General features: G+C 42.2%; 3 protein-coding genes across 7 annotated transcripts; 1 reads left to right on the forward strand and 2 right to left on the reverse strand.

Moving 5' to 3' along the window:
- The first annotated feature begins 2,549 nt into the window (after window positions 1-2,549).
- adgrl1a (adhesion G protein-coupled receptor L1a) lies at window positions 2,550-104,583 on the forward strand. 4 transcript variants are annotated; one of them, XM_035997092.1, is made up of 27 exons: window positions 2,550-3,348; window positions 23,648-23,696; window positions 49,628-49,751; window positions 62,344-62,557; window positions 63,599-63,708; window positions 70,943-70,957; window positions 78,306-78,513; window positions 78,734-78,998; window positions 80,797-81,124; window positions 82,681-82,974; window positions 84,343-84,446; window positions 85,388-85,573; window positions 85,789-85,827; window positions 87,634-87,814; window positions 87,981-88,103; window positions 89,015-89,223; window positions 89,327-89,500; window positions 90,082-90,291; window positions 90,830-91,050; window positions 91,354-91,420; window positions 91,602-91,693; window positions 91,847-92,015; window positions 92,276-92,431; window positions 93,471-93,567; window positions 96,397-96,519; window positions 98,000-98,017; window positions 98,173-99,089. In XM_035997092.1, the coding sequence occupies exons 3-27, from the start codon at window positions 49,682-49,684 to the stop codon at window positions 99,087-99,089; spliced, it is 4,590 nt and encodes a 1,529-aa protein (XP_035852985.1). In that variant the 5' UTR covers window positions 2,550-3,348; window positions 23,648-23,696; window positions 49,628-49,681. The 4 variants fall into 4 exon arrangements, with proteins under 4 accessions (XP_035852985.1, XP_035852984.1, XP_035852986.1 ...); XM_035997091.1 differs by lacking the exon at window positions 23,648-23,696; XM_035997093.1 differs by lacking the exons at window positions 23,648-23,696; window positions 70,943-70,957 and having other exon boundaries at window positions 2,551-3,348; window positions 98,173-104,583.
- A 2,054-nt stretch (window positions 104,584-106,637) lies between these two features.
- On the reverse strand, window positions 106,638-111,746 carry LOC116059450. Of its 2 annotated transcripts, none has more exons than XM_031312532.2 (15): window positions 111,603-111,746; window positions 111,414-111,520; window positions 111,082-111,210; window positions 110,918-110,963; window positions 110,744-110,797; window positions 110,499-110,568; window positions 110,290-110,400; window positions 109,982-110,056; window positions 109,818-109,901; window positions 109,581-109,667; window positions 109,382-109,432; window positions 109,212-109,268; window positions 108,166-108,255; window positions 107,768-107,864; window positions 106,638-107,665 (listed from the first exon to the last, which is right to left on the reverse strand). In XM_031312532.2, the coding sequence occupies exons 1-15, from the start codon at window positions 111,664-111,666 to the stop codon at window positions 107,621-107,623; spliced, it is 1,167 nt and encodes a 388-aa protein (XP_031168392.1). In that variant the 5' UTR covers window positions 111,667-111,746; the 3' UTR covers window positions 106,638-107,620. The 2 variants fall into 2 exon arrangements, with proteins under 2 accessions (XP_031168392.1, XP_031168391.1); XM_031312531.2 differs by having other exon boundaries at window positions 110,726-110,797.
- A 9,894-nt stretch (window positions 111,747-121,640) lies between these two features.
- On the reverse strand, window positions 121,641-138,679 carry ppap2d (phosphatidic acid phosphatase type 2D). Its single transcript, XM_031312550.2, has 6 exons — window positions 137,959-138,679; window positions 125,850-126,007; window positions 125,400-125,686; window positions 125,211-125,268; window positions 123,422-123,598; window positions 121,641-123,196 (listed from the first exon to the last, which is right to left on the reverse strand). The coding sequence occupies exons 1-6, from the start codon at window positions 138,164-138,166 to the stop codon at window positions 123,092-123,094; spliced, it is 993 nt and encodes a 330-aa protein (XP_031168410.1). The 5' UTR covers window positions 138,167-138,679; the 3' UTR covers window positions 121,641-123,091.
- Between the last annotated feature and the right edge of the window lie 5,500 nt (window positions 138,680-144,179).

Genomic DNA, 144,179 nt, shown 5'->3' on the forward strand with positions numbered 1-144,179 from the left:
GCACTACTGTAGTATGAATGCACTCAATGTACTGAACTAAAATATTATCAATTGTATATTCCTTCTTCCTGGTGCTGAGCATTCATCTGTGCTGTGCTGTGATGTTGATGTAGTATGGTACTGTCTATGATAAGCACAATAGCGTACAAGGCATATATGATATAATGTGGTACACTATATGGCATGTATGATGCAGTGGAAATAAAGGATATGCAGTATGTAGCCTGTATGTACACTACAGTATCATATTATGTGGTATAGCATATGGAGTGTAGACCTACTCGTATGTATGTATAGTATAAACCCTTTGATACAGAAATAAGACAAGACAGCTAATTATTAACATATACTGTAAATAAGTGTATCATTGATTTATCAATTACTTTGTGCAGTATACTAGCACCAACCTGAACTGCCACTCTGTTTTAACCTACAGTAGAATAAGACTAAAGTGGCTTCTGGCCAGTTTTCTATTTATACCTCCAGGAGAAAACTGCAAATGAGAATCCTGACTACTTAGTGGTGCATGCTAGTAGTTCAGCAGGCTGAGGAGTAACATGTACTTCCAATGCTAGGAGTTCAAACTCTGCTCGAAACTGTTGCCGTGTGTCATCCCCCGACTCCAGACCTGACTCACATGCTCCATAGAGCGTCTTGTAGCTAAATCATGTTCCAGTAAAGGGTTTTTACTTGTTCTTAACGTTGTATTCCTCAGATTATTTTCTGTTTTTTGCTCTCACCTGTGAACATCCTGACGAGCCCCTGAACTGCAGATTTATGACACTCATTCAGCCCAGTTATCTTAAATATTCAGCCACTTGTTTGTTAGTGGAAGTACCAGAAAATAATCTTGAGGAAAAAAACATCTGTGCCTGTGCACAGGGACAACAAGCTATCTTAGAAGAATTTTAGAAGACATGTCCGTAGTGCTGTAAAACTAATGAGAAAATATAAAAAGCCATTCAAGATGGTGCACTTAAGTGAAGAATGCACTAGTACAGCTAGCACAGATGCGTTGTGTACGGTTGCATGTATATGATTCCCACACAATTTTATTATTACGGCTTTGTTTATCAATTTACTGAGCATACAGTACAAGTACGGCAGTGGTGGAATGTAACTAAGTACATTTACTCAAGTACTGTACTTAAGTACAAATTTGAGGTACTTGTACTTTACTTGAGTCTTTTCTTTTCATGCCACTTTCTATTTCTACACCGCTACATTTCAGAGAGAAATATTGTACTTTTTACCCCACTACATTAATCTGACAGCTTTAGTTACTAGTTACTTTAGAAATTACAAATTTGCACACAAAACACATGTAGTTTATAAAATACAATGATTTATTGTAAATTAAACTACCCAACAATATATATACCCTACAAGTCCAGCTGAAATGATTAGCCCATTAATCACAGAAGTGTTTTGATCGTTTCCAGTTTCTAAAATGCGAGGATTTTCTGCATTAGTACTTTTACTTTGAATATTTTAAGTACATTTTTCTGATGATACTTTTACTTAAGTAACATTTTCAAAGCAGGACCTTTACTTGTAACAGAGTACTTTTACAGTAAGGTATTAGTACTTTTACTTATGTAAAGGATCTGAATACTTCTTTCACCACTGATGTACGTATGTATGTATGTATGTATGTATGAATGTATGAAAATGACTTAATCTTTTTAAGTAAAGCTTTATCACTCACTTAAAGAATTACCTGAAATACACTGTACAACACCAAGGCCATGACTCTGTCTAATGAAATGTCTACTTTTTCAAAAACTTGAAGTTATTTTACCCAGTGAAGTACCCCTTTTAAAGTTAATGCAGTGATGGCACAGGTAGTAAATAGTTGCATTACAGCACTGGTTGTATTTGATTCTAAAAAGTATCTAAAGAAACCACATCCGAGAAGAGTCAGATTGTTAAAATCACCTTATACAGAATGACTAGTGTCACAGTGAGTTGGGAGATACTGTAACATTGGGGGCAATTAACCTGTGAATCAAGTTCAGTGTTTTTTTTCTCATGCAGGTAATTGTGGAGATTTACACCACTGAATATATATTCCAACCACTTTTGCAGGGGAACCACAGCTGACCATTTATTTTTTTATTTATTTATTTATTTTTTTAAGATTATTTTTGGGGCATTTTCAGCCTTTATTTTGGTAGGACAGCAGAAGATATGAAAGGGGAGAGAGAGGGGGAATGACATGCAGCAAAGGGCCGCTGGTCTGAGTCGAATCCGGGCCCGCTGCGTCGAGGTGTAAACCTCTATATATGGGCGCCCGCTCTACCAACTGAGCTATCCGGGCGCCTCAGCTGACCATTACAAGTACGTGTGATGGTTCCATCACACTATGGGAAACCACGTGAGTTCGGAAACAAAACAAAAAAAAGTAAGATAAACAGAGAGGAGGCAATTTAACTAGTGGGCGGGCAGAAGTGACACAATGTTCTGCTTTAAGTGTTGGTTATAAAAACTGTCTCGAAACAGTTCTTTAGCTCAGCAAACTGTATGTGAAAGGCAATGATAAACGCGCTGGGTTGTAATAGGCCTGATGCAGAACTGCAGTGGTCGAAAAGACCGTGTGAATGGTCCTGATGAGAGTGTGCGCTGCCTGCCGACGAAGAGGGAAACTATAGTAATCCGCTCGCTGCGTCAGGACGCACAAGATAACCGCAGATGGCCTGTGTAGACTATCCCAATTCTAATTCGAACGGGTGAATTCAAGCGAGACTACAGCACATGAAGGTGAAGAGTCTACACTTTGAAAAAAAAGGAAGTGTCCTGTGAACAGAACCTACACATCATACATCCAAGAGTCTGATTCGTCTTACGCAGACGTTTTGCGACGGTGGCACATTTGCTCACATGCTCACCATCGCACCAGCGACGGACGGACAACACGATTACAACTTCAATTGCGGTCATATTCCTCCTCAGTTTGACATTACCGTCACCGCTTAACGTTGTAGTAACTCGTATGTTATTACCGTTGTTAAGCAGGACAATGGTGTCGTCGCTGTTATTTATTTTGATGCCCAAACGGGCGCATTTTCGCGAGAATCTGCTCTGTCCGTGAGGATTTCCCCACACTGCCTTTAACATATTTTTAGTCGGGTGGATTTTTCCCCCTCTCCCATTTTCCCGTCGGTTTGTCTTTAAGATAGCGGGCTATTAATTTTTAATTCTTATGCATCCGCACGAAGAAGGGACCAGAGAGGAGAAAACGAGTGATAACTAAAGGGGAAGAGAAGGAGAAGGAGGCAAGTGAGGAGGGAAGCGAGAATGAAAGAGACACACTGAGCAATCAAGGAAAAGGAGATTGGAGGAATCAAGGTAGGAACGAAGCACAGTTTTCATGTTATATGTTGTTAATACATGTGATACGAGTGCGACAATAATATCATGTAATGTGCACCACCCAGGCTTCCAGTATTAGGCTGCGTTAGGTGTTCGAACAGGCGTGTAAGCCGATTTATTTATTTATTCATATTTTATGCTTTGACAGATACGGAGTTCGTGTTTGGTGCGTCAACAGCAGTCGCTTCATATTAAAATGCGTGCTTGATGTTCTAAATTAGTCGGATTTGAGAGAAGGACTCCGGTTTGTGGGCCTATGCATGGCACTGTGGTCTAAACACTAACATATTTTGGCAATTTTTACTGTTAGATAGCCAACAATGTAGTAAATTAGGAATTCATTCTTGGACGAATTGAAGAAGTAGACAAGGAAAAGAGATATCATGGGATGTTGGCTACACATGTGATTTTAGCAAACATCCCTGAGCACAAGTTCCTTCCAAGCGATAAAGACATTAAGTACCTCATTGACTGTTAGAGCAATAAATGCATCAGAGCTAAGTGTATAGCCTCAAAGTGAGCTCCTCTGCCCAATCCCCAATGTCCCAGATTACAATCCTGTACCTCATCAAATCATTACCTATAGGCCAGCTGCTCTCTGACAGCTCAGGGTTCCAGGGTGTCCACAACAAAATGAGACCTGGTTTAATTGCCCTCACATTTAACTTATTTGAAATCACAATTAGAGAATGTAAAGGAATGGCCATCCTGATGTCTTACAAATAATACATGTGCCACCTTGCTACAGCATAAAACAACAGCAGGAAGAATCCTCCCATATATCCAAATTTAATCAAATGTGACCCGTAATATTAAGGGGTTCATATTATGAAAACAGAGGCGCCCTTATATTGTTACTACTGTGAACTAATTCCCAATTTAATAATAAAACATCTAATAAAAAGGCATCAACAGTGTAGTTATGATAAAAGAAATTAAGCCTTTTTTTATTTGTGTGTTATTATAATAAAATTGAACCTGAGTAGGCAGACAAGAAAGACCCTGAAAACAGTTATTTTCTGCTGGTAAGCCTTTTCCTCATTTCACCGGGGTGCATTGTGTTTGTCCTGCCAATTCTTGGGGAAAAATTGGCATGTCTACTATTCTGAAGGGGCTGAATGAAATTCAAATTCTTCAGGTGGTAAAACAGCAATATTGCAACTGTCTGATTGCGTTATCTGGGCATTCAAGAAGCCAGACTTGGAATTGGTTTACTGCCAAACACTCTCCCCGGGAAGACAGAAGGATTTATTTCCCCCTTGTCTGTGTGTCACATCACCATCAAAAAAATTATTCTCGGCATTCAATGAGTAAATAATAGTCATACATTAGCATGACATTAATCATCGTCAGACTTTTAATAAGTCACTAATCATAATTAGATTTATTTCAATGTGAGTTCAGCTTTTTGGGAGGCTCTTTGTGGTCAGGATTTGACGACCATATTATTCTGTTGAAGGTACAAGTTGTGAGGAAATACTCTATACAGAACCTGCCTGATGGTCTTTGCACACAAAAGCTGAATTCTGATTCATCAAATGCATTTAGTTTTAAAAAATGTGTGTTCGGTGCATGTGTGCACACAGCAAATGCACAGACTCATGATTTTATATACAATATGAAGAGTGTGTATGCACGCACGCACGCACAGACATACACATACACACACACACACACACACACACACACACACACACAGTCTTATGTTTCCTTTGCGTTTCTGTTCTTCTTTCCTTTATGCAATATGTATGTAGCCCATAGCTCTTTGACAAGGCTAACTAAATGAATAAGTTAATAGAAAATAAGCAGAAATATGCAGCACTGCTGCTGTATGAATTTCAAAAATTAACTATGATGTTTCACAACCTCAGGATAGTTAAATGTATTGCCTCTATGCTGGTTCAAAGAATAATGTGAGAATAACATTAACTGGATTTTAAAAGATGTTGAAAGCATCAACAACAACATTGTCTGTTTTCACAATGTCTGTTTTCCTCAGCATGGTTATTAATAACAGCAAGGGACACATATTGAATGCGACATATCAATAAAGGATTGTTGATTTTGACACTGCATGGAGGATTGTCCTTAACCTGTGAAGGACACAAACATCTCTTTTTCCACACATTCGATGGTGTGAAATGAAAATGAGAGTGTTTTTAGTAGCAGCACATTATGCTACAGTTGTAGTTCGGGGTCATAAATAACATCATTCAAAAGGCAGAGAAAAACAGATTATATGCCACGGCTGTAAGATTTCACAAAATCCACGATTCAATTGTGTGCTCTATTATGAGAATAAAATTCTCTTCAATTTTCTATTTTGCCCTCATTTAAACAGATATTTAAACTGTAGCTACTATTGTTACCTTATCAGTTTTGATTTATTAAAAAATTATAAAATTATAGATAAAAAATGTTACAGCAGCTTTTCAGTCAATTCAAGTTAGGTTTTCAAAAATTGTAATGCACAAAAATGCAAAATGTCCAGTCAGGGAAATTTTATCACATCGCGTTTCCTTTTTGTTCGTCTTGTGAGGAAACTTTGATGAGTAAATTAAAAAATGCAGTCATCAACTCTGACACAGCGAAAGCATCGTTTGTGTGTCTGTTTGATAGTAGATAAGTCATTTTTAAATTTTGATGTGAAGTTAAAATTGTTGCACCATCATATATTTAGCATATCCCGATGTTTGCTGATGTAGTCTTGCTCTTTGTATTCTAACACACACACACTCACTCACTCACACACACACACACACACACACACACACACACACACACACACACACACACACACACACACACACACACACACACACACACACACACACACATACACACACACACACACACTGCTCACACAAACACACACACTGCTCACACTTGTTCAACCTCCATGAGACATTGGTTTAGTGATTGGAGAATCTTTGGTGCCAGTACAGAACAGATGACTTCTACGCTGGCACGGCAGTATATTCTGATGATAAACTTAATCTCATAGTTGCCTTTTGATAATGGAAAGCTCCCAGACATGATATCCTATTAGAACTACAAGCCTTCCAAGCTAGTCTGCTGGTCTCTGGCTTCTCATGGGTCATTGTACAGGATAATTTATTTTGAGTAATCACGTTCATAGTCTAAATTGATTAATCTTAATTCTGAAGATTATTATTTGCAATTGTAATCCATTCAAAATAACCCGTTGCAAGGATAAATTTAATCTGGATGTCAATTTTTGACCTTTTTTTATTTTTTCAAAATGTCATTTTGACATTGCACTCAAAATCATGTTGATAACTGGGCTACTAGCTGCGACCTTTACCCCAACATTTTTGGAACAGCATTTGCCACACTATTACAGTTGAAGCCATACATTTAAATACTCGGTTAAATTTCACAACTCTCACAACTCTGCATACTGTATGTCACGTTACCTACCTTTGTTTGTGTTACATTAAATCAAATCTACTGTATTTCCTTTAGAGATGAATTCAAAATAATAGCCAATAAATATATTTGTTTTAGCTTTTTACTAAAACAAATTTTCATAGGTTAAAAGTATAAATACACTCTGTAAGTATACTTTTTAATGGTCTCAGAGTAGGGGCTTCTTCCGTGCCTGACAGCCTTTCAGGTCTTGGTGATGTAGGGCTCTTTCAATAGTGGATTTAGATACATTGGTACCTTTGGTGTCTTGGGGTTCAGTTGAACCTTTCGGGCCAAGGTTCGTTCAGCCCTAGGAGATAATCTTTTCCTTCTTCATGAAAGATTCAGTATCTGTGTGGTTCCAAGATTTTTATAGCTGCGTACAATGTTTTGCAAATTGCTCCCAAGGAGGAACCAGACTTGTGTAGGGCCACAATTATTTTTCTTAGGTCTAGGGTACAGTAGGCCCATAAATAAAGGTGTACTCCCCATTAAAAAACAGGCACATTCCCAATTAGCTTCTAATTATGACAATTGGCCTATCAGAAGCTTTCAAAAGTATTTTCCATACAGTTTAAAGAGACAGTCAACTTGGCGTATTTAAAATTTTGGCACACTGAAAATGTGTTTTAGTAAATAAATGCTGAAATAAATTTCTTTCTTGGCTTAAGTTTTTTTGAAATAATCTGTTATTGAAATAAGTTAGATGCCCTATTGACTGAACACAATAAATGTATGGTAACATGACATGAAAAGAGTTGTGAAAAATTGAGTTTAAATGTCTTTAGCTGACATATACTGTATTTAAATAAATGGCCTCAACTGTACTTGCTACATATGCAAACACAATGGATTTGCGTTGGTTGATGCTATTATCAGAATGGGTTGGGTATTTAAATGATCTATCGTACTGTAGTTTCATTTTAGTAGGTGATCATTGAGCTATCTCTAACAGATTTCATCTTCTTAGGGTAAAGGTGTCCAGCGATGGATGTGCTGCGTGGATGCATGTGTTTTCTAATCTTTTATGCCTTTTACAATAATATCAAAATGCTATGTCTCTGTAGGGCAGTTTTTCACTGGACTGACCTAGAAATGTTTTCTTGTGTAATGCCAGGTAGCTTCTCCTCACTGCTTCCCTTCGTAGGCAGCACTGTTTACCTGGCCGTGGCAGCTCTGTGGTTGTCACCAGCCTGATAAGGCTTGTCCTGACAGGAAAGCCATTATGATTATAATGACAGTTATTGTGGTTCAGTGTTTTACCACTGTCGACAAAACACACTGGAAATGGTTATAAACAGCTGTTGTTGGACTAATTATTGCAATCAAAAATACCCTATTATGTTTTCTAAGGCTTTTCGTAATGTGTTTTCCGCTTAAATGCTAGATAACATTTTGGAAGCATGAACATGCAATAATGGATTGGAAAGAGAGGGATAAGACAAAGACAAGAGAGTGAAGAAAATAGAAAAGGACAAAGAGTACAGAGTGCAATAGCAGAAGGGGAGAGGTACAATACATAAGGGGCACCAAGCAGAAATGGTCTTTGCTGTGGTGCCGAAGTGCAAAAGTGATGGGCAGTGTGCGTCCATTTTGAGGCTTGTGGCCTTTGTGCTGTGGAGTTCTCTGTGAATGTAGCCATGCACACTGCAATCTGTAACAGCAGGCTCTGTGGTCTCTGCTACATCTGGAGAAAGACACAAGGTGTGGGCCAAAAAGGGTCCGTGTACTTGGTGGCCAACGGATTTTCGTTTTGAAAGGAAAAAAACAAAAACGGCCAGTTTCCCAATTACCATTAGTAAATAGGAAAACAAAAAACGGAAAACGAAAAACAATCTCCTTATCCGATTTTCTTTGATGTATTTGTAGACAGTGTTGGGCAAGTTACTTCCAAAATGTAATAAATTATAGATTACTAGTTACTGTCATTTGAGAGTAATTAGTTATATTACAATATTACTGTCTCTGAATTGTAATGCGTTACACTACTTTTGCATTACTTTTGAGTTACTTTTACCAAAATAACAGGGGAAGTTTGATTTGGCAGCTAGCTTGTGAATCCACTTTAATACATCATAGATTATTCATATTTTGTATAATTAATATAAATATGCAAAGTAACTAAAGCTATAAAAAATAGATAAGTAAAACGTATAATAGGCAATTAGGAGAAAATGAAAATACTCAATTAAAAGTACGGCATTGTTGTAAAATGTTTGTTTATAGCACTTGAATAAGAAATTCATGTTGTTTAGTTTAAAACACTCTAAAGGAAATGTTCAATTATAGTGTGATTAAAACTCAGTATTTACATTATTTACAGTACTTCATTTACAGCTGATTTGTGAAAAGGTAGTCTACACAACCTTATTTAACAGTAATTTAGTATTACTGCGAACTGTCACAGGAAGTGCTTTTTATTTTGAAGTAAGCTACACGGAAGTTGTCTGTTGTGTAGCCTACTCTTGCTAGCTTATGGAGATTTTTTTTTTTTTTTATTTAGTAAAGAACATAAGTACAACGCCAGTATGTACAAATATAAATAGTCATTACCAGAGGTGCATATACAAAGACAAATATAAGTAGAAAATATTTTAAAAAGTAGAAAATTAAAGTGCAGTACATATTAAGTCAAATGTATCACCGGTACATGAGAATTTTTTCAAACTAGCTTACTGAGATGCAACATGACCGTCAGGCTCAAGTTGTTCACTTTCTTGTTTGTAAAACTGCAACATATTGAACAGTAAATGGTCACAGTAAAAGACAAGCGCTTTTGGTCGTCATTCGAAGCCATTCCACTACAGGCATAGTTACTCTCCACGGCTAATAAAAATGCAATGATATTTACGTGTAGCAAACCTCAACATTAATTCCCGACATGTTTATATCTGTCAGCCGCTGACGTACCGTCACCTGTTGGGACATACATGCTGTCCGTACCATCTCTGGTTCTGGCTCTGACCACGGGAACAGAAACAGGACAGCTCACGTCAACGCAGTGTAATAACTCCTGAAAATAATATCCATCTCGTAAATGTATCTGTCTCTGCAGTCATCTCAACCATCGAATACAGCGACAGGAAAATAATACGGCTTTTTTTTTTCCTGTGAAGAAATGTGTTGGTGAATTCTTAAAAAAAACGCACCACTAAATGTTGCGTTAAAATGCGTTGTAACTCGCGTTACTGAGACTGTAACGAGTATAATATTACCGAAATGTAATTAGTAATGCGTTATATTACTGCGTTACAGCAAAAAGGAATACATTACTGTAATTGCGTTACTTTTGTAACGCGTTACTCCCAACACTGTTTGTAGATGGAACTCGGAAATTAAAATGTGTGTATAAATCGTATTCCTTTGTCAGTACCCGATCCGTACCGCCTGTAAAATCCAATCCATGCTAATGTTAGCTCAAAATGCCATTCAAGTGACAGCCTTTGTTGTGTTTGACTGCTAACTTTTAGCTAGCAGTCATTTCAAAAACGTTTTGGCTATCTATGACTGTTTGATTGCTAACGTTAGCTCAAAACGCCATTAAGTGACAGCCTTTATTGTGTTTGATTGCTAACTTGTAGCCAGCAGCAGCAGTCATTTCAAAAACGTTTTAGCTATCTATGATTGTTTGATTGCTAACGTTAGCTCATAGACTGTGCGTTAGCTCAAAAAGCCGTTAGCATCTTGTAGGCTACTTGTCGCAAAGTGACGCATGCGCGACTCACATCTGCACTCGACTCACATCGGGCAGTGACACTGGCCAATAAATGCTATTGAAGGGCGGGTCTTGCCGTGGCGGGAGTAACTTCCGGGTCACGAAAAAAATACCAATGCAAAATTAAGGAATACGACTTATACACACGTATTTTAATTTCCGAGTTCCATCTACAAATACATCAAAGACAGTCGGATAACGAGATTGTTTTTCGTTTTCCGTTTTTTAATATCAAAACAAAAAACGAATAATGGGTTGTTTTCCGTTTTTTGTTTTCCTATTTACTAATGGTAATTGGGAAACTGGCCGTTTTTCGTTTTTGTTTTTTTCCTTTCAAAACGAAAATCCGTTGGCCACCAAGTACATGGACCAAAAAGCCATTCTAATAGGAACACACTAATTCAATTCAATTGCTGCCAGGCCTGAACACGTGTAGGAGCTGGCATGGCGAAAATGAGAAGGAGCACATGAACAGAAAAAAATCAATGAGGACTCTTTTTCATAAATGGAGTGGGTGTTAAATTAGCTGGATGTAGAAACACATTGGATTTAGTGCCTGGTGTATTTGGGTTGTGTCTATCGACTGAGAGACGACTTGGTGTACAGCAGTGAAAAGACTCAGTGATGCTCAATCAATGTGACCAATCGGCCTCACCAGCAATTCATTTGCTTTTACACAGAATTGTCAGGGGGGAGGTGACTCTGAATTGGTGTTTATAGTGCCTCACTGCAGTTTTGACAACCACATTCTAACCACTGTTTTAAATGGTCGACTTTGATTGCCCTTTTGAGCCTACCTGATTCTCATATTCATGTTGTTAAAAGCAACTTCAAATACCAGTTATCAGCTCACTCCGTGTCTCTATGCCATTACAGATACAGGAAACAAACACAAAGACATGTTCAGAAGCGCTAGTAAAGAAGAACATCTTTATTTCTGCAGGTTTATAATATAATTTGACACATATTGAGTGCTACATTTATATAAAAACAAAAAAAAAACACTTGAGTGGAAGGCAAGGCAAGGCAGCTTTATTTGTATAGCACATTTCAGCAACAGGGCAATTCAAAGTGCTTTACATGAAAACAGATTAAAAAAATTTAAAACAGATAAAATACGAGAATAAAAATTACAGTGCAGTATAAGAAATAAAACATTGAAGAGCAATTAAAACAGTTAAATATATAAAAGCAGATAAAATAGGAATTTCTCTCTATATGCTTATATAGATTGTCATACAGTGTCAACAATGCAACTTCAGTATAAGAAATTAACAGTTATTTAATGAAAGGCAACATCAAAAATGAAGGAAGAGACTTAGAAAGAAAGCCTCACACACAAAGAGAAAGATAGAGAGAAGGTCCATCAGGCCATCTTAGTTAAACCCCTGGTCCTCAGGTAATTGGAGTAGCTTTCCACATCCATTCTGTCCATCTGAAAAAAGAGGAGCACAGATGAAAGGAAACAGGGATCAATTGAGCTAATAGCTTGTCCAATCAATCCTTATGTTTTTCTGATAGTTTGACGGAGGGTGCAGACCAGAGTGGTGGATGAGGCTCTATAATTGGCTTGGGCAAAGCGGGAGGCTGAGTTGTAATGTCAGGAGTAGTTGTCGCTCCTCCTCTCTCCTGGTGCTCTCACTCTACCAGTGTCAATACTGACACCTTTGTCCTCATTACCTTCAGCTTAGTGCCATGTACAGGCCCTTCATCTGCTGCTACAGGACTCCAATGTTCCTTCATTACACGTTCGTATACACAATCCACTTCTCGCTTTCTGCCACTGACCCCTCACACTCAATGACTAATACAGGAGCTTCTCTATGCTATCAATGCATTCAGTCAGGCAGAATAATCAGGAGAGAGGTGTATGTAAACAGGAGCTTCATCTGTGTGTGCTCGTGTGTGTGTGTGTGTGTGTGTGTGTGTGTGTGTGTGTGTGTGTGTGTGTCTGGCTGTCTGGTCCTTACAAGCAGTGATGTTCACCAGAGACTCATCTGAGTCATTCCACAGAGGACAGCTCTGGTGGGTTTATATTTGTGTCAGCAGTACTCCCTTTGGAGTATCTGGTGTTGGACTGGTGTGAGTATGGCTGTGTTTGTTCATCTCTGTGTGTGTGTGCATGTGTGTGTGTCCGTGCTGTGAGCTGTGAGAAGAGGCAACACCAAGAAACAACACAAGGCACTGTTTGTTTGCCCATCTGCCAATATGGGAGTTGGAGGGTAGCAGGTAGAGAAAAGAGAGAGGAGGTAGGGTAGGAGGGGGAGGGTAAGAGAGATGAAGCTCCTACACAGAGGTGTGAAAGGGCACGTATATTCATAAACAGCTGCAAAAACACCTAGAGCATAATACATACAGTAGGCAGATGCCATATGAGACAGAAAGGCGGGGTGGTGCACCATGATGGAAAAAGTCCATAAACACCTAGAGCAATGAACTTCAGGGGAGAAAGAGAAAGAGGGAGCGAGAGAGAAAGAGAGAGAGCGCATCCAGAGTGGATTAATTAAGGATTATAATTATGTTGGGACTATGCATGTCTCACTTGAGACTGCCCTGTGCTGCTCCTCTCCAATCCTCATGCCCTCTGCTCCTCTGCACATATGGACACAAACCACAGGAAAATACTACCCACACTTGCGGTATCATAGGTTCACCTCTTTGACACTGTGCAGAAAAGTCAATGAGCGCAACAGCGCATTAACCTTTTTGCAGCTTTTTTTTTAATCAATCCACTACAACACTTGTCTTATTTAGTCTCTGCGTTTGCGCTGTAAATGTGCTAAATTAATATGCATGCTGCAAATTGTCAAATTGAGTATACTGTAATAAGACTTTCCTTGAGGTACTTTTAGGTTTGTGATCAGAAAAACACTCATTAATAAAACCACTATCAAGTTAGTGGTTTATGAACACCACTAACTTGTTTTAAAGAGCATTTTATACAAATTTATTTTTAAACCTCATTGACATAATGTTGAATGTGTTGGCTATTTACACAATAAATAAAAACAAAGCAGCAGCATTTATTACCTTTGCCAATGAGGTTATGGTTTTGGTTTGTTTATCTGTTTTTCACCAGGATTACGGAAAAACTACTGGCCCAATTTTCATTAAACTTGGTGAAGAAGGAAGAACGCAAATGTGAATCACGGGACAGATACACAAATTATTTTTTACTTTCATTAACATTGCGAGATAGGGCGTTTGTGCTGCATTCATGAGATGTTGGAAAATTTGAAAAAAAGAGTTCCCAACTGGAAACATTTACACTGCATTAACTAAGTGAGATAAGGCATGCCATGGCGGAGGTCTGTGCTCTCGGAGTGCCCTTCTTAGTTTGGAGACATGTTTCTGGTGATGTGACAAATTTAAGTCCAATATTCACTTTCTTTTAGCTCTGTTTTTGGTCTCCACCAACTCCTGAGAGAAATATCTGGTTATTTAAATGCTCCACTATGTTCATTATCTAGCCACTAACTTTTTCTGCCAGTCGTTCTGTGCTTTTCAGGTAGCAGGCATTGGGTATATCAGAGACTTTCCCAACTTTCAACTCCCTGTCTCTGACTGGACACAGGGTTCATGAGAGCGGTCAGACTAAACTAAAAAGTAAAGTTGCGGGCCAAAACAAAACAATGAGCTGGAAAACACCAAAACGCTGTGTAGAGCTGAAGGGAACAGCTAGCAACACCTTTCACATAATACTTAGTCATGTTAATAAAATCATTTATTAGAGCAGCTTTATAGAAGCATTATTTTTTAAAGCACATCCTTTTTGACAGGAAATTAAAATGTTCTACATATTTTCAAGACTCTTTTGACTACTTTACATGTGACATTGTAGAATCAATGGCAATGTTTCACTGCAAGATACATCATATAGGTATTTTTGTCCATATGCTCTAGAATATCGTTGTCAGGCATATTGTCTTTGTCCTATATTACCTTCTGATACTAATGAGAACACAAGATAGCAGAACTATTTCTTGGTTGTCCGATTTTTGGGACTCTTAAATATGTAAATAAATAAATTTAACCCTGTGGTTCAAGCCAGACCACAGCCTTAAGCTAGGTTTATGGTCGTCATGGTGTTCCCCATGCAAGCAATAAATTGACGTCACCACGTTTGTCGTTTCCAGCGCAAAGGTTTCGCAAATTGTTGCGGCGTGTGGTCGTGCACCTCTGAATTTTTGTAACTCGGCGCGCGCTGCACTTTCTGGTTCAACAAGGTCAGCTGGGAAGACTGGCCGAGCAGGTTCACCTGTACAATCACCTGTATGATTCTTCATGTACAGAGTAGACCACAGGGAGCCAAATTGCCTTAAATTTGTGGAAGGAGAAAGTCACCACACTGGGAAAAAAGAATCCTTTTGCTGGAGGGTGTAGAAAAACATGAGAGATTGCTTTGTCAAAGCTAAAAAAAACGGCCTCATGAAAAGAGTTTTTTTAACAGCATCACTGACTGACAGTCACTGTATTCGATGGTTGAGATGATATTATTTTCAGGAGTTATTACGCTGCGTTGAAGTGAGCTGTCCTGTTTCTGTTCCCGTGGTCAGAACCAGAGACGGTACGGACAGCATGTATGTCCCAACAGGTGACAGTACGTCAGCGGCTGACAGATATAAACATGTCGGGAATTAATGTTGAGGCTTGCTACACGTAAATATCATTGCATTTTTATCAGCCGTGGAGAGTAACTATGCCTGTAGTGGAATGGCTTCGAATGACGACCAAAAACGCTTGTCTTTTACTGTGACCATTTACTGTTCAATATGTTGCAGTTTTACAAACAAGAAAGTGAACAACTTAAGCCTGACGGACATGTTGCTTCTCAGTAAGCTAGCAGGAGTAGGCTACACAACAGACAACTTCCGTGTAGCCTACTTCAAAATAAAAAGCACTTGTGACGCTTCGCAGTAAAACTATATTACTGTTAAATAAGGTTGTGTAGACTACCTTTTCACAAATCAGCTGTAAATCAAGTACTGTAAATAATGTTAATAGTGAGTTTTAATCACACTATAATTTAACATTTCCTTTAGAGTGTTTTAACCTAAACAACATGAATTTCTTATTGAAGTGCTATAAACAAACATTTTACAACAATGCCATACTTTTGAGTATTTTCATTTTCTCCTACTTGCCTATTATATGTTTTACTTATCTATTTTGTATAGCTTTAGTTACTTTGCATATTTATATTAATTATACAAAATATGAATAATCTATGATGTATTAAAGTGGATAAAGACGAGACTTTATTGATCCGGTGGTGAAATTCACAAGCTAGCTGCCAAATCAAACTTCCCCTGTTATTTTGGTGAAAGTAACTCAAAAGTAATGCAAAAGTAGTGTAACGCATTACAATTCAGAGACAGTAATATTGTAATATAACTAATTACTCTCAAATGACAGTAACTAGTAATCTATAATGTATTACATTTTTGGAAGTAACTTGCCTGTGACGGGGCGCATGGCTGCCGTCACGCTAGCGATGCGCTACCTATTTTTCTCTCAGAGACTGAATGTAAATGTTGCCTGTATAGGTTTATTTAGCGTGTTCATATGTTCTGTTAATTACCACACACTGTTGTCAAATAATCTGTAAACCTAGTCATTTATCAAATTCCTCAGTTATCCTGTAGCTTTCTTGTGTACACATTTAACATTTAACATCTAATACTGCAGTGATTTAAATGCTATAGCAACATCCATCAATACATAATTTTCTATTGTTTAAAACCCTACAGTTTATTTCACAAACATGTTCAGTTACAATAATCACACAACACTTGTTCCTTTGTTAACTAGTGTCGTTTATTGAGTTTAAAAGCTAACAGAGGGTAACAGGATTGGTCTTACCAGCATGTGCTCTCTTTGTTCTAAAGGAAAGTTTGCCGCAATCCTCGGGTTTAAATGGGTCTATGACTTCCGGGGTACCAGGAAGTTAACCGGCATTTTAAGTATTACATTTTGTAGCCATCAAGATGTCTTGGGGCTTTGTCTAATTTGAATGTGAATCATATAAATGATATGCTGTAAATGTCTAGCTTTTTAGATATATTAATTCTGGCTGTATGTAGCCGTTTCTGTCTATTCACCTGAGCCACCCCTGCATTGTATTATGTTGGTATGTTCCAATTTGAGGTGTGGGGCTTCAGGCTATATAGAGTGGCAGTAGTATTTGCTCGAGAGAGCTGTTGGAACACCTGAGGGAGTAGGACGTAAGTCTGTTGCATATCCTCAGAGTGATGACTTGAGTTAAGGTCTAATTAGTGAACAGTTGAATATTTATATTATCTTATTGTTTTGACTCCCAAGTCAATTTATTATTTCCTTGAAAGTATATATTTTTCTGTTTTCTTTAATTGTTTTGTTAATTTTTATTTCACGATTTGCCTCATTTGGCCTTAATTGGGGTAAACAATAAAAATCCCATCTTGTCAACTTCATCTCCGACTCATCCTGAGTGTTTACACCTGCTCACGACTACTCATCTACATCTACCCTTGACATTGCCCAACACTGTTTATCCTAGATGTGTTTACTACTGTTGTCAGGCAGTCTGCTTTCCTTTACTTCCGCTCTCTTATTTACCTCTACTACTTCTTGCCTATTCACTTATTATTTTGTTTGTATGCCCCCTGGCGTTTCGGAGAATAATGCAACGAACAATGCGTTGAGCATAAACGTCTCCGTGCGTGTTCTTAGCCCACCATCTACGGAGGCCCGCACCACGGTGTCAAGCGCGAGTATAAACAAAGCTTTACTCTAACCGTGCTGCAGAGACAGGCAGTGCTGGCAAGCTCTGGAGACACAGGCAGCAAATGAATTGTGGTGTCAGATTTTTTCTTTACATTACAAAGATAGTATTGAGGTTGTAATGTTCCATGTCATTCAGGAAATAAACCCATGTGTTTTCCAGTGAAGTTGCACAATGGTCAACAACTAGCATCCAGGTGTGGATTTAACTGTATCACTGTGAAGTAAGATGCTGCTAAAAATGACCATGAATGCTCAGCAAATCTGTGAGTTTTTTTGTTCATTTGTTTCTAACGAACTACAGTGCAGTGCATCATTTTTAGCAACTGAATGCTTTGCTACTTTAATTTAAAACAAGCACAACAAAAATGGTGGGCACCATGTAAGCTACATGGTGGATGGTGAATGACATATTTTTAATAAAATACAATGGCTTGTCTGTCAGGATATGAATGCGCTTATAATCTAATACCGATTACTATCACACAACTTGTGCTCCTATCCTGTAGTGCTATTAGAGTATGAACATGAACCACCCGTCATATGTCATCTGACCACAAAAGACACCACAGCTTAACCTCTGGTCACTTCATAGCTGCAAGACAGCACAAAAACACAGACACAGACACACACACCACACACACACACACACACACACACACACACACACACACACACACACACACACACACACACACACACACACACACACACACACACACACACACACACAGACACACACACACACACACACACACACACACACACACACACACACACACACACAGACACACACACACACACACACACACACACACACCACACACACACACACACACACACACACACACTTTGCTCTGCAGCCACAGACATGAGGCATTTAGGGAACAGAATGGAAAAGGATTTAATTGAGTCTTTGATCATTATAGAATTACCATGTGCCTTCTTGGCACCCTGGTTATTGTTTCGTGGATTAATCATTTTCATTTCACAAATTGTGGAATCCACATAGCAAATCAGTGTGCTGCCTGCATGACATAGATATGCAGTTGTAGCAAGAGAATGTTAATGTGTTCCTGCCCTCCAATTGGCTCAAACTGTCCATGCGACTTGATTTATTTGAAAAAAATTGGTTTTATTGATTTACTGAATTAATGTGGTGCCAGTTTAATCAGTGTGCTATGGAACTATGCAGAATTTGACATCTCTGTGAACTCAGATGAATTGAGTGTACAATATTGATCTGGTTATCCACAGTATTTATTCAGCTATTTGTCTAAGAGCTGATTAATTCAGTGTGTTCGAAATAATGTAGGTATGTGTTTATGAGGCTGTGCAAGTGTTTACGTTTGTGTGTCTCTCCTTCTCTCTGTGTATATTTGCAGAACTGGTAATTGCATCTGTTATGGACTGCAGGCTTCACCCTTGTATTGGGATAGCAGCATTTACAACTTATTTCCTTTTACCCGTTTCTATACATGCAAAAGCATGCTGCTACTGTATGTTATAAAATGCTCAGCACATGCTTGTTCAGCATTAATGCACATGTGACAGGCATGCACACACAAACACACACACACACACACACACACACACACACACACACACACACACACACACACACACGTTTATTGGTGTTTTAAGCACACACACCTAACACAAACATACAGTATATGCATGTATGAGTACTGTGCTTAGATGTGTGCAGTGTGTGAGTTATCGTTGTTTTACAGCAGTATGTGCTGTAATTGCAGGCAGTGTATTGTAGGGTTGGAGCAGTGTTCAGCACCGGTGTGGTGATTGAGCAGTATCTGTCATATAGGGCCAGAGGAGGGAGAGTAGTTCTCCAATTAGAGCTAACTCAGGATGGATATGAATGCTTTCTGACAGCTGTCTCATTTGATTCGGCTGCATGTGGAAGAAGAACATTTGTTTGAAGATGTTGTTTTAGGCTCATTATGGATAAAAGCAGGAGCTTCACACATCTCTTTTCTCCTATTCCATGTGTAATGGAGGACCACCGATGTTGATATATATTACATAGAAGAGAATCTCGGGCTGCACACATTCATAGAGTTAGTTCTATTCACAAGATAATGTGCAATCCAGTCCTACAAGGATATTTAGGGCACAGGGGTAAAAAAAAAAAGAAGACTGGACTGGATTTGAGAGATCATCAGCAAAGAAAAAGATGACTTTCTGAGGTGTGGCATGTAAGTCTACAGTAGCATCATCATACTGTATGCTATTGTATATATTTTAGATCCTGAAAGCTATTGCAGATAGTATGGTAGCCTGTTACTGGAGGCTAAACTCAGCCATGTAATACAGCAGAAAAATTTAACTCCTACTCTGTGTTTATTTAATTACCTGTATATGACCGCAGCTCAGGTCATAATTACCATACAAGTTTAAATAAATGCAAAGGGCAGCACTCTATTATACTGGCATTTCTGTTGCACATTATATTACAGTGTATATAGATAAGATGAACAACTGAAGATACGCAAGGAATGATCCTTGGGTTTACAGGCAAATAGGATGGACACTTTACTTGGAGGTATCTACATAAGAGTGACATGACACTGTCATGAACACATGAACCCTAACACTAACTCTAACCCTAACCATAACTCGCCATGACAAAACCGAATGACACTTACTAAAAGAAGCGTTATGTCATAAACGTTTATGACTTGTTTATAATGTTTATGACAAGTTAATGACAGTGTCATGTCACTCTTATGTAGATACCTTCAAGTAAAGTGTAACCGAAATATCATTGAGTGTAATTCATTAAGTTTTGTATTGTCTGTGGTTTTCAAAAAGATTTGTGTAACAATGCTAAAAAAATATATACTGTGTAGAATGTGGATGCCTGAGATCCCTTACTTGCCTTACCAAGCCCTACCAAGACACACAAAGGAACCTTAACATTCAGTTCTGTGCAGCATTTTCACATCATTTCTTTTATACTACAAAACTACTTTACGCCTAGAGAGGAAGTAACTTCATTATAACCACATTAAAGCAATACTCAAATGATTGCAACTGTCATGTAAACATGTTAACTGGAATATTTTAGTTGAATTAAAGCCAGATTTGAAGAAAAGGTAATCAATCTGTTGCTGTATTCTGGCATACACCTCCATTCTGATTTCTTTCGCTGTTTTGATTCGATGCAAAGTGGTGTTTCTGTACAAACAGCAGCATGGCTAGTGGTGGAAAACAAAGAAAAACAAAGGAAAATTTAGGGCAACAGCAAAGTGGCTTTCATGTTCCATCTACCTCTGCAAGCGACAGAGCCTGTGTTACAGGGTTCTGTAAATTCATCATCACAATAAAACATAGACACATATTACCATCCGTTTTCCTTGTGGTGCTAAAAAGATGTTATGCTCGGCTACTTTGCATCAAACAAATCATGTACACGCCAGCAACCAAGCAAATCGAGTTACTGCAAATCATAATCGTACAATCGCCTTGAGCTGGTTATTCACAGTAAACAGGTTATAGCGTTTATTTAAACAAACTGTTTAACACAGATCTACTACTTTTCTCTGCAAAGCTGCTAGACTGCATATTAAACTTCATCTTTCCATAAACCCGGTTGTTTTTTCAGTCTGAAAACAGTCTGAAAGTATCTACATTAACCTTATTTTTGCGCTCTTTCCGTTATCCTATATCAATTTATTCTGCCCTCACAGACTCTATTTGTCAAATAATTACGGTGCTTCAGCCCACATACATACCTATTTGCTCACCTACCATTTGCAGTTTACAGACCTAAATATCTATGTGCTTACTGATTCTCCTAATATATACCTGTTTACACTCTCTAGCCCCTGTACGCTGCACTTACATGCATCTGTGTGGACTCCCCTTCCTCTGCGAGTGTACTAACATTTGCCCTACACTCACCTCCTCTCCTGCTCACACACCTTCCGATGGTAGCAGATATGGATGGAAATACAAATGACCCCTGATGAACCCAGTTATTGAGCTGCTTTAAAGCTGGAGGCTTTAGACAATATCCCTTCCTTGCTCTGACGTGCTGGAGAAGGAGGGTCCAGGGTTTCTCACTACATCGGGGTTTTATGGGATTTATGACCCCCGTCCCCAGCAGCTATCTCTTCCTCTACTGGCACTTCTCCCACTGGCTAGAATTAGCAGGCGAGGAAAACAAACAAATTACAAGGAAACAAACACAACAGCTAATAATCATGTAGTGACATGAAGAGAAGGCTTTCAGCAGGATGCAGACTGAGAAAGGGAAAGGAAAGGAAGGGCATAGAATAATGTTCTCTTCCTCACCCCCATCTTCTGTTTTTGCATTTCCCTCTAATTTCCTCCTGCCCCGCTGTCCCCTCAACCCTCTGCGACTCGCCGGTTGGCTTTCCGAGGAGATCATCTCCAAGCATGGGCAGTGTGGGACAGATGGGCGGATGATGGATCTGACGTGATAGACAGCGGGGTGATGGATGGCTGGCTGGCTGGCTGATAGGGGATTAATGCAGTGCTGAGGCCGCTGCAGCACAGCGGATGGCTTAGTGATAGATAGATAAAACTGACGAGCAGATAAACAAGAGACCGCTAATCCACGCCCCCTTGATGGACAGAAAATCAAAGTGAGGGAAAAGAACCACCAGGGGAGAGGTGGACTTTTTATATTGCCATTGCAGGGTGTAGTGCTTTCATGGGAGGGAATGTAAGTGGACGCAAGGTGAGATGAGGTAGGGACCTAAGGAGAGTTAATGAGGAGCATTGTGTTGTAGTACTGTCTAGGCATGGGTCAGTGATAACAAGTCTGTCGAGCCATGCTTGGTGCTGGATGTATTGGACGAGGGCGGGAGTTTTAGTGATACAGCGTGGCGGGTGACTGCGATGGCTGGTGATATGCTATTTGGAGTGATGGCGAACAGTTTGACTGGGGAGAAGAGATTGGGCATAGCGGTAAATTGGCCGTAGTGGGATGTGATGGGATGATTGGACAGCAGAGAGTGTGCTGGTTGGAGATTGGAGATAGGAGTGCTTGTTGTGTCTGTTGGTATTTTTAATGCACTTCCCTCAGCGCAACAGCTTAACCTTCTGTGTAATGTAAAAATTAAGGTTTTGAGTCTGCATGTTTATGCAATTCTGCCAACTGGTGAGTTGAAAAGGTCTGTCGCAATGAGAGAAAGTGAGAAAAAAAGAGTGAGGGGAGTGGAGGACAAGCCCAGGGAGAGTTCCTCTGAAAATAGGGAGCAAGCTGCCTATCCCTGCGTTATTATTGAGCGCTAAGCTTTGTCTCTGTTCACCATTTCAGGGGACCCCAGGGGTTCTGGCATCGATCCGGTGTGCTCAGAATGCACTCTGGTGTCACCTATTTAAACACAGTGAGCCGCTAGCCAACAGAGACAAGCCTTTATTTATCAAGCCTCTGATTTTGGCTGCACGGATGACAACCTGATTAGCACTTAAAGGAGCTCTTAAATCTTTTATTGGAATGGGTGGAGGCAATCTATACAGAGAGGGAGACAGCAGTCTTACCCGGAGAGAGTTATGAAGGATGAACAGTGAGGCAAGGTGAGGGACTGTGTCATCCATGGGGTTAATGAAGGGGAGGGACTGACTGGATGTGCAGTGTGTGACAGATATAGCGAGAGAGAAAGGGAAAGCGAGAGAAAGTGTGTGACTGGGAACAATGGGTGAGAAGTAGAAGGAGTGAGGGTGACAGCAAGAGCAAGCATGTGACTAAGGAGTGGTGGCAGAGATTGGGACCAGATGAGGGCACAATTGGCAGGGACAATGAAAGAATGTCGAATGAGTAGGTGAGAATATTGTGATCAAGTGACGGCCTGAGCAAATGAACAAATTGCTGAACAAACGAGTGGGTGATGACTGTGTGTTTGTGTATGTTTGTGCAGATTGCGGGGGCGTTGGTGCACGTGTCCGCGTGCGTTCACGTGCACCAACAACCAACAAGTGAATGAGTGAGGCACAATGGGAGAGACTAAGTGAGCGAGTAATGGGGGTTAGTGATGGGTGTGTTGACAGAAAGTGTCAGCTTTAACCACACTGACCCGCGTTTACAGGCTGCATGCACAAGTGGCTGAATTTGAGTGCCAGCTTGGACGTGAACTGACTGTAAAATTGGATGTGAATTTCGAGTTGGATGTGAAATGAATGCAAATTTGGAAAGTAGGTGGATAGTGTTTGTGCATCTATCTCTATGTGTCAGTCTCCTATCGGTTCTACATAATTTTCGATGAGCCCAGGAGATGAGCATCTCTGCAGTCTCTTTGGCGCATAAATGTAGCTACAATTGAACACCTCATTTCATGTTCTGTGTAATTATAGCAAGAGGGATTGCTCTGTTTTATTTTTCAGGGAGGGTCCTCTATCCTTGCCTCGTCATCAGTAGGGTGCCAGAATTAAGGTTTGTATTTTAGTTCAGATTTAAATCTATTAAATAATAATCCCAACCTTCTTGGCACATTATACTCAGGTACCATTTTTTTTCGTGTAGTAGATGAGTATATTTACTCTCATAGGGAGAGGAACAGTAAGCGATGCCGTTGCTCGATTAGAGAGGAGCTGTTACTGGAGAGCTGCAAGATAATTTATTCTTACTCTCTTTTCCTTGAGATGCCAATGACCAATTCACTTTCAACGCCAAGAAGTGTGTGTATACGTTTGCTTATGTGTGTGAGACTGGCGGCGTGTTGATGTAGGGACATCTGGGACGAGGCTATTGTCTGTCCTGCAGCCTGTGCTACACTCAAATTCTTCCCTCTTTCTCACCTTGTCTCTGTCAGTAACGACAGCAGCAAAATATTACTGCCTGTGAAATGTCAAAACAATTAGCATGGCATAAATGCACACACATTGTTTACCGTCCCCTCTTCTCTCCCAGCCTTAATTTATTCTGCTCGCCTGTCTTTCTTACTGTACCGTCTTGTCCAGCATGGCTCTGTCTCATGTCCTCTCCACCACCCTTGGCCGCAGCATGCTTGTCTGACCCTGTCGTAGTCTTCTTCAGGGCCTGTCTCTTGGCGATCAAGCTCCATTATTTATGCTGCATCGTGTTTCACCACCAATTCCCGCAATGGAACAGTTGAGACAGATTTCCTTGAATGTCACAATAGCAGTGAGACTCAGCAGAGGTTGCAAATGGGATTAGCCTTAAATGGAATTTAATTTTCACCGTTGTTGTCTCCGAAGCCTGTCTACCACCCAGACACCATGACGCTCTTTGGTAGATCTTTCACCATTGTGTGTGTGTGTGTGTGTGTGTGTGTGTGTGTGTGTGTGTGTGTGTGTGTGTGTGTGTGTGTGAGTGAGAGAGTGAGTGAGTGAGTGAGAGAGAGAGAGAGAGAGAGAGATTACTGCTGTGTGCTGCACAATAGCAAGTGTAGCATTTGTAATGTGATGCTGCACATGTGCAACAGTTGTTTTGCTGTTTTTCAAAGCTGTGTAATGCAATTGTGCTGCAGATTGGCTCAGTTTTATTTGAGAAAGTCAAACATTGACAACTTACAGTTAGGAATATAAGATGTCAGTGGACAGATGCCTCAGTCCATCATACAGCAGGAGATGGAGAGTGCATTTTAAAAGTTATGTTCTTTTGATTGATGGAAGAATACACAGGAGCACCACAGCCATAACAAACAATAGAAACCTTGTTCTCGTTTTTGTGTCCAGCGAGTAAAGAAAAAATAAATTCCTACATGAGTCAATTACCAGACTTCAGCCTTAGCAGATTGCACTTCTTTGATGTGAAATGTATAAGCGATTGAATGAGTAAATAGATAAATGAATAAGTGCTGTTGAAGTGTGAATCAATGTTTATGGATCGGCATCCAAAGAACTGCTGTGCTGCAGATGAAATGAATGTGTGTGTCAGTGTGTGTGTGTTTGTCAGTAAGATGCGATGGGGCTGCTGTGATGCTAGTTTAACTATATATCTTGTCCAGTGTGTGTGTGTGTGTGTGTGTGTGTGTGTGTGTGTGTGTACGCGCAGCATTTTTTTCTGAATGGCAATGGTGGTGTTGTTTTTGATGAATTCCGTTTGGTGTTTTTCTGACTTCCCTGCTCTCTTTCCTCACTCTTAACACAAACATGATCAATACTTGAATTAATGTCTAAGTAAAGAGTCAAAACATGTCGCGCAGGCCTTGGCACAGGCTGCCGCCCAGCCCCCACTCCGACAGCCTCCAACCCAGCTGGGCTGAGAGAAGTCAGGAGAGGAGTGAAGAGAAAGAAAAGGCAACAGAGCATTTGGAGGAGAAGAAATGTGTTCACTTATAATGAACACATTATTGGGGTAAATTGGAATGCATTCAGCTTTTAGAACCTGTCTTTTTTGCTGCTGTATTAACTTGACTAATTAGTAGTTGAGCGGTAATTATGTCTTGCTGCATGGGTGATGCCTCTTGTCAAGGAAGGGCTTGGCAGCGGTGTGGTGAATGTGTGCGCGCAAGTGTTGCAGTAGTACTGTATGTAATGTTGGGTATGAAGAGCAGCGACTACAGAATGGCTAGACAGGCCACAGGTGTGGGTGTCGGCTCAGGGTATGGTGTGGGTTTGTGTGTGTGTGTCTGTGTGTGACAGAGAGTTAGCGTTTGCATGCGAGTGACAGGGTGTGAGGCTCAAGAGGCAGAACGGTGATTTGTGAGTATGGTATTCCTGTAATCTGCTCAGATCAGATCAACCAGAGCCATTAATGCAACACTGAGCCAAATACCACACTGCTCTTTCTTCATCTCTCACTTCTCTTTCTCTTAGTCTCTCTGTTCCCTTTTCACTGCAGTGAAGCCAGCTTTGCTGCAGAGAGAAGATGAAGTAAAGATAGAGAGAGAGAGAGAGAGAGAGAGAGAGAGAGAAATACAGACTAGAAAGAGTCAGGAAGATGGATAGTGAAAAATAGAGATAGGACTGAGAAAGACACTCAGAGAACAGAGGAGATGGAAGGTGGACAGGATTGAACAGTAAACGATTGCTGCTCTGCTTGTGTGTGCTCCTGGTAGAGCCTGATACTGAATTAAACAGTGCTCTTTCTCTCTATTGACACACACACACACACACACACACACACACTGGCCACAAACATTTGAGTTTGTTTTTGGCCAGTGCTGGGTGGTGCTTGGCAGAAGAAATTAAGCCTAACAACCGTGGCATCTGTCTCAGCAGCAGGAGAGTCCCGCCTCCCCACCCACACATGACCTGCCCTGCTTTCATTCACTGAGCTGCCTGCTGCCAGCCTCAGGATGGGCCGCTGCCTCCGCCACTGCCCACCACCCCCCTCCATCCCAGCCTCTCTGCACTGCCAACCACTCTCTGCCCGCGCCCATGTTTCCCCCCTCGAGCAACAACCAGGAGCCTAGCGATATGGCTCCTTCAAATATTCATAACAGCCACGCTGCAACACAGCAGAGAGCTGCAGCCTCTCCATTTTGAGAGGCAATTCTCAGGCCGTTGCTGCTCCTAGCCTGAACATGGTTCTGTGCTCCGAGTCAACTACTCTGCGGTCAGTGTGTATTAACAGTACTCAGTATATGTACGATAAGTATTAAGCAGGGCTTTGAATCTTCACTCTGGCCTCCCAACTGATTGTGCATGGAGCTAAATATAAACACTCATCCTTTCTCTTTGCCACCAACCACTTCCAACCCTCCCCCTCACCCTGGGCTGAGCACAACCACCAGCCTGCTAAAGGGGTCGTGCCGCTTTACACTACACTGAAACCCTTGCCGGAGCAGGGGAAGAGCAAACTAGCACACATGCAAAAAAGACACAGATGCTATACTTAGAAAGGCCAAGCATACCACACCACAGGCGCACATACTTGTCCAGTGTGTAATACATGCAAAGACTATTAAGCATGGACATGTTACTGGACTTCTCTGCACACACAAACACGCAGGCCTACAGAGTGATGTGAGAGGTAGCTTCCGGGGAGAGAACTTCTACTATGTGTCTCCCAGGAAGCTACAAGCTGGATAAACATCCATGTGGCGCAGCAGCAGATGCATCTGTCTCAATGCCCGCTCTTCCCTTCCTCTACATTCTCATCCCCTCACATCTTACCATCTACTCACTCCATCTTACATCCCTTCTCTCTTGCTCTCTCCATTCTGCCTCCTTTAATGAAGACTACCCACACACACACACACACACACACACACACACACACACACACACACACACACACACACACACACACACACACACACACTTGTTCTACCTTTCCCTCACAATCTCCCATTCATTCAGCCACCTCCACTTATTTTACTCGTTCCCATATCTTGTCCCAAATTCTCTTTTTCTTTCCATCTCTGTCCCTATTTCTTTTATTCTCCTTAGCTTCTCATCATGCATGCCGCCTGCTGGCCCTGGGCCCTGCTGCTTATCCTTCGTATTCGCTCATTGTATCTCCAGATTATTTCTCAGGGGGGCATCCTGTGTGTGCTCTCCACCATACTGTGTTATCTAGCTCATCAAGTGGGTTTGAGTGGATCAGGATGGGTGGGGATTGAGACTTGATGATCTGGCTTGTGGCAAACAGGTGGCCCATAGGGACGTGCACTAACAGAGATAAGTACAAAGGCATTGGAGGATGGTGACGGTTCTGTAGCAATCTTTTCTAAACTGGCATGGTTTCTAAACAACCAAGCCATTATTTGTTAAGGCTAGCCATAAATACCATGAAGTTGTGAAGCTACACAGTGGGCCCACCAACTGCTAGTGAGCTACAAGATGGATGGAATGGCTGCTGGAACTAATGTGGCAGCTGAGTCTCAAGGCATGAGCTTGAATAATATCTGGCTTAGCAGTTAAGTTCTAGAGCTTGCTTTTATGTGATTATTTTAACTGTGTTGGGGCACCTGCAATTTGGCATTGATCATTGTTGGTTGGCTGGCTTTTAACATCTGGGCCACTGTTTAATACCTGTCAGGGAGGGTTATCACGTAACTTGTTTCTCCTGTCTCCTGTCCTTGCACCTGCTAAATGGCAAGCCATCTTCCATAAGAGAGAGGAAGAGAGAGAGCATGAAAAAGAGAGTGGTGCAACACGGAGCCCTTATTAAAGCTGTCCTCCAAGGCTGCCCTCTGACTGATTCCCCTGTAAATCTCCCATTTAATTGGAGAGGGCACAAGAAGAGAGGTGCAGCCTCAATCACAAATGTATTCTGTGTCTCTAAGGATAGATGAGAGAGAGACAGAAAGAGAGACAGGCAGTAAGACAGACAGACAGACAGACAGACAGACAGACAGACAGAGAGCTCCTCAGAATGTGTGGGTGGAGAGACCAAACAGAAGTCAGAGATATAAACACGATGAGGGTTTGAGGAGTGAAATGACATATTTATGTTTGCCTGGGAAGTGGGAGGCAGGAGGTGAGAAGATGAAAAGGTAGCACAGTAATGGAGAGAGACGGGCAGAGAGGTGCGCCAAGGGTGATACAAGGATAGGAGGAGAAGGACAATGGGCGAGGAAGAGAAAGTAATGGAGGGAGACATATAGAAATGGCTGGCAGTGAAAGAAAAGGAAGGTGTGTGTGTGTGTGTGTGTGTGTAAGAAAGAAAGAGAGAGAGAGCGAGAGAGAGGTAGAAGAGAGACGGGCTGATTTCACCAGAGTTGCAGCCTGAGTATCCTCCCTTAATGGGGTTGCCATGACAACAGTGTATAAGAAAGTCAGGCTCCAGCAGAGTGTGTGGTATGTGGATGTGTGTGTGCGTGCTCTGCCCCTCAAGTGATTGTCTGTGAGACAATATACAGTAGGATACCGTTACACAAGTGCACCTTGGGCTTTTTTGTAAAAGGGTGGGAGTTTATTTCCTTTCACTGTTTGTTTGGTTGTATGTCCTTGTATGAATGACGGAGGGAGGGAGAAGGAAAAGAGGAAAGGAGCTTCTCTGTCTGTGTCACTGCCCTTCCTGGCAGAGCCACGTGGGTGTGCAGTAGCTGTTGTGTACTGGCCATGTCCCCTGTACCATTGGCAGCCATGTTGAATGAGGTTAGGTGATGGCAAGCCGGTCAGGTGACATTGTTTGGAGGGCCCAGCTGTCACGGAGCAGAGGCAGTCCCACAGGAGCGCCAATCTGTCATCATTATATTAATGACACGCATAGCACTGCTAGCAATGTCATCTCTTGTGTGTGCCAAAGCTAACGAGCAGCGCCCTAATTGTAAAATTAATTGAAAAACATTTTGATTAAAGACCACCCTCCACCACCCCGTCCCTCCTCCATCTTCATCAGCTCCCCTTTCACTCTGCGTTGCCATCTTTCTATCCCCCTGGTTATGTCCTTTTGAGTTTCCTCCCAGCCCTAACATCTCTCACATTCACACACTGTTCTCACTTTCTTTTGCATCCCTGACCTTATCCCATTTTCATCTGTGCTTTGTTTCTTCTTTAACCTTTTCTAACCCACCAACACGCTCCCTAGCCCGTCATTTTCTCCTCCCTTCAACAAACTCATTTTCTACTATCTGTCACTTTCTTCTTTCGTTAGGCAAATTACAACTCTTTTATGTGCTCAATCTCCCTCCTCATCCCTCCCTCTCTCCCCTCCTCTTTGTCTTTTCCCATCAGGCTCCCCACTGCGCTGCTGTCTCTTTCGTCTTTTTTCCTCATGTCTCCATTACTGTCTTTTTTACGCCCTCAGTATGGCTATGTATGTGTTTGTATGAAGTGGTGGTAGAGCTGGGCGCTATGGAAAAAATTAAATATCACGATATTTTGGACAAAACACATTGATATCAATACTGTAGAGTTGACTATTGGTGCTTTCACAAAATATTTTCACAATGAGATTTTTGACAAATACTCATATGTAATGTGGATCTAATGACTAAGTGGGTAAAGGCAAATTAAACAGCTAGAATAGTCTGGTGAATTCAGAAAATTACATCACTTTACTGTAATGCAGCCTTTAAAAACAGGAAAAGACAACACTTACTTACTTACTTACATACCATATTACGATATAATGATATCCAAAATCTAAGACAATATCCAATCTTGTATCACGATATCAATATAATATCGATATATTGCCCAGCCCTAAGTGGTGGTTGACTTATAAGCGAAAAGGAGTTAGTAAGGTGGTCGTCTGTGCCTAGCTTTGCCTTTTTACTGCACTCCCCCTTAGCCCTTTGTAGCCTCAGAGTTCGGTCAGTCTCTTGTCCCTGACTCTCATTGACTCACACACCTTCTCCTCCTCTCTCCAGCAAAGCTCCAGAGCCTGAGGGAAAGAAGGAGAGAGTGATATGGCTAGTGTACATCTCCACTGGTTTTTTATTCTCTAGCCTCCACTCTCATCTTGCCTCTCCTTCTGCTCACATTCTTCGTCTCTCCCCTGTGTGGACTGAGGTCCAGTTTATCATTCTGCTACAGACTCCATGGCAAGATTTCTGCCTTTTGAGCAATTGTGTGTGTGTGTGTGTGTGTGTGTGTGTGTGTGTGTGTGTGTGTGTGTGTGTGTGTGTGTGTGTGTGTGTGTGTGTGTGACAGGAATTTGATTTCTTGCACATGTCATGATCTAATTAAGTAAATGACACATTAGGTATTGTCACTCCCTCTGTGTGCCTGAGAGCATACAGTATGTGTGAGTGCAAAATACTCTCATACAAGGTGAGAGAGTGAGAGTATATATAGGCTGGGATAATGAGAACACCATAGCTCATTAATGTCACTCGTTGCAATAATGATACAGGCAAGAAGGAGGGATTGATTATCAACGAATTATCAATAATGCGCCGTATCAATCGGAACAACAGTTTGTCACCATGCAGATCGACGTCACTGCAGGACAACAAGCTCCCAGGGGAAGGTGTTACTGCCTCACCACAGGCTCCTATGTTCATTTATTTAAGTGGAAACATAGGCACAAACAAATGCTACTCTGATGAATGTCTGTTTTGTGCATAATTAGTTAAACATAGCTCTTAGTCAATAGGAGAATGGATTAAGTCTTCCTTTGTAAATTACAAGCTCTAAACATGGTTATTGAACAGCACGGGAACATCCATTCTTCATGTTAGCCTTAATAGCTATGTTCAGAGAGAGAATGAAAACATCAAGGGAAAATAGACTAAACAATATCAGGTGCATACTTGCGCCTGCCCTCTTTTCCTTGCTCCCTTTCCTGAGTCCACTCCTGTTGGCCCTTTTTACATGACCCAGACTGTCTCGGAGAGTAGCTGGCAGTGAAAGAAAAGACAGCAAAGTGACTGTAACACCGGTCGGAGTGTTGCCATAGAAACGCAGCGTCACAGCTCCTAAGCAGATAACACATTCAGTGCCATTCCCTTCATCGTAATTCCCACATCCAAGTAAGTAGCGGGAACAGGTGTGATCAACAGCTTTCTTAAATATTAGAAGGGAGGGGTGAGGGAGGGTTTGGCACCTGGAAGGACGGTTTCTTTCTGAATTTAGAGAGAAGCTTGTTCTGTTGTAATGACGACCTTGGGGAAAGAGTGTGAGACAGGCCTGAAGCTTAGCCAGCATGCATTAAAATGCAAAGCAAGGCGGCGTAGATGGAGGTACAGTTGCAAAACACATTGTGGTACTTACAGTTTCTTTCTACTGTAATCTTCCTGCTTATTGCTATTTCAAATCAAACACTGTCTGTTCAAGAGCTTGTTAACTGTTGCCATAATTTCAATCCCATCCATCCCTATACACCCTCCATTTTCCATTTTCTTCTTTAATAGTCTAAAGAAAAAGAGGAGATGGCCATGTTGGACAAGATGTTGAATGCGTTCCTCTTCACATGTGTGTCTGTGTGTGGCTGGCCCAAGGGCAGATCACCAAACAGCTGTGTGTTAGTGCCAGTGAGTAGACATTTGGTCCACTCGACCCGTAATGCTGGCACACAGGATGGGGAACGGTGTCCAAGTCCTCTTCTCAAATCCTCCATCCATCCGTCCAGCCCCTCTCATTGTCCCCGGGGCAGCAGGCGGCCCCAGCTAAATACTGATCTGCCTGAACAGGCACAGGTGCACCAGGGGGTTTGTCCTACTGCCAAATGTTGTGCTTCGGTTTCCTTTGGGCTTATGAGAGGTTTTTGCAGCTCTCTCTTTCGCTTCTGGGGGGATTGCAAAAGCTGCAGATGCAAGTGTTTGATCAGCCTGCCGATACAACAGGAAACGGGAGAGAGCGAGAAACAATAGAGGAAGAATTCTGATGAGGATTTTGCAGGACTGAAATAAATGGCAACAGTGATGCGATTCTTTTAAAGGTGTTGTGCAGCTCTGGGAGTCACCAAAAATGGAGTGGAGGTCTGATTTTACTGACGGACAATGTAGTATCCCTGCAGCTCTCCTCAGGGAACTGTGTTTGGTGTGGATGTGTGTGCCAGGGGTTTCTTTAGAGAGGCACGCTGCAGGAAGGGGAGGGAATAGAGGAGTGCTCTGGTTTCGTGCCTCAATCAGGAAAGCTTCAGGAGTGCCTCTCAAGGCTCAAATAGAAGCTAACATCCATTTGTAGTGTATTTAAAAGAGAATGCGTGCACTTAAGGACTACTTATTGCTTCACGTAGCTGAACAGAGACAGTGAACGAAAGTAGATATGCGTAAAAGCCTTGATACACTCAAAGACTGACACATAGCACAGCAAAACTCTCTCTCTCTCTCTCTCTCTCTCTCTCTCTCTCTCTCTCTCTCTCTCTTTAAATGCCCTTGCTTTCTCATTCACTTTATGTCTCCCAGGACAGTGCTCAGAAATGTTGAAATGGGGCCTAACCCACGAAGCAAAGAGGGAGAGTCGTTTAAGCTAAGTTAAACAAGGGCACTTAGATTTTAAAGGGCCGTAATCTTCAAAAAGGGGTGCTTTAAAATCAATTGACAAGACATAAAGGGTAAAGACAGATTAAGAGGAGGAAGGTGTAGTTGTTGGCAGTTAAAGTTGTTGGCAGTTAAGTGACTTATTTTTATGAATGAACATGTTTAATTGAATGTCATTGATACTTGTTCTGTGAATGCGTCTTTGCTTATGTGCTCATGTCCACGTCTGCAAGTGTGGGCTATCTGTGTGTATGTGTGTGTTTGCTGGGCAGCGCAGGTGGGCTGGATCAGTATCCAGAGCAGCACTAAGCCAGTGATTCAGCCCGCACAGTTTGGGCCAGAATCCAATTAGGACAGCCATCTGGTGACCAATCAGGGCCCTGGCTGTGATGTCACAGCAATAGAGCACTGGGTTCCATGGGAGCTTGGAGAGGTAAATGCCATGAATCACATTGGACCCCTGTGCTGGTGAGCTTGCTAGTTGGGCCACAGAGCAGACTATCAGGCCATAGCTATGCAAGCGTCAGCGGATTGGATGATGAGGCGTGAGGGGGCGAACTGTGCCGCTGACCAGGATGCTGGGTCGCTGAAACCAGGCTGTTGTGATTTGTGTCCCTGCAAATGTGGTAAGCGTTGTGTTTGTGCTTCTTTACTGACAAGAAGGAATTGTTGGCCTGTACACAAACTCCTTCTTTATTCATGGCCGAGCAGTCTAGTACACATATATTTGCTTTTAGTGTATAAACTGTAGATGTCTTTTATCATTTCTGTCGTTGTTTCACTAGATGATGGCAGTAACACTGGAGCCCTCGCAGTTAGGGCACGAGGCCAATATACTGTATCATGGTGTGATTGACAGCTCCAAATAATTCTAATGTGATTAATATTTCAAGGCTCTCTTCCGTGCGAATGCCCCCTGTAATTATATGTAATAATAATATAATATAATATAATAATAATAAAATAAACAGTCTCAAAGAGCACAAGCCAGATCTCTAGCACCCAGTGAGTCCCCCTGACCCGGACCTACAATGGAAATGTTCCCAGCTTTCACACCTCTTGCTGTTAGCAGACCAGAGGGGTGGCGGGTGGCTGGGAAAGGAAGGAAGTCTCAGGAGAATGGCTGTCACTACCGAAGGGCCCTCTGCAGGGCATCAGAGGGGAATCAAGACAGAGTGACAAGAGAGAGTCTCAGTGAAAGTTGACCTTAAAAAGCTTCACAGTGCCAGATATTGCTGTAACACTTAGGTCTGTGAATATTTAATCAGCCCTTAAGCGAGTTGTAGAATAAAGCAGGTATAGCCCTAGTAGTAATGCAGTGCAATACTGTGGCCTATGTCTTAGGCTATAACTAGCAAACTAGCCTACAGTAATAATGCAAATCCCTCAGATGTACAGTAGCATGGATAGAGGAAGGGGGTGGAGGGATGGACTGCTCATCCCTCAGTTGGGATGTACAGTAGCATGGTTAGAAGAAGTGGGTCGGACTGTTGTGATAACTAAAACCAGTTAAATCCACCCTCCTTCCATCTGGTGCTTATCTGATCAGTGTAGCAACCAGCTAGCCCTCTCAGCATGGGATTTCATATCAAACACAGGCCATAAGCCATATTCAATAGGCATGACAAGGATACACATCAGTGGGAACACGCAACGTATTTGCTGGCCTTGCCTGCATATATAAGGGCAGCAGGGGTGAGACAAGCACAGCGTCTTGACATCAGCACTTACGTAAGTAAACAGGGGAGAGCCCACAAGCCGGACCTCACATACACTTCACACAGAGAGTGTGAGTGCAACAAAAAGAATGAAATTAGGGAAATAGAAAAAGAAGAGGGAGAGGTGGAGGCAATCATGCAGAGAGAGACAAATCTGAGAGCCTAGCATGAAGGTTCAGGAGGTGGGAGGTGTGTGAGCTTGTGGGAATGTTTGTGTGCGAGCGTGTGTATACTCTGTATGTGCTTATGCCTGCTCTGCCGCCCTGGTGACTTCAGGTGTTATCTTCTTAGCCTCCAGACGTGACAGTGAGATAATTAAAAATGTTAACACTCACTGGAGCTTGTACTTCTATGAATTCTCAGTTTCTTTCTCTTTCTCTCTCATTTGCTTTCTCCTCTCTCTTTCATAAACACACACACACATACACACACACATACACACTCTCACATTCTATTATCTCCCTTAGCCCGTGTTATGAATGACACACTTAAAGCCTTAGAATGACTTGGCCATGCAGCAGTGGATCACAATTAACGTCAACGCCAGCATCTGTGGAAATAATTGTCACAGCTCAATTTTGATGTGCTTATGACCTGTTTTTCCTACTTTTAATTCCGAAATACTTATTTCAATTGACATCTATTTGTACGCAGGATTAGTCATTCATTGAGTGCATTTGTTCCAAATTCACTAATTCATTAGAATTGTGAGAATCAGTTGTTAATTACAGAATGTTCAAAAAGGAAAGGTGAAAATGGAATGAAAGATGTGTAATTAATTAACACTCACTGTTGAATTAATCAGACTGACTGTAGGATAAGAATTATGGATGGTAAAAAGCAGTTGCATTTTATTTCCTTGAATAAGCATAGACAGTAGACATCTATTTTTAAGGCAGTCAACAAACAGAGCCTGGTTTACTGAAGCAGTAGGAGGACACTGTTGAAATTCTGACAAATGTCTTGGCTCAAGAAAAGGGAGAGAGATACAGACAAAGACATGCTCACTGGAGTGTTTCACATGGAAAAATGAAAATTGACAGAAAGCTGACGGAGGGATGACAACCTTGTTTGGCCTTTACTGGATGATCAACATGTGTTACGCGGATATGGGTCCCCAAGGTGGACATGGGGCGGCTGATACAGAGGGTTCCACGCTCCACTGGAATTCCCCTGCCTTTAAATTAGCATCCTAACTCTGCTTACTCAGCTAGCAGCACAAGCTGTGGAGCAGTGTGTGAACACTGGCGATAATGAAACTGCACACCGTCGACATCATTAAAGATAATCTTGGCTCATTTTGTGCTGGGACACATAATCTAAGGAAGATGCCGTAAACAACAGGAAGAGCTCATTTTGCCTGAGCAGGGCACATAAACACCTTCTTACTATCGTCTCACTGGCTCCCACCAGTCTCACTCCTCTCATGCTTCGTTGGGGCGGGGGTAAAGAAGTACTATGGGTTGGTTTGCAGAAAACAGATCCCAGGTCAAGGCAAAGGCTTGTCTGAAGGCGTCTCCAGCATGTGTCTAATTGAGCGCTGTGTAGTTAATTGTTTGTGCGTGGGAGGGGATAAAATCAATCTGTTTTCTCACTGCCGTGACTTCTATGCCCTGGGGTGAAAGACTGGAGCTGGCAGACACAGACACACATACATGCGCAGCTCTGCCAAAAATCCCCAAACCATGCCTTGCAAGCACAAACTTGCACATGCAGACCCAAACCCTTCCTCTACTGGCACACACACATACACACACACACACACACACACACACACACACACACACACACACACACTCAAACACACACATGTACACTCACCCCTCAGAGGAAGAGGATGTGCATGAGGGGTTATTGAGTCAGGGTAAAGTCAGATCCATCTATCGATCGGCTGCTTGCTGAGAGAGGAGTCAGGAACGTGAGATCTGCACAGGTCAGAGGGCCAAGAGACAGAGGGGATAAGAGACAGTAAAAGAGTGAGAACCATACAGAGCTTACAGCTAGTAGTGCTCCCCCCACACCCATCCCTTTGTATGTAGAGCCAGAGTTCTGCTCTGACGTGGATATTCAGAGAAGCTCTACTCTTCATTAGAAGAAGATTTCTTCAATTTGTTATTTGGGTCAGTGCCATATGTTAGATCAATGGGAGAGAAAGACACATACTTACAGCAACTAATTGTTATCCTTATCATTTTATTTTTATCCATTGCTATAGATTATTCTATCCTTAATGTATAATATATATAATTAATCTACAGTAAACCACCATGTCAATTAACATAAATGCAAATAAGTCATCAATTTGCATATTTAGCTAATCAGCTCATTTGCATGTGTTTAGTTATCTTTAAGGGTGTTTCAATTTATGACTGAGTGCTGCTGTCAGTAAATATCTATTTGCATTTTAATTCTTTGTTTTCTTCGATTCATCTCCACACAGCAAAAACGGCTGTTCTAGTTTATGGGGAATTTGCAGCAAAAGAGTGTCAACTGAATAATTTACTTTTCTTTTCAATGGGATAAGAGCAACAACTCACATCTGATCTCAACTGAGCCACCAAAGCTCCTTTCCCATTGGCTGACAGCAGCTGGTGGAATGCCTGCAAGCACCCCCTTGATTGGCTCAGAGTTATTTATTTTCACTAAGTCAAAAACTCTTCCATTATTGATGAGAATGAAGCAAACTGGGATCTGATGATGAGATGTGAAAATGGGATGAGAACTGCAGAGGGATGGAGGGAGCATGTGAGTACAAAACAGGGGCGGTGGTGAGTATGGAGAGGCAGAGACCTGAGGCTGAAGAGAGATACAGTATGTAGAGGGGGAGGTGCTAAGGTGGATTCGTACAAACAGTACTAGGAGATGGAGGGAAAATCGAGTATTTGAAAAGCAAGAAAAAGAAAGTGTGGGTAGCAGCAGAGCCCTGTGTGTGTGTGTGTGTGTGTGTGTGTGTGTGTGTGTGTGCGCATTTGAAGGTGTTTGTCTGGGTGTACATGTCTCAAGGGGTAAATATTACACCATAACACGCACAACTGAAAAACAAGTGCGTGTGCATTGAATGCATGGGAGTGTTATAGATGTGTGCTTTTTCTTTGTGTGTACACTTGTAGACTACGAGTAGTAGTGGGGGGAGGCAGTCGGCACAGACCCTCTGGATCCTCTCCATGCACTAATGGGTGTTCACCTGGTGTGGATCCCGGCATAGCGTTTCCAGCATCGTGCTGTTGGTAATTAACAGAAGCAGGCAGTGGAAAGCAGCACCTGTTACAGCCTGACTGACTGAGGCCCTGAGCTCTGGGCTCTGGGCTGTGTCTCCCACTGTTCCTCTCTAATAATCAGACCACCATCGCCTATCCTTCCTCCAGGATCTCACAGCATGTTTGCATGCACTTGTGTGTTTGTGTGATTACGTGTGTTGTTCAAAAAGAGAAAATAGCTAGAGAGACGGAGAGATTATACAATCATTTCAGTAGCAATGGTAGCTACAAACAAAGTAGCTTGAGGCTCTCTGTGTGCTTCTAGATGTTATTTTTCCAGCAAATGTACATGCTAGTGTCAAACATTTACATGTCTGTTTCCCAGACAGCTGAGCAATACACTAATGCAAAGGCTGCTGTGTGATGATTCAACTATTGTTGTGCTTGAGACTTGATTTTACCTAGTATAAAAGTGTCAATGGTTTATATTTTCCATTTCTGTTCAGACTTATTTATACACACACTATCAATTTATCTGTCACTGATTTAGTTGTTTTAAATAGCAGATAGAGATACATAAATGAGGGGGTTTCAGCATTAAGTTGAGATTTAACTGAATAAGACCACTGCATGCTTATGTTTGCGTGGACATACACTTTTATTTCTCCTGTTGTTCCTGAGTAGATATGAAGGTAGACAGTGGGACGAAGCAAGAGAGGAAGTGAGTGACAGCCATGTTTTAGAATTGGGGCATGTCAGCCAGGCCTGCTGTGTCAGAATTTCCTGATGCCCACTCTGCCCATGCTAAAGCTGCATAACCTTGGCAGGCAGATTGGGGTCACTACTATCAAATTAGATACATCACACACACACACACACACACACACACACACACACACACAGTGTTGCACATCACTCCGACATGTGCATTTGGTCCTACTCGCTGTGTGAAAATTCACCTAAAGTTAGTTTGTTTGAATTGCTTTTTGTGAATTGAGTTTCCCTAAATTGTAAATGCCCAGCTTTCACAATGAGATAATGCACTGGGTTGATAGAAATCCAGATACACTTATCTGAGATTTAATTAATGTGCGCTCACATTACAGGCCAGAAAGATACGCTGAGCTGGTCATAATGCAAACTGCTCTGTGCCTGTGTGGACCATTTACATGCTAGTGTGACTCTCTGACATTAGTCCGAGTATTGCTAATAAACAGCAGCTCTTAATCTATCTTGTCAGAAATCCAAATCCTGAAAACAAACAAAAAATTAATCAAATATTGACATTGTCAAAAGGATATAGACTTTTGTTTTTACCAATAAAAAGGCTGCTCCTCATCCGCTGTCTGCCAAGACTCGGAACCTGAACGTTCTTACAAACCCTGAACGCACCACAGCACAATAACAATGTCAGATTCATGTTCAACAAGCAGCCTGCGGCACACTTTTTAAACCAAATGCATTGAAAGGGATGAATTATGTTAAAACTTTTTATTAAGTAAAGAGGAAGAAACAATTCATTTGGGCGAGTTAGATACAAAACACAATATGAGTACATTACACTCAGACGTTGCAACTACTCGGCTCACCTCACGATTACATCGCCTCATACACTTCACCTTTAATTAGATACAAATAGTTAGATAAAAGTAGTTATTGTCAGCAACAATGAAGCAAAGAACCATCAATTTGTTTGAACTGTCCTAACCTGAAGAATATACGTCTTAGTTTGGTTTTTAGTCTGTCGGACTTGAGCCAAACTAGCTTCACTGAAACCAAACCTTCACCTGTTTAGAGAGTGGATTTCTAAAGTGGCAAGTTGAAGATGTGACAGAATAATTAGTTGATGGTGCCACTGACACAAAAGATGGATACTTTCATTGTATGGGTCTCAGCAATAAGATGAAAAGAATGTCAACCTATTTTTAAATGTCACTGTCTCTTTTTGTTCTGAATCCCTGCTCTACTTTGTGCCACAGATCTAAACTGGGTCAACATCACATGTGGCGCCCCGATGGGCTCTTCTGTGTGCATACATGTGTGAGTGTGTGCATGTTGGTGAACATGTATGTGCCTGCTTCAAGACATGATCATGTGCATGTTACCATACACTGATATCAACACTTCCTGTAGGAGTGGGTGTCTACAGTTTGCCTTGAGTGAGTGACTATAGTAGCTAAACAATTACGAATGAGTTTTTTCCACACATAATTATTGTCTATTATCCCCAATTAGGAGTGAGCATGCATTATCTGCACATTGTTTAAGTCTTTTCCTTTGGTTGTTATTAGAGAGAGCTGTGGATGGGCGGGAGTGTAAAAGGTTTGTGTTTGTGTGCGTGTGGATGTATGCAAAGGTTTCATGTGTTTGTCTGTGTGGTGTTCATCTGTATTGTGTTTGATCGTAGCGTATGTTTGGCTATGATGTACCATAGCGCAACAGTGAGGCGGGGCTTGCCCTGATGGAGCTTTCAGATTAATAGACACTGATAATAACACACACACAACTCACAGTGCTTCTGTCCTTAATGAAGATGGATCTAGCCGGGGCTGGCGGTGCACAGGCACTTGGGGTGGCAGCCTGCCAGTCACAGCCAAGTGACATCTGGTAACAGCTCAATGCAAAGGGCGGGAGGGAGCAAGATTCACCAGAGAGTACAATTTCATTACATTATCATGTTATATCATAATCCATTGTTGGTGGCTCATAAGATTAATGTCAGGGCCGGCAGTTATCACTCTTGTTGTGTAGACTTAATGGTCACAGTGAATTATTCATTTCCTCCTATTGATTTGCGACGCAACTCATGCTGACAAAGTTGACAGCGCAGGTTGACTGATATGGAGTATATCTAATTTGACTGGGAGGTTGGGACGCAAGGGAAAAGAAATGGAGGAGAAAGTGTGAGAGGAAAAAGTCAAAAGCCAGAAACAAGATGAAGTTATTTCTCAGTGCAGACAGATGTGGCACTAATTGTGCTGCTCAACTTTCTGCATCTTCTAGATGTTAAAAATAGATTTCTTAACCATTGACAAAAATTGACATCTCACCTTTGTCATGGCCAAATTGCAATTTTCAGACTGAATTGATGTATTATCTTTCCACTGGTTGGTGATTGGTTAAGAGATGGCTGACAAATTGGGTCAGAGGTTCCATCCCTGTAAGATATTAGAGCCCATTAGAGCAGGGCAGCAGCCAGTGTTTGTGTTAGAAGACAGGTGGGTGCTGAGGTCACTTCCTCTGGCAGCTGTGGCGGACATCACAGGGCAAGCATTGATGGGTGGTGGCATTGCCTCCTGTTGCATCAGTAATAATAAACAGTGACAAGCTCTCCGCCGCCGCTATAAATCACAGGCCACACTGGAGACACTGAAGACCAGGCTGGGGAGCACGTTCTCTCTCCTGCGTTGTGTCATTGCTGACAAACAAACTGACTTGTTGGCTGGCTGGCTTGGGGCAGACTATCTCTATCACTCATTCACAGATGAAGCCCTGTTAACACACACACAGTCAACCCCTTTCAGATACTTCTGCACTCTGATTAGCATTTACAACTGTCACTCAGAAATATTGTACTCTTACTAGCTGCTTTATAAGCTTTTTTTTTTTTTTTTTAGAACTACTACTGTTTCAGAAGCATACTGGTTAAAGTGTAGACTCTAGAGATGAGGAGGTGTGTAGGTTGGGCTTTGTGGAGAGCTGCAGCCGAGGGCAGATGCTGAAGCAGGAAAAAGTGGTACAGGGGTGTCTATTGAATAAAGTGAGAGGGGCTCCCTCTTTCTCCCCCCTTCCCTTTGCCTTTATGTCTTTGACAGCCACAGTAGCCCTGTTTGATATCCCTCCGCTGTGTTCTGCAGCTCTGCAGATTCCCTTGTCTCATTTGCATTCCCTTAAAGCACACTTCCATTAAAGTATCTCCCTGTTTTTTTGTCTCTTCCCACTTTCCTTCTGTTTCTTCAAATAGGTCTTTTTTTTCCTGGGTTGCTGTTTTGGAAGGAGCCTTATTCCCTGTTGACTACACAGCCTATCCCCGCTCTCCCTGAGTCAGTAATCAAACACATTGGCCCTAATACACAGGCCATTACAAGAGCTCTGATGTTCCATCTGCACACAGCCGGCACAATGGTGTCATTATATAAACAGCCCTGCTGCTGCAGCCAGCGAGATACTACCACACCACAGCTCCGGCCTTAACTGACCTACCCCAGTAAATGGAGAAGTGTTGGGATGAGCTGACCTGAATGTGCTTGTGTAGTTGCTGCTATCTTAACAACATTATCCATCCTGAATGAATGCTCTAGTGTTAACATCACAGTTCTCACTATGACCCAGACCGTGTGGGCTGTTAGGCATCAATGCAAATGTAATAGAATCAGGTTGTTGTGAGGGAATAATAGCTAATGCTATTATGTTGTCTTTGCTAGTGATAGCCTCACCAAAAAGGATTAGGGAGATTAGCGATAGGCCCAACTGGAAGATAACAATGAAGGGGGTGGGAGGATGGCGCTTTATACAAGCTGGTATAATTTTTTTTTTGCAGTGACATTGATTTGATCTTGTTTTGGCATCTGTTGTGTACAGAGGTGGGATTGTACAATTTGTAGAGAATGGTATTATTTCTTCAGTTAAGATTTTAGGACATCTAATACTAAAAGGAATATTCCTGTTTAAATGTAATAGATAGTGGTGTCAGATTGTGCTAGCCGTTACCCTTGATGTCACTTTCAGTTCAGTTCAGTTCAGTTCAATTTTATTTATATAGCACGTTTAAAAACAACTATAGTTGACCAAAGTGCTTAACAAGCTCCAAAAATCACAGAGATAATGTACACAAACAATGCACAGTATACAATACAAAATAACCAACAGTAGAAAAAGGTCAAGATATCAAAGCTCAACTTGAATTGAAAGCCAATGCATAGTAATGGGTCTTAAGCAAGGACTTGAACGTTTCAATGGTACGAGCTGTTCTTACATGAATAGGTAAACTATTCCAGAGGTTTGGAGCAGCCACTGAAAAGGCTTGGTCACCTTTGTTTTTTTAACAGTACAGTGATTGAAGCAAACTCTTTCTCATAATTAGAGTTATCTGATTCCATGCACACTGTTAATAGGGGCTTTTGAGACACACACACACACACACTGCAAGTGGAAGTGTGTCCAAATCATCACTTTCGTTAATTTGAATAATCATTGGATTAAATTCGACTATCATACCTCAGCATCGTGGAAGGCAGGTTTGACAGTAAAAACACAGCCTCCCACTCAGCAAAGCTCGATCACAGATGGTGATGGTAATGATATTTCATGGTATGTCTGTTACGTTTCGAAAGGAAAAGTAGGATAATTATATTCACTTTGGCGAGTGATTAGTCTTATGGAGGTGAAGAAGTAATTAATGAATTTTATCTCATCCCCATTTATTGTTACACTTCCTTGTATTGCTCCCTCTTGCCTAACTCAACAGAGTACAAAAGAGTATCGAGTGTGACAAAGCTTCAGCACCGATGAGTCAGAGGGAGAATTACTTAGAGGACCCCAGGCGAAGCATACGTTTTTGTCGTTCTCTGCAGTCTCATCAAACCCTAATACTACATGGCTAGCCTTCACTGAGTGTAGTGATACTTTCCTCTGAAATAAAGTGCCTGTCTCAGGCCCAAATCCCAACAGTACTTGTAAAAAAAGTACTTGTTTTCGATTTATTCCAATTTAAGTGGATGTTGGAAATGTATTTGAACTGAATTTTTACTTGATTACAAATATTTAATGCAGCAGTTTGCATCACTTTCTGATTTGTAAGTGAGATGTGATTGCCATTCAGTTTTGCACGCTCGACTGTGTCGGTTGCTAGGAGGCAATCATTTCCTTCATAGCGGGAGCTTTGCCACTGAACCAACTATTTGTTGTTGAAGCATCTGAGGCATAAACATCAGTCTTAATAGCATGGGAAATGCTGGTGCTTCATCTTAGGATGCAAAGACTTTTCTTTGCATGAAGCAACAGACCGTCAGAAGTTATGTCAAATTTTTTAATCAATCATGAGTGTTTTCCTATCCAAATACATTTGTGTGTTTGCATTTTCCTGCACCCCACTTTGCTTCCCATTGCCCTGCATGATTTTCACTTGTATATACAACATACCTCATCATCAAATATATTGAAATGCTAATTAAGAACTTTGTGCGCAAGCATCTTTTGCAGGCTCTCAGTAGAATATTTACTTTTAAAGCTGCAGTCTTAGTCCAATTAGCGTTGTGGATCTATAGCCTTCTGACCACAGGCTGCCCAGTCACAGATGCACCGAGTCGACTCACACTTATCATACTTGTCTCTTCCACCTTGAGATTAGAACCCCCTCGGTTGAGGGGGGAGGGGGACAGCCTAAAGCAGAGAGTTGCACCAGCGTTTCTAATTTGCAGCAAAAACTGTCTACGTAGACTCTTTGTTCTCCCTCCTTTTGATTCTGGTTGGGTAATCTTTCTAAATGCCTCTTTCTTCTTTACAGAAATGATTTGCGTGATGGGGTAAACATGAATGGTTTTCGTGACAGACACACACAGCCTTTACCAGTACCCCTTGTGACTTGTGACACCCTGTTCTCGATGAGCAAGTCTGCTAAAGCAAACGGATCCTAATGATCATGGTGATTATCGTAATGATCCAATAGAAGTGGATAATGAGGTTATTTGCTTTGGATCAAGGCAGCCTGTAAATTAAAAGCTGATGAAACAGAGGGTAGCATCCCAAACAAGATGACCAAGCTGTGCACTTAAGTGTAACTCCACCAACGCATTGTTTAGACACCCGCAATCCCGCATGTCTTTCTGTTGATACAACTGACTGTCATTTGCCCTGCCTCCCACTTTCTCTTTTACTCGCCTTCCTCACCTTTCCACCAGCGCAGGGAAATTGCTGTCCATTCTCTTATTTTGTGGGCTCTGGTCTCATAGGGCTATGATGTTCCGCTCTATTAGAAGAGAAACAGTGATGATAATAATGGTGGATGTGATCAGTGCAAAAGGTCAGCCTCTGGCCTCGGGCACATAACATCCTCCATGTAGGGAGAGCACAGAGGGTGAAGACACCCATCTCACACCCTCCACAAACTCCTAACCTGCCTCCACCCAGAGGCACACTGACTCATAGACACTGGCAAAAGAAATGCATTCTCCTTTGGCATTTGTTACTACTCCTTTGCTGTTCTTACTTAGCTATTTTCAGCAGTTTCTCTTCCTTTTTGTTCCTTTGTTCTGTAACTCCTTTGTTTCATCTTTTCCTTCATTTTGGCTAACACTATATCCTTCTTTTCTCTATTCCTTCTGTTCTCCCTTCCTACCACATTGAAACAGAATGGTGTGTAATGCTAGCTTTCTTTTTATCACAAAATAAAATCAATTTATCCACCGTGCACTTTTCTCTCCCACCCTCCCTCAATCCCCAACCTGCCCTCCCTCCCTACCTGTTCTCTTTATCTGGCCCACCTCATCTTCTGAGACCACAGGAGAGCTTTTGTTGAAATGTACAGACAAGCACAGTCAAAAGAAACAAGCGGAAAGACAGATTTTTCTTATTAAAACCACCAAAGTTGGAGAAAAAAAAACGACGGCCTGTCACTGCACAGGAGGGGATCAGTTTTTGACCATTAATATTACAGTCAGATTGGGGGTGGGGGAAGAAAGGCTGTAAGGGAGAGTGGTACCTCCAAGACTTCTACAGTACCACATCACATGTCTATCGCTATTTGTTTACTGCTTTTCTATTCTTTCTTTGTCTCTCCTGCCCTCCCTCTGAGCGTGTCCTTTTCTCTCAGCTTCTGGTCATAGAGAGTGGTCGCAAACAAACTCAAAATAAGGCACAGTCTGCACTAGTGCAGAGGTTGTGTGTGTGCTGTTTGCCCTCCCCTTCTCTCTCACTCTACGACATCCAACATACTAATCCACACAGCGACACCCTGGCAGGTCCGGTGGCTGCGGGCCGGGCGTTGCCACTGGGGAGGAGGGTAAATATCAGAGAAGGTCAGGAAGAGGAGGGGCTGGAGAGGTGGAGGGGAAGCCAAATCAGTGATGATGAAGAGAGGGGGTGAAGCCACCCAGTCACTCACTACCTGCCATATTGGCTGCCAGGAGAAGAGAGCTTGGCCATGCCTGCATGTTGATGTGTGTGCTGTTGAGCAAACACAAAAGATTACAAAAATGCAGGGACTTTTTGTCACTTTTTATAATTCCAAGTGTCTAACTTACAGTTTTTTACAATCACTTTGCTACTAATTTCAGAACCTTGGCGTCATTTTTCAAAACTCTAGACACAAAACTCAAAACGATCATCACTTGTAACACAGGCTGTCCAATGTTCAAAACATTGCATTGTGCATTCATATCTTTAAATAAATCTTGCACTTGCACAATCATTGGTTCAAAAAACTAATTTATTGTGAAATACCATTGAAACGTTACTTTAGATCACCCACACACAAGCTACCCATAGTTTCACTGGGTCATCGTTTATACAATCATTAAATATTGTAGTACACAATAGGTGATACATGTTTCATTATGGTACTAGATGTAAATACATCCCTGTAAAAGTACTGCAGTAGTAGAGAGAATACTACAGACAGTGGAATCATTGAACAAAACCTGAAATGTATTGATGAAAAACAATACAGTACGATCACAACATAGGTTTATTTGAATCAAAGCAAAATAATTAGCTACAAAATAGAAAAGAAAAGACAGTACTGTAAAACATCAAATGCAGTGTTCCTCAACTTGCTTGTACTGTAAAAAGCAAAACAAAGAAGTGATTACTGTACTTCTACATATTCATCAACTCTGTCTTGTGGATTTGGCCGCAGGTTCTCATCTACATTGCAATTAGCCAAACATCTTGGAAAAAACCTTCGGGCATGGTGAACAATGTGGTACGAGTATATATGTATATGTATATATACAGTATATATATATATATATATATATATAAAGTATAAAGTATATATATATATATATAAAGTATATATCTCAATCATCAGTAACGAGTTGGCAGAATTGGACAAGCAATTCCAAGGGCCTGCATGCATACAGTGCAGTACTGTCAATACTGTAAATAGTCTCAAAGGTGGTACATGGGACCATAGAAACAGTGTCTGATAAACAGTAGTACATTACAGTAAAGAATTATGATGAATATTACATCCATAGATAATGTAGTGGTTCATGCTCCACACTAATTGGTGACAATGAATCTCGTTATCTTGAAACTTTCATGATCTAAACATGGAATATTGTTTGTTTGTTTCCATACAACTATGCATTAAAGTGCCCATATTATGAAAAAATCACTTTTTCTGGGATTTGGGGTGTTATGTTGTGTCTCTGGTGCTTCCACACACATACAAACTTTGAAAAAAATCCATCCATGCTGTTTAGAGTGAGATACGGTTTCTGAATGTGTCCTGCCTTCAGTCTCTGGGTGAGCTGTTCAAAATCGGCATGGCTTGTGACGTCACAAGCCAAAACGAGCAGGCTAACCGCAACCATTAGCTCGTAGCGTTAGCGTTAGCATGCTAACGCTAATGCTAACGCTAGCATGCTACCTCGTTCTCAATAGCAAAGCACTGCTACAACACACACAAGTACACCATAATCTACAAAAGAACTACTTACATGTGCGCCCTCATTTAGAAGTCCCCCAGCTAATCCTGCCTTGTAACTGACCGAAGTTGTAGAAACAGCCTTTCTTTTACTGTCTATGGAGCTAGCTAGCTGACATGATCTACATCTGAGCTACTGCACATGTGCAAGTGCAATCAAAGATAGTACAGAAGAAGAAGAAGAAAAGAGGTCTCACTCTGTAGCTAAAACAGAGACCAGGTGAAAAGAGGATCTGCAGCAGTGAGAGAGAGCGGTGCAGTACAACAAAAATATGGTGTTTTTTGAAAATTAAACCATGTAAACCTATTCTGGTACAACCTTAAAATACAATTATGAACCTGAAAATGAGCATAATATGGCTGCTTTAAGAGTAATGCAACAGTTACTTATCATTTTAGTTGTATCGATTGATAGTTAGATCATTGTAATGAAATAAATAGACAATCATCTGAAATGTAATGTGTGAATAGCTTTTTGAAATAGTAGTACTTTGATGTTAAGTTGTGTCATATTGAACAGGTGATCTTTGTTAAATGAACAAATGATTTTTGGTTTATGTGTATTGTATTCAAGCAACTGAAAAAAGTGTTAGAGTTTTGAAAAATGACGTCAAGGTTCTGAAATTAGTGCCAAAGTGATTGTAAAAAACTGTAATGTATGTCTTGAGGTAAAGTTTAGATTAATATTAGTGTTATTTTACTACTTATTGTCCCCAATATTTACTTAGAATTTTCCTTTAAATATTTTCAGAGTAAGATTTAAATGATCTGTGCTTTATCCAGTATCTGTAAACCTTACCAGTCTTTATGGATGAAACAAATGTGCATCATTTGTGTGTGTGTGTGTGTGTGTGTGTGTGTGTGTGTGTGTGTGTGTGTGTGTGTGTGTGTGTGGGCTTGTTTAACTATATTCGTGGGGTCCAAAAACAGGGAGTCCAGTATACTTGTGGGGTCCTGACAGCTTTGTGGGGCCAAAATGCTGGACCCCACAAGTTTAAAGGGCTGTTTGAGGGTTAAGACTTGGTTGTAGGATTGGGGATAGAATTAGGTTAAGGGAAAAGGTTAGGCATTTAGTTGTGATGGTTAAGGTTAGAGTAAGGGGCTAGGGAATGCATTATGTCAATGACGGGTTCCCACAAAGATAGTGCCACAAACCTGTGTGTGTGTGTGTGTGTGTGTGTGTGTGAGAAAGAGAGTGTATGCATGCTTAATCTATTATATTATGACCTCCTACAGTATAAGTTGTTAGGATCAATAAAATTAAAGATATAGAGGGTTGGCGAGATCAAAGAAAATCCTCTAAACCCCCTTCCAAAAAAGAAATTGCACCCACAAACACACAGATACAGACAGATGCAGTCCAATCTGTCTGTTTCATCAGCAAGCTCAGCAGGAGGAGTATTAGCTCTAACAATACCGTCTCTACTGTTTTCTGTCTTCCAGCCCCTGCAGGGGCAGAGCAGTTTCTACTGTCAAAAAATCAGAGCTAAAGTTCCAGATTATGATTTATTTCATTAGGAAATGAGATGTATGAGCCCTACGGCACTGCTGACTGAGTCACTGCTTTTCACCGTCTTGCTTTGTGTGCATACCCGTATGCACACACACACACACACACACACACACACACACACACACACACACACACACACACACACACGCATTGAAAACATCTATTTTTCACATGTTGAATACAGCCCCATTAACAGCCCCAAAACATATGTAGCATGTCTGATTCAATCAAGCGTTCAAACACTGGAGTGATGAGCTGGTAGTGGTAACAGCTGTTGCCATGCCATCCTGCACAAAATGGCCTCACATCTCCCTGTCTGATCATTATACCTGACCACCACAGGGGGAGCCTCTGCTATACTGAGAGGAGTAATAATGCAAAACAGTACAGTAGAATAATTCCTTTTTATGGACATACAGTTACATACAACTGTTTATGAGGCACGTATATCTGTTTATGAGGCACTAACCTCTCTGATATTTCTATCTCTCTTTTTCTGCAGGTTCACCTACGCATTAGCACCACCCCTTGCCCTGACCCCTGGTCAGCCTCCAATATGGCTCTAGCAGTCTGGATCATCTTCACCTGTGCTGTTGCTTTCAGCAACATTGCTCCATCCTCACCAGGTGTGTAATAAATATTACAAATGTTGTGGTATTTTTTAATTTTGTCACATTACATTACAAATAACTAAACTCATGCATTCATACTGTATGTACACTGTTTATTAAACAATAGGTATAATGTTGTATTGCTTAACTAAGCCAGCTTTTAATAAGCACATTAGCTACTGTTGGGTTGGCTGGCTGTAACTGGCCTGACCAGGTTATTGCAAATGAGGGTGTAATATTTATACGTCAGCTACGTGATGGAGGTTGTAAGTATATTGACTTGCTGACCGGGCTAGAAACGCTGCACTTGATTAACCAAACTGTCTACAGGAGACGGAGAGAGATTGTGAGCAAGGTAGAGAGTGTATGTGTAAGTGTCAATAACATTTCGTGTCATCTCGATGTTAGTTGAAGCGTGGCAAGAATATAAGGGGGAATCCGTGCATGTAATGGTGCCATATGTGTGACCTCTTTGAATGTGCCATGTACCATGAGATATTTCATTTTCTGTTAGTGTGTGTTTGTGTGTGTGGTAGCTGTTGTATGTCTAGCAGCAGGTGACCTGGTTGGGCTGAAGTGATGCTGGAGGGTGTGTGGTGTGTGGTATGGTGTGGTGTGTGTGTGTGTGTGTGTGTGATAGAGCAGGGATTGCAGGGAGAGAAGGAGGGCCAAAGAGGGAAAGGAGGGGCTGCTGGGTGTCCTGCTAGTGGCCTGCCACACAGACAGCAGCACACCATCTGCTGTATGCTCTCAGTCAGCTCTGTGCCAACGAGCCGCTGGGTGATGGACAGCTAGGATGAGCAGGGGGAGGAGCATTAGGTAGAGACACTGTCGCCACAGGGCGGGGCTAGTGATGAAGCAGGAGGAGACGAAAAAACTGAGGGAAGGAGGTTAAAATTAAAATGTGATTGTGTATGCCTTTAGGCATTGGTTTTTAGCTTTCCTACTGTGTACTGTAAGCTCTGATTGGCCAGGTGCAAATCTAATTTAAGTAGGTGCTGTGTTTTTTTCCGTCTTAATTTGGCTGCTTTTGTAACATTGGATTTAAGTAGCGTACGCTCTGTTCCACCGAGCACATTTTGCCTCTGGCGCTGTGTTGCTTTGTGTTTATGTGTGGGTGTGCACATTTGCGTGGAAATAATTCAACTATCTGTGTGACCTGGCACTTAGGGGGTATTAATAATGCATTAATAATCAATAGACTGTTATCTGTATTCAGCCCCAACGTACATATGCAACATTTGGTTTGGTGAAATTAGGAAAATCTTTTTCTAATCGAATCAGGCACAAAGGCATGCACGTAGATACATGCGTATGCACACCCACACCTCTTTGGTGCTCATAATTTTGGCAGCTGAATTTTGGCTGAGATGTATTCTCTTTATTCTACTGTAGTGTGACCAGAGGAGCAGGAGAGAATATAAAAAGAGTGCAAGGGAGGGAGAATTTAAAGGAAGAGGGCAGGGTTTGATGTGACGAGAATTGCTGAAATCACTCTCAGGCTAATCAGAGCTCAGTTGGAAACCTGCAGGATCATCACACATGGCTTCACAGTCTAATGTGTACCCCTGCTCCTCCTCGGTGTCCCAACTAATCTGCCATGCCTTAACCTCACTCTACTCTTGGCTGCACATTCTAATATTTACCCCTAACACTCACACATTTGTTACTAGCTCGTTAATGCAAATGTTCCTAACCAGCATGCTTTGCACACATACTTCTTCACTGCTCTGTCCCAAAAACCTCACTCACCTGCCCTATTACCTTGTTAATTCACTATGCAATTCTCCATTTATTTTTGAAATGCAGTGGCTGTGTGAAATAAAAACAACATTTTCATCTGTGAATGCAAGCTCATACTAACCTAGGTAAATAAAGTAATGTTCCAACTTCCTAGCGGCATATATCAAGCCCCTCCGCCTGCCTGGCCCGGCAGGCTCCATGACAGACGGACATGAATACCCTGACAAACTGAATGTCCCGCTGATTCCACAGAATGTTCGAGACTGTACAACCCTTCCTATGCAGCGTTGTTGCTCTGAAAGCCCATTAGGCTTGCCTAATGTGGAAGGCATTGCAGGCAGCTGCGCCGAACATGATGAAGCCCTGACACAGAACTTTCATTTAGCATGGTGCAAGCATCGATGTGTGCATGTGAGTATGTGTGGCATTTGATGTGCACCAGTGGTGGAAGCCAGACCATAATAAGGTTACCTGTGTCTTTTCAGTCTGTAATGCATGTGAGATGTGTTAATTTGCAAGCATGTACACACACGGTATGTGTGTGTGTATGTCCATGAGTCTGTAATGTGTAAGTGCAAGAGTCTGTGTGCGTTTTTGTGTTTGCATGAGTGTGTATCAGGACACCAGCGCCAGCTGACTGGTGGAATCTGTTCTCATCTCCCCTGTATTTAAGCCTTTGCTCTCAGATCAGTCGCGTGGAAAGGCCCCTGGTCCTTTAGTGCACACGCAGACATTTTTATCTGTCTTCCCCTCCTCTCCCCGGCTTTTTTTCTCTGCCTTTCCCCCTGAATGGTAGTTGTTATTTAAGGATGGGGGACTAGCTGTTTTTACACATCTTCTCAACAAAGTGCTTTAGTCTCTCGACTATCCCTGGATGGTGACAATGTCTGAATGGGGACTGATCTCAATGCAGTATTTTGCTTTCTATAATGCAGAAGTGGGTAGTTATTTTTCGTGGAGGGCCACATGAAGAATTCACTATGCCTTTCCGAGCCAGATGCTTTTTTTATGACTGACCTGACAGTTATTTCCGGTCTAATGCTGCATTTCCACTGCATGGTACTGCATGGCTCAACTCAACTCGACTCCTTTTTTGCTTTTTTCATTAGCAAAAGTGGTGGATAGTACCTGGTACCTGGTACTTTTTTTGTTGCCACCTCGGTTGAGGTTCCAAGCAAGCTGAACCGATATTGGAAGGTGGAGTTAAAACAGTACGGACCACAGATTGGTCAAAGAGAACAGTCACTAGTGTGACATGGGACATCCTGCACAAAGCCGCCAATTTTAAAAAGCCAAGCTACTTCATTAGTTTTATTTACTCACCCTAAATAAATAAAAAAGGCAGGCCACAAAACTATGCCGTACACTACGCTGTACGCTACGTATTACAATTGACGTGCAGACATCGTTGCCAATGAAACAATCCAGCAGTTTTATGCAGCATCGCTATGGCGATAAGATCAAAATCCCATCAACACTGAGGGGGAACTATCCGGAGTGGAAAATGAAATAGAGAGAAGCACCTGGTACCATAGTTGAGTTGAGTTTAGCCGATCCATGCAGTGTAAATTTGGCAATAGTGTTGCTCAACCCTAGTAAAGATCATAACAAAATACTTGATCTGAAAGCACATCCAGTATTACATTTTTGCACAGAGAGAGTGTAGACTTTCAGTCCCACAATACAATAATATTAAAATGATAATTTCAAAACTGCAACCTACTCACTAATTCATAAGAATTGATTCTCTGACAGGCTTGTAGCAATAATATCTCGAGAGGAGGCAATAAAGCAGTAGTGCCACTAACCTTGCTATGTGCACTTGGCTTCTTGTTATAATTTGCTGAACAGCATATTGCTTTAATGCGTGTTGTGTAAACTCTAAGCTCTACACTTGTGTACCTATCAGATAGGTCTGAAGAACTGAGCATACTTCAGGCAGAGCACTGAAGTTGTGTATGGTATTAGCTAGTGTCGCTTTGCCAGACCCTCCTCCAAAGCGTTTGGGGATGGGAGGAAAACGCGCTCTGGTTTAATGGCATTTCTTTAAACCAATCAGAATCGTCATGGGCGGTGCTAAACTCCGCACAGCGCCGCTGCAAAATAGTTGTGCGAGAGAAAACTCAGATTGGACAGATAGCCTAACTAGCTGTCTCAAATTACCTTGCAGAGATCTGAGGAGCAGTCAACAATAGTCCTCATAAATCTACCGAATTTCAAATTCCAACACAAAGAAAGCGGAAGGAAACGGATAATACAGTACATGCATTTGGTGGAATTTCCTGCAGCACCAGAGCAATCACGGAAATGGAACGTGAAGGATATATAAAAAAATAAAATAAAATAAAATGAAAAGACTAGGTACTGGCTGATCAGAATCAGGTGACACTAAAATAACCAATTACATTCAACAAGTCAATGAGGGTCACACTCTGCACCTGCTGCTGTTAAGGTTGTGCTGAATTCTTTATTTTATGTATCATACATTGAATTAATTTGGGAAGTGTCCTTAGAGATATTTTTTGACTAGATACAACAGTACAACCACATGTTGACACGTTTTTCTTTGACATAAGTTTTAGTTGCAGAATCATAGATAGACAGATGACTTACGTTGGTTCAAATTCAGAACAGACAACTTGCATTTTCAAGTTTCTTATACAGTAGCTTTATGTTTTATAGACAGAGTCCATCAGAACTGGCTACTGTATGTATGTGTTTATAGAGACAAGTAAATGCTCTCAATGTGTCTCAAAATCACCTGTGTTTTACCATGTTTTTCATATTTTTGCCATAAATATGAAATCCACAGCCTTCAGCGATACTAAATGCCAATCTAGCAGCTTGTAAATATTGCTGCGTATCATCTGGATTTTACAATAAAGAACTGCTATAAAGCCTTTTTTCCAGTTTCTCTCGCTTCGCCTCTTGTGTGTGTTTTCAGGCTTTTGTTGCCTCCTAATTTTACTAGGAACAGTCTGTTTTTTTCACTTCTCTCACTCCTAACACTCGCCGCTCATTTCCCTGCAGTCTCTCTGCTTTCTCTCCCCTAACACCTCAGATATTTCTCCCTCTCTTCCTGCGTCGTGATCTCCTTCCCCTAAACTCCCGTCTTTTTGCTAGCCTTCCTATTCCCTCTACTGCTATCATTTTCCTTCTCTCTTTCTTCCAGCCTCTCCACCTTCTCTTTTACCTCGTTCCTCTTCTGCCCATCGCCTTACACCACGTCTATCCAGCCTTCCTCCTCAGTTATCACCCCCCAGGCTCTTTTTTCCTTTCCTTACCCTCTGTCTACCATCTGTTAACAGGGCACATCTCTAGTTGTTTCCCTCCTTTTCTTTTCTGTTCACTCTCTTTTGCCTCTTTCTGTCTTACTCTCATTTGCTACCTCCTCTGCTCCCTCCCCGGTGCTGGTGGGTTGCTTTGCTCTTCAAAGCCCTTGGCTGAGAGCAGTAGATCACAGAGAGGCCTGTGTGAGTGAAAGGTTAATGGATGGCCTTTGAACATATATTGGTAGTCGGGGGTGGGCAGGAGAAGGAGGGAGAGGCCAGTGCGGAGTGGCGGTGTGTTCTTTTAAACCTGCCTTTGAAGATGACGCACACTGCTCTCATGTGTCTGCGCCTGTATACGGGCTGTGCTTTTCTGTTTATTCATTCGTTCACAGTGTTAGTGTACGTGTATTTGTGCATGTGTGTGTGTGCCCATTTTGTTTGTGTGTTTGTGTTTGCTTGTAGTTGTGTGCGTCAGGGTATGTTAGTATGTGTACATTGATTTGTGTACCGCAAACAAGCTCCTACATAAAGGATTGGGGACTGTGTTCCTGTTTGTGCAGTCGTGTGATAGCTGCCTCTTTTCTCTCAGGGCCTAGCTGTGTAACTTTGAGGCTTTGTAGCCATGAAGGACTGTGTGTGTGTGTGTGTGTGTGTGTGTGTGTGTGTGTGTGTGTGTGTGTGTGTGTGCGCGCATGTGCATGCGTGTGTTAAAGCATGTCATGGGCTCGAGAATGTTTGCATTTGCTTCTTGTGTGTTTTGGGACTGCAGATTGATAATTACCAGCAGCAGCTTACGGCTGGCAGCCAAGGAGCATGGAGTGTACAGAGGGGAAGAGAAAGAAACGCAGGAGGAGGGATGGATGAGTGGAGAGGCTGATAAAACTGTGAGAGGGGGTGAAGGAGGAGAAAATGATGGGAAGGAAAGAGGGGAAAACTGGAGGTGAAGGGTCAGGACAAGAGGGAGGAATGGAGACATGGAGAGAATGAGGGGAGGGCGAAGAAGACGGGTGGGGAGGGTGAATGAGAGAGTTTCCGGGTGAATGAAATTGGATGAGGGATCGAGGGATGATGCTGAGGTGAAAAAGAAAAAACAGAGGAGGAAACATGTAGTATTTGCATGTACACTGCAGGTGAACAAGATAGCATACAAGGATAGGAGAGATTCAGTAGTTTGAAATGCATTTTTAATTCACAGATTTAAAAATTCAAGGTACCCGTGCACCCGAAATGCTGCACACAGTAGATACCTACTTACAAACAGATCGATCAGCTAATAAACTTGCACAGAAAAAAAATCACACAGACACACACTCTGTCAACACGTCCAAGCCTTTGGCTTTGCGTAAAAGGAGGTTAATTAAGCGTCTAATGCAGCGGCAGGGATGGGCTTTGACACTTATCTTTCCTAACTGGTCTCTGGATGCGACTTGCAACTCTTCTAAATGCACACACACATCTTTCTGACAGCAGGCCTTGCATGGTACTCGCTCAGCTCAGCCCCCACTCTCCTTCACACTTTATTTCTCGCACGCCCTCCTTTTTCATATCACTTTCTTCTCTCCAGTCTCTCACCACCTTCCTAACTTTTCTCTCTCTGCTCTATTCTCCCTACATCCCTGTGGCTGTTTCCCTGCATCACCTGCAGTTTTACTCAACCACAATGTTTATATGAATCTAGGTCTGACTCACTGTCTGCTGTCCTGCCTCTTGTGATATGTGCTGGGAACAGAGAACAGAATGGAGTTGTGTTGGGCCTGTAGCACAGCTCCCATCCCAGGGGAGATGAGGGGGAATATTTTACACCGGGTGAATCTCCTACTTTTTAGGCAGGCTGATTTTTATTTCGGGCTATGCTGTTTCCCCCCGCTGAGGCGCTTTTATTGCATAATTAGGCGCCAGGGCCAGCAATGAAGTGGTTTGACAGTATGAGCACGTCCCGTCTCGCCACCTTCCTCAAGTTTGTGTGTGTGTTGCTCTGTCTCAGTGGCTTTTTAACCGCTTGTCTTAATCTCTCTGCTATGTCTGCTAGTTCCCCCGACAGCAAAGTTTGTCAACACACACACACACACACACACACACACACACACACACACACACACACACACACACACACACAGAGTTCTTGAGGTTGAGGGTGGATGGGGTTTAGGGCTTGTGTGTGTTTGCCTGCATCATTGCAAATGCATGAGTATGAGTTGCATTAGGGTGTGTGTATCCCATTTCCAACGGGGCCACGTTAAATTCTCTTATGAATGATGTAATGTTATGGGCTGTACTGTAATTCAGTTCAGTTAGAGGACTGGACTGCTGAACTGTCTATGCTAAGTGGATCAGAACAATAGGAGGTCCTCTCTCCTACAAATCTTTCTGCCTCACTCCTCTTATGTCAGTGACCTTGTGCCTCTGCAAAGAACGGTCGTCATGTTCATCTTCTGCCAGCATCTAGGTTGATGGTTTCTATCTTTTTCTATTGTTACCCTGTCTAATTTGCTCTGCCGTTCCATTTCTCCTTCCCTGTGTGTTGGCTTTACTCGGCTCCATCACAGTGAATGTGTGTCATTTTGGCGCTGCTTTGTGTTCTGACCTTATAGCACTACCGGTGACTCCCCATACAGTCGCTCCTCATCTCCTCTGTCTCCTTCGCCTGTAGGAGACAGGCGGAGGAGTCAGAGGAAGTAAGATAGCATCCCAGCTTTTAGGCCAGTGTTACCACCTTCCATCCACACACACTACCCCACAGGCTCAAACAGCCCCCACCCACTGTACCCTCATGTTAGGCCTTTAGGTTTGTCTCAGGATGTCACTTTGTCACAACTCCTCAGCTTTAATGCTGCCTGGATGTGACAGTTCTGGCCGCATCGCCTCAGCTTGTCTGTGGTGACAGGTCATGCTCCAGCGAGTCATTACGCTAACTCGCTGTGCTAAATGAGTCGCTAAGATACAGCACTAAACTGATAAAGTACTGGAGAAATTGGTCGGGATTATTCTGTGCTAGAGAGGGATTCCCATCACTGAGACCTCTCAGTTCTGTCCAATGACTGTAACATTCCTTGTTCTTCTTCGCCAGGTTTACTAAAGAACTAACCTGAAACTCATAAGGGAGTTAGCTTGTTTGGCCAGAGCTGAATTCGATGGCATATGTAGATTTATGCAGTATACTTTAATATTCCACTGCTATGTCTGGGAAAAAAGAGGATACTCATCTATTAGCCTTAATGCCAGTTAAAGTTGATTTTAGGGACAGTGATATAACAAGAATCCCACCTCATCAGAAGCATGCCCAGGTCTCAACTACCGCTTGGTGAGAATGTTCTCTGGCACTTTGCTTCAGTGCTATGCTAATGAGTAACATTAGGAGATGACTGCTGGAACAGACAGTGGGGCTAAGAGGGGCTGATCACATGTCGGCCCCCGAAAGACAGTCAGCCATCCAGCTAACAAGTCAGCCTTAGGGCCACAAAGCTCCACAAGTATAATCTATTATTGTGATTCCATTGCAAAGTTGCTATCACAGTCCCTGGCTGCCTGCAAGGCCAAACCTTCTCACACAATTATTTCTGAGAAAGCACACTATACAATGTCTGTGATAACACAGTCCAAGGTCAAATTGCCAAAGATGTTGAAATCAAAGTGCTTTCATGCTCGAAAGCACACTGCTGATGATAGAACGTTTTTGGTCATGTTTCAATGTAGAGACATCTTCTATGTCTATTCATACTGTGAACTTTTTAGAATTCTAAATGTACTCTCTCAGTCAGTCTTGCTGTAACAAACCAGATTTTCTTTTCTCGATTGTTGGTCACAACTCTTGGTTGTAGGTCATGTCTCCTCGTCTCAAAATTATGTTGGATCGTGGCAAACATTTGTGTGTGTAATGGTAGAGAAAGAATAAGTGTGTGTGAAAAAGACTGGCTGAGTTTTTTAGCCATATTATGTTCTTGTCTGAGGGTCCACACATCTATCCACCCTTAGGCTTTAATTACTATGTGAGGATACTGAGTCAAATCCAATCAGTTCTCTCTCTTGCTCTTAATTTGTATGAAGCTTCTATTATGAGGCCAACTGCTTCAACCACTCACACCAGCTGCCCTGTAGTGACACCAGGCCCCTCTGTGTGTGTGTGTGTGTGTGTGTGTGTGTGTGTGTGTGTGTGTGTGTGTGTGTGTGTGAGAGAGAGAGGGAGAGCTCTGTCTTTTGAACACTGCCACGTCTATGCATATCAGCTCGTCTTTTATTATCAATATGTAAGACAATTGGTAACCATTTCTTGTGGATGACAGATATTAACACTGTTTTATATATCAGGGGAGATGAGTCACAGTCTCACAGTGAGGGATTAGATCTACCTATACATATGGCTGCTGCTAAGAAAGACACTTTGTCATCCAGCTATTATGAGTCTGACAGGCACAACTAAACGGCCACGTGTGTATGTGTGTGCATCTGTGTGTGTGTTGGCTGAAGAGACCCTGAAACCTTAATGGATTCCTGCAGAGTGAAGGACAATCGTAGCCCATGGCCAGTCCAAGCTTATCCTCTGCTCATCTCATCTCAGCTCAGAGCCAGCCCCAGCTCCAGCTAGGCCTCAGGCCATCTGGCTGACACACAAGCACGCACACACAGACATACACAGACACACACACACACACACACACACACACACACACACACACACACACACATACACACACTGGATCCCTTGAAGTTAAGTCCCACACTTGTTTGCCATTCAAAAATCTCTGCGTAAATTGTTATGTATTGTTGGTATGTGAGGTACATCCTGCTGTATTTACACGGTGAATTCCACCTTAAACCTGGAACTTGTCAAACAGTGTAGGTGTGAAATATGTAGGTGTGAAATGTGATACACTATGACAAAAGTAAAGAGTTGAAGGGGTGACAGAAATAGGCTAGTTATCATGGTTGCTGCCACCATTGAAGTGTACTGGCTAAATAATGGCTGTGCTGAATTTATGGCTAAATATATACTGTAACAGCTGGGCCAGAAAAAGAAATACTTGCAAAAGATAAGGGATTTAGGCTCATACATAACAATCTGTGTATAAAAGGACTGGTGTTTGCATCATTGGGATTCTTTATATTTTGTTTGAGCCAAAAACACACCATTCTTGATAAGTGTAAGCTCAGGCTGACTAAATAAACACTTGGCATGTCAATATCTAGTCAGGGAGCTACAAGCAATATATCAGACATAACAGTCATGGTAACAAGCTGAAATTATTTTGCACAAACACAAGCTGATCATCATAACTAATAGCAATTAAATGGCTCATTATCGATCAAAAACAGTGCAGAGTATCTGTACTTATTCTGAACTGTCAAAACAGCCTTTTACTAACTCAGCCAACCAACAGCCAAGAAATTAAATTAACATCCCAAGGAGGGGCTGTTTTGCCCAAGCCCTGAGCCCTTCCACTGTAGATATTTGTATAAGCGCTCAGTGGCGTGGCAGTTATAGTTACCGTATAAAGCATCTTTGGTATGTAAAGTATGTTTAACGTGTGGTCTGCCCCTTCTGATAGTGGCTAAGTGGACTGAGTGTGATCACTCCTGGTGGCCCCCTTCAATTTTACACTCCTCTTGGCTCACTGTGTGGTTTTAATTGCTGGCCAGCTGTACGCTGCTGTGTACTTACACCACAGGGTAGTTAAGAGAACAAGGCCACACACTGACACTATGCATTGTAATCCCACTGCGACACCAGGACTGTGTGTGTGTGTGTGTGTGTGTGTATGTATGTGTGTATGCATGCATGCATGCAAGTATGTGTGTACTTGACTGTGAACGTGTACACTCGTCTGCCCTGTACGTCTGCGCATGTGCTAATTTGTTTGTATGGGTTTTTGCATTTGTGTGTGGATTTGTTTGTCTGGCCTCGCCTGCTGTTTGCATCTCCGTGTGCTTTAATTAGTATGCGCTTTTGCATCTAGGCCTTTGTGATTTGGCACTGGCACTGCATGCTGGCGAGGCATAAAAGATTTGAAGTCTGTCTGTGCAAGTCATTCAGCCTTAATGGCGTTAGTTACACAACTGAACTCAAGTCCCCACTGCATAAATGGGTGGCATTTAGAAATATGAGCAAGTCCGATGGCAGTGAATCATGTAGCGTACTGCTGCAGAGCATGTCAGGGATGACTGACATTGACATTGACCCATATGGGCACTCCTTCTGAATGGACAGTGGCTGAAACCTAAGCAGTGCTAGCTCAGTGTCAGGAAGGGAAAACAGCTCCGCTCTGTGGGTTTCAGCACTAACACAAGTGGGAGAGAGGGGCTGACTCAGTGCCCTTGTCTGCTGCTGAGCCTGTCTGGCGGGGGGAAATGCTGTGCAGTGAGAGCCTCAGTTTACAAAGAACTTCTAAACTCCAGCCTGCTTAAGTGGCGCAAGCTCTGCTCTGTTTAGATTTGACAATATGCCCACCATCATCCTAATATGTGTCCTGTCCTCCCCAGTGACAATAGAGAGGAGAGCTCAGTCAAAGCCTTCTCTTTCAGGACAGCGGACAGCTCCGCATCTACCAGTCTCTGATGCAGCTCCAACACTTGGGATGTTATTCTCTCAAAATAAGTTTTGTCAGTTCAGGACCATGGACAGCAGCTCTCATAGTCGCTGGCATGAGTTTCTGCACAGAGAAACACTGGCTGTCCTTTAATGCCACAGAGACCTTTACTGCCAGATCCCTCGTCTCTACTTCTATTCTGTTTCTGTGCCTCTCTCTCCACCTGTGCTCGAAGCTATAAAGCTAGCAGCCATTTTGTTTGTTTGTGTGTGTGTGTGTGTGTGTATGTTTGTGAAGATGAATATAGAGGAGAATAGGAATTCAGTTATAGAGAGAGCTGGAAAGACAACAAGTGTCACCTCTTTGCAGCCCTCTTTCATGCCTCTCAGCCTGGCTCAGCGATTAACCCTGAGTACCCCGCTGTCCCTGCTGACTCTTCTCCACACAGAGCCCTGCTGCTGGCCACAGCAGTGCATTGACTTGCCTCTCAGATGGCTGATTAACAGCAGTTGGTGTGCAAATGGTGTACACACCAGAGGTGAAGGTGTACACATACACACATTTCTTTTCTTTTCTTGTTCTTTGCATGACTTCCTCTCTTATTCAGAGTGAACCCTAAGGTTGTTGTTGAGGTGAACAGACTAAGGGATGCTGGGAAGGACAAACAGTTCTTCTTTGGTGTGGGGATGAGTATGATAAGCTGCTGCCCAGTAGGAGTTTGTTAACATTTGAAGCTCTCACAGTTTGTTTCACAAGTGGTGCGATATCTTATTGGAGAAGCTTGTAGCTGCAAATGTCATGCCAATATGTATCTGTGATGTTCCAATGTGAAAACTGGATTGCCAGGCTGTGCTTCAACAGTACTGAACCATTACTGCTCAGTGAAGGCAAGTCGATAATAGCTCATTTGTGTTTTACATGAGGACAATAGGAACCACTTTCATTCGGCCTGCTCTTGTCAAATACTACACATCATTTTTACAATGTGGTCGAATAATAAAGTGCCTCCTAAAAGTATTAAGATTCATTGAATTATCAATAACTTTGTCTCTCTCGCTCTTTCCATTCCAGCTCTGAGCCGGTCAATGATGCCCTTCGGCTTGATGCGTCGAGAGCTGGCATGTGAAGGCTACCCGATCGAGCTGCGCTGCCCTGGAAGTGATGTCATCATGATTGAGACAGCCAACTACGGCCGCACCGATGACAAGATCTGTGATGCAGACCCCTTCCAGATGGAGAATGTGCAGTGTTACCTGCCCGACGCCTTTAAGATTATGTCACAGAGGTAACTATCGATCTGTTTGGATCTTGTGTTTGTAGCGAGTCAGAGCCAGTTACTGGCCAAGGATATATACTTTTCCTACTGTGGTGTTGATATCTTGTGTGAAATACTGAACTCAGCATCCTTGTCCTGTGCAGAACGCCTCTGCATCTTGGCGAGACATGCATGTGTATGGTGGTGTATGTGTGTGTGTGTTTAGTTGCAAGAGTATTTGTGGGGCTTCCTACAGCTGCTCTCTGTGTTTGTACTCAGCATTTGCTTCAGATCAATGGAAGTGCTCTCCCTGCTATCCATCACACATGTATTGGAGGCACAGGGTGCTAGCTTGGGGAGCGAGGAAGGGTGGGGAGGGGTGGAGGGGAGAATTAAGGGGGTAAAGGAAGCAGAGCAACTGCTAGAAATGATGGAATGATAGAGTGAGTTCAGCAGAGACTTGAGATATGAAGGGAGTGAGAGACAGCACAGGGGAGAAATGCTAAAACCTGGATAGAGAAGGATTATGTGATCCGAATGAGTGAGTGCATGTGTATGAGGACGTGTATCTTTTCTTCTGGGTGTTTCTCTGGGTGTGAAAACGTGAGAAGGCATGCAGCGATGCTGTTTAGATATAGGTATGTGCATATGAATGTTTTCCTTGTGCGTGTGGTGTAGAGTATTTGCCTTAGCCCCTGTCGTCCTTCCCTGTTCTCTCACCTCTAATTGCTCCCACTCACAATCCCCCAGGAGAGGAGCCTCTTACGTCACTCGCCCTCTCTCTGTCTCTTCCCTCCCTATTTCCTTCTCTCTATCCTTCATCCCACTCCTTTTCCTCTGTCCCTCCCTCCCTCTCTGTTTCCCACCTCCCCTCGGGTGCAGCTGTCACATGATCTAGTCTAGTGTGAAATTACTCCCTTCCCTACCGTTCTCTCCATCTTTCAGAGCCTGAAGATGTTTTTTCTGTACCCTCTCCTCTTTGTCTTTCTTACAATGGCACTCGTAATTTTTTTTATCACTTACTTCCTCCATTCTCTTTCTTTTCTCCCTTCTTTCCCCGTCTGTCTACAGGTGTAATAACCGCACCCAGTGTGTGGTGGTAGCGGGGTCGGACGTGTTCCCAGACCCATGCCCAGGGACCTACAAGTACCTGGAGATCCAGTATGAGTGTGTCCCCTACAGTGAGTACTGAGACCCTGTCACCCCCTCCCACCTCCCCAACCCCCTCACCCCATTCACCGCCCCTCCCATCCCTCCCCTTACCCCTCAACCTGAACCTACTACCCCCCAAAAACCCACAACAAATGACATTCTCACACTTACACATGCACACTTGCTTTCTATGGCTTTTTTCAACACAAGCAAAACAAAACAAGACAGACAGTCATCCTCACCTGCTCGCTCTCTCTCTCTCTCTCTCTCTCTCTCTCTCTCTCTCTCTCTCTCTCTCTCTCTCTCTCTCTGTGTATCTCTCTTTTCTTTCTCTCTCATATACCTACAATGCACAGACACACACATGCACACACACTCACACAGAGCGCTAAACCTGTTTTCTTCATCAACAGAGAAACGCAACAGTAGCTGAGAGGGATTTTCACATGGGGGATGGAAACACAGGGTCCGATAAGCATTTCACACACACCCCACTGCAAACGCAGGATCAGCCCTTATTGGCGATCACAGCAGTGTAACACACACCGCCCCAGACTCGCACACTGATTGACCCAGGGGCATGCCACTGCCTTTATCAGGTGCCAAACACCTTTGCTGTCCCTCTGATTTCCAATAAAAATTAAAATTGGGCGCAGTGAGACTGGGAGGCAGGGGACGTTGTGTATGTGTGCGCTGCACCTCACAATAGAAATCTTAACACAAACAGCAAAGGGCTTATTTTAGACCACATGACCTGGAGCGCCACAAATTTTAATGTCCCCATGGTAACGGCTGACTTCCTCACGGTACTGCTCGAGCTCCAGGGCAGGTGTGACATACACACACGTCTGCACGCGCGCCCACAAACACGCACACACACAAGTCTACCTCACACTCGTAAAAGGGGAACCCATAGATGCTTTCTTTTTCTCTACCTCTGACTCGTCCTCCCCTGAGCAAGCATGCACACACAAACAAGAGCACACTCACAGCCAAAGGAGCAGACACAGAAAGGATTATATGGTGTTGTGTTGATCCTCGTTCATGTGAAAATCTCCGCTCAGTCTCCCCTCCTCCCTCTCATGTATTATTACTCTCAGCATTGATCCCCTTACTGTGCAGGAACACCTGGCTGGAGGGGAGGGACAGTGGCGCTCCCCTCCACCGGGCAGAAGCAGAATTGGGATGCAGGAAGGGGTGGAAAGAAAATTGAGGGTGCTCGGGTGTTTGAAATTTGGGAGACATGGGTCTTCTTGGGGTGGAGGGGCTGTTTGATTGATCAGGGTGATTCTCTCTGCTTTTTTCTCAGGCACAGATGTGGCGAGCCACGGGTTTGAGTCGCCGCCACGCCGCTAACCTCCTTTGGTCTCTTCCTCTTCTTCTTATTCTCCTCTCATCTCTTCTCTCTGAGGTCTCTCACTCATCCTCATTTTTCTTATGATCTCTCACAGTCAATATCACCCATTTTCAATTCATGTCTCTTAGGGTTGGGTACCGAGACCCGGTGCTAATATGGCACCAGTGCCTTAACGACCGGTATCTACCGGACCGAATAGCAAAGGGGATTTCAGTCCCTCATTTCGGTGCCACTGATATGCCTGCGCTTCTCTCTGATGCAGCAGGTAACATTAGCCTACCTACCGCTAGTTAGTGGCTGGATTAAACGCGGTTAAATGCTGACAGCTAACGTTAAACGGTGTAAAGTGTGACTGCATTTCACTGTAGAGGATTCCAACAGCGGGACGTAACAGTGTGCAGCTGCCGTTGTCGGAAAAACAACAGACGGTGCGTTCACTGAAACTGGTAGCCTCGTGGTGCATTCAAAGTTATTGTAAAATACCCTTTTCCCATCTGGTGGTTGTTTTTGTCGTTCAACAGCAATTTACTAGTGAAATAAGTTATTGTTATAAGTTATAGTTATTACATTATTATTAAATCATTTCATTTTGACCATATGGCCTTAGCAATAAACAAGCCGTTCTTTAATGTCGCCGACTGTTTAGTACCCTTCTTTTTTTTTTACTTTCTTAAAAAGTATCGGTTTAGGCACCGGCACCGTTTTAAAAGTATCGCTTTAGCACCGGTATTGGAAAAAACCCAAACGATACCCAACCCTAATGTCTCTTCACTCCTCTCTTTCTATATTCTGCTTTTCTCTCTTTCACCTCCCATTTACACTCAAAGGTCTTTAATCTTCATCCATTGCCCCATTGCCCTCATTCTTCTTCTATTTTTACTCTGTCAATCAGTCTGCCAAAGTATCTTATCATTCTGTTCAGTCTCTTCCGCTTTCTCTGTCATTTTTTTTTCTTTTACAGGTGAGACAAATATTCAAATATCCAACCATCCAGCTCTGATGGAGAGGCTCGGAGAAACTCAGGGACATCCAAGCACCTCTTTCAGTCTTTGCCCTTTCTCTGCTCTGTGCTTTTGTGCCCTCGGTTTACCTTTTGAAAGACTTTGTTGAATCATGTTGCAGCCACAGTCACAGATAAGAAGTTAGCTGAGTTTCTTGCCATTGGGGATTATTCTCTGGTGTGACTCTCTTCTTCACTTCCGAGTGGCAAGAAGTGTTTTCCTCGAGTCTCCTCTGCCCTCTGTTCTCTGGTCTTTCAGTCGATGTTAGCTGTGGTCAGACTGACCCTTTCCAGGCACGTGATTTTGTTTGTTAGTCCTCTGGAAGTTCTGTATTGTAGCTTGGTGTCCTGTATTGTACTGTCCATAGAGGGTCAAGGTAGCATTGCTTAGTTGTACCTGCCTTCTTCTCCTCACACATTCTAACCTTGTTTTTTTTCCCCTCTGACTGCACAAGCGAGCTTGCTCTCTTTTCACGAGGCAATCAAAGGAATGATTAAATAGCTGCTGACTTGCATTTTTCCACCCCCTCTTTGAAAAAAAACTTTAGTTGATTGCATCTGAAGTATGGCACAGCTTAGAAAATTGGAGGCTGATCCCTCTATGATGAAGAGTCCTGCCTGTTTGAGGTGACAAAGAAGAGCCAATTATCCCTGTCCTCTGCCACTCTCCTCCGCTGGAGAAACAGGACCACTTACACACCCACAAGAAATAGAAACAAGTATGCACACATGCGTATGCACACACAACTTATACTGCGGGCTGCACTACGTGTTTGTTCTCATCTGACAAAGTAAATATGACCTGACACATTCAGACTCAGAGCTGAAACTGTTCATCCCAAAACCTAGTCACCGTCGCACCACACGCCACTCAACTCGGCCACTTTTAATTACCAGGAGAGGGGGCGCGTCGCTCTCTTCAGTTCTGCCTCAGCAGAGATTTGTCAAGATTAATTGAATTTGCTGCTGCTAATCGCTCTGGTAATGCCCCATCGTTCACGTCTGGCTGGGAATGCTGGGCACTCTGGCATCACCCAAGGCTGACGCATGTTTTTCATCGGTTGTCTCAACAAAAAGGTGAACAATAGAGAGATGATGTGTTAAGGTTGTGTGTCATAGCAGCTGAGATGGTGTGCTGCCACGATGGCTGTGTGTGATTTTAGTGTTTGACAGGGTCCTCTATGTGCGTGTCACACAGGCGCCATGTTACCAGTCACCTGAAACGGCAAAGTGACAGCCGGAGCCGAGCTGACACACACACACACACACACACACACACACACACACACACACACACACACACACACACACACCTCTGTCTGCTGAGCTCAAACATGGGTCCAAAACGTCTGTGATTGTTGCTGCTCGTAGGATCGCCATGGCAAAATACAACATGCGGCAACAAGTCAAATCATATCTCATCGAGCCAAAAACCCTGTTAGGCCTCCCCGCCATATAGCATTGTTTTTGCCAGCCACAACAGAGCAAGACAAAACGGCTCAACAGAATTCTCATTTTGCACTGTCAAAGCCTGCTGTAGACTGCTGGATTCCATTAAAACATCACAGATCCACGCATACAGCTGCAACGTGTATTTACTGCAGTGGAAACCCTACACTGCAGCACAGATGTACATTGAGTCAAAGTAAATCTACCCTGCAAGAAAACTCTACCTGTCCCCCCTCCTCCTCCAGAACACAGTACTACATCATTATTGACTCCTAATGCTCCTGATTCGGGCCATCCATGCTAGCCATGCCAGAGCCATTAGACTTAGTGTTGTGCTGCTTCTGCTACTTCATCAGCTGTGATTTATCTTGTTGATATGCACAGTGCAGGTAGCTGAAGAACTGCCTTTAAAAGTGCCTGCTCAGGCGGTACAGTAGAGATTCTGCAGAGCTTCTTAGGTAACTCCATATTCTTCACCTTTACATTTGGCTCTGCCACTGTTTCACTTAATGAAATTGATTATTCCCCACAAATGTATTCAGTGCTGCCTACTCATTACGAGACATTGCTTTTTGGACACAAAGCCGCTGGAAATGATAGTAGACTTGTTGGGAACATTTTGTCAGTAGAAGGAATAATGGAATTATTTTTTGACGGGAGGAAAAGGAAACACTTTTTGTATAGCTGAAAATGTTATTCTATTAATATGTATAGGGGCACCATTAGACGTGGGACTCATAAATGTTTGGTGAATGAGAAGCAGGAGGCTTTTCTTAGGTCGTGGAAAGGATTGACTCTTTATTGTGAAAAATGTAGAGAAAAGGGAAGGAAGAGGACGGAATAAGCTGGAGAGGACACACTATCTCTCAGCACAGTGAAAGAGACAGAGGAGGCTAAGTTGTCCTGCAGTACAACAATGTGTGTGTGTGTGTGTGTGTGTGTGTGTGTGTGTGTTTCTAGCTGTACTCATTAGTGTGGGAGTAATTGATAGGGTTGTAGAGAGCGCTGAGCAGAGTGATTAAGGGGAGAGAGGGCAGTGGCTTATTTCTCAAAAGGGCCCTGAAAGAGAAATGCTGAATGAATCAGACAAACAACCAAGGTGGCCTTAAACTAACCTCCTGCTCACTGTGAGGACAGTTTGATGAGTTTCTGTCTCTTTTCTCTGTGTGTGTGTGTGTGTGTGTGTGTGTGTGTGTGTGTGTGTGTGTGTGTGTGTGTGTGTGTGTGTGTGTGTGTGTGTGTGTGTTTACTTAGGTACGTGTGATGATCTTGTGTGTGGCTGCGCTTCATGTCTATTTTTCAGGACAACTAAGAGCAGAAGAAATGAAGTCAACAGTCTTCCACCGACCCTATTCTTCTTCTCCCTTTCTGCAGCACTAAAGAAGTTTTTTTTTTTTTCTATCTCTCTCTTTCTCTACAGTACATGTCACTGCTGTGCATCAAACATGTCATTTCCCCCCTGTTCAAGAAAACATAGTCAGTGGTACTTTTATAACCTTTAGAATACCATATTTTGAGGACAAGTGGACAAGCTCTGCTGTCAGTAGATGCCTCTCTGAAAAAACTCCATATGTTCCCCCCTGCAGTTGTTTCAGTGAGGATGAAAGCTCTGGATGCTCTCTGGTCAGTCTCTTCCTACCCTAACCTTGGAGCTAATGATTGCACTCACAGTTGGTGGCAGGGATGTAATGCTTTCTTGCCCCCTGCCCCAGCTTCACAGAACTCGCATTCATAGCTTTGCCATGTTTACCCCTCTAGGCTGAAAATGGCTACCAGGTCTTCATGGAGGTTGTTTGTCCAGTTTGATCTTGGCATAAGAAGATAAATGATCAGTGTTGCTGCTGATACTGATGCTGCCTCTGCTGGATTGCTGCCAAGATACAAGGCCATCCCCCATACAGATCAGGCTACTACTGCTAACGCTCCCTTTTTAACTTTTTATTTTGCCTGCTATTTGTCTCTTTACATCTCTCTCTCTCTCTCTCTCTCTCTCTCTCTCTCTCTCTCTCTCTCTCTCTCTCTCTCTCTCTCTTTCTCTCTTGCTCTCTCTCACCTTTTTTCTTCCTTTATGGGCAACCCTGCAAGATGTCGTGAAAATTTCACAGGGCTCCCCGGAGACATCAGACTTACCACGACACATACATGACTACCACGGCCGCAGCGGGATTCCACCAGCCATGTGCCTTTTGACACGTCTTTTCCCGAGAGACATGAAGATCCACTCGCACAACACTTGCGCCCCCAGCAAACACAGACGGAAGGCATGTGCCAGCACTGTGATGTGAAAGGCAGAGCTGAGATCCTTGCTAGCTTCTCCTCAAGTGTCCAGCTGCTCACGGACCTCCCCAGACGAGGCGACACAAGCAGGTGCTAAACAGCGTCATGGATATGGAGGGAGCCACGCCTTACCTGCTCGAGTCAGCTGTGGCCATGGTGTGACTCAGCACACCATTCGTGTGTGATGAGCCTGCTAGACATTTCTCTCATCTCTCTGTTGTCCCTACCCTGTTTTTTTCTCCCATCCCCCCCGATCTTGTCTCTTGGTTTCTCTCTGTTTTTCTGAGGCGTTCCACTCTGTCAAACACTCCCTCTCCCCTGTTGTTTGTTCTCTTTTTCTTTGATGAGCCAGCCCAGCTCCCCATTGATTGGCCGGTCGATGGGTTGAGTGTTATCGCTGGCTTCTATAGCGAGCATCCTGACTCTGTAAATTACGCAAAGCCAAAAGCACCGCTTCCTTTAGATCAAGGGACCACTCTAATGTCAACACAAACTGTACTTTGAGAGAGAGAGGAGAAAAGAGGGATTCAATGATTTCTCCGAAGACAACTAGCCACAGATAGAGACATCCTCGCCACCTTTCCATCTACCATCTCTTTTTCAACCTTTCCCATTCTTTGTTTACTTCCACAGCTAAAGAAGACTACAGCGCAAAGATGCTCTCCCTTTTCCCCATTTCTCTCCCCAACAGGTTCCTGGAGCTGTACTTTGGGGCGTAAGGGAAAGTGGGAAGGATGTGGCAATAAGCGGGGTGGAGGTGGGGTCGAGAGTGTGTGGTTGGGGGAGGGTTGTGTTGTTGGGGGGTTTATTGATAAAGCTGAAATGAAATGGAAATGGATTTAAACCCAGGTCAGGCCATTTTCCCCTCCTCATTTTCCATTTGAGCCATCCTTTCTCTGAATAGCCAACCATAACACAGACAGATAACTTGCTTTAAAAAAAGATCGAGAGAGAGAGAGAGAAAGGACAGCATTTTATTTAATCTCAATTTTCTCTTTTTTCCTGCACCTGTTTTTCTTTCGTTCTCTCCACTTTCCCTCTCTCTCTCTCTCTCTCTCTCTCTCTCTCTCTCTCTCTCTCTCTCTCTCTCTCTCTCTCTCTCTCTCTCTCTCTTTTCCTTACTGTCTTTCTCTTTTCTCTTTCTATCTCCTTCTTTCTCCTTTTTCCGATGCTTGAATAGAAGTGGATCAAAAAGGTAAAGACCACAATGAACATAACAACCACAGCTCGCCCCTTCCTCCCTTCCCCTCCTCCCTTGTCTTCCTACCTCCCCCCATATCCCCTCCTAACCCAGCACCTTGTGTAGTGGTCATGTTTGATGTTGATATCCCTCCCTTTTCTTTCTCAATCTCTACTCGCCTCCTCTGCCCTTTTCTTTCTATCTCTCTTTGAACTATAACCAAAACTCTAAAATCCTTTTAGATTTCCTCCTTGGTTCTGATGACACCAGCCTGACCTGCACGCACGCACACACACTCACTTGCACAGACACAAAAATGCATCATGGGAGGCCAGTCCAGTATCAATGAGAGATAAACGAGATATTAACTTCATTCCTTTTCTGTACGACGTAGCACATCTCAGCCTGAATTTACAGACAACATACATTCATATCATCTCATGGATGGCAAATCTCTCTCTTTTTTCAATCCCTTTCCAAAACTATCTCACACTGTTGCCTCTCATACACCTAACAATTCACATTTCTCATTACATTTCTCAAGTATCTTTCTGCTTATTTCACTTCTGAGATTTATTTGTCCCTTCAGATCTAAGAAAAAAATCCTCTCTTTACATTACTCAGCTGATCCTTATTTCCATACTGTATCTCTACCCCTCTTTTCTTTGGTTCTCAGGATAACACAGTAACTGGCCAAAGTTGCTCTCAGTATTATTTTTACAGTATCCCATTTCCAGGTGCTTCAGTGTCCTTCTCTCATGTTGTCTCTCTTCCTTTTTCAATTAATCACACTTCCATTTAACTCTTTTTCTCTCACTGTCCCCTTCTTGTTTTTTTCTGTTGTGTTTCTCATCCTCCCTTTCTCTTCTTCTCTTTCTCTCGCCTTACACAGATTGGTTTATCTCTCAGATCACATCTGGCCATCACAAGCAGCTGCAGGCTCTTTTGAGTGGCTCTTACACTCCTCTTCGACCTCTCTTCTCCCTCTTCCCCTTTCTTCTACAGTTTGTCACTGCCATCTTGCTGCTCTCTTTATTACACATGCACTGTGAACTTGTGCCCCCCTTATACCCGTCCACATCAGTCAATCCCTCCTGGTTCCTTATGTGTTCAATGAGGCTCCGGAGGGGGAGGAGAGGGGAGGGGATAGGGGAGGGAGGTGTATCCCCTGTAGGGAGTGCTCCAGCTTCTTGTAATGGCCTCTCTGCAGCAGCATGGCCTCGTTTCAAGCACTCCTAAAGAGCCCCAATCAGCATGGCTAGGCACCTCAATCACTAGCTTCTTAAAGAGGAGAGATAGACCTGACCCATACCCAAGGTCAAGATGAGAGTAGTGGCCATCAGTGCCAGAGTCCCAATGAGCCCTAACTCCCTCTCTTGGGTCCTCACCCTCCTCAACTCTCTCTGAACCCCCCACCCCTACTCACATCTGTCTCGTCTTAAGCCATTTCCCTGTCTGGCCCCATGGCTGGATCCATATGTTGGAGGAATTAACTCCTATAGAGGTTGGCATTAACTGTTTTATGGACCCCTTTGTCCATGGCTTTTCATTAACATGGATCATTGTCTTACATGTTTCTACCACCGCAAGCAGCCATTTTAGCTCACTCTCCCTGCTTGCGGTGGAATTGCAAGCTACAAAATCCTCCTCTTCCTGCTTCCGCCTCCCCCAACTGGTTATTTTTATTTACCTCTCTTCCTCCCACTAACACTAAAGAAGAATACCCCTTTCCTCTGTCTGCACTGACCCCACCTTAATCCATCCATCCCTCCACTGCTGCTAAACACACTTCCTTTCTCTGGTTATGGCTGAATTAACATTCCAGACTTGTGTCTTGTCCATGTCTGTCAAATTACTCACTGATTGATCAGCTGATTGACAGATTTGGATTGGGATGATGTGCACGCGCAGTGATGATGTCACATGCGGGAGATCCTGTTCAATGAATGTCCAACACTCTGTCAACCTACCTACTGCTATTTTAAGACTATGTCGCGTCAGCCGTCTCTCCTTCTCACCACACCCTCTGTACCTTTCTCACCCTTTTTGCTGACAGTCTAGCAGAGTACACTACCACATCATTACTGTATGTTCTTCATCACTGCTGACAGGACCTAACTAGTGTCCGCCATACTTTTCTCACCTCCAGTCTGTTAGCTTCTGAAGGAAAGAGGCAAGAGAAGGAAGCACTGTGAGACCACTGTGAACAATCCTGGTGTTTCTGAGTATGTGTGTGTGTGGGGGGGGGCAGCATACAAGGACAGAGCTATCACTCACACAAACAGCTGAACAGAGGGATTGAGTGAGAAACCACTGCATCGTGTGACAGGAAAACACAAAGAATCACTGGGAATGGAGAAAGAGAGGGAGAGCAGTCACTATAGTGACGATAAGTCAGGCAGCATCGCCTCATTAGGAATTACCCACCACACACAAGCACAGCCATGTGACCGAGGCAGTGCAGACACCCTATTGGGTGGATTGACTGTACATGCAGAAGTCATTGCATTGTTAGAGCCAAACAAAAGAGAGGTGAGTGAGTGAGGCAGGTGGTCATAAATATAAATCACAGCTTCTAGTTTCAGGACCTTTATGGAGAGAGAGCACCTCTGGGAGACCCGATTCAGAGTATGAACATGCAGGGCGGTGGCAGGCTAGGCTTGGCTAGGCTACTGTTACCCCACTGCTCAAACCTCAGTCAGTATACAGCATTGCATGCCCCACTGTTGTCTACTGCATCTGCAGTCTGTAGCCATGTCCAGACCAACTTTCCTGTCATTCAGTGTCAGCTTCACTCCAAGGCAGATAATACTTTTCTTTCAATGGACACTATCTCTAGCAGTTGCCAGCGTTTGGTCTCAGTGAAGGGTATTCTCTGGGGTGAATGTTTAGGTTGATAAAGGTGCCAGTTTGACACCTGCCTCATTCACTGTCTGGACAGTGTATACGTGTGGGCATTGTCTGAGAGTGTGTTTGTATAAGAGTGTATGTCTGTGTGTGTGTATGTCTGTGCATGGCTGTTTGTATTGTGTTTTTACTCCCAGGACTTGACCCCCTTGTAGTCTATAAGGAAGCAGAAACACAATGGGAGCCCCTCCAATCTCCTTCCTTATTTCTCTCTTCTCTCTGTCACTATATGTCACTCCTCAGCAGATTAACTCACTCCTAATTCTCATTTCACAGGAAATAACCTATTTACATTCTCTTACTCCACTGCTCTCTCTCTTCTTGCACACACAGAACACGCTCACATCCTTCTTCACGCTTTCTTCTCTCTCTCTCCCTCTCTGTCTTTCTGAGTCTGAACTGCACACACACACACACACACACACACACACACTAATGGGCTCATGAATGCACACACTAACCCTTAAAGCCCATTAACTGTCCAGCATGGACGCGGGGTAACACGCTCAATTCTGCCCCCTGCTGCCTGCGTGCTGCACCTGCCAGTAACAGGTGTGGGATTCAATTAGAACAGCATGCTCTCAGCAGTCAGTTCTATTAACAGGCCATGACTGTGGACTGGGCAAAGGCTTGGGCCAGCAGAGCCCTCAGATCCCTGTAGCAAAAAACACCAACAACCAAAAACACAAACAATCAATGAGGACGCCACTTTTGAAACAGCTGCCAACCGTTGGCAGGGGGTGTTTAGATCTTCAGAGTCATACATTAACCACCACCATGATGCTGTCACATCAAACATAAAAACACCATGGATTGCAGAAGACAACCAAAATGAAAAGTCTAAATTTAGCCTAAAGCTGTCAGCGCTCACTTTTATTTGTGTTACAAGTCGATCACAAATTGCTGCAAGACACTAATGGGAGATATTACTGTCAGTTTCAGGAAAGTACAAGCACTTTAATCATTTTATACTGCAGCCTCATATTGACAAGTAACAGCTGACCTGTGCCAGGGAAAAGGATTAGAGAGATAAATAGTCAATTCTTACAGTAGTATTTCCCTGTATGTGTGGCAATAATTGGCATGCTAGAGTATGATAGCTACAGCCTGAGTTTTAATTCCTGATAAGGTAAGTTTATTTAGCCATCTGGCTAGTTTGTAGGGTAAAGTGTTGTGTCTGAGCTGCCTGGAGACTTTACTGGCATAATCATGACTGCAAGATTTCCATCCGCCCCAAAACAGGAATTAATCTATTAATCTAACTATCTCACATAATCCCAGATGGCTCTTACTCCAGCTAACCTGCTTTAGCCAGAATATGATAATGCCTAATCTCAAGATTTACGCTTAATGCCTAATGCCTAATGCCTATTGCCTATTGCCCAATACCTCATTCATACTATAGTCATAATAGCCTTTTGTACCATAGGCTCTACTGTTAGGGTTTGGCTGCTCCGGCTTCCCACTGCTACGCCCTTCACAGTTAGCTAGAGAGAGAGGGAGGCAGAGTGAGGGAGAGACAGAAAGAGCTGGTAAACAGGAAGGCTGGGGAGCGCAGGTCAGAGTTAATGAAGCCCCCTAGGCAGGGTTTGCAGGGTGTGAAGCGTGGCCACTGTTTCTGTTTGGCCTGTGTGTGTGTGTGTGTGTGTGTGTGTGTGTGTGTGTGTGTGTGTGTGTCCACATGGCCTGTGTGTACAGCCTGGAGGCCGCTGATGAGCCCCTTTGACACTGGACCCACCCAACGGCTGGTTCATTAGAATAAACCAAGGCTTGCTGATCGGCAGCCGACATGGTTCGTACAGGAGAGGAGGGAAGAGAGAAATATGGAGGAGGAAGGCGGAGGATGACAGACTGTTAGTCCATGCTGTGCTGCAGTGTTATTGTGATGATGAGCCGAATAGAGTACACACTGCTACCAATTTAAGACAGGGCTGGAAGGTTAGGTGCAATAATGAACAGAATCATACAGGGTTCTTTGGGGGGGACACTGTGGTGGGTACAGTGTAGTGAGTGTAAATTGTATTGAAATGATTGTAACCAACAACTAGTTTGGCACCATGATAGATTGTAGGGCATTCTTGTCTCTTACCTGTATAGTATTATAGGTAGTCATGACTCAGCACATTGCCCCTCTTCCTCTAAAGCTCTGAAATAAGGAATAATATGGAAGCTTTTCTGCCCTTTACTGTACTGCAATACATATCAGTTTCACTGTATTGTGGCAACAAATAAGATGGATGCTAGCATTCATATTAATACTTACTTACTTTGCTTTGGTTGGCCATCCTTTTTGGAACTGTAGAGAATAGGCTTGCATGCTTGTGTTTCTTTGTCCTTTATTCTACCTTGAGGCAGAGTGTTCCTGTCTTTGTTTATGGGTCACCTACATGCAGAGCTGCTGCTTTGCTTTCTGCATGCTGTTTATTTCTCTATTTACAGTAGCATTGTACTTTTGAGGCAGTGTCCTACTTCCAGTGGTAGTTTTCTTTTACTTTATAGATTTCTGCTCCGATAATACCCCACCCTTTACGGCCTTTATTTGAAATGCTTTGGTGCACAGCTTCCGTTTATTTGCAGTGAACTCATGCTGTGTCCAGATTGATAAAAATACCATTTTATTGTGGATAGATGTTAATCAAAAAATTCATTGTTCAGCTGTCTGAAAGTGCCAGATTTAACCATTGCTCTGAACATTATTTTGCATATTTCAGTCACCCACGTTCATATTTGCAAAGCAAACACCTCAGGCATCCTTGCTTTCGAGGGAGCATTTTGGTTTGACAATAGAGCATGACAAGCCTCCTCCCTGTGAAGAGTTTGTATTCAGAGTGTTTGTTTATGCCTGAGCTTGATTAGATTCCTGTTTGGCTGCCGGTCTCAATCCCTGTTGGACCCCCTCAGACAAAACAGGCTAATTCCTAAGTGGCCCAGCACCACAGATCACCAGCCACTAACAACAACAGCAGCATGACAGACAGCGAAAAGAGAAAGCTGGATTTCCAAAAGCCTGAAGCTTCTCCATTTCTCTATTATGATTCTCCTCCTGCTCCAGACTCCATGCAATATTCAAGACAGTTTGAGCCTACACTGATCCATCACTCTAACAGTCACTGTGTGGCAGTGTGTGCATGCATGTTGTGTGTTATCCTGGTGTGTATTGGGATTTTGTGTGTGTGTGTGTGTGTGTGTGTGTGTGTGTATGTGTGTGTGTGTGTGTGTGTGCGCATGCGTGCGTGCGTGTGTGCATCCATGTGTGCTGTATGTCATCTGTGTCCAAATGCCCCTGCAGTGACCAATTAGTTCAGAGATGCGTTCAATCATGAGGTGACCAGCAGGTGTCTGGTTCTGTCGCAACCCCAAGCCAGAGAGCCACACAAATAAGCTGGCAGAGGAGACGTGGGGACTCCTCAGCTGTTTTATTCTGTAGTGCCTCCAACACTCTCTCTCTCTCTCTCTCTCTCTCTCTCTCTCTCTCTCTCTCTCTCTCTCTCTGTCCCTGGTACCCCCGTGATGTCAGAGTGGCGAGGATGCCAGCAGCTTTCCTCATAGATCACCTGACATGCCCAGTGGTCCCAGGGTACTCTCTCTGTCAGGCAGGGACACACTGCGTCAGCCAGCCAATTTACACCAGTCCCCAGTGGATGACCTCCACCTGCCTAAAGTAGACATCTTCTGTGTGTGTGTGTGTGTGTGTGTGTGTGTGTTTGGTATATAGATTGTGTGTAAGGGTTCCCATGTATTTTCGTGTGTGCATCTATATCTGTTTGGAATAGGGACTGTAATTTGTATCTGTACATATTTGTGCGTTCGGTATGCGTGTGGGTGTGTGAAGCTGAGTTTCAGTTACAGAGAAAGGGGAGGCCTGGCCAACCTCACATCTTTACCCCAGGATGCTTTTTTCTTTGAGGCATTACTCTTGACTGAGAGCCAAATTTGACTACTAATAAAACAAGCTTCACAATTACTGTTTTACCACCCAGTAGCAGAGCAGAGAAGCAGAGGCCTTTGAAATAGAAAATGCACAATCAAATAAAAAGTAGGCCAAGATAAATTAGATTAGAGACTACATCTAAGCCATGGCAGCAGCCAGAAATCTCCCATTTATCATATCCAGCCGCCTTCCGACCACAATGCTGATGTTCTACAAATGAGCTTTTATATGTTCCTTCATTTTAAATTTGATATTGTACCTCACCTCACCACCCCACTCTCCCCCTCTCTCCCATTCTCTTCCTACTCTTTGTGTCCTTTTCAATTCTGAACTTACTTTTATCTACTTTCTTCCGTCCCCTCCATGTCTCTCTCCTGTTCTATATTCCATGGTCTTTGGCCTTTCCCCGTTTCCTCTCTCCCTCCCCTGCCATCTTCATTTTATCTTCCATTTTTACAATGCTTTGTTTTCATTCTGTCTCTTCCTTTTTTCCTTTTTTGCTCCAACACACCTCCCCTGCTCCAGTCTTTGTGTGTCCGGGGACTCTGCTGCGGGTTCAGCCGGCTAGCTTACTGCAGGAGGCTGAACACCAGGCAGGGGCGTGGTGTAAGGACCCGCTGCAGTCTGGGGACCGTCTCTACGTCATGCCCTGGACCCCCTATCGCACTGACATGCTGTTTGAGTATGCCTCCTGGGAAGACTTCAAACAGAACCGAGCCACAACCACCTACAAGTGAGGGCGCCTCCCACTGTCCTGGATGATCAAATAGCATCTGCTGCTGTATTGATTTATTGGCTTTTGATGTGGATATGGACGGTGATAGCAGAATGGTCCAACTGTGGTGTCAGCTTGCTCACAGTGAGGCCATCTTGTAGGATTGTGTCATGCAGAGTAGATTAATTGACTTGTTCTCCTGAATTTCTGCACCACTCATGTGATTCTCTCTCAACAGGTTGCCCAACAGAGTTGACGGCACAGGGTTTGTGGTGTACGATGGTGCAGTATTTTACAACAAAGAACGCACACGAAACATTGTTAAGTATGATTTGCGGACACGCATCAAGAGTGGCGAGGCCATCATCACAAACGCCAACTACCATGACACCTCGCCCTACCGCTGGGGAGGGAAATCGGACATTGACTTGGCTGTGGATGAGAACGGCCTCTGGGTAATCTACGCCACTGAGTCTAACAATGGACGACTGGTGGTCAGCCAGGTGGGTGAACAGCGCTGTACAGAGGGGGATGAGATGTGGATTATAAATAGATTATATCAAAATTTCATCTGACTAGTCAGGCGAAAGGTCATATGTCACACATGAATTACTTACTATTGAGATTACACAGGTGCATTGACAAATGAGATGTCGTTGGCCTGTAAAAATCATCTGTAAAAGGTTAAGTCTAATTTCAAATCCCATCATTTCCAAAAACTAATCTTAAGGTAAATATTTGATTTGTTTTGTTGGTGCATCACAATCAGTTTCTTCCTGGCTTCAAACATTGTATGATTTAATGATTTACAATCATAAAAAATGTGGTGTTGTCTACTCATTTGTATATCAATCTTTTAGAACCATAAACTGTGCATACTGTTTTAAACACATCACATTACTTTGCCCTTCTTACTTGACAAACTCAAAACATGATCTATCAGTGTAAACTTTGGAACATTCAACAATTCATTTCATGTAATACCAGTTGGTTCTTTGTTTCTTAACAAACAAAACTGCAATCAGCCAGCAAGTTTCCACACAAACACAGTCTGAATGAATGTGTTGTTCAGATAGACGTGTCCCATTTATTATCACTATCTTTGACCTAACCAGGAAATTGTTTTTCTAACTGTATAAGTTAAACCATCCATCTAAAATATCAAACCCTGCATGAGCTATGAGAGTGTAAAATAATGGAGCAACACAGTTATAAATAAGGAAGTGATCACTTTCATCATCAAGGAATTGTTTGGGTTCTAGGGAGTTTTATTATTTTTCCTACTTAGTCAGAGTGCAACAAACACATGGAGGTCTCTATTATGCCTCAGCAATATACTGTACCTTCAGTTTGAAGGTACAGTATATTGAGAAGAAGCAGCTTTGCATAAAGGCAAATAAATATCTCTTCTCCAAAGCTATAGCTAAGGGTTTAATACTTTTTTGTACAGAAGTACTATAATGGGGGCTCATGTAAACATGAGTAATATGGTAAATTGTATAACAAAACATATTTTAATGATAAACAAGTTTAATGTTACATAAAACTGCACACAGAAATTAAAAAAAGAATATCAAGAAATGAAATGCAAGTAGACTTGCTTTTATTCATTAACATGCTCATATTATGCTTTTTGGCTTTTTCCCTTTCCTTTATTGTGTTATATATCTTTTTTTGTGCATGTTATAAGTTTACAAAGTGAAAAAGCGCAAAGTCCAACCCAAAGGGACTTACCATCTTCCAGAGAAAACACTGTTCACCAACTGCTCCAAACAGCTTTATTGTAGTCCAGCCTTTACTTCCGTGACAAACGTGCTTCACTTTGTAAAAGTGCTTGCCTAGCTGCTAGCGTGGCACGCCCTTATACTCTGCTTCTTACTGGTTGGTAGTCCTTACCTGGGTACTGCGCATGTTCGACTCCCAACAAAAATGTAGAACAGAAGTGTGATGCCTCACTGTAGCTAAAACAGAGAGCTCAACACACAGGATGAAAAGAGGAGCTGCAGCAATGTGCAGTACAAAAAAATATAGTGTTTTTTGAAAATTAAACCATGTAAACCTATTCTGGTACAACCTTTAAATACAATTATGAACCTGAAAATGAGTATAATATGAGCACAGTTAGATATTTGACTTAGTACTTATATGCACTCTATACCTGAGAATCTGAAGATAAAAGTAAAATCCCCCCCAAACTGAACTATCTCGTCAAGCTTCCCAGTGTGATTGTTTATACATAATATATATAAGATATATATATATAAGCCTTGGCCAGTTTCAACATTTCCTTCTTGCCCATAGGTGAACCCCTACACCCTGCGCTTTGAAGGCACCTGGGAGACCAGCTTTGACAAAAGGATGGCATCCAACGCCTTCATGGCGTGTGGTGTGCTTTACGCCGTGCGGTCCGTCTACCAGGACGATGACAGCGAAGCAGGCGGCGACCTTGTGATGTATGCCTATAATACGAACCGAGCCCGCGAGGAGCCTGTTAACATCGCTTTCCCCAACCCCTATCAGTATATTTCCTCTGTGGACTACAACCCTCGAGACAACCAGCTCTATGTCTGGAACAACTATAATGTGCTGCGCTATCCGCTGGAGTTTGGACCACCAGACCCCACTACAGGTAAGGAGTGATCCCACTGAAAGCACACAGAAACACAGTGTGTGAAGAGTAAATTTTGATTTTAGTCTATAATTGTGAAAAGTTTTGCATTTGTAATTTGGTGGAAGACTAAAAGTGTGCAAATGTTTTCCCCAATTATACTTGAGATGTATAAGTTGGTATTATGGTAAATGACTATCAGAATTTCATCAGTTCGGTTCGATAATATTTGGAAAGTAAAATCCAAATATTAAAATCATTTAATCCCCATTCAAGTTAGCTGAACGCTAAACTGGAAGTAGCCGGAAGTAACCGGCTCGGCCGGCAGAGGTCTCTAGTGCGCCTGCTCTATGGGCTCCAGAATGCCCAGGTTTTTTTTTGATAGATCCATGGCTCCACGCAAAACAATTAATCAACAAAATAAAATAAGACCGTATTTAAGTCCATCTAGAAAAAATTGTGATCCCCAAGACAACACAGTTGGGGTACATCTTGAAACTTTTAGCCAGTGTGTTTAAGAGAGTTGCCCCATAATGACTGTATGCACTTTCACAGTTTTATACCGTAACTGATCATGGGTACAGTTAGGAGACCAGCGTCTGATGATCCAAGAGTTCTGGAGAGTTTGTAAGCAGTGAACAGGTCAGAGATGTAATTAGGAGCTAGGCCATTACATGATTTGTAAACAGTGAGCAATATTAGAACATGAGATTATGAAGAACAACCTTTTACAGTGTTTGGTAAATTATGCTTTTTGCTTGAGCAGGAAAACACTTCAAACTGAGAATGTGCAGAATGTGTTTATGACTGTTTCTTATCTGACATTTGGGTGCCTCAGATATGAAATCATTGCATTTTCATGCTGAGTCATAGCTACAGTAAATAGCAGCTTCTCAGGTATGACTTCATATCAACTTCTCTGTGTCCTGGATAATGAAAACGTCATTCTGAAATGATAAGGGGGAGAATGAAATGAGAACACCACACTGCATTTTGGCAGTCCATCAATATGAGAGGGAGCTTTGGATGAATTGTATATCTGAGCCTCAAAAAGGCCTGTCTAAAGCCCAGAGAGAGTAGAGGCAGAGACACACGGGTGGCGCAACTCACAGTGTGCGTGCTGCCTCTGCGTTTGATCAGTTAGGTTTTTGTAGTTCTGATGTGTTGCGTTTATCTTTACATTAGGTTTGGTTGTTAGTGACGGTGACTTCTCTGATACATTTGATCAATTATTTACTTCTCCCTGACTTGTGATGATGCATTCTCTCCATCTCCTCCCCTGCGTCTCTCATCTCTCTGTAGAGCAGGCTTTGAGAGGCTCAGAAAAAGTCTTTGTCACCCCAATTATCGTCAGGCTAACTTTTGAACTCAACTTCTGAGAGACATCTTAAATTCACATGCATGTGTCCTTCACTCTCTTGATCTCTTTTTTATTGCTTTTGCTGTTGGCTTTTGCTGCTCTTTAACAAATCCCTTACATCCTTTTATAACTCTCTAAATGTCTCTCACTCACTCTGGGTCTCCTTTGTAGCCTCTAACTCTTCTGTTCTCTCTGTATTACTGTTGGGTTACCTCAGGCCCACTGACCACCACCCAAGTGACCACCACTCTTCCAGCCAGGCCCTTCACCTCCAGTGCCAGCCCCTCTACCGCCCGGCCTCTGGCCCCCACCTCACACCCAATCGGCTCCATCAACAAACATCCTGATCTTCGACCAATCACAGCCACTGTGCCGGTCACCCGCCGGTCACCCCTCCCTCCTCAAGGCTCGGAGCCCCATGTCTGTGAGGCCAAGCTGGTCCGTGGTGTCCAGTGGCCCTCCACTCAGAGAGGAGAAACAGTAGACCGCCCATGTCCCAAAGGATCTCTAGGTGAGGACTTCTGCATGTGCATTTTTTCCACTCCACAAAACAAACATGGGTGTTTCATGTTGAAGCGTACTCACACGGTTTGTCCTCCATGCATGTGGGTGTTTGTGCGTGCAATATATCTCTCAGCATGTGCCCAAGTGATCAGCATGTTTGTGCTCTCACACTTGTTTTTTTCCACTGTTGTCTTCTTCTGTCCCTGCGTTGGTCCCACCAGCAGGCACAGTCCCAGAGGACTTGCAGATGAAAGCCCGTCCTCCACAAATGAAAGGCTCATCTCCCACAGAAACAGAGCTGATTGAAAGTGGCAAATAATGAAATGAAAGGGTAGACAACACAGGCTACACCTCCCTTCATGCTGGTTTCTATACCTCGAAACATGCAGCAATCAAAAAGCTATCTTTAGTCACAGGAAAAAAAGACATCTCCCTCCCACTTCAACTGCTTTCGCTGTTTCTGTATGTTCTCTCTGTGAATGCCAGTAACATTAAATTAGCAGCTGGCTTAATTGCCGCGTCTTGGCAGAGCTCACAAACCCAATCTGTGGTCGATGGAGGAGAGTATAGAGAAAAGCAGGAGAGAGGAGAAAAAAATCTGTGTGAGATAGAGAAGAAGGGGGTATGAAATGCAACACCACATCTGCTCTGATCCTTCTACAACTGTGAAGCGTTGCTGCATTGTCTCTGTCATCTCTGCTCTTCCATTCTGCCTCTCTCTCTCTCTCTCTCTCTCTCTCTCTCTGTCTCTTTCTCTCTGTCTTGTCTTTGTGACTTAATGTTGGTTATTTGTGTTAGCAGCGGCATGTAGACCCTTTTCTGCTTTTATCCCTGTGTGGTGTCCTTTCTCTGAACCCAAGTAAGTAGTAAAATCTAGCTGGAAATGAGGGTTGGTGGAAGGTGCTTCCCATTAGGTGTTTTTATTTGACAGTGAGGTATCATACTTGATGTCTTTGGTGTGTGTGTGTGTGTGTGTGTGTGTCTCTGTGAACACAGTAAATGTTGCTGCATGTATTCTTTTAAACCGTTCCTTTTAGAGCATGAAAGCCTGTTCCGCCCATGCCGTCTTCTTCCTCTTCTTTCACTTTCTCATTGCCCTAGACTACATTATTGAACCTTTTCCACTTCTGACCCATTTTTTACTCTACCTCCTCCCTCCTTCTACCCTCTCATCTTCAAACACTTTGAGTGTTACATTTTTAAAATTCATTTAATTCCATCTTTCTTAAAAATAAAATCACACTTCTTTGCTGAGCACACTTCTTGTGCTCATCCCTCTCCTCCACACGTTCCCCTTTAATTGCAGACACCTAACGCTTATTATCTCTCCATTACTTCATCCTCCTCTGTTTTCTCTCCCTCTGCTTGTCTCCAGGCATAGCTTCGTTCCAGTGCTTGGTGGAGCAGGTCATGTGGAACCCACGGGGTCCTGACCTGAGTAACTGCACCTCCCCGTGGGTCAACCAGGTGGCCCAGAAGGTGAGACCGGGAGCCGTACCCCCTGGCCGTGGGTCTGTCCCTTTCCTCTGCCCCACTGCCCCATCCATCCTCCCTGTCCACCTCCACACAAACATTAACATATCTCCAAGGCTGGCCTGATTAAAATACAGACTTTTTTAACTGTCCCTTCATTACAAGGCATCTGCTCTTGACACTTAATTAACTATTTTTTTCCCAGTAATATACTTTAATCACAGCTAGGTTAAATTATTTTAAAAAATCAGGCTTAGGGCCTAAAGTACTCTGCCACTTCAATTTCTCCATCATAGTCTCATATAATGCATTATACCTGTGCAATAGCTTACCATCATGGTATCTAGATGATGCACAAGGATTATAGTAACACAAACTGTGTTTCTATATACACTGTAGTAATTTGATCAATCACGCTTTGGTCAGAAATTCGATTTCAGTCCATATAAATGTGAATTAAAAGTAAGCTGGTTACACGGCTACATTTCTGCATGTGAAAACCCTGATTATTTAGACATGCCTACACTTGATCAGCTTTCTTAAAAGTTTTTTAAGTGTGTTCATGTGCCTGCAAGGGAAAGCAGAATCACAGTGAAAAGTAACATTGTTGGAAGAATCCATTATACCTTTTCCTTTTGGCAAAAATCAATTGCAATTGCAAAGTGGTTGCTAAGAGTGTGATTTGCAAGTAAAACAGCACTAGGGAGAACAAAAAGTTCACTATGTGTTCTACAAGGCCCATCTTTGTTTACAATGATGTGAAAGGGGATGATAATAAAGATCCTTTTTTTGGAGGGGGTCTGGGAGAATGCGATTGCCAGACAGGGAGTTTTTTGTTAGTATTGAGACTAACCCGCTTTGAATATGATGCAACTAATTAAACCAGTATCACCCTTATACCATCACTGTATGTAAACATGTATGCTTTTGTGTGTGTTCACGTGCAGATAAAGAGCGGCGAGAATGCTGCCAACATAGCTGGAGAGCTGGTGAACCACACACGGGGCCGGATCCAGGCTGGAGATGTCAGCTCGTCTGTGCGACTGATTGAGCAACTGCTGGACATACTGGATGCCCAGCTTCAGGCCCTGAGACCCGGAAACAAGGAGTCAGCTGCACGAAACTACAACAAGGTAGAATAAAGTGTAAACACATGCATAAGCACACACACACACACACACAGACACACAAACCGACACTCACACCTATATTTAATTCAGGCATTAGAAAAGGATGCTGAGGTTAATGCGAATTTCCCCCCCTAGTGCACATGCAAGGACGAGTGAGTTTTTAATTTACATTTTTTTGTTTAGCTGTTTAATTCCATGCTTTGTTTTCTTCCTTCCAGCTCCAGAAGCGAGAGCGGACCTGTCGGGCCTACATTCAGGTAACTTTTCCCTTTTCTCTTCCTGCTTTACATGCCTGTGGAGTAGGACTGCTCTGTGACTTAGAATAACTGGGGGAAGATAAATCCTTGAGTAGACTAGGTTTGTGGATGAGATTCCTTTGGCTCAGTGCTCTGTATTATGATTTATATTGCCTTTGGAATCATTACTCATAGGATATTTTTTTCAAAGAGCAGTGCAAGTAAGTTTTGGGATAACTCCTGGCAGACGTGTGTTGGTATAGTATTTCCCAGAGCAGTGAAAGCTGATTTGTCTTTCAATTGCTCCTGGTGTACATATGTTTTGAAATATGGGTTCAGCTAATATGGAAGTCATCTGTCTTTGACATAATCTTAGCTTTGTTGGACTGTGATTGAGCCTAAGTGTATAATATTGGCCTTTGCCTCATTGTGTCTCACAGTAAGGTACAATATGTGTGGCTCTGAGAAAATGTAATTTGTTGATAGCACTGTATGAAAGGCAACAGTTTGTGTTACGACACCCTTCTGCTCTTTTCCAATATTTGTGCAATATCTCTGGTTCTGAGAAAGCTGTAATCTAATATCATGAAAAAGCCTTGTGTATGCTTTTCTGTAATGATGAAATTCAGCGCTCTGCAGCACACAGTCTTTTGTGTATCTTGACCTGTCTGCAGCATACTGTAATATGACACCACATCTTCTGATCGCTGTTGGTGCAAGATGAATTTAAAGGCTGCTGTGTAGTATGTAACTGACCATTGTACTGTAATCTCAGTACTATTCAGAGGATGAACCAAAAAACCTTTTTCTTTTGTAGCGGATAGATTGCAATCTGATGCTAAATTCATTTTGTTAACAGTATTGCTCCTTATTCCACACAGCAGTCAATCCTTCATTTTGAGAGGCCTGAGCAAGAGAATTACATGATTCATCAAGCAGGCTGCTCCAATAAATTGGATAGCTGATACAACCATCAAAATTGCCATTAAATGAATTGTAAGTGTGAAATAGAAAGGTAATATGTCAGACATAGCACAGTAATAAATGTAGTGCACAGGAGTGGTGAGTTTCTAAGAAATTATAGGTGAATCATGGTGACTTTGTTCTTTAAATTGGTCAAGTTATATGGTCTTACTTAACAATCAGTATGGTACAAAAAAGAGTAATTACCAAGGAATGGGTGATAAACAAATGAAGAACTAACTGATAATTACTGAATAGCTAATTAATAGCTAATAGCACTTCCTGAAAATGGCGAAGAGACTGTCTCCAGAGTGTCTAATGATTAGTTACTACCGTAGATATCTGGGAATCTGCATACTAATTTTTTTAATTCATTTTTCCCAATTTACTTCCCAAATTGTGTACTAATTGGCACAAAACTAAAAACTAATCATTACTACTATTAGGGACATGTGATTTTGTGTCCCCTTGTTTGCAGTAGAATATCATAATGAATAGTTGCTTGGAATGCATCTTTACTTCATGATTATCTTACCATTACTAACATTTTTTGTGTCTCCTCAAGTAAAGTAGAGCAAAAATCCTAGTGAACTGAGAAAAAGCTACTAAAATTAAGTGGGAATGAGCTATTAGGTCTCGAATGACACGAGGAGGAGAAAGAATAGTAAAAAGATTTTAAAGATAAAAAAACATTATTATTCAGAGCAAATACATTATCTTAAATATTCACATCATAGCTGTAACTATGTATGAACGCTTCTTGGTTAGTTCCTGATTTGTTTGTTATTCGTTCCTTGTCAGCTACTCAGGATTTTGTGTACCTTGTTGTAAAGTAATGAATGCTTTACCTCCTTCATGCGCCAGGCGGTAGTGCAGACAGTGGACAACTTGTTACGCCCCGAGGCCCTGGAGTCGTGGCAGGACATGAACAGCACAGAGCAGGCCCACACTGCCACCATGCTACTGGATGTCCTGGAAAAGGGAGCTTTCCTGCTGGCCAACAACATGTATGGGAATCGCTTTTCTGACCGAGCGCCCAGCATTGGTAAGAAAACAGTATTGATGGTTTTCCTTATGGTGGATGTATGGATGAACCACAATTTGTGGAATTACACCTCCAGGTCGTGACTCTAATTTTCTCTTGGGTGTTTTTTGCATCTTTGACAGAGGTTTTCATAAAATGTTGTTGCGTGCTGTGTTTCCACCATCAGATCTCGAGGTGCATGTTCTAAACACAGAGATGGACCTGCAGGACTTGTCCTTTCCACAGAACTATGCCAGTGACAGCACCATCCAGCTTTCAGCTTCCACTATCAAACAGTACAGTCGTAACGGTCAGCAGCCCTTTCCCCACCCCATCCTCACCCCAAGGCCTGAAAAATTGTACTGTCCTATGCAGCCCACTCTTATGTTTCTTTTCTATTTGCATTTTCATGCAAGCTTAAAACAATCTGCATGCAGTTGACTAAGTTATTGGTTCATAATAATAGGCTAATCAGATTAACAAAAGTGCTGAGACAATTTCTTTTCTTGATGGTTTCTTAACAGCAGTCTTAATAGAATAGCTGGGGAGGCGTGTAGATTACAATCGGCCCCAGTCTGACAGAGCAATCTCAGCACTCCCTCACTTCTCTCTTCCCCATTCCATGCTCTCGCTCCGTCTCTTCGCCGTCTTATCCCCCTCTCTCATCTCTCTTGTTTCTAACCCCCCTACCCCCACTCCCTCCCCCCTCTGTTATCCCCTTCTCCATCGTTCCCCTCCTCCCTCCATTGCCCCTCATCCCATACCCTTTTCTGTTTTCTGTCTCCGCTCGGCTCTGCAGTGGGAACGAGATTAGAATGATTGAAACAAACGCACATGAAATATTCATATGGAATAATAAGAGATCTGTGAATGCTTGAGGGATGAATGTTCCATTGCCCTCCACATTAAATCTCGCTCTCTTCCACCAGTCAAAATGAAACGGTCCTTACCATCATTCTAACCTTCACTAACTCTCCCTCTCTGTCTCCCCCTTGCTCACACTGTCACTCACTACTCTCTATCTCCGTCACTCTCACTTCCATTACCATATTATTCCCCCATTTCTGTATTTTTTTTCCTTTATCGGTTTGTCTGCATCCCCCTTTTAATATAACTCCCTTTTTTTCCCCGATTCCTTTTCTTTTCGCTCTTGTTCTCACGTTCTCTCTCTTTCATTCCCTTTCTCTTCATCTGTCTGTGTTTCTCTCCCTCAATGTGCAGGACAAGTCAAGGTGGTGTTCATTCTTTATAAAAACTTGGGCTCCTTCCTGTCCACTGAGAACGCCACAGTGAAGATGGAAGTGGATGGGCTGAGCCACGATAAGAAGCGCTTGGCGGTCAACTCCCATGTAATTGCTGCTTCCATCAACAAAGAGTCCAGCAGAGTGTTTCTCATTGAGCCAGTGGTCTTCACACTCAAACATCTACAGGTGGCCTAATTCAGTCGCTATCATGTCGCTAATTTTCATTCTGACACATAGACTCTGTTCAACATTTGCCATCATCCCTCTCTTTGTTTTTCTTTTTCCACAGTTGGATGATTATTACTCTCCAAATTGCTCCTTCTGGAACTACTCGGAGCGTTCCATGACAGGCCAGTGGTCGTCGCAGGGCTGCAAGTTGTTGGACACCAACAACACACACACCACCTGCTCCTGCAGCCACCTCACCAACTTTGCCGTGCTCATGGCTCACCACGAGCCTGATGTAAGTGAGCAAGGGCGTGGCAGACATATGGTTAAAATGGAAGCCAAGTAATTTATGCAGGCGTTCATTCGTGCGAGCATTAGCGTTCGCTCACTCTCAGTCACACACCCTCACACACATGCACACTAATGTACCCTCTCAAGGCTGACAAGCTCTTTGTTTTGAATTTTCTCTTTTCCGTCGTTCACTCCGACATTCAGGGAGGCACATGCTTACAAATTCATGTCCTGCTACTTCTAGCTGACATTCACATGAATTTGAATGTCATGTATTTTTTTCAGGACGTCTTGTCTCTTGTCTCTACACTTTAGCTCCTTGCATATATTTACAAATATTAAATAAAGCAATTTTGCTCTTTCTCTCCCCTCCCCCCTGTTCTGTCTATCTATCCCCCTTTTGTTTCTTCCTTCCACTGTTCTCCCATCTATCTCCCATTCCACTGTCTTGTCCTATATTTTCCACTTTCTATTTGTCTGGTTCTGTTGTGTATCTGTGTCCCTCTGCCCTCTGTTTTTATCCCAATCCCCTCCAAACTCTCAACTCCCCCCATCTTTGTTTACGCGAAACTACTCGGACCTCAGTACCAGGGGAGAATGCATGAACTGATCCTGTTTGTGATCACCTGGGTGGGGATTGTCATCTCCCTAGTATGTCTAGCCATCTGCATCTCCACTTTCTGCTTCCTGCGGGGCCTGCAGACTGACCGCAACACCATCCACAAGAACCTCTGCATCAACCTCTTTATCGCCGAGTTGCTCTTCCTCATCGGCATCGACAAGACAGAATACCATGTGAGTTTCAAGCCACGTTAGCCTGATACCTGCCAAGGTTGTTGGGTTCACTCGCCCAATAGGGCTTTGCTTGTTTTCTTGGAAAGGAAACACTGCCTCTTTAAAAAAAAAAGCACTGCACTACATCCCCTCCTTTAAAACTTATGAAAGTGAATCACTCAGTTTTTGTATTTTCCAACTTGAAAAAGACATAGTGTTATAGCATAACAAGTGACAACTTTTTTTTATTATATTAATAGTGACTGAAACTAAAATTGAGGCAGTGTCTCATTACGTTACTCTATAAAACATTTACTGCACTGAGTAATGAATAACCACTCAATAGTATGCACAGAGCCAATCACCCAGGGGGCAGCTTTTAATTTTTCCTCTGTGATGTCCAAAACTACTTCCTGATAGTGACTTTGTTCTGTCCTCTCTGGTTTTTCAGTCAGTTATATGCCTCCATCTTAACTGTTTCTCCTCCTTCATTTTAATATTTTTATTGGTCTTCCTCTTCTTCTCTCTCTCTACTCTTTGCTCTTGCTGCTATCCTCAGATTGCCTGTCCCATCTTTGCTGGCCTTCTGCATTTCTTCTTCTTGGCTGCCTTCTCCTGGATGTGTCTGGAGGGTGTGCAACTCTATCTCATGCTGGTGGAGGTCTTTGAGAGCGAGTACTCCCGCAAAAAGTACTACTATCTGTGCGGATACTGCTTCCCCGCACTGGTGGTGGGCATCTCTGCGGCTATAGACTACAGGAGCTATGGAACCAAGAAAGCGTACGTGTGAAGAGAGGTCTTTTGCACCTGCAGATTGAGAAGTAGGATTATGCTATTCCCCCAGCTGGAAATGTAATATGCAGTGCTGTGTGAATGGCTCTTGCACCTCCCCATGGACTGGCTTTTCTGAACACACTTAGCCAAAGCCTGATGATTAGCCTTCATAAAATAATCCGCTGAGACAGGGAAATAGTGTGTGTATGTCTGCCTGTGTGTGTGCGTGTGTGTGTGTGTGTGTGTTGTGTGTGTTTGTTCGTGAGGTTAGTTGTGTGTAACTCTCTCTTCTCCTTTGTGCCACTCCAGATGCTGGCTGCGAGTGGATAACTACTTCATCTGGAGCTTCATTGGACCCGTTTCATTTGTTATTATGGTATTAGCTTTACTGTCAGATAGTATTATTCCCCTCTGTATGTTGATATCACCCAGTCAAACTAAAAATATTCCACCGTGCTTGCTTTATGAGGCTATTAACAGTGCAAATTGAGTATTTTTGGTGCAGACTGTAAAGTTCACTACACATTTATATGATTCTTCCTATCTTGTGTTCTTAGCTCAACCTCATTTTCCTCATGATCACTTTACACAAGATGATCCGCAATTCTTCAGCTCTCAAACCTGACTCCAGCCGTCTGGATAACATTAAGTGAGTTCAAATTATTCAATGGGAGTCATACTTATTTATTTATGAAAAAACGTGACAAAAAAGAACCACTCTGTCGGATGGACTCCAAATTGATTCAGTTTCTCTGTGTAGCAAGTCATTATTTGTTAACATTTTCTCGTCCACTTCCATCAGATCATGGGCTCTGGGGGCCATTGCTCTGCTATTCCTGCTGGGGATGACGTGGGCCTTTGGCCTCCTCTTTATTAATGAGAACACAGTAATCATGGCCTATCTCTTCACCACCTTCAACGCCTTCCAGGGCATGTTTATCTTCATCTTCCACTGTGCACTGCAGAAGAAGGTAACCAAATGAGACTTGGAAGACTGTATTATTGATGTAATTATGAATAAGCAGATGAAATGTTGTGGAGATGGATGGATGTGCATGTTTGATTAATATTCAGCATACATGTTCAGAGTGATTTAATTTTTGCCATGGCGTGTGTTAAAAGCCTCTGCTGCTCCATATTGAGTCCAGGCTATTGAAACTGTGTTAAGTGGTTGTGTTTATGACTGGCTTTAAAACCTGCCCGCTGTGCCCATGGTGTTATTTCCTTACAGGTTCATAAGGAGTACAGTAAGTGTCTGCGTCACTCCTACTGCTGCAGCCGCACCTCTACCACCAGCTCCCACGGCTCCCTGAAGAACTCAGGCCTGCGTGCCAACAACCGCTACTACAGCGGCAGCCAAGCTCGCCATGCAGCGGCCCACCGACAGGTGCAGGCAGGACAGACCCTCACACATAAATGATGGCACACACAAAGCAGTACACACACGATGCAGGAATTGTTTTTCTTTGAACAAATGAAAAGTTGTTTGGTGGAATGAAACAAAATCAAATGACTCTTTCGATACTATCTGACTTTTGTTTTTTTAACCACTGTCGAAAAGGGTGTCAAAACAAAATGAATAGCTTTGGAAACAAGGGGCATTTCCTCACCCTTCTGGTATATGTTTTTCTCTTGTTCAAAAGGTCTGTCATGGAAGATTCTAGAGTACAAAATAAGTGCACCTGCAGAGGTTTGATTGCCGATCAATACCAGTGACTCACCGATTACTTTGCGAAGCACTCAAATTTACTTAACTTTCTTTCACGTTGATCACCTTCTGAATTGCCAATGACAAAAACATGTGCAGCAAGTGAAACGCCGGTATTACAATACATTTTGTTCTCACTGATATAGTATATGCGTATATGACGTGTTCATTAGATGTTTCTGTCGCAGAGCTGGTCTAACCAGCCAGCGTGCTGGCCTCTGTTGTGAAGTTTTTACTATTCCCATGAATTACTGGCAGCTCTGTGCTTACCAGACTAGATGACTCGTTAATAAAGACATCCTTTGAAGTCCATGTACTATATATAGACACAGGCACCATACAAGACATCGGGAAATACTGGCATATGTGCGATGGCAGACACATACTGTACACACACATTGACTTTTACCCCTCACAATCAACAAACAAGCTTGTAATAAGACACTTCCAAATAACAATTGTATCAGCTACTGCAATCATGGCTTACACATCTCACATTTATTAGCCCCCCTCATGATAACATGACATAGCTGTGTGCCTCTTTACCCAACGCTCAATCTCTTTGTTTGCCATGTTTGCCTATTGTTCTTCGCGGATTAGAGCGAGCCCCACAGTTTTGATTACAGCAGCCCCACTGAGTTGCAAAGTCTACCCATCATGTTTCTATATTTAACTTGTCTGTTTGCTGCCACTCACTGAGCTCTGCTCCTTCTTCCAGAGTCGGATCCGCAGGATGTGGAACGACACGGTTCGAAAGCAGACAGAATCTTCTTTCATGGCGGGAGATATCAATAGCACCCCGACACTCAACCGCGGTGAGGCCTCTCTCTATCACTGCTCTGCTTCCCCTCTGTTAAGTTATGCACACTTGAATTCACACAAACACATAGATTCTAGCACACTTATATAGACTCACACAATTGAACATAAATAAATAAAGCATGTAATTGGAGTGGACAGAGCCAAGGCAAATCACTGTTGTTAAATGTGCACCTGTGACAGTATACAAGATGATGAAGTGTACAGTATGTTTCCATGCCTAGTGTATTACAGATAACTAATGATTCAGATCGCCTTGCAGCCAATGTGCCAGCCAGCAAATACCAGTAAGCAGCAGTAATAGCTTAAATTGAATAACATACAGTTTAAGGCTAGTTGGTGGGTTTTACTTTGTAGATAGATAGATACTTTATTCATCCCGAGGGAAATTTTTGTAATGCTGTAGCAGCCACTGGTCAGTGAAAGCACTTATATATGGAGCTCAAACACTGTGTTATGTAAATATGCGTGTGGGTGGGTCACAATATATTCCTGTTACTGTAATTAAGCAGATATACGTGTATTTCTAATTTATGAGTAAATAAAGTCAGCAATACCTATTTAACTTAAATAAAGAGTTACAGTAGTGCAGACCACATCATAAATCACATCTATCATAGAGTATAAATCTTTTTCGACTATTTATAACCACCAGAAATGGTTTGCAGCTAGTTCATCATCGAAGACGAGTCATCTGTCTTTGCTTTTTTTGGTCATTTTATTTTGTGAGTTCCAGTTTTTCTGTTAAATAAAACAAGTAATTTGAACAAGGATCAAGTAATCAAATAATCATTATCACAGTATATTGTGTCATTACCAAACCAGACATATTTTCTGTTTCTCCTACTAATATAGGTTTGATTCCTGCTTTGTGAAAATATGTTTTCTTATTTTCTTCCACATACATTAGAAAAGAAGTATTTATATCATAGAATTGCATGTGTCGTAATACCACCATACAGTAATAAAACAAATATTGTAATAGCTGTGAGTTGGCCTTCCCATTGCCAGCCCATTTGAACTCTGTCTTCTCAGCCTTTTTATGGTTACATCATGGGATCAATTGCATCCATATCTCAGTGACGCATGCTATGCCCACTGACCTCCCCACAGCACATGAAAGCGCACTAGCAATTATTTAAGAATTGAAAAATGTGTGTGGAGTCACTGATTGTCTCAGCCTCAGCAACTGGTGGCGTCACCGCTGCCGCCATCAGTAACACAGAGATGATCAAGGTTGGCTCAGGTTCCGGATTGGAAGGGGGGTGGGGTGTTGATGATGACAACAGAGGCAGTTGCTAAATCAGCCGTCACTCTCTATGCTAATTTCATCCATTTTGTTTTTAATGAACTGATTACCGTGTGAGCGAACAGGGGGTAATTATTCTAATTGAGGAGAGTGACAGGAGCAAGGCAGGGGGTGAGGAAGAGGGTGCTACGAGTGAGCTGCATGGATGAGAGTGTGTGTATTTGAGTGTGTGTCAGTGGTCGGGCAGGTCGGTCGGTTTCTGGGTCTTTTTCGTCACGACAGAGCAATCACCATGGCTGTTGGAGAAACACAATGTGGATCATTTCATGTTTTGCTGTCAAACACAAACAACTGTGCTGTGAAGCCTTTATTTTCTGTGCTTCTGAGAAAAGTTTGTCAGTTGGCAGAAAGTGAAAGACGAAGGGCAGCGCGGGAGGGAGGGAGAGAAAAAAGCGTGCGAGAGAGAGAGAGAGGGGGGGGGCGCTATCATGGAGGAGTAATTAAAGAGGCCAAATCTGGAAGAGATGCGTCGTTCATCACTGGCATTTAAAATCTCTTTGATTTCTCCACTTCACTTCTTCACCATAATCTCTTCCTGACCATAGTAATGTGTCCAAAAGACACACACACAAACACACACAAACTCCCATGATTCCCCTTGCCCTACTTTCTCTCCCCACTTAAAGCTAGTTCCTTTAATTGTCTATGGGATATTCCCGTGAGGTACACACAGACAGCTAATCCCAACTAATTTGGTGTTTGTAAAAAAATTCTGGCACAAGGAACCGAGAAAATGTGGTTGAGTCAAGACACAGCAGAACGAGCCAGAGAATACAGGGAGAGGGGTTTGTGTGGCATGCCAGAAAGATGGACAGGGGAAGTGTAAGAGGAGGGAGAATGACAAATAAATAGCTGTGTGTGAGTGCACATTTTATTTTTCGTGAATTCCCTGCTCCCTTGCTGTGTGATGAACGGTAGGCGTGAGACCTGAAGGTTGCACTTTGCCTTGGACTACTCTCCGTCACGCTGTCCTATTTTTAATTTCATGGCATTTCTGTTTGAGTTGCCTCAGGCTGGAGCCATACATGGGCATTATACAACATTCTGTGTGCAATTTCTTTGAATTATATTAGTCTTGTAGTGGCATTCACAATGCACTGGGAAATTAACTGTGTTTCAATGGCTGTAGCCCTAGACTACATAATGACATGCATTACTGTTCTACCCTATCTGACTACATTGTCAGGAGCAAAAAGAAAAATATTAATAATGGCAATGCTCCAAACAGTACCTTTCCCCTGCAATTGTATTTTTACTCAAAGGTTACAATCAGCAGTCATAAACATTGAGGAGAAGACTGTGAAATGCATTACTCTATAAAGCACCAGCATAACAAAAAAATAACCCCATCTGAATAAACAGTAAATATTTTTATGATTCCTGATGTTATTACTGAGTCTGGAAACGTGAATTTCAGTGTTACACCTATTGTGTGCAGTGTTTCTGCTTGTGATTGCTCTGCATACATTTGAAGCAAAGATAAGAGCCTATTTATGATTCTGTTTCTTTTTTGCAGCGACCATGGGCAATCACCTTTTGACAAACCCAGTGTTACAGACTCGCACTGGTACCTCTCCTTACAACACTCTGCTGGCTGAGAGCTTCACCCCACCATCACCTGGCGTCTTCAACTCTACCGGTTAGCTCCTCATAAACACTCCAGTCTGTGTGTGCAGTCTTGTCAGCATGGTGTGTGTATATGCAGTATGCGCTCAGCTTGCTGTCCTTCTGTCCGTTACTCACTGTCAGTAGTTTGACGTGGCATCCACAAACTCACTACTGTATATGTGATTGCTTGCGTGCGTGCGTGTGTGTGAGCCTGTCTGTGTGTTGTTTTTTCAGACCTTGTAGCTGTCAGACGGATTCACTAGGCTGAGCAGAACAGAGCCAAACAGTGCCTACAGCCTAACCAGCCATCTGGTCAGATCTTAAATCTTCATAAGAACAGCCACAAATTGATTTCGAAGTTTAGCTACAGCTGTGACTTCCAGAAATCTTGAAGACAGTTTTCCATTCCCAGGCAGAAAATGTAGTCAGCTTAAATCACGACGGCCGTAGAAAGGGATCAGACAGCTCGGTGTCCAGGGACAATTCATCTTGGTGTAGGTTGGTCCGTTGTGAGTGCCAGTGTGTGTTTGCTTCTATCTCAGAGTCTTTTTAAACAGCCCAACGGCTGTTTTATCGCATTGCTGCATTCCCACACCCCTTTTTTAATGCATATAACTGCTGAATTAGACATGTTCTGGTAAATGCTCCACTACAGTACCTATACTCACTTGGTAAGGGAGAACTATGACTGCGTGTGGCTTGTTGAGTGTTCACCGGCAGAGTATCAGGCCCAGTGTCTGAGGACTGAAATTTAAGGCGGCGTTACTGTTAAATATTTTAAAGCCTCTCCGCACAATACGTCAAGCCTGATGGCCACAGGCCTGGCAGCCAAGACATTTTTAGAAGAGAGTGGGAGAGGAAGCAGGGAGAGCACTTCATTAGAATGTCTAATTACCCACACCGCCACCAAAGAACGTTGATTAAAGTCATACTACACATTGAAATTTAAAAAAATGAACCCACTTCTTACTTTTTGAGCGTCTGTGGCTTTTGCTTTGCTGTGTGATGGTTATTTGGGAGTAAAGGCACAAGATCTGTGGTGTGTTGAAGGAAAGTCGTAAAATAAACATCACTGCTAACTGTACAAGGTTTTGTATGATATATGTATGTATGTATGTATGTATGTATGTATGTGTGTATGTATGCATGTATCCAGGTATCACTGACAGCTGTAAATCAATATCCAGAGTTTTTTCTGTGGCTTAGATGTAAATGTTGGAGGGATATGGTGTCAAACTAACAGCAGCAAGTCTGCATAAATCAGAGTTAATGTGACTGTGCATGTGTTTGTGCGTGTGGTAAGAGTTGGAGGGTTTGAGGTTGAGCATGAGAGAGACAGAGAGAAAAGAAAAGTTGCCGATGGACAAGGATATTTTTTATTCCGTTAATGGTTCCCTTTTGAAATGTCTTAAAAACTCATACATCAAGTTAATGTTGCACCATTAAAGAGCATTTACTGACGAGTGTCTTTCATTTTATTCACTCCACATAACTTTCTCTGGGACGCACAGGAACCTTCCGTGACCCAAGTAAGTGTAATTCACCTCAGTTCACATCATTTTACCATCAGATATTTATTTATTTTTTATTTATTTTTCTCTTACTGACACTTGAATCTGACTGTATGATAATAATGCCAAAACCCTCCATCTCCTGTCTCTCTTTTATTTGTGTTTGGGTCCAGAGAGCACATTATCAAAGGCCCGCGACCCCTGTGGGATGGAAACCCTGCCCTTGAATGGTAACTTCAACAACAGCTACTCCCTGCGCACTGGCCCAGGAGGTGTAGGCGGGGGCAGCTGTGACTTCCTTGGTGGTGGGGGTAAAGACAGTCCCCCACCCCTCCTCAATCCCCGCGGCTCAGAGGCACTGGTAGGCGGAGGCATCCGACGAAACCTCTCTGATGCTGCGGCCTTCGAGAAAATGATCATCTCTGAGCTTGTGCACAACAACCTAAGAGGTGGTGTTGGAGGAGGAAGTGGAGGAGGTGACGTAGCAGACAGGGTGTGCGGCAGCCTGGCCAGGGGACGTCCTCACGGTGGAGTTGGTCGGGGGACATCGGGTGCCGGGCCAGAGCCATGTATGAGCATGGATGAAGACGAAGACTTTCTGAGAGAGGGGCGGCAGCACACCCCGCAGGATGTGGAGCTGCTTTATAAAGCTCTGGAGGAGCCCCTGCTGTTGCAGCGAGCCCAGTCGGTCCTCTACCAAAGCGATCCAGAGGAGTCAGAGAGCTACACGGCCGACCTCACTGAGAGCCTGGGCAACAGCGGCCACAGTGGCCAGAGTGCTGGTGGGCAGGCAGGCAACAGAGCACCAGACTCCCCTGCCCGTGACTCCCTGTACACCAGCATCACCAACCTGCGAGACTCACCCTACCCTGACAGCAGTCCTGAGCCCCTGGAGGTGGTCCCCCGTACGGCCCAGCCCCCTGAGGAGCTGTACTACAGCTCCGGGAGGCCCGCCCTGGGCTCTCGTGGGGCCCCCATGCAGACCTTCTACCAGGCCCCACCCAGGAGACCGAGTGGGGAAGGACACCAGGCTCAGGAGCCTGTCCACAATGAGGGAGACGGACAGATGCAGCTGGTCACCAGCCTGTGACTGGAGCCTGAAGGAGGAAGTTGGGGACTAATATGATGGCCAAAGCCGCCTCCTTGCCCGCCTCGTTCTCACGTCTCTCCACTTTCTGCTTGTTTGGTTGCCTTTCTTTCTCTTGACTTTTATTTAAGTACTGTAACAGATGAGCAAACAGAGTGACCTTCAGGTGGAGTCGTGCCTGACTCTGCAGAATCAGCCTTTCTCTCTAACCCTCCCCCGTCTTATGGAGATGAGTGATAGGTGTTTTTTCCGCAGAGCATTCATCGACTCCCTGCAAACCCCAGTCCTCCCCATTTCCTTTGGTACCCTAAGGCCAAGTCCAGCACTCTGAATGTACCGATCCACCCTTCAGATCCTACCCTTCAGATATTTCAAAACTTTAAAACTTTGTTAAAGTTTTTTTATGTAATTTGTCTTCAGACCTGCCTCCGGAGATGGGAATATCATTTTATATTTTATCTATAGGTATTTTTTGAGTCATCATGTGATTGGAGTAGTTAGCTGTGGAGACAGGGAATATAGTTCACTATTATAACCTAAAAAATGTCTCACGGAATGCTCTTCATTGTTGCCAAAAATATCTTTTATTGAGCCAGAACAGAAACTAGAACATTCACACACACACACACACACACACACACACACACACACTCATCCAAAAGTGCTCATTACTGAACATCAAGAGTGAAAACAGTACTCCATCTAAGTAAAAGGGAACAAGAGCTTTTGTTCCAAGCAGGCAGTGGGAGCTGATTCAGAGTAGTTGCCTTCATTTTCTCTTGCTGTGAATCGATGACTATGTACAGAAGTGGAGTAGAGGCAGAGACGAAGACTGACGAGGTGCTGTACCACCCCTCCAGAGCAGGAGACCCTGCATCCATAAGACTGGCCAATCCTCTCCACTCTTCTCTCTGGTTGTTTGCTTTAGGAATTTGAAAAGTTAAATGACTGCCTTGCTATTGTTTTGAAAGGAGTATTCAATTTGTTGACTTTGGGTCTGCATCCTCTGGGGGCTGCAGGAGCGGACTGGTGTCGCCCCCTGCCCCTGTACTTTGCTGTTAGAGCCTAGCCAGTTGAAGTGGACTTGTTTCCCGTGTGTGGTTGTGATAAAAAAGACTGTAAACGCCGCAAACGCACTGGTCAGCCAATTGGTATAAGCGTGTACATAGGAACCACACATGAATCTACTTTATTCATACTATGTAAATAGAGACACCAGATGATCAAAAGCAACAAAAAGTAACAAATACTATGAAACATGATTTCTTGTACTGCAACAAACCAACAAAAGAAAAAAATAAAATGTTTTGGAGTTTGTGAACTGAATGATAAACTCTATCTCTCTCCCCCATGGCTTGATCCCTCGCTCTCACTCTTCTGTGCCATCCAGTGAAAAATCCTTAGTAATCCAATGGAGAGAGAAAGGCAGAGAGAGAGACAGATTTTAATGTGTAGTAGATTTTATTTATCCAAATGGAAAACGGAACAAAAAAAATCGCGGCACAATTTTTATGTAATATAATCCGTTACATGTTGTTAATGTTTGACCTTTGACATTCCCAGAGTGGAATTGCCAAAGGCAGCGGGGCGGGCGGGAGGCAAGCGAGATAGATGTCGTCAAATGTCATACTGTGCCTCACAGGCACGATAAAGCATTGTGGCTGAACAACAGCATCCATAAAGTGATTTGGTTTGCTCTTGTATTATTTGGAAGATATAACCAGATTACATACTTTTAACAACATGGGTTTTAGCATGTATGATGACATTTGTTTTACTATCAGAGAATATTGTATTTTGCTGTTTCTTAAAAGGTAGTTTCAGCATTACTCCAGAGCCTAATGTGACAATTCATTAATTTCCTGTGTGCATGTGTTTGTGTGCATGTGTGTAAGTATGATGTTGACTGGCTGGTTGTGTGTGTTCTCTATCAAGTGTGTGTGTGTGTGTGTGTGTGTGTGGGTGTGTGGGTGTGTGCGTGTGTGCGTGTGTGTGTGCCGTGTACCAGACTTTTGTATGTGCGCACACATTTGAAAGGCTATTTCTTTTCTTCTTGAATGCACAGCTGACAAGAAGGATACTCATCTCAGAGAGCTGCCATTACTTCTCCGCCTCAAGTGGAAGTTGCTCTTACCGTGGTGTTCAGGTACAAGGAGGACAGGAAAATTCAGACCGCCTGGGGAGAGGCGAGATAACCATATATACTACAAAAATGACATACAGGGTTGACTGATTGGGAGGAACATGTTTCCAATATGCCACCTTATGCAAGCGATACATTTGAGAAATTAGCTGTCAAGAGAGAGCTGCTCATGAGGCTCCTTTCATCCAGCTGAAATCTGTCTGACCTTTAAAAAAAAAACTTAGAGTTTGCCTTCTTCTACGCTGTATTTATAGGTATTTGTTACGGTTTATCAGTTTTTATGTATGTTTTTGGAATATTTATTCACATTGATTTATTCATGTCATTGTTATTTTTATTTTTTTGACTGTCTCCCTCGTAAACCTGCGCCAAGTGAACGAGTGCAATATGTGGACAGAACGTGAGCAGAAAATAGATGAATCCACTGCAGTGTGACATTTGGCTATAGAGCCTGACTGTCCCACTTCTAAGAGAACCCAAAGGACAGCTTTTAGCTGTGGCTCCTGGGGCTGAAAGAGAGAGAGGGTTAAAGACAGATAAGGGAGAGGGATTACAAGGATTTGGCACCATTTATTCTTGTTATTCAAATCACTGGTGTAAGTAACATTGTATGGGCCGCGGAGCGCGATGAGGCTCAGAAAGAAGGCACTAGTATCATCACTTGAGCCATAGGGGGAACACGTGCAATATTGCTTTGATGGTACATGACTTGGATTTGCAGCTGAACCTGGGAGCTGTCTGTGTTTACAAATGAAAAGACAATATGCACATGTATTCTGCTCTGCTGCGGTGCTGGACAATGTGAAGCACGGATCTCACAGCTCGGTGGCGGGGCACCGTACCGAGGCCGCGCTCACTGGTCAACTGGACAACTGAATGTATTTTAACAAGCATGTCTGAAGATAAAACAATTCACTCCAGGGTGGACGTGTTAATGGGAAACACAAGGCGGCCATCATCATCTTTATCCCCCATCACTCTCATCACCATCATCATTAACTCCATCCCTCACTCATTGTATTTGACATAATGTGCTGATGCTGATCTCTACTGCTCAGCTGGGACCCGCCCCAGGGGAGAAACACTGTTTAAATAGGCACTCCCCATGAGAGGAGGAATGTGCGTCACCTTGGGCCTGCTTCTCTCTTTTCCAGCACCTCCTACCTCCTTTTCTTTTCCTCCCTTTCCCCCCATCTCATCCACATTTTAATATCAATCTCAATGGACGTCATTAGTGCAGCACTTTTTTGAGAGTGTTAATTTGTTTTGTCAAAAGCTTTGTTTATCCCAGATTAATATCTCAATAAACAGAGGAGTGCTGTACTGTTGTAAATGATAATGATTATACAGTAGAAAACCCACAGCCCATGCTGTTGGACAGAGGCTCACACATAGGAGTTTCTCCACCATTCAGAGCCCTCCAAACCTGTGATTACTGTAATAACAGTGGGTACTAATTTACAACTCGCCCTCGCTCTCTTCTACTCTCTTTTTCTGTCTCTGTTGGCAAATGTTTAACAAAATTCCCGTTTTTATACTAGCAAGCCTGGCATGCATGTGCTCCAGTGGATAGGTGGGAAGTTGTTTAAAAGGTGGGACGCCTAACCTTTGACACAGTGCTGTCTCACCCCTGCAGCTTAGTGTTAGTGGAGAGTGAGCTGTGGCATTGTTCAGTCTGTCATTAGACAGCAGAGGTCCCAGCAGACCTACAGTCCGTTGACCCTTTCACACACATACCCTTTTTTTTTTTTCCAACCACTGACTTGTGTTGCCCATATCAGACCAGTAAGGCGGATGGGAGGGAGGTACTGGTGTGCGAGTTCAACAGCAGCAGGAGGTCATTATGTCGGTAAAGACTGGCCCAAGAGGGGACAGAGCGGTGACAACATCAGCAGAGATGTCACAGATGTCACAAATTCATAGCTATAGAGAGAGAGGATGGCAGGTGAGGGGGTTTGCAGTGAGGCTGTGCAGGGCTGGATCTGGAGATAAGGAGATACATGTGCTACTTTGTTTCAGACCGCTCTCTGTTGGTGGTTAGCAGTCCACAGGTTATCACTTTATTGTTGAAATTGGTCAAGCTGGCATGTCAGATCTCAAGTTTGTTCATTGAATAAAACAAATCTGCCTGTAGAGGAAGAAAGATGATGTGATTCTTGTTTGGTCTAATGGATGCTTCCTTGTGTACAAAATGTGAAAATGAATCCACTGCCGCATCAGCCGATTAAAGCGAGATTTTTTGAGTGCTAACAAATGCGATGGATTTTCCTATACAGATTTATAAAAAGCAAATGTAAACAATGATAAAGTAGTACTATTTTGTTATTGGTCTCTTGTTACGTGTCCACGTGACTACTGAATACAGTACTCATAGAGTAGTTTTAAGAATATTTAGGGGTGATGAGGATGAGGATTGTGCTGTTTCTCTTTTGTGTTGAATATTTGTCCATGAAGCTGTGCCAGCAATTCAGGCCATCTTTGATGCACAGGGTGGGACCAACATCAGAGGAGCTTTTGTGTAGGATGGGCTTCTCCAAACCTGTGAGGCATTTTCTACATGGAGGAAGGTCCAAAACAAACATATCTTTTGACACATACGTGTATACAATACACATCTTTAGTCAGGTTAGGTAGTTTTATACACTGAAGTGGAGACGGACATGTATCTGCTGTATACTTGTTAACGTCTATACACATACACATACATGAATCTGTAGGCATGTTTTTTTCTATTTCTTTCTTTTCCTCCATTGGGTGCGCTGTCTATGAGAGTTTGGAGGAGCTGAACTGTGCCTGCATATACCTGTCCATGACTAGGGATCTCCATCCCTTTATCGTCCATGGCACAGGCTAGAAAATGCTGCCCAAGATGATCTGTGTCCATCATCAAAGGTAGAATAGCTGGCTATAGCAGGTGTGAATGGGATATTCTGAGTATCAGCCAAGGGCTGCATTAATCGGCTCAGTACAGTAGAACCTGGTCAGTATTGGACATCCCTGAAATGCTTAAATTTATGGGAAGAGATTATTGGGTGCTAGTGGTTTGGGGCTGTAGGCATTGGTAGAAACAATGGGTACTGTACATTTCCAGAGCTTTCTGTGATTTTTCTATGAAATAAATTATTTATGATGTACCACTGAGACAGTTGTAAACTGAGGTTAATATATCACCTTGGTACTGTTTCTATTTTCTTTGAGGAATAATGTTAATTTGTTCTTTTTAAATTTTATTTCACACAATCATGCTTTGACAGCTGTCTGGGCCCAACGGGATGATTTTCTGTGAGTGTTTGCATCATCGCAGGTCGAAGCGACCTTGTATCAGCACATATTAATAAAAAACGATTGAAATTATACAATGTTCATGCTTCGGGTTTCTATGGGAATGTCTTAAAGGGGCTCAATTGTTGTGTGTGTTGTGTGTGTGTGTGTGTGTGTGTGTGTGTGTGTGTGTGTGTGTGTGTGTGTGTGTGTGTGTGTGTGTGTGTGTGTGTGTGTGTGTGTGTGTGTGTGGTTGTACACTTATGTGCAGCATTTTTGTTTGTGTGCTTATGCATATGCCAGTGTGATAAAAGCATAACAGCAAACAGAAATTATTAAAAAGTCTCTCTCTGTGTTCCATAGGCATATAAACTTCAATATACCTACCTTGTGATTCAAACTGGAAATGAAAAGACATCTTTAAGCACTAATACAGTGTTTATGTTTTATTCATGGGCAGTCCTGCAGGTTACTACAGAATTGTGCTGCTCATCTGTATACCATAGGAGGCAGGGGACTGAAGCCAAGCAACTCAGCCCCTTCCTGATTCAGCTCCCCTTTGAACCACACACTGTATGCATATGCAGATTTGACCGGTTGGTTTGAATGATGATTCTGTCAAATACTGGTCTGTGTCCGAAGCATATTACACAAAGTTATCAAAGACATGCAAAAAGCAAGCTGTCGGTTTAGGAGACAAAACCCAACACTCTAAGTGTTTGGATGGGGACTAGTAAGAGCTTTATGCCCCGGGGAGGATGAAAGGACTGGCCCCATACTAATCTGGAGGTAGCAAGGCTTTGTTTCACTACAGTAACCCTGAGTCAGTATTACCGGGATCAGCTACAGTGATGCTTTGAACCATCTCATGTGTATCTGTATGTACATGCAGACCTGTGGGCATAATTGCTCAGCTGGATTCGTTTTTACAAAGCATCAGTCAAGGTTAATTAATCATACGGTGTGGTGATATCCCCGATGTAATCTTTTAATAACTGCCGTGTGAGTACATCTTACTGATTTTTGAATGCAGCACGGTTTGCTTGCAGCTGTCTGTTAAGCCACAGCAGCACATAACTGTAGGCAACCTTTACTACACTCCTAAGTAAGCATAAACATTGTGATGAACTAGAGATCAGTTAGGGATAACACAACTAAGTGTCTGGGTTATTGCAGCCCCTCTAGCTTCCCTTAAGCCTTCTTATCCCTGATGCTGTGTGATCAGTGAGTTTTGTTTCTTGACTGCTTATAATACCATTCACAGTGGAGTGTGATTGGTAACTAATTAGCCAATATATAATTATTATGTCCATCAGAGCATGGAGGATTCATCCATAATTACAGCCCTGCCCATGTTAATTATTTTCCCCCATGTCATACTGTACGCTGTACATGTATGATGGCATGTGATGACTCACCCCCTACCCATCCACCCATCTGCCCAGCCCCTGCCTCGCCGCTCATGTCCCCTCAGTGAAACTCCCTGAGAGGGGAAGCTCTGAGGCCTTGACCATTCAGTCACCCTCTTTTCACTGGTAGTACAGTAACACTTTCACACACTGACATACCAAACATGAGCAACAAAGCCTCTAACCCCTGATACACTCTCCTCTTAGTACTCAGTCCATCTGTGAGGTAAAAAAGGGGGCTTTTTATAGGTCATTGCACATTTAGGGAAGCTTAAAATAGAATCAGACATTGACTAACAGCAACTCTCAGCAGATCCCAAGAGATAGAGAAAAGATAATTTAGCCTGTACCCCTGTGTGTTTGTGTGTAACTGTAATTACTACCATGCATCAAGCTATGGGGGCAACACATCTTTTAAGTTAACATTCGGTATAATGTTATGATCAGAAGGTGATGTAAGGTACTTACTGTTCCTTCATTGGTTTATTAATAAGTCAGTGTCAGAGTCAGAGTGCTATGCTAGAAAATACAGAAATCCACCCGAATAAAGATGCATTTATTGTGATTGCATCACTCAACAAAAGTTAGAAGAGGTGCAATTGTGTTGCTTATGTACCTCAGTGTTAGGACTCGTGAATATATACTGCCCCCTTGTGGTATAAAGTTGATACTCCAGGTGCAGCGTTGCCTTCAATAGTTAAATATGATAATAAAAATTACCAGGCAGTGAAAACCAGGGTGGAAGTAACAATTTATTTAAAACTCATTACAAGAATTCATAATTTTCAACATACGTATTGTATTTAATATTATTTATATTTAATTTGATCAATTTCAAACCAAAAGCAATGCAACTGAGTACTTAAAAGCAGCAAAAAGAAAAATACTGAATTATAAGATCTTTGAATTTGCAAATGTAAATGGTGATAAAAATACTTGCTTGCACATTGCTTGTTGATTATGCAGCGATGATGAAGCAAAGGGAGGCTTACTTAACTGATTGGATAATTAAGAGCTTACAACTCCAATAGAAAAAAACATACGGTATAATTTGTTGCATTTATGTTATGCATTATCTCATTTAAATTACACATTCTAATGAGGTATAATATAATATAAAATATTTGATATAATATATATGTATAGTTTATACATATGTATTTATATAATACAATATACTTGTTAGTATAAGTACATTTTTAAGAAGTTGTCTCAAAGCTGTGTATCTGGTACCTTTTCAGTCCACCCCTCCCTTTGTCAAGCCATGCACTTAATATTCTCAGTAACAAACCACCCAGGCATTTTGTTTTGTAATAACTAATGTTTATCTAAATGCAATTACCCAAATGAATATGTTATCTGATTGACTGAGCATATATCAATGAATAGACTTAAAGTGACGGATAGACAACACCAGTTTCCACCTGGATTGTCTCATTTTTCTGTGGAAAAAAAACTTATGTCATCAAAATGATTTAAAATGTTTGTAATAACAGCACATAGGGCTTGTAGAGAATATATCTTCTAACATTGTGAGAGAGAGTGCAAAGCATCATGTGATGAAAATTATTACTTAAACAACTTCATCTTAAAGGAGCTGCCAGTAAATGTACCACATAGCCTGACTGTGAAAATACTTTATATTGTATATATAGCATAGACTGTTATTATTATTATTATTATTATTATTATTATTATTATTATTATTATTATTATTATATTTATGTATAATTCTTCATGTTGGGCGTTGACTCCACGTCAGTGTCCTGCAGAAAACAATGCAATTGCCAAATCAAACAAAAACAAAATAAAAAGAGCATTGTAAAATAAATATATAATAAAGCATAAATAGAAAGCTTTCTACTTACGGGTGCAGAGCACCTGCTGACCTGGTCTGGATTAAAACCGCGCCTGTTCACCAAAGCTACGGCTTCACCTGTCATGTCAAAATGTTGGATGGCAGCTCTGGAGACAGAAACAACAAGGAATAGAGACATGAGCCTCTGCACAGAAACAGCAAAGCTTGGTTAATGCTCACTTTCCAAGCAGCAGATGTCAGACAAGTTGTGAAGTTCAGATTGGCCCTTCAGATTTGGGATGGAGGTGGGGGGTGGGGGGAGTAGTTCATAAAGTTACTCCTGACAGCTGTCCAAACAGCACCAATAGGCAAAATGAAACAAGGAGACTGGAAATTGGAAAGAGACAGAGATTTCTCTTTGGGCTCAGTTATGACTGCAGAGTGACCGAGAGCAAGCGGCAATCTCACCCCTCATTCAACAGCAGCAGTTGCCCTTCATTCCCATGATCTTCAGGACCACGATCATTAGGAGTCCATCCATTGTGCATTTCCCTGATCCTGGAGAAGAATTCACAGCCATTATCAGTTGGGCATAGAAAAACCTCAGGGTGAGTGCTTCAGGTCATTATGTTATTCTTTTTTTTTTTACTGCCATTGTCATATACAATATAGTTGTTTATGACTGAATCTTTCATCTGATTGACTTACCAGAATGGCAACTTGGTTTTGCTTACACTCGAATATTTAGGAAATAATAGTTTTATCTGCCAGCTATATGAAACTGTAGTCCTTACTTCTGGCATCTTTTTAAGTTTGGGTAGGGTGTGTTGGCATGCTGTTTAAATAGCTCTATATTTTGTTTTTACAAATCTGTGCTGATTATTTTCATCTCACCTAGACATTTATAGTTCCACTTTCTAGCTTTTATCATTTTTTATCACTGTGGATTTCTTTTCTCACCTTTTTTTTTCATCATTTTGCAAACATCTTAACTTGTAACTTGTGGGTTGCTGTAAAATAATTACAGGCTATACATTCATACATTCATACATACATACATACATACACACACACACACACACACACACACACACACACACACACACACACACACACACATACATACATACATACATACATACATACATACACACATACACACATACATACACACGTACATACATACACACATACATACATACATACATACACACACACACACACACACACACACACATACACACATACATACATACATGCATACACACATACACACATACACACATACATACATACATACATACATACACACATACATACATACATACATACATACATACATACATACATACATACATACACACACATACATACATACATACATACATACATACATCTTCAATAGGACATACACCTCACACACTCCAACAACTCTTAAAAAAACATAAATGTAATGCAAAAAGGTAAACATTTAACATTTACAGTATGATTTAAATTGTTAGACTACAGATTACCAAACAATGTATTTTTCTTTGTTTTCAACCACTCCTCCTGGATCATCTGTCAAGCTCCTGAGGCAGACAAATAAAATACTTGTTAAATACGAGTGTTGACTGAATAAAAAAACAACAATATAATAATACTGTAATAAACACAGACAATCCATCCAACAACAAAAGCTTACCTGTTCATGGCTCGATGATTAGAGGTTTTGTCAGGGGCACTTATGTCTCCGCTGCAAAACAAATAATAGATAAGAATGGAACTGAATCTCTTCTGAGAAATCCTATTCACTACCTGCCCAGTTAAAGGGACACTTCACCTAATTCCTCAAAGGAAAATAGCCCACAGACACAAGAAAAGTTTACAATTCTCATCCTCACGTTTTATTGGGCGTCAGTCCCTCATTGCTTAAGTTGCGGTCCAGACTAAAGGATTGAGGAGTCTTGCCATCAGCCTTGGGATCAATACTATGGAGACAAAGATGGCTTTTAGCAGATTACAGTCTAGACTTCCAATTGCTATTTAAAAAACACTTTGACGGTTTTGACAAACAGGCCAACACGAGGTCAGAGATTATGAAGATGTTCTGAAGATGTTCTGTTAATGTGGAGCCTAACCTCTGCACACTTCCAAGTTTGTCATCTTGATTGATATCATTTTCACCACTTCCACGTGGATAAGTTGCAGATATTTCACTTAGCCTATAATGACAAAGAAAAGATGGAAGATGTATTCACCTTCTCCGATCTGTGCTTAGAGTAGCTTCTGAATGTTAGCTCACCTGTTAACAATGTTGGATTGTGTTATGTCCAAATCATCAGCTGTGACCTTTTGGACTTCACGTCCTCCAGGGTGTCTTAAAAGGACATTCAAACATAAAGTTACATTCAGCAAGTAAGTAAGTTTACCTGTTTCAAATTCACCTTTTCTTTAGAGTTTTTCTGGCATGCAAAATTATTTTACCATTGACCAACCTTTCATTAATGTGGCTATACACTGAAGAGGATTTACTTATTAAAACTAAATGACAGAAGTGTATTTATGTGTGCATCAGCGCCAGCTGAAACATATGTGAAAAGTAAGACTGACCTAGTTTCTTCTGTCTCTCCCCTCTCTGCTTGGGAAATCCCCTCTCTGAGACAAGGGCAAGTCTTAAGGTATTTTAAAAAGCCAGAAACTGCAGGTGCACCATACTGCTTCCTGACACAAGAAACAAAAACCTTTCTGTATCAATACAAGACTGTGCAAGTAAATGTGTAAATGACATTAACAGTTGATTGTTATTGCAAAGAACTCACTTTTTACAATAAATGTAACAGCAACAAAACATCCCCATCATGAGCACTATCCCACCGACCCATACACCGACTGGACGACAGACAAAATACAAACATGTTATCATCAAATATGAATTAGTGACTTATTTTCATAGACTGTTAATATTTACAGTCAATGGTTATTTTGCAGCAAATTAATTCATACTATTGCTAACAAATATGTTGTAAGGCACTATAATAACTGTCACTCAGAATAAACTTCTCACTGCTGAGGTTCTGTGGTGTTGATGAATCATCGGGATCGGGATTCTTCATTTTCTCTGTTTAAGGTAAATACAATATTTGTATATATCATGTTTATGATGTATATGTATGCATTTTTGATCAGCAATGTAAGATAAGATTCAATAGTAAATCAGTACAACAACTCATTGCCTTACCAGTCATTTTATAATCCACGCAGATCTCTTCTACAAAGCTCTTTCCCTAAAAAGCAAAATCAAAGTCTAAATTGTGAGAATGTAGAGTAAATATTTCACATTTACTATATGACTTTTATTGGTTTAATTCATATAAGTACATATTAAAATTTAGGGTGACTCACATTAACAAATATGCATTCTACTCGCAGGTCTCTGCAGTCTCTTGTAACGAGTGAATGGTTGTCCATGCTCATCACTTCATTCAAATACCTAAACAACTGAGTGCCAAGTACAGCATGAGCAATCAGAGTCTGTTGGGGAAATAATAAAAAGCATACTTTAAATTGACTGCAGTCACAACATAAAACAACCTCATTGTCAAACTTTCACCATAATTTTTTATTCTTTCCTCTTCCCTATGTGTCTTTCTTTAAACACACATAGTAAAGGATCATAAAGACTTTTAAAAACAAAACTATGGTCTACTACAGAGTGTAAAGGTAAATCAAAATACCTTATTATCATACACAGAAATCTCTCCTCCCTCAGGACACGGATATAAGAACTTGAATCCCTCAGCCATGTTAACGTCGTTGCAGGACATGTTTTTTGGAGGGCATTCTGTAAGACAATAGAGTTGTACAGAAGTAAAGAATAACCCTAAAAAACAGAAATAACAGAAGTGGAATACACATTTACTTACGTTGTGTTTTGCTTATACAAAATAACCTAATCACGATGCCAATTCGGAAAAGTTGAAGTGTCATTTTGTCGAAGGAAAGGAGAGATTAAACTCCATGAGATCTCGACTGAACGAAACTAAAATGAGGAAGTTAAAAAATTAAATGACGGAAGTCATGTAGTTGTGCACGGCCAACACAAGGGGAGGCCCTCGTCCTACGGGTCAGAGACTCACATTGAACAGACCGCCCTCTTCAGACAAGACACAAATCACCACAGGGTTTTAATTTCATTCCAGATTTTTAAAAAGTAAACAGATAAGTAATTAGATGAGCACATCCTGCAGCCCAGTATGAATTCTGTATTGTGGCAGGATGTTTTAACCAGGTGGATACATGTATCCATGTTCACGTTTATGTTGAGTATATCCTCCTGTTATCTTTGGAGATGGGTGGTGGACAGAGGATAGCAGTCCTCCTGACATGTTCTAACAATGAGAGAACAGAGGGAGAAAAAAGAGTGACTGAGTACTCAAAGAGGCCTCTGTCATTTCCCTTTTACAGACACACACACACACTCACACACACACACACACACACACACACACATGCACACATGTACACGCACTGCAAGGATAAAGCAGAAGCCGCCATTCTGCAGCACGCTTCATTTACACTGCATCTTCTCTGGTCCACCGAGAAAACACAGACCATCGTCTGTGTCACTCAATATGGGCCCCTCTCTATCTCTTCAACTCCGTCTTCTTCCTCTTGGTCCCTCTTTGCCTCTCCTTTGCCCTTCCCTATCTCTCTTACATTGCAGTAGTCCACCATTGTAACGAGCAAAAGAAGTGCCTCCAAAACATACTCTCAGGATTCCACCTTAAACATAATTATCACATTGGCTTAGATGTGGGAATAGATATAATTAAGGCCAAGCAGATTGACTTATTAGCCAATTTGATGCGACTAACCAACCATGATCACTTCTTGGCGAGACCCGTACTGAATTAAAATGACAGCATCACAAATAAGCACGAATGAGAGAGTAAATGGACTTGGCTCAGCTCCCCTGGTGGGAAGCTGTGTGGAAGTGTTCAATCATCTGATCCATTTTCTATAGATATCAAGTGACAGTGGAAGGCTTGGGTATCCTACCATCCCTTTCAATATCCACAGAGCCCCTGCATAAACAGAGGAGAGTAGCGATGACGCAGGACAGGCTAAAAAACACACACAAAGCTCTAAACATGCATATCCAACAGCCCACACCCCCACAAACACTACGTGCCTAGTTCTGAAAGGAGTAAATTCCAGCAAGTCTTAACAGGGCTTTTAGGGTAAATAATTAGAATTTTGCTGCTTTCGAGTCCTCTCCTGATCCGTCTCAACTCTTGCCTTCTTGTTCCACTCATAAGAGTGGTGATGAGAGATAAACAGCTCTCTTCCCGTCTCAATGCCACCCCCTCAATCCCTCATTCTCTGTCCATGTGGATAGATGAGGGTAGTAGAGCTTGAAAGGCAGAGTATTGGCTCTGGTTTTGTAAGATTTTTTTTATGAACAAAAGAAGGACAGGGGTAAATTAACCCCCATAAAGTTTGTACAATTCACCATTATAAAGCCAAGTTTAAAACAAAAACTTGGTGCACTATTCAGAGTGTGTGAGTTCTGGAGTCAAAGCTGAGGCAAAGTAACACCCTGAGAATCCTGAGTAGCTCTGAAACAATAGTTCTGGCTGCTTAGTATCCTGCTTGGCTTGAGTTTGCTTAGCTCCACGACAGTTGCTAAATACACCCGGTAGAAAGTCGACCCCAAATAAAACAGCATATACAGGCCAGAAGTGACTCTTTTTAAGAAAACAATATCATGTTTACACATCCTGACAGTATGTATTTTAGACTTTCTCTATAGATAATACATTTCCACGTTATATTATCCAAGCAGAGAGCAACACCACAGGCAATTACATGGCATTTTCCCTGAACCCCTAACCTTAGAAATGATTGAACCGTGGCTAGGAAAATCTTCAAGTCACTATGAGGGCTTTCAAGTAAAATGGTAATGAGCATAATCCCTCATTCAGAGTGCAGCAAGACCAAAGGAGAAATGAATTTAGAGAATGGCAAATCGTGCTAGCACTGTTAGAGACAATTTGGCCTGTCCAGTCAGCTCACTATGAAGCCTAAAACCCCCACTGGCACAGGTTGGATATCACTAAGGGACATCTACATTCTGCCAGCACAGGAAGCACAGCAACACCAACACACACTGGCATACTTACTCACTCATAGAGACATATCGACACAGTAATCACACTGAACTGGGTTTCACCCAGGGAATCTTGATGTGTTCTGTTCTGTAATACATTAAACATCTAATCATGCTATGTGGTTACATTATGGCATTTACATACAAAAAGAAATGAAAAGCTAATAAAAGTGAATTAGTAAATCTAAAAGAATATTCTTCATGAGTGCTAGGAGTAGAGGTGTCATGGGAATATGTGAATATATGAAGTCACAGGGCCTAACACAATTACATGTACACCCACACCCCACCTACACCTCCAACACACATATTAAAGCCCCTTCCGAAGCAGCCAACTCTCGCCCTCATTTCCGAAACCACAGCTCCCCTTTACAGAGCTTGGTCAGCCTGGGCACAGAAACCTGATCCTGCTGAGAAAGTCTTATAAAAGGAAGCAAATAAAACAACCCAATCAAAAACACCTCTCCTCCACAGAGCCAAACATTAAAGATCGGAAAGATATCTGCAAACAGATGCAAACTCCTGCCTGAGGGCCTATCAGTGTTTGAATATAAAGGCTACATCATTTACATTAGGCTACAAGAGCCACGTCAAAGCACTGCACAGTCTAATGCACTGCAGTTCTTATTCACATGGTGCTGAGGCACATGTTGTGCAATATCAGAGAGCAACTTGGACAGCCTCTATTAATCTGTTTTCCAGCTCAATCTCCTGAGACGGATCTCTGTCAGAAAACAAACCTCTCTGTTTGAAGCATGGCCTTCAGTTAAACTTGTTCTTCCTTTCTCTGCACATTTCAAACTCCTTACTCGGTTTTCTCTCCCACTTTCCCTCTCACTCCTCTTTTCTTTCCCTGCCATCTCTTCCTCCCTCTCACTGCTCTTTGCTCTCCTTCGCCATGGTTTCCCCCCTTGTGTTTCTTTTCTTTACTCTCTTCATTTCTTTCCCCCCCTGCGATTCGTTGCTGGCGTAAGTCTCAGTTTTTGGCTGGGCGAACCCAGGGTGAGCGTGTCTTGTTACAGCAGTCCAGGCCTTCTGATAAAGCCCTGCATTGTGAAGGATAATCCCTCAGAAACAATCCAGATTTTTATACCGTGCCCGCTGTTATTTCTGTAGCCTCACATGTAAACATGCACACACAGCGCGCACACACACACACACACACACACACACACACACACACACACACACACATACACACACACACATATACAACTCAACTCACACACGCCTCCGTTTTTTTCTGACACATAAACAAGTACATGTACAAGCACCGGCATGCACAACGCATTAAGTGGACTCGTGAGAAAGTATGCAAGAATTTCACATCAAATTACCCTTTTGGTTAATTTAGTTTACAAGTTGCTGTCTGTGCATACTGCTTTCTTTGATCCACAGCAGAATCCAAGACTGTCTCTCCTACAGCTATGATAACTTGACTGGAGTTTTAGGGGACAGGGGATTTGTAAATGGGGAGTTGCTGCAGCGCTGTAAAATGTCACTTAAGTATGTCTATCACTGTCATGCTTTGTTAAGGCAGCCCTTCTGTAGCTGTTCACACTTGACTGAGCCGTATTGTTAAATAAACAAAGCTTTGTGTGTAGTTGTGCTGTGGATCAGTGAGATGATCAGGCACTCACCTGAAAAATTAGAGAGAGGAGAATAGAGAACAGAGCGAGAAACCAGCATACTGCAAGAATTGTACACGTCAACACACTTAAAAACTTCATTAATACAGATGAAAAAATTGACCATTTGCACAGCAATAATTTTGACATTGTACACTGAAAAGCACAGGGGAAATTAGTAACACTAACATGGCTGCATGCCATGTAGGTGTTCTAGTGCCATAGCCCTGGTACCTTACTGAGACACATCATCAAGGTTATTGGTTCCATCTATTCCTGCCATGTAAACAAATTAAAGGCAGGGTTGGTTACTATTTCCAATAAATACTTTTTATATATTGTTTGAAATGGTCTTTACACCCCAACAGCAATACATAACTGGGCTCTGAAAAAGAAGTGAAAAAGATCTGTCATCTGTAGCTGCTGTAATCCGGTAAAAACACCTTTCACTGCTTGGAAAGAACCAATGAAATGCCTCCTTGCCCCACTGCACATACTCTACCCCTCACGTGTACGAGCCTGAGCTCAATGTGCGTCTTCACTGCATTGCTAACAATAGTCATATTTGTTTTAAATATTTGGTAATATTAGGTGTTTTCTCACCGGTGAGTGAAATTGCGGTCCTTTTTCTGCTCTGCTCTGAAGCAGCAACGCAGCGGTGCTCGTGCACGTCTGTGTGTTGGTCGAGAAGATGCTTCTTTCAAATCTTGCCAGCTTTTCAACATTACCAACCCCTGCCTTTAAGCTGTTAACTGTAACTTTAAAAAAAAAAATGTAGACATTGTTAGCAACTTGTAGACCTTTGTTTTGCAGTGTGCAAGCTCTATCTGAAGACAGCTGTTCAGTGTCTAGACAGGTAGATACCTCTGTGGTTCCATGTCTGGGACCGTCTCCCTGTCACTGCCATCATTCCTAATCTTCCAACAGGAGGTTTCCTTCACTGACTTTTCCACTGCCGGCATCATCTGTCACCACAAACATGGGGAAGGAGAAACATAATTACAGGAGAGAAGTAACCATAACACACCACCCCCCAAGGTTAGCACTAATAACAATGGTATAGCCAGCAGCTGTGACTGTCAGACTGACATTGTCCAACAAATACAATATATGAGTGTAAACAATACATCGTAAAAGCTACTGTAGTCCACCTGTTGCACAATATTGCCATGGAAAAGAGACACTAACAGACAAGTTATAGTCAAAAAGATGATATGTGCTACATATTTAATAATGAGTTATTACTGTTGTTAAAGATAATATCTGCTACTTACTGTACTGTACTTACTGCCCTCTATCTACCAATTACATAAGCTTTCCTTGGCAAGTGCTGTTAGTGGCTCAGCATTACACACACAAATTACTCACCTCATTCATAACTAGGAATTACAGGAATATTGTCAGATGTCTGCTGTGTGCATGCTCATTAAACTATTGGTTCTAAACTATCATCACATGCAGAAAAGCGTAGATTAAAGTATTTATATACACATATTATGCACACAGCAGAATCAAAGAGGCCTGCACTGTATTTACCAGTTTACTGGGCTCCAACAAGCACATTTCTTTGGCTTTCTGATGAACTGCAGTGTTGTAAGTGTGACCTCAGCACCTCAGGGTTTTTAATACTCTGTGTCATTCAAGCTGGTTCCTGGGGAGGAATGTAATTAGGAGCCCCACTGCACTATCCTCACTATCACAGATATGCTCTGCATCATGGTCTGGCACATACACAACTTTACTGTGAGACACACAGTAGTGTACTAAACTCTTACATGCTTACACACACATTTAAACTATCTTATACTCACATTGGCCAAAAACCTTATACATCAAGAAAGAGACAACGTAAATAATCCAAAGATTTATGTCAATTTTTTTCTGATTTGCTGAATTTGAAATTGTCCTGAAAGCGAGACTACATAAATTATGCTGAACTGTGGTCATTGTCATTGTCATTGTATATGATAAAAAGTCATAGTATAGTATGTTGAAAAAATTGATAAAAAAGTCGTAGTATAGTATATCAAGAAAAGTCATTGTAAGCATGTTGAAAAAAGTGATAATAAAGTCATAGTGTAGTATGTCAAAAAAAGTGATAAAGTCATGGAATAGTATGTCGAAAAAAAGTCATAGTATAGTACAAAAAAATCATAGTATAATATGTAAAAAAAAAAAGCCATTAAAAAGTCAAAGTATAGTATGTCGAAAAAAGTGATAAAAAGGTCATAATATAGCATGTCGAGAAAAAGTGATAAAAAAAAGTCACAGTATTTATGTTGAAAAAATTCATAGTACAGTATGTCGGGGCGACATTTAGGGCGATGTTCTCTCTCCTCTGCACTCCGCGCAGCCCTTAAAAATGCAGAAAAAGCCATAAAACGCACTAAACCTAAACAGTGATAACACAAAAACTGTAAAAGATATCAAAAAAACTGTTTTGTGAATAGTTTAAAGTTTGAATTGATGACTGTACGTGAAAGAATGTGGGAGCAGTAGCATTTAGAAGTGGAAGAAGCCTGAAGAGGATTTAAAGATTGCTCCACTGACTTTCAATGTAAAAAGAAAACTATAAATGGTGGAGAAAAGTTTAATACAAGCACAAATATCCTTAAAGAGCTGAACATTTTGATATTTTAATGTTTTTTTGTAGCTGGAAGTATGCAGTAGTAGGCAATCAAAAATCGTACAGAAGAATCGGATAACAATACAATTACCACTACACGTGAATGTGTGTGTGTGTCTGTGTGTGTGTGTGTGTGTGTGTGTGTGTGTGTGTGTGTGTGTGTGTGTGTGTGTGTGTTGCGGCGGGAGGCTTAGCCTGTTGACCTCGGAACCCAGGATCATCCTCCCACCTCTCCACTGCAGTCGTCACTGACACCTCACGGGTCCTAACTATTGTTTTTATTCTCTGGATCTTGTTTTTGCATTCCAGTCTGCCCTCAGCACCCTGCAGGTTATGGAGCAAACATGAACACAAACACACACTAGACATCTTTCATCCTTCAGCCCGCAAAATATAAACAAAGTGGTTTGGTATCTTTATCGACAACGTGTCTTGTCTCGGTTCTGGTAGATAAGCTTGTTTTATTGAAGAATGTTATGTCAAAGTCTAATTAGACTTTGACATAACATTCGCTTGTTATGATTCTAGGTCAAATCTGTCAGTTTTGTCCTTGTGCCTGGAAATACTTTTTCAATGTGTTGTGTTTACAGGTGAAGATGAAGAGCCGGATCATTGACTAAAAAATACCTCATGCTCAACAAAGAAACGCTGCAGGTAGCTAAGGTCACCCTACCCTAAAATATTCAGCTTGAAACTAAAATAAACACACCACACATTGTGGCGCCAGGTCTTATCAGGTAACCTTTTCCATTGTATTGTACTTTCGTAACACCTTACCATTGTAAAGACAACAATATGACCTCTAACACGGAAAATAGTGGCTTGTTTTCTGCTCAATTTGCTGCTAGCTGTAAGGCTAGTGAGAAAAGATCGTCAGTGAGAGACATAGGTGTTTTTCAACAAACTTCAAAATATATATAATTAAAATAATTAATAAATTCTCCCAATGAAATGATCAGGCCTGAGCAGTCATAAAAATGTTGATTGTTCTTTTAAAAAGCTAACAAGAAAGTAGATTCTTTAGAAAAGCGTGTTCTATAAATTAATGCTACTGTTATCTTGTAACAGAGCTATGTCAGAGAATAACTCTTCCAGGTAGGTATTTCATAACACTCTCATACATGTTCACAGTGACTGACTCAAATGTCAGTTTCTCGTTCTGTCTCTTTCTACAACTCAATAGCAATTAATACAAGCTTTAATACTTAAAAATACTATGCAGCCTCAGTGATACTATCATCATCAGATAGCACAATGACACTGTCCTCATCAGATTGTATGTTTGCTATCTCATCTATACATACCATATGTGCAGGACTGATTAATCAGGTATGTATTTACTGTTGTGTACTGTATGTGAGGAAATGCACAAACACACAACAAGGTTCCCACATTTGGCAGTGATTGTGGCCTTGCTATCCACCTGTAGTTCCTGTAAGTTCTTTGTACATCAGTCTTTGGGGGTTGATCTCTTCTTATTCAATGAGCCAACCTATCTTATTGAAACATTCTAATCCCTGAAGAGCAGAGAGAGAAGAAAGGGGACGCAAGAAGATTTATCTAACCAGGAACATGCAAACTAATGCCTTTCACAGACCCAAGTGCAGCCCTAATGGCTGCAGCTAGCGTATTTACTGAGCAATTACTATGGGAGATTCAGAAATATGCATAGTAGTTCAGGCTGGGGGAGCAAGCCTGAACTTGAGCATACTAAAGAGCCCATTAATCCTTTTTAATTCTATTAAGAATTGGACTACAGCTGGATAAGAGGCCAACAGAGTCACAGAGACTACGTCTGTAATGTCTTGGAGAGCCTCAGTGAAAAGCTCTTACTTAACAAAAAATCATTTGCAAGGAAATTTCTTTTCCTCTTCACAGTTGAATCAATTCTCATCCTTAAGCAGCTTTTACTTGGTGGTAAACAAAGATAGGGTCAATTTTGTGATGACTGTGGAAAGAGGTATGTTTTACATCTCCATCAAAAGGACTACAGTATTTCATCACTTCAAACGGGGGCAGAGTTTTGCAAATGGAATTTGGCTGAGCTGCAAATGCCTTGATGATCAATGTCAGACAACAAACGTGTGATACAAGTGTCCTTTCCGTAGTCATGAAGAGATACGCAGGTAAGCTACGTGCCTTCCGCCGCACACTTATCTGTGTACCGATTTGGATCAGCACTCCCGCCCTGCTATTTTTGCACCTGTCCAATTTCACAAAAATCATAATCTTATCAAGGAATTCTCCAAAGTTAAGTATGAAGAAGTGGGAGAAAGTGGGTTTAGTTATCATTTACAGTGAAGCATGTGGACAGTAATGGCTTTCCCCTGTTGAGATAAGAGTTCAAATACCCCCCATTCTAAATGACCACAGTGCCGGGCTACTGTTCCTACCGTGTGCACAGTCACAGCAGTGTAAATAGTGAGGCCCTTCTGCCTGGACCTCAGTAATCTGAACATACAGAATGTGCCTCTGCTTGTCGACCCTATTCATTTCTATCAGGGCCAAAGGGTTAGTGAGGAGGACGCCAGTCTAAACGTGATGTCATGTTTGACAGGGTGTGTAAGCTCAGCTCAGTGGAGCAACGTATCTCTCGCTCAGCTCAGTCACACACCTAAACACAATAATAAGGAGTGCAGCAGACACAGGTAGACAAGAACCTGTCACGCAAGCACAGGCATATATGTTGCTCAGGAATGAAACATGTCTCCTTAGTGACAGTATTATGAAACAAAACAGGCCTGAAAACTGTGATCACATTCCTTCCCACCCTGACACCCCACGCCCATCACCCTCTCTCTCCTATATCTACCGCCCCATCAGTTCTGCCAACTGCTGCATTACTCCTTCCCTTCATTACTGGACCAGTTTTCCTGCTCGTCTGTCCCCCTTACCTCAGCATTATGCACAAAATCATTACTTAAGCTCTCCCTCTTTGTCTTTACCCTCTCTGTTTGATCTGGGCTGCTTTTTATTCTCCTCCCTCAGCATGGAAGTGGATCTGAGAGAGAAATAAAGAAATGAAAGAAACTGCCTCAGATGCCCCGGCCTGTATCTGGCTAAGCATCTCCATGGTAGCATAACCCCCTGAAACAGCCCATCATGCTCCACTGCACTCAAAAAGGACTGAGAGCAGGGGAGGGGCAAGACGAGGAAGGGTGTGAAGGAGTGTGGGGGGGGGGGGGGCTGGGGCTGGAAGAGCTGCAATGAAAGAAACTAGGAGAGCACTGGAGTGGAAGCCTCCAAACAACACAAGAGGTTAAATCACTTATCATTTCAGAGTTTACGTTCTGTTTCAGCCCAGATTTCCTGACCTCCTTACAGAGTCTGGTATCCTGTTTCTAAAAAAAAAAGAATGGCTGTATGCTGACTGACTTATAAATGGCTAAATGGCTTACTTTACCAACTCTGCTGTGTGAGCAGCCAGAGACAACCGAGATGACGTAAATATTGTGACATTAAGTGTCTGGTGGGCATCAGAGTGCATTACTTTTCATTTTGCTAACACTAAAAATAAGAGAGGACAGAAGAAGTTAAACACATTCAACATTCATTTTATTGGTTTGGTTTTTTTGAGTACAGTGGTTATTTCAGCCTTTCTGGCATTCACAGACAAAACATATAACAATAACTGGGAACACAAAAAATATAGCTTTCTGATAATATCTGTGGCTCAGTCTAGTAGTTACAACAGATACAATAGTAACTCTCCGTACCTGATTGACACAAACGTAAATACAAACACTTATTAAACATGTAAAAACTGTCCAAAACTGGAACTAATACTTATGAAATTCTGTGTGGTTCATAAAATGACAGCTATTTACATTCAATTTGAATAATTATCATGTAAAGAAAAACAAAAACAAATATAGTGTATGAGTTTGACAAAATAAACACTGATTATTCAAACTTGTGATAAAATATATCATATTGATTATAATTAAAAGGTTCCATTATGTACGTTCAAGTGCTATTAATAAAGATGCACAGGAGGGCCGCTGGGGTTGCAGCCATATCGGCTCTCCTGTCAGAGTGGTATAAATCAAGGTGCAGCTCAGAGATTGGAGTCCGGGGGCAAAGGTCAAAGGTTACAAAATTCAGTCAAACCTCCACCTCTGAGACACAGTCAAAGTGGTTAGTACAGAAATGTGGTAGTGGTGGTGGAAGGGAAGTTACCTGGTCAGATTCCTCCACACCACTACCCTGGTTACACAAAAAGAAAGATAATGTTGTATTACAGCTCAAATACTATTTTTTCTTTTCTTACGTACAGGTTTTTGTTTTGTCATATCAATGTAGGGCAGTCTGATTAAAGCAGTAGCACATCAGAAGGTAAAGATGGTTGAAGTTGAAGCCAGTGCTTGTTCCTTATTACTTGGTACAGAGCTGTACTTACATCAGAGGTCTAATGGTCTCAGTTCACAGCTGCTGGGTGATGTTTTTCAAGCTGAGCAGAAGATCAAAAACAAAGAGGAGACTGGCGTTTTCTCCTTTCTCACCCAAGACCAAAAAGTTCTGCTTTGAAAGCTAACTAACTGCACTGACCAAATGCCTCCATCTCAGAAGAAAATTATCAACATTAGCAGCTTCTAACAAATCCTCTTGAAAAATAGACATTTTTATTTTTTTTCATATATAAAAAAATATCTGTAATATTACTATGCAGTTCTTTTCACTGGACGGGTTTGACTGGACAGTCAAATGTGCTTCTTGTATTTCACGTGTGTGTGTGTGTGTGTGTGTGTGTGTGTGTGTGTGTGTGTGTGTGTGAGAATATTAGATTACTGTGTAAATGTATATCAGTATGCCCCAAAGAGCAAGTGTGTGTTAGATTGTACTCTTTAATCATATCCTTCTCTTAGAATGATTCACTTTCTTTAAAAAAAAATTCTCTCTGCTCCTCGCCTGTGCTATCTGACATTCTCCCTGTCTTTCTGTAGTCCATCTTCTCTTATCTTCTGATTCCTGGACGATTGCATGTGCCTGCTAACAGACAGTTTGCTGGCTGGACAGTGGACTCTCCAGGGACATGCACGTGGGAGACAGGTCTTGACGGGCGCAGGGCTTAAACATTGAGGAGATGTAGAAGGCCTGCAGGCACAGACGCAAAACATGTCAGGAAATATACACAGACCACACACGCTGTCAATCATTCACTGTTTATAAACACCATGAGAGATCAGAGTGATGAAAATGAGGGAGAGAGCCTATTGTTTAAGCTAACTCATTTAACAGAGAGCAGAGAGAAACAAATCCTGTGAAGACAGAGATAACTGTTATTCTAGACTATTTAGACAACAGTGATTTTCGACATACCACCCAGTATGCAGTGAGTCCTCCTTGGATGAAGCCTGTGACGACGTCACTGGGATGGTGACGGTAGTCGGAGATGCGGCTCAGGCCAGTGTAGATGGCGATCATCACTAAGAGGAACTGTATTAGTGGGCGCAACAGCCGAGCTCCTCGCCACGACAACCGCGCCTGCAGATAGAACTGCAAGAAAGAAGATAATCATTGTTATTATATTGTTACTGACGATATAATTACTACAGAAAAGGGAATACATGCATGTGTTAATGTATGCCCCGCAAACATAAACTGATAATTACGTCTCATAATTTAAGTTCTAAAAACCAGACAAAGACCTTAAAGTGAAACATGGACATCCAATCAGTCTGCTACCCAGAGGGGAAAGAGAAGCTTGGCACAAGTCCATTAACACTATCTGAACCCCATTTCCTCCTTTTGTTCATCCTCATCTCCTGCTTCAGCGCTGCAGTCAGAATGGATGTTTGTGTCTGTAAAAAACGGGGTCACAGGGCGAGCGCGATGCAGATGCAGGGGTAGTTTTATGTGGAGGCCCGAGGTCTGTCTGGACCCGTCAACCACTGGGGAGCATATGGCCTACATTCCTGCGGTGAGGCCGGTCCTTCTCTCCTTCTCCTATCGCAACTCAGAGCAGGTGTCACTGTTCCTGCCTCAAACACCAGCACAGCTGGCCACGATCCGGGTGGCATGTAGCTACAGGTCTGAAACAGTCTCTCCAGGTTGTCTACAGTCTGCTAGCAGCAAACTTGCATGCAAGGCTGTGTTGTGGGTTTGGGCCTGCAGTGTACAGTATGTGTGGAAAAACAACACAGTGAGATGTGCCCTTGTTTTTCTCACACCACTTCTTCCCCGTAGTAATTTACCCTTTATTCCTCTTATTCAGTCTCCCCCTACTCATCCTTGTCTCTTTCTGGTCATAGAGAAGCTGCTTTCATTTGGACTTATATAGTGTACAAGTGCAAATAGAGGAGGCAGTGATTTTCTTTTCTCCTCTCTTTAATTTTGTACAGCAACATCCTCACTTCATTTCATTAATTTTAGCTATACACTATATGATATTTAAGTCACCTTAAACTATGATTTAAGGGTTAATGAGGGGGAATACATGAGGAATGTGGACATTTTATGGTTGATAATGTGCTTTTGTCTCTTTCTAACTGTTGTTTCTATCCCACAATGCACCCATGACTACTGGGCAGTGCAATGTGAGAGAAAGATGAAGAGATGGGGGGGTTGAGAGGGTGTCTCTTGCTGAAAGAAGCCTGTCGATCTCTCAGCAGGCATATTCAGCCCTCCACCCCCTCCTCTAAATGAGACCCACAACAAGGCCTCCTCTGTCTGTGTAGCCTCTTCATCTATTCATGTTCCCTGTGGAAAAACATTCTTCCTCATTCTCTAACTCTCCCCTCCTCCGTGTCTCACCAGCTCTTTCAGCTTGGAGCAGGATGCCTTTGGAGAATTGCTGCTCTCAAAGATCTCCTCCCTCACGATCAGGAAATGTGAATATATTTAGCAGCACATGTGTACATGTTTGTGCATGTTTAATTAGCTTATCTAGTTAATAGTTGCACACAGTGTTCTTGGCCTCTCTGGATTGGTTTTGTCTCTACTAACTAAAATGAAAGTGACAGTTATTCATAATACATAATATTCCCCCAACATTTTAAACACAGTACCAAATATTGTAATTACACAACACAAGCTCCGGTAAATGTGACATCCAGGTCACATTCCAGATGTGTTTGTGTGTGTGTATTCAAAAGCAGACGTGACTTACTGCCAAGTAGAGCATGGTGTACATTGCGAAGGAAGCATGGCCGGAGAAAAAAGACTTCCTGAAGGAGAAGATCAATAAAACATGCCAAATGTTACACATTAACTGCATGACTTGCGATTGTATACGCCACCCTTAATAAACAAACCAAATATTTCTGAGCAAAAACACTCATGCGCACACACCACACACCTTGCTTCCTCCACCATCTTCTGATTAGGCTGCCTGCAGGTGACCTGGGAAATGTAGCTGCCCGGAGTGCAGTTGATGGACGCATAGGTGATGTTACAGACAGACAGGAAGTTGGGTCGCAGGCGTCCCACACTTAGCTTGGCCATATTGGTGAGTGACTGACCCACACAGCAACCAAACAGGAAGCTTCCCAGCTCCTTATACAGGCACGACACATAGCAGTTTCGGACAAAAGCCCGCGAGTGTGCACCTCGGAAACGCACCCGGTAGCATTCACCCAGTGCAATCTGAGATGGAAATAAGACAAGAGGAACTGGTTACATACAGTACAGCTGCACAAACAATGGAAATGTTTATTTGTGTTAGTCTTAAAACAAACACATGCTCAAAGACACCATATTAAAGTGATGACAACTTTAACTCACTGTGCCACATCTATTATTGTCTTACTGTTAGGCCAGTGATGGCTATACCACCAGCAATGAGCAGGCTGTCAGGGATGGCCTCTCTCTCCAGGTAAGGATAGGTGATGGAGGAGTCTCCACAGAAGAAGCCTCGTTTGTATGGAGTCACTGCCTTCAACTCACACGCAAAGAATGGGATCGAGGCTGTTGAGATGTGGGAGAGAAAATGGAGGGTAGGCAGACAAAAAACAAAAGATGGCTTGATGAATGTCTGTGAGCATGTGGTCAGTGCAACAATGATCACAGAGACAGAGAAAGACACAGATAGTTGGTACAGTCAGCTAACATAAAGGTGGCCTTCTCCTGTCTCACAGGACCAGGATGGGAGCAGCTTTAAAGAACATCAGTCATCTGGTGACATGATTTCCAGATTCCTGGGGAATCAAGCATTCCACACATAGCTGCTTCCATCAGAGGAGCAGGGAGAAGGAGAGATGACAGACACAGAAAGGCAGACAGATGGGGAGATGGGCATTGCAGTGGAGAATTAAGATGAGAAAGGAGGAAGAAGATGAGAGGGTGTGTTACACAGAACATTTCAGTGTGCCAAAAGAGGACAATAAACCCACTGTAGGAAGAGCAAGGTATTGTTTAACAATGAAGCTTTGTTCCAGTGGAAAGCAATGACTTTTAGATCCATCTATTTAATCTTACATTAACAATTGTCCTACAATGTGTGTTCACTTTGTTTCCTGGCTGGTCACTTATTATAAGAACTCTGTTTCAAGTGAAAGTGAGTCAAGGTCTGGCACGCTTCAGCAAACAAACCTGATGGGGAAAGTTCATTGAGTAAAAGTTGTGCAACATTTTAATGATGACAAAAAGGGAGAAGGTGTGTTTGTATTCCCAGGACCGGGAGCTGAGCAGCACAGCTTTAATTGTGTGCTTCAAACTAATAACCAATAGCCCTGTAAGAGCCTGCCCGGCCTGCTCCATTTCTCTGTCCTGTATCCCATGTCCCCTTGTCACCCCATGGAATGCAGCGAGAACATGGGACTAATCATTAACCTCTGTGCCTCTTCCTGTCATCCAAGGCCTGCTGGTTGGCTGGAACGCACCCAGGCCAAAACTCTGCTCCTGCCAGGGAATCTTTCAGACTACGTGACTGTGTAGTGCACAAGACACAAACTCCAAATCAGGCCAAAAGGAACAACACACAAATACACACTCAAACAATGGCACACAAAGATGTCTTTAAGCATGGTAAATCAACAATTACTAACTGACAAAGGCCAGGAAATGAATACCTAACCTACTATAGCTAACTATTAAGATTTGTCCACATTGGCTTTGTTTTAGTTGTATTATTATGTGTGTTTGTTATCCCAACCATACAGCCATACCACTCATTCAGCCTCTGAACTGATAAAGGATAACAAGGAAATGATCTATAGGCTTGAGGCTATCAGCACAGAAAACACATGAGGAGGCAACTCTTACCAGCTGTGTGACAGTATAGCTGATTAAGAATGTTATACTGTAGTCATACGTGTGTAGTAGTGACCTCTGTACTCAAAGTCATGCTGCCCTAACAGAAAGACAAAACACAGATAAAAGCCAGCCCACTTCTATTTAATTTAAGAGGGGCCTTAGTAAGAAAGTGAGGAAGGGAAACACGTTGCAGGCAGATAGCGGAGGCTGTGACGTCAACAAAGAGAGAAAGAGAGATAGGAGACACCTCTCATCTGACCCCGATCTCTCGCTCATCTCCAGTTGCCACGTCTACAGGCCTTTCCTCACACATACCTACATAAATTACATAAATGTACCTCATGCAACACACACAGGTCACATACAGGTCACATACAGGTGCTATCTGTTTTTTTAGACAGAGGAATTTATTATAATGGATCTACCGGTAAATCATTATTTATTTTGAAATTCTGGTGTTTTCTGGTCAGAATTCCTTCCTTTTTTTAAAATCCCAGTTGAATGTCAAACCATTGGATTTATTACTATGGGTTTATTAGGGGCATCATCTAATGCAATCCATGAATTCTGTAGTCAACTCGTATATTGTAAGATTATTATAATGTTGAGTGGTGTGTATATTACATTTCTTTAGGAACAGTTATATTACAGAAAACGACTTGAAGTAATTCTGATTACGTTAGTTTATAAGAGTTAATAAGATTGCTGAGTATTAGATAAAGTCTTTTGTTTCTTGTTAATTTAAAAAGGAATACCTGTATGAGGGTTTCCTGGTTCCCTTCTGCCGCCTGCATAAAATGCACAGCCATCTCTTAATCTCCTAATCGTAATCCTGTTATCTGTGTGTATCATACCTTGGTGGAGACCTGCAGAGCTATGTTCTGGTTTCTCTCTGGTTCAAATTGAGTGGGTGTGGATGTGTGTGAGTAGGCTATGTGTTCATACTATGTGAGTATATCAGAATGGGTTTTTGATTTGACATTTTGGGGTGTCCTTTGTGTGCTCAAATGTTGCAACATAAAGTACAGCATTGAACATTTATTCTGCCTGTGTGTAATCAGGTCAATTCTGTGTCAAATAGAGACATGTTTTGCTTTCTATACCATCCATTAACATACTCTCTCTGTGGCCTCATATTCCACAATATGGACAGTCCTCTCTCAATAATCAATATTTTGCTGCACTGGCAGAGAGGTAATGGACAGATTCTCCATTAAGGACTCAACACTCTGCGGTTACAGTAAGAGCATGGACTTTTTAAGGGATCATTTTCAATACATACGGAGGTATAATGGAAACCATGAAGTGCTGAGCCAGATTGCTGCATATTTTAAAACCTTAGACCTGCTAGTGCTGATGGCTTGTGTTGTTTTCCCATTACTGCAGGAAGTCCATGGACAGACTCGGCACTAATGGCCATGGACCAAAGATCGCTCCACTGTGGCAAAGCTATTTACAAAGCTTCTGAATAAAATAAAATACACCTCAATCTCAGTTGTATCACAAATTGTCAGTGCTGTGTACAATTAATAAAAAAACAAATTGATAGTGCTAGAAACACTTGGAACGCTATTCAGTATCTGTACAATCCTATACAAATTACAAGCTCCTGTGTCACAGTCAACGCTTTACAACTACATTAAAACAGTTTTCCCAACAAGACATGAAAACACTCCAGAGACCCTCACATCATCTGTCAGGCAGTTGTGAGTGAACCTCTGCACCTGGCCAAGACATGCTCAAAAGAGAGCCAGGCCAGGAAGACCTGCGAGGGGACCCAAAAGGAGGCGGAGGAGTGGGTCGGCTCACACAACCAGGCCAAAATGTGCTGCTCGTTGGGCCTGACACTCAAAGCAGGAATGCTTTCAAATAGTCAAAAGGGACAGAAAGAAAGAAGGGGGGAAAGAAGAGAAGGAGGGAGGGAAGAAAAGAGGAGGAATGAGAGCAGAGGGGATATGTGCCTCTGAAAAACTGTTCTGGTTCTAATTTACACATCTATGACCACAGCCCAGAATGAGCTCACTGTGAGAGGAGAACAACAACAACCAAAAGCAAGAAATAAAAAAAAAACTATGGAGAAAGTGATTAAAGACAGAGTGCTAAAAAAATAGGGCAGATGGCAGTTATTCATCGACAATGCTTTATGGTCAAACTAAAAACTAGGCTAAAATGCATGGTCAGAAGGCCTCAAAAATTGACAAATGGGGGTGAGGGCGATAATACTGGGGTGAGAGAAAACTGGAGAGATGGAGCCAAGAGAGATGCGGCAAGGGTTTCTCTACAGAGAACAGCAGACGGAGGTGATTAGTGGTGGTTCTGGAATGTGAGGGTCAGAGATCTGGGCTCTGCTGGGACCCGCTCTGTAAACACGACCCCACGTCAACCAGCAGAATATCCACAACACACATATACAGACTCACACACATAAAAACCACACAAGGATGCAAACAAACCAAACCCACAGCCACATAGACTAACAGATAACCAAACAAACCACCAACAAACCCACTAGTTCCTAGAAAAAAAACTAATCAACCAAATAAACCACACAAAAGCCAAACAATCCTAGAGACATGCATTGAGGCAAACAGCCTCACTATCACAGACCTAAAATGAACTGCTGTGGATGCTGCTGTTGGACAAACAGTCTGCATCCTCATAGATTAGCATGACACTCAGCCTAAAGCTATATCTAAGCCACAGTAATGACCATCTGCTTCATCACACTCAATAATGTTTGACTGTGCAGGCCTCGTTCTGCATTTGCCCTTTGATAAAACTGGAGGACAGTGACCTGTCAACACTGGTCCATTTGGCCTGCAGTTTAGGACTAGGCTGAGCCTGGCCTTCGGCCCAGCTTGCTACTGCACCCTTCAGGGGTGGTCCACCCATGCTGGGCCCCTCACCATCTTGCATGTGCCAATATTTCCCAGCAAAATAAGCTGCTTGTTTACCTACAAGTCAACCTTGTAAAAAAAAATAGTGAGCTGGTGAACTCAACCCTGAAGTGTCAGAATTTTAATTTGCGGGCAAGATAATCCCTGGTAACGACATTACAAGAAGCAGTGTAACGGCCTGCCTGACATGCTCATAAATAGCAGTCTCCAATTGGGCTGGGTGGGCTTGTACAATTATTTGTGCAATAATGACTTTAACTAGACTTGATCTGTTCTTTCATTTAATCACTATTCAGTTTGAGTCATATACTTTAAGGGAAAAGCCAAGTCTTTTATGTTTCACCTGATGTAAAAAAGTATTTGTTTGAATGAACACAAAAGAACACAGAAAGACATGCACAGAAAGACACACAAAGAGACTGTGGTACTGTCAGGAAGGTAAAACTTGAACAGGAGGTGAAGTCATCCACACTAAGGCTGTGATTATAATTGGCAACCATGAACTGCCACAGACTTAATTAAAGTACTGTGCGTGTATGCAAGTGTCCTAGAAGGTGGTTTATCCTGTTCATCCTTGGTGGCTCAGACCTCTCTCCACAACGCTGCGGAGGAGGGTCTGGCTAGTCCACACAGCTTTCCGAGTTGGGAAAACCATGCTCTGGTTTATTAGCATTTCTTCAAATCAATCACAATCGTCTCAGGCGGCGCTAAACTCCGGATGGAGCCACCGTGCAGCTGCAAAATAGCCTCAGGAAGGAATTTGTTTTGGTGGAACGTGTACGTTTTAGTCGTGCAACTCAGATTGGACAGATTTACCCTGCAGAGATCTGAGGAGCAGTAAACCATAGTGCTCATAAATCGATCGGAGTTTAAAATTCCAACACAAAGAAAGCGGAAGGTAACGGATATCCGGCCGAAAAGGACCTCCGGTGGAATTTCCGGCAGCACCGGAGCAATCCCGGAAGTGGAACGTCGTGGATATAGAGAGATATGGAGAGATGGGATAAGGGTTAGTGGTGGGCCCCTGCACTGACACACACACGTTTCTTTTCCATAATTGGCTGGATTGTTCTGAGAGACTCTGAATCTATTTTGTCTGCCCTGATGATAGCACAAAAAGGTAATCAGTAAAAGAACAAAGAGGAGCCAAAACATCATCTTGGATCTTTGTTAACCATCTGCTATCATCAGCATCTGCGGCTGCTGCTGGACCACCTTTAAGTAGATACCCACTTTTTCATTTATCATACCCCCCCTTCCAACATTCAGCTAAAGTCAGCTGTTTCTCTCAAATTCAAGTGATCCAGGCTCACAGGTTTGTTCTAGTTTAAGACATATGTTTCATGTATCCGCATACAGTGGCATTTTCAACTGCCTTAAGGTGGCTTTACCTTCCACTAGCGCACCAGGAGAGCTCTTGCTTGCCCCCTTTCACTGTTACTGTTACAGCTGGCCAGTGGAGACATGCTTCCCGCAGCTGCTTCTGTTCTCTCCACACTTCACTGACCTGCTTCCTGGAGCCTGACTCTGGAGTTCAGGGCAAGAGTGGTGAGGTCTGAAGTGGGCTGTCTGTCTGCCTGTCTGATTCAGCAGGAACATAAAGGACCCGCCACTTTGGTATGTACCTTGGAAACTTTAAAGGGCCTCTATGGTGGTTTTTGTGGTGGGAAGGTAAGGGTGTGCGCAGTGGGGTGAGGGCTGGCAGTCTGTAATGTGAGAACGGCACAGGGTTGTGGTTGAGACTGCAGGGGAGGTATTTGGCATGGAGCAGCCTAATTGTGGTAGTACTGTGCATGGCAAGAGTTGAGGGCTATGGGGCTGTTGTGTTAGTGTTTTGGTTTGCAGGGGGAGCATGCAGTTGGAACAACTTCAGACCAGAGCTTGAGGGGATGAAGGGAGGGAAGGCTCCAGCAGGTGAGATGTGTCACAATGATAAAATGGTCCCAATGATGGGTAGCGATGCCATGGCGCCAAGGGGGGCTGCATAAGTCTCCTTATGGGGGGACAGACAGATGAGGACGAGTCATTAGTTCTGACAAACACAAAAGCGGGGCAACAGGCTGTATTGAGATTCAGGTAGATACTTCGATGATAAGCCTCTCCAAACCCATTTTAGCTAATGAGCTCTGAGGATTGGTGTACTATACACATCTTTGTTCACTCATTACAGCTAATACCTATGGACCACCCTGGGCACTTACGGAATCGTCATCGAGAAGAAGATTTCAGCTGCCTGCCTCATTAAAAGTACATTTGAAGCTATTTGCTGTCTGAACAGTATATCCTTGCTACTTCCTCAATAGGACATAGACAGCTGTAGATAAGATTCCTCAGTCGCCCCTGGGTCTGACATCTGACCCCTACTGTAAATCCTCAACCCCTTCCATGCCTCAAACTACTCTCCCACCCTGGGGCTGTTCACTCATTCAGGCTCTTACTTGCCCCTCAGCCTCCAGGAAACTAAACAGGCTCTGGTGTGCTGATGGGTAAAGGAAGATGCATTGACAGCAGAGTACATGTGCCCATATAGTCTGTCTAAGAAGGGGGCAGCTAATGGATTCCCGAACGTCTGCTGTCAAATGGGAAGGAGATGCATAAGTACACTAACGAGAGAGAGTAAGCAAAATCACTTCTTTGACTTGACTAATGATTTGACGGAGCCATTTTTAATGGCTCTCCATCTGTCTGCCACAGAGTGACACCAGTGGGTTCCATAACTTCGGAGCGTGTTTGATCACGGCCTAAAACATGCAGCAAAACAGGACCGGCAAATTTGTCAACAAACAGCACACACATGGCAGCTGTAGTAGGGTGACTGTATTAGAAGCCACGGTGATGCAAACACACAAACGCCCACACTTTTACTCATACACACGCACACACACACACACACACACACATACACACACACACACACACACACACACACACACACACCCACACACACAGGAGACAATTTAATATTCCTGGCCCTATTCACAGTGACATGCTGTGACGTGTTGGCTTCTTGCTGTCTTACTCACTTGGCAGCTTTCTCTGCCAAAACCCGCCACCCGCCCAAAACACCCACGCAGACGTAAAACATACATACTCACACACCTCGCTACATTACTGAAACACCTTCAGTCTCAAAATAGAGTTTGTCTGATGAAAAGAGGAGAAAAAGAGAAGGGTGCAAAAGCAGACATAAGCTTTTCGAATTCAGATCATTCAGGTAGATACCAGCCCTCTCGTCCTGGCATGCTGCTTCACGTCTAGAACAAAAACACACACTTGCACATAACAGCGACCAACTGATTCCAGCTTTCTCTTTCTATAGTACCAAAAAATAGTTTTGTTTTTACCACCTTTCTTTATCATCAGTGTGGATCATTTTTTCTCTTTTGTATTATTTTACCACAGCCTAACATCTTGTTCATATCAAGTATGAAACTATTTCACAATTAACCTTTACAAGAAGGTCAAGCCTAGTGGCTGTCATAATGTTCCTCTACGCTGTAAAAGCTAATATAGGGTTTTCAAGTGCCACTTCCAATCATTTCCCAATTACTCTTAAGAGAGGCAATAACTGGCTTTATTGGAGTGATGACAGAGTAAAGACCACCTGTGCAGGAGGGAAACAGCAGTTCAGGTGGGGAGGCCTGTCCCTGCATGCTCTGCTGATATGACAAACACCCGACACCTCCTGACCCCTGGGTGGCTGGACGCTGGATCTTAGATGCAGCCACAGGGCGCAGATTCTGTCAGGTCTGTCCCGGTTAAACCCAGTCCCACCAGGAATGCATGCACACAGACACACAAGCACACACTTGCATTCTACAGCTTACATGGAACGTACTGACACTGAGCTGAACCAGAACAATCCATCTCTGTGCAGCATCCATCACGTTCATGTCAGAACAGCGCCATAAACAACACTGCCTTATTACTGGAGTGCAGCAGTGTTAGACAAGCCCGGTGTTGTGTAACACTATGATCAGGTAACCTGAGTCAAAGCCTTGGTTAATGTCCTCAATATCCCAGCATTCCACAGCAGAAAGATTAAAGTTCATTCATAATGCCGCAACATACTAACTTTATGTCGCCACATGTTAAGTAAATACTGAACCACATGGAGAGGCTGTGAAAACCTCGGATCACTGTGGAATCCCTCTTCAGCTGATAACATAATGAGGATGGGATGCTTCAGGGTAAAATTCCACAGTTGCACAGTGAATGAGCCCCTTTAACAGGATGAATAATGCCGTCAGGTCAACCGTCTGAGGGAATCTGATGATGGCATTTTTAAGGGAAAATTGGGTTAGTCAGAGATAAGAGGGTTTAGGTCAATGAAGGGCCCAATTCATCTCCACTAAGTAATGGCATTTACTGCCGAATGCCCACAGATGAGTCAAAGTCAGGCTTCTGTTGATAACTGACATGATGGTTAACAGGGCAAAGACAGGCAGGATGCCGTCAAACACCCGGAGATCTGCATGTCATCTAATAGTAAGATCTCCCAGTAGCAAGAATGGTATAAAACTATATTATTAAAGTGCCCATATTATGAAAAAATCACCTTTTCTGGGATTTGGGGTGTTATTTTGTGTCTCTGGTGCTTCCACACACATACAAACTTGGAAAAACATCCATGCTGTTTTGAGTGAGATACGGGTTTCTAAATGTATCCTGCCTTCAGTTTCCAGGTGAGCTAGTCAAAATCGGCAAGGCCGTCTACGTCATCGCCCGAAACATTTGGTGTGTGCTAACCACTTTAGCTAATACCACATCAGCTCGCTGTTTCTCCAACTTCGGTCAGTACAAGACAGGATTAGCCGGGAGACTTCTTCTAAACGAGGGTGCACTTCCAACTTCGTGTGGAATACCTGCAGATGAGGGACATGTAAGTAGTTCTATACAATTTATTTTGTAGATTAGGGTGAACTTGTGTGTGTTGTAGCAGTGTTTTGCCATTGAGAACGAGGTGGCTAACCGTTAGCAGCGCTAGCTTCTAGCTAGTAGCAGAGCCGTTGCAGAACCTAGCTACTGCACATGTGCGACTCGCAACAAAGATGGAATAGAAGTGAGATGCCTGACTCTGTAGCTAAAACAGAGAGCTCAACACTCAGGGTCAAAAGAGGAGCTGCAGCAACGTGCAGTACAACAAAAATATGGTGTTTTTTGAAAATTAAACCATGTAAACCTATTCTGGTACAACCTCAAAATACAATTATGAACCTGAAAATGAGCATAATATGGACACTTTAAAAATGATTCTCTCATTTCAGTATAGTGTAGCAAACAATTCACCATGTGATGTTTAACAGGAAGTTTTGCAACTATTGATCTGATTGTTCTTGATAAAACTATAAAGCACTGTTTATGTTTTGTTTTTTATTTTTGCTGCAGAGAAAAACTAGCCTACTTAAACCTTATACTTTTATAATGTTGAAAAAATCAAAAATTGAAAATGGGAATGTATCAACCTATCAAACCAAACAAGACCGTTGCAATTGTTACTTCCATAGCAAGAAGGTGAACTCCTTTAAACTTTACAAAAGTCACAAGACTAACTGACTCTCTAAATCCTCTCAGCTGTGACCAGCTTGAGGCTCAGGGATTCAGACTCTGTGATTTAATCTAGTCAGAGGGGGATAAGAGGGGCACGCAATTTTGTGAGAAAGCAAGTGGCATGCTTCTTAGGAGGAGAACTGAGAGAGACCATCTCCTCCGTTGTGCTGACTGATGCTGGGTCACTAGCCACTTCCTAAACACAAAAACAAAGCTGCTGAGAGGTGTGCGGCGTGAACAGCTAATAGCATACCTGCAGGGGTTAAGAATAACACGGCAATGAAACTGACTGCCTCACACTGTTGTTTTGTCTGCCGGCTTACTTCCTATGCTTTAACTGCCAATGAGGCTGAGACCTGTCAATCTGCCTGGACGGGTTTTGCCTCTCTAGTGTTTGCAGTCGGTCCGAATAATCACTCACACAACACTGATTTGCTTCCCTATCATAGTCATGTGAGATGATGACATAAAACTGATGAAATTATACAATCTCACTCTCTACCAAATATCAGTAGAGCAGGTCCTTAGGCATGCTTTCAGATGGTTTCAGATATTTCCCAAACTAGACTGAACAGAGGAGTAAAGTAATACAGTACTTTTTACTTTTACTTAAGTTCTGTAGGAGTCCAGTACATTTCTGAGGTAATGGCATTTTACTGGAGTATTCCCATTTTGTCAGACATTTCTGCAACATTTAGATTTCTACATTTCTCTGACAGCTTCAGTCACTAGATTCTTGCCAGAAAATATTTAATATAATGCAATGCTGTAGTTTAAACCACTACACACATGTTATACCAAGCTCAGCATGAACAAACCACAGTACACCATTAACTGTCTTCATGTTAATGCAAATAATATAATTGAACTTCTTCTTTGGGCACTTAAGAACATGTTACTGCTAATAATTCCTAATTTGGGTCTTGCCACATTTATGTAACTATAGGATTTGGACACTTTTTCTTCTAAATGGAAAGTTCAATCTCATTATTACAGTTGTGTATTAACTACAAAGGCACAATGAGTTAATGTGTAATCAAGTCTCAACTTCTATAACTGTGGTAACCCTACCTAACATTATGACAATTGTGCTGCTCTATCAAAACACAGTTTGACCAAATCTTATCACACAGAGGTCTCTGATATTATGTGTCCATTTGATGGATAGGGCTGATTATGATTAATTTGACAATCTTTATATTGTTTGCTATTTATCAAGTAAAAATACAAAACATTTATTATTTATTCTATTATAAGTTAAAGATATTTGAGTTTAGTGACTTCTGCTTTGCACAAAAAAGTCTTTAGTTTGAACATTTTATAAGTAGACAATAAAATGTAAAAAAAAAAAAAAGATTCATAGATTACTGACAAAACTATTATTAGGCTACTTGTCAAAATTAGGTCTTCAAATCCACTATCAAGTGGAATCCATTAGTCATTTCAATGTTATTAGAGAAACTTATGTTGACCACTCCTTTATTATGGTTATGTCAGTGGCCTCTGAGTTGTTGTCCACATGTTGTTACTGATGTTTCTAATTCTCCTTGTGAAAACTGGTGGTTAATGAATGAATGGTTCCAGCTGAGCATTGTAAATTATGTGTGGCTGCCATTGCTGCAGTGAGAGAGGCGAAAGAGCTCAGTGAACAGCGGTAACTTTCGGCACGAGAACACAAGCATGTTTTTACCCCAATTCCCACGTTCTTCTCTGGGGAACTTTGGGAGTTGCCATGGGAACAGATGAATTCCCGGGACAACTCTGCTCCTGCCAGCTGAGCCCCCATCCCCTCCCTCCTGCCCCCACGTGCACAGAAGGGAACGAGCTGAAAGTTTTCAGACCGTTTGAACAGTTTCCATTTGACTTCTGGAAAAACGCTTTGCAGCTTCGTTAACTTTAACAAATCCCCTTGCAATGTTTTTTTTTTTTTTCTACTCAAAGCCAACTTCGTTTAACCTCCTTACCCCTAAAGATTTAATATGATCTAAAAGCTCGATCTTGACACTTGCGTGTGTGGGTCCTTTAAAAGTATTCAAAGTGAATTAGACCTATAATTGTAAATGCAATGCTTTAAAATGATAAAGTGGTCATCGCTGCATTTATATTGGAGTTACTTAGGCTAGTTAAACAGCAGTCAGCTGTAATAACATAAAACACCAACAACCCTATGGTCAAAACCATTAATTTAAAATAATTAGGCTAAACACAGATTCTTACCGACACAAAGGCATATTAAATCCAAACCGACAAGCATCTTCCTCTTGGTGCAAAACGAGGTTTCCTCATCAGGTTGAGAAACAAAATGCTTCCCACCGCCGTTCTCCTTCCCGTCCCCGGCTCCTCCGGTGTCAGCTAACCGCAGCTGGAGCTCCGCGTCCCGGGACAGCGTGTTGCCGTGGGTAACGGTGGAGTTGAACTTCTGCATGTCTTTCGCTAAAAAAATTAACGACAACTTGTTTAAAAATGATTTGCAATTGCTCCGTTTTGTCGTAACCCGCTGGTGAATGGTGGTAATTCCCAAACGTTTCAGTCCGTCTGTCGTCGGTGCAACGAATCCATGTCAACGAAAGTTTGACAGCAGCAGACCCTGATAACCAACCGACCGCTAGTTTACGCGTTTGTCTTAAAAAAAAGCTAAATTGCAGAGGAAAATAAAGATGGGGGCTAATCGAAAATAAGAGGGAACTCAAACATCCGAGTAAACTTTAACTCAGTTACACCTCTCAACAAACTTCTTCTGAGTGTGAGCGCGTGCCTACTCGCTGCTCTCAAAAACGTCCTGAACAGACCAGCATTCACTCTAAATGTCAAACAAACATGAACTTTTAGTTTGAACTTTCAAAATAAAGTATTTTATTGATGAACGTAGGCCTTACCGTTGGTCGAGTAACTGTAAAACGTTTATTTTGGTTGACAAAATGTGTCATTTCCGGTTATTCGGTTTGACTTGACTTGAGCAGTCCGCGGCAAAAACCAACAAAATCAATGTTTAACGATGAGGCTGGAGCTCACAACATGTTCGTTCCAGCTGACCTGACAGCTGTGCAATGACTGGTCCTCTTCACTGAGATGTCCACTATCCTATTAAATTGTCCCACCCATGCAGATAGCCTAGGCTACAGCTTCTGACTTTCTACATATTAATAATGCAGATATAGGGAGATTTTATTTTCGTTTGAAATAAAAGAAACACAGGCCTAAGACTTTTCAATAGGCTGATTCTCCTAATATCGATAAAGGTAACAATGAATGTAGCCAGCTACTCAGTGGTGGCCTCACTGTAGTTTAGGTCGACAAAAAAGTTAGTTAAAAATGTGGATCCTAGGCTGTTGCACCATCTGTGCCCTATAGCCTGCATGCAAGTCTGTCTGACAATTGGATTTTTCCATAATATTGACTGCTGTTTGACTGTCTGCCACTGCACTAGATAAATAAACAGACAGACAAACCACAATCTGAACACATCTTTCTATCTGGTATGAACCCTTATGAAATGCATGTTGCAAAATTAATTTCTTAAATCTGAACTCCATGGTTGTACCGCGTTGGAGTTAATTTTAAGTTGGACATAAATGCTGGGGGCTGACATTGACATTAATGTATTACTGTTTAAATAAAACAAAATAATGTTTGTCCTGTTCTGACCTGCTTATATTACTGAAAAGTATTATTAAAATTATACTAAATTGGTCCCAGTACATTTTCATTACTAATGTGTAGCCTTATTCATTTATTTTACATACATATTTTAAATACAACATAATGACAGTGTGTTCAATAACTTCCATGTGATGTGATCCAGCGACCCACATTTAATATCAAAATGTACCACTACACTGGACACACAGGATGCACCTCTCCATATAGGCTAGGACTTTTAGGCGATTTTTCTATGTTATATAGGCTAAATATTCTTATGGGGGAATTTGTGATTTCATTCAATAACTTTTATAAGGGTGTGTTCTGTGTGTCAGTCTATTGATCTATTTTGGTACTAAATCTGGGTCCGGAGTGAATGTCTGGCGAATATCCAAGTTAACACTAACTTCACCGCGGTCATGTTATTAGTAATGCCTTGCTCACTGTGTGACTGTGTGTAAGAGGTTTACTGCCCCCTGGTGTAAAGACAGAAGCACAGCTGCTTCAGCTTTTTCAAGGTTTCATAGCATTTTGAAACACTCTGGCTGTCTTGGTTTGTCACACCTAAATTAGGGCTGCAATTTACGATTATTTTGATGGTTAATATCAATTAATCAATTTATTGTTTGGTCTATTAAATGGCAGAAGACAAGAAAAAACATAGGCTACTTGTCCAGTGTTATGGAGTACAATTTAACACTGCTTTTTTTTTCCCAAATATGAAGAGATACACAGAAAATAGATCATTTATTTTACTGCCACTATAGTCTGGCTATTATAAAATGCCTAGAAAACTGAAAAGGACATTTGATATTGGAGTGGTAAACAATTGTTATTAAATGGCAATCTGAGAATTAAAAGTGAATTAAACATTTCAAAAAGAAACTGGCAAAAAAACTTGCAGGGAAAATGGGAAAAGAAAACAGTGTTTAAGAAACTCAAAACTTAAAATAACATTTGTTTTCTCCCTCAATTTTCTATTTTTTCATCTGCTTCTTTTATTTTTATTTTGTGAGCTGTGTGTAAAATAGAAGGTGTAGCCGGCCCTTAAGGCAAAATACAACTACAAATACACAATACAACTAATGTTCAGTTTGTCAGTCTTCCAAAACTATAAAGTCCATCCTTTCCTTGCGAAATGTATACTGTGATTGCTAATGCTAATGTGCAAGCAAACATTTTTTTTTAAATCTACCAGCTGATGAGCCCTTGCTGACAGATGGAAAAGAAAAAGGAGAAAAGGAAGTGAACAGATGTAGCCTAATAATTACCCCCATTCTCTATTGCAGTTTTTAGACACACTAAAGATACATTATACTAATGTAATTTCTAACAGTGACAAATTGCATGACAGTCCACATATTAATTAGTAATGCAATATTAAGTATTTTCCATTGTTTTTTTGTTTTTTCCAATGTACTTAGAAGCACCTTTGTAAACATGTCTTCACCACTGCTGTATTTATTAATGTGTGGCGTGTCTTTGGGAAATCCCTCGCTGATGTAGTAAAACACCAGTTTTAAATGTGTTTTAGGATCAGAGTTCAGGTTTTACATTTACTGTAAGCAGTGGTGGAATGTAACTAAGTACATTTACTTAAGTACTGTACTTAAGTACAAATTTGAGGTACTTGTACTTTACTTGATTCTTTTCTTTTCGTGTCACATTCTACTTCTACTCCACTACATTTCAGAGAGAAATATTGTACTTTTTACTCCACAACATTAATCAGACAGCTTTAGTTACTAGTTACTTTACACATTTAGATGTTTGCACACAAAACACATGTAGTTTATAAAATACAATGTCTTATTATAAATTAAACAACCCAACAATATGACGTTAGCCGTTCAAACACAGAACTGTTTTGATCATTTCCAGTTTCTAAAATGTGCTTTTACTTTTAATACTTTAAGTACATTTTCCTGATGATACATACATACTTTTACTTAAGTAACATTTTTAATGCAGGGAATTTACTTGTAACAGAGTATTTTTACAGTGTGGTATTAGTACTTTTACTCAAGTAAAGGATCTGAATGCTTCTGCCACCACTGACTGTAGGTCAAGAATGATGCAGCATAAAGCATATTATAATTAGTTTTATAGCCTTACATGTTCTATTCTTCTTTGTCTGTCTGTCTGTTTGGTGCATTATTAATTTACATCCACTAGATGGCTGTATATCAACAGTAGTCACTGAGGAGTGGATCTAAAATGGCTGGGGTCACACAATGATGTCTCCTCTACTGATTTGATTTCAGTGTGATGTTAGTGTATTTGGGGATGTCAAATTAAGGATTTTAACATATGGTGTAGTAATGCTTTAAATATCTCCACCATGTGTTTACATGTATTGCAGTCACTGTCAGTCTATGACAATCTACATTGTTGACATGGTGTCGTTGCCATCAGTCATATCTGAGCTGATTTTCCATCCTACTTTGACATTATGCGTCACTGTTTCCACTATTAATTTAGCCCATTACCACAGGTATCTATCCTTAACCACTCCAATAATGTTGGATGAAATTTCATTTTGAATGATTAATTGCAATCTGTGCCTCTCAAATGAAACTATGATTCTTCAGTGTTATGCCATTTGGTCAGGCTTTTTTTCCGAAAGTGTTATAATCAGCCACAATTCAAAGTGATGATACAAACATTGCTGAAACAATCTGATTTCCTTCTCCATTTCTATAATGTTCGTCATCACAGGCCACACTCAAACACTCATGTGTTTCAAATGTGCACATGACTCGATACTGCTGACTCCCAAAAATGCAATAGTTTTTCTGTTTTTCTCATACATACCTAAACTATAATCCTACTATTCTGCAGTGCACATAAATGCCTTCAACCACTGTGAATTAAAGTCAGTGATAAGTCTGGGCATGTTGTCTGTTATTGTGTCACTTGACCATTGCCATGACATAAAGGTCCCCTACCGCAGGTACCATTTTTTCTTTGAGTCCCCATTTTGGTCTAATGACACATACCTGAACCAAAGCCCCATCCTGTTTTGATGCTATGAAACTTTCCCCAAGCAAAGTACTAACAGGGAAAGTGAAACCACATTTGCTGACCTCAACCTGAATCTATGTACAGGTGGGAATTTTCAATAATTGCAAATAGTAAACAACCTATGATGACATTTCCACTATGACATTTGTTTGACATTATTAACCATATATTCTTGATTTAAAGTTAAGGAAGTACATTTTCGTACCCAGTGTGGGATGTAGAAGTAAATAATAGTATTTGAAAGGTCTTAGCTTTTACACAGTAAGGATGTCATTTCCTTTTGGTATGCCATATTGTCTTAAATGCTTACGCCCATACATTTCACTCTAGTTTATTTGTGTATACTTTGTATTCAATTTATCCTGTAAAAAAAGATTTTATCTCAGCAGTTTCCTGGTCTTAGCCTTTTACCCACATGTTTTAATGAAAATAAATGTACAGAGATAAGCTACCAAGATCTAGCATTCATGAAAACTTCAATAATTCAATGCTGATTAATACATTGGATCTTTGTTTACTTGTTCTAATCAACCCTTACTCACATTCTGTGCATTATCCTTTTCTAAAGTTGTTTCAAGTATGTTAAAAACTGTTATTATACCTTGTTTATTATCGAGACACATAGAGTAAAAAAAAGGGGAAATATGGAGCAATATCAGCAAGGCAATGACTTTCATTGTTGGCAAAACACCAGTGTAAAAAAAGGATGACACCACCACCGCCACTCAAACACTCTTCATAAAGTCTTGTCATTAAAAAAGGAACTGAATGAGTCATTTTGGAATTAATTTATGTTAAAGTTCTTTGCTGCTTCCTTCTCCTCCTGGTAGTGAGTGTTCCTCCTTTGTGTGTGAGTTGTGGTGAGTAGGAGTAAAGGGCCAGCCCCAAGATGCACATACAACATGGGCCTTCTGTGTTTGCCTACAGTAACACACAGGGGGGAAGTACCATCTGGATTCCTCTTTGTTCTACAGATTCTCAGGGCACAGCAGAACACAGTCAGACATCAAGAACGTCCTCATCACATGCACACACTGAGCTCAGGAAGCGAACACACACAGTGCTTTGGTGTAGAGCAGAGGAAACTCAGGACCTGTTCAGTCGTCAGTTCTTAACATCTGTCTTCCTCGGGCCGCTCTAAGCTCTGCCGTCGGACTGACGATGCCACAGCATACTCAGCATTCCCTAATCCCCGTCCTCCTGTTGTGGATCACCGTCCTTTCCATTGTCCAGGTTGTGTTTATCGTCCTCTTCTTCACAGCTGGACATCATGACCTGGTGAGACCTCTTAAATTATCCTCAGATTGAATTTACAGAATGTTACAGTATCTTATGGCCGTTAATTATGACATACAAACTTTACATTGTAATCACATCACATTTGAATTAATTAACAAAGCTTAGGATGCATGTTATGTTTGAACACCTGTGCAGTGCAGCTGTTCTTCCTTGTGGTTTTGGTAGTAGCATAGCCGGTGAGAAAGACACCCCTGCCTGTGGTCTGCAGCAGGTTACATAGACCTCTATTATGACTCAAACAGTGGTAGCATTGGCATAATGTTCAGATGGAAACCCACACCATCATAACCCTGAGAGAAAAACAAAGCTACATAACAAATACAACCCTAATTGAGCATAACTGGTATAATTTAAAGGAAGTCTAGCATTACGGTTGAATACCTAAGCAAAGGTGTTGATTGTTAGTGTTTGGAGTAAATATTTGAGAGGAATTTGCTTTTGATAAACACTGCTTTGCATTTAAAATTTAGATTTAG

The sequence above is a fragment of the Sander lucioperca genome, chromosome 21 (genome assembly GCF_008315115.2).
Source record: "Sander lucioperca isolate FBNREF2018 chromosome 21, SLUC_FBN_1.2, whole genome shotgun sequence".
Lineage (NCBI taxonomy): Eukaryota > Metazoa > Chordata > Actinopteri > Perciformes > Percidae > Sander > Sander lucioperca.

Excerpts from the sequence above, each read along its gene's own strand:
- adgrl1a (XM_035997092.1), top strand. The coding sequence starts at position 49,682 with ATGGCTCTAGCAGTCTGGATCATCTTCACCTGTGCTGTTGCTTTCAGC. Across the intron at positions 91,051-91,353 it reads AGCTATGGAACCAAGAAAGC|ATGCTGGCTGCGAGTGGATA; the intron begins GTACGTGTGAAG and ends GTGCCACTCCAG. Across the intron at positions 93,568-96,396 it reads CACCCCGACACTCAACCGCG|CGACCATGGGCAATCACCTT; the intron begins GTGAGGCCTCTC and ends TCTTTTTTGCAG.
- LOC116059450 (XM_031312531.2), bottom strand. The coding sequence starts at position 111,666 with ATGACACTTCAACTTTTCCGAATTGGCATCGTGATTAGGTTATTTTGT. Across the intron at positions 110,057-110,289 it reads GGAGAGACAGAAGAAACTAG|ACACCCTGGAGGACGTGAAG; the intron begins GTCAGTCTTACT and ends TGTCCTTTTAAG. Across the intron at positions 109,433-109,580 it reads GGACTGACGCCCAATAAAAC|CGGAGACATAAGTGCCCCTG; the intron begins GTGAGGATGAGA and ends TTTGTTTTGCAG.
- ppap2d (XM_031312550.2), bottom strand. The coding sequence starts at position 138,166 with ATGCAGAAGTTCAACTCCACCGTTACCCACGGCAACACGCTGTCCCGG. Across the intron at positions 126,008-137,958 it reads TTTAATATGCCTTTGTGTCG|CCTCGATCCCATTCTTTGCG; the intron begins GTAAGAATCTGT and ends ACATCTCAACAG. Across the intron at positions 123,197-123,421 it reads GACTCACTGCATACTGGGTG|GCCTTCTACATCTCCTCAAT; the intron begins GTATGTCGAAAA and ends CTGTGCCTGCAG.